This window comes from Arachis ipaensis, chromosome B5 (assembly GCF_059453495.1).
Source record: "Arachis ipaensis isolate K30076 ecotype BB chromosome B5, ASM5945349v1, whole genome shotgun sequence".
Taxonomy (NCBI): domain Eukaryota; kingdom Viridiplantae; phylum Streptophyta; class Magnoliopsida; order Fabales; family Fabaceae; genus Arachis; species Arachis ipaensis.
Genome location: NC_142440.1, coordinates 124991675 through 125135853, shown reverse-complemented (window position 1 = coordinate 125135853; position 144179 = coordinate 124991675). Strand labels below are relative to the sequence as shown.

General features: G+C 35.9%; 6 protein-coding genes and 2 long non-coding RNA genes across 8 annotated transcripts; 4 read left to right on the top strand and 4 right to left on the bottom strand.

Annotated features, from left to right (window-relative positions):
- Nucleotides 1-2471: 2471 nt before the first annotated feature.
- LOC107643866 (uncharacterized) lies at nt 2472-2969 on the bottom strand. Its single transcript, XR_015883307.1, has 3 exons — nt 2845-2969; nt 2655-2758; nt 2472-2536 (listed from the first exon to the last, which is right to left on the bottom strand). It is a non-coding gene; the product is annotated as an uncharacterized LOC107643866 (long non-coding RNA).
- A 5117-nt stretch (nt 2970-8086) lies between these two features.
- On the bottom strand, nt 8087-20446 carry LOC107643865 (E3 ubiquitin protein ligase RIE1). The gene is made up of 5 exons (XM_016347613.2): nt 19545-20446; nt 14486-14605; nt 13675-13807; nt 13424-13582; nt 8087-8678 (listed from the first exon to the last, which is right to left on the bottom strand). The coding sequence occupies exons 1-5, from the start codon at nt 20057-20059 to the stop codon at nt 8517-8519; spliced, it is 1089 nt and encodes a 362-aa protein (XP_016203099.1). The 5' UTR covers nt 20060-20446; the 3' UTR covers nt 8087-8516.
- Nucleotides 20447-33761: 13315 nt separating this feature from the next.
- Nucleotides 33762-35246, top strand: LOC107642002 (uncharacterized). The gene is made up of 3 exons (XR_001620572.3): nt 33762-34375; nt 34510-34730; nt 34811-35246. It is a non-coding gene; the product is annotated as an uncharacterized LOC107642002 (long non-coding RNA).
- A 25532-nt stretch (nt 35247-60778) lies between these two features.
- Nucleotides 60779-68528, top strand: LOC107643864 (Sec14p-like phosphatidylinositol transfer family protein). The gene is made up of 6 exons (XM_016347611.3): nt 60779-61265; nt 61477-61732; nt 62951-62987; nt 64296-64413; nt 65226-65336; nt 67871-68528. The coding sequence occupies exons 1-6, from the start codon at nt 61182-61184 to the stop codon at nt 68027-68029; spliced, it is 765 nt and encodes a 254-aa protein (XP_016203097.1). The 5' UTR covers nt 60779-61181; the 3' UTR covers nt 68030-68528.
- Nucleotides 68529-83242: 14714 nt separating this feature from the next.
- On the bottom strand, nt 83243-85713 carry LOC107642001 (heavy metal-associated isoprenylated plant protein 22). The gene is made up of 3 exons (XM_016345341.3): nt 85527-85713; nt 85156-85231; nt 83243-83723 (listed from the first exon to the last, which is right to left on the bottom strand). Exons 1-3 carry the CDS (start codon nt 85602-85604, stop codon nt 83431-83433), a joined length of 447 nt encoding a protein of 148 aa, XP_016200827.1. The 5' UTR covers nt 85605-85713; the 3' UTR covers nt 83243-83430.
- An 8035-nt stretch (nt 85714-93748) lies between these two features.
- LOC148565681 (uncharacterized) lies at nt 93749-94240 on the top strand. The gene has a single exon (XM_088487212.1). It carries the CDS (start codon nt 93749-93751, stop codon nt 94238-94240), a length of 492 nt encoding a protein of 163 aa, XP_088343338.1.
- A 3265-nt stretch (nt 94241-97505) lies between these two features.
- LOC148565680 (uncharacterized) lies at nt 97506-98526 on the top strand. Its single transcript, XM_088487211.1, has 2 exons — nt 97506-97572; nt 98147-98526. Exons 1-2 carry the CDS (start codon nt 97506-97508, stop codon nt 98524-98526), a joined length of 447 nt encoding a protein of 148 aa, XP_088343337.1.
- Nucleotides 98527-137610: 39084 nt separating this feature from the next.
- On the bottom strand, nt 137611-140528 carry LOC107643862 (uncharacterized). The gene is made up of 3 exons (XM_088487669.1): nt 140418-140528; nt 139379-139491; nt 137611-137791 (listed from the first exon to the last, which is right to left on the bottom strand). The coding sequence occupies exons 1-3, from the start codon at nt 140526-140528 to the stop codon at nt 137611-137613; spliced, it is 405 nt and encodes a 134-aa protein (XP_088343795.1).
- Nucleotides 140529-144179: the final 3651 nt, after the last annotated feature.

Sequence of the window (144179 nt, the reverse complement as noted above, 5' to 3'; positions counted from 1 at the left end):
ATGAAATCATGATCGAAGCATGGATTTTGAGTTCATGAGAAATTCAAAAAAAATTTTCACAAAAACATGGTCACAGGAATCATGTCGAAGGTATGATATTTTCATCCCCTGGTTATGTGAATTGTGCTAGTATTACAAGATACGCTTCAGGCTCTTGAATTTCACAATTTCAAATAATCTAACCACACTAGATACCTTGTGAGATGTCATGGATGACACTAATTAAGTAGCTACAAAATTTATCACCATCCGATAATGAATTTTGAGTTTATGAGAAGATGGAGAAACTTCCTTACAAGAATTCATTATAAATCAAGGAAGTTCCTAACAAGCAAATTCAGGCGAATCTGGTAACAAAAATTATGTTAAAGTTACGGAATCCTGACTAAAAGGATACAAAAATTATGCTAATGTTACAAGACATTTCCCAGAATCTTCAATCTTGCAATTTCCAATCATACAACCAGAATAAATTACTTATGGCTCATCATAGATGACACCAAATAGTCACAATACTCCATGAAATCAATATCCTAGCTCGAACTTTCAATTTAACGAAAAATTTAAGGAATTCTCACAACGAAATCTGGTTACATGAATTATACCAGTGTTACAGGAGCTTGGTCAGAGGGTAACAAGAACTATGCCAATGTTACATTACATTCTCAAAATTCTTCAATCTCACAATTTCCAACAACTCAATCACACTAGATCATTTGTGGCTCACCATAAATGACACCAAATAGTTAGAAAACTCTACAGTTGGTTCCTCGTAACCCGAGTGCATTTTGTATAACCGAGTTATCTTTTGACTTTTAAGTTTGAATTCCTAACGAACCAAGAATCCACACATGGATGATACTACTACAGGATTTTTAGCACCGACAATCATCCACGAGGGACCCCGGGTGGTCTAGTGTAACTTTAATTGTTGGAGATGATGAGTTGGAGAAGGTTGCAGAATGTACTGTAATAGTAATCCAATTCGTGCAACTTTTTGTTCACGATCTTATAACTGACCCACCATTCTTATAACCCAGCTTCCTTGCGCTGGAATCCCTTGAATCTCTCAAGACTCCAAACTTCGCCGCTGGGTGCATGATCGTGAAGTAGTCTTATCTTCTGACATCGTAGATGAAATTCTCTAACCAAATACTGAATTTTATTTCATGAATAATTCTAGTCCAATTTCCTTGAGAAACTATTTTGTTATAGTAATTCTGCATTTGTTATGTAATTATGGTGCACATATTACATAAATTGTTAATTATGCTAGACATTCTCGGGCGTCTTCAATATCTCAATTCTCAACAATTCACCCACGCATGGTCATTGTGAGTTAGGACACATGACACCAAATGGTCACAAAATTCTATCAAATCATAGTCGAGGCATAAATATTTATTATTTGAATTGTTCAAGGAAGTTCTTCGAAGAAGACATAAGTTATGTTAATTATGCTTGGAGTACAAAACTTTAATCATCATGAATCAGTAATTTGTCCAGTATTAAAAGGATAAACCAGGGTTACAGATCCTTGTCCATCATGTTACAAGAATTGAGCTAGGATTACACAACTATCTCCAACCTTGTAATTATCGAAACTATCAACCACAGTAGATACCGTGTGACTCATTCTGGATGAGATGATGACAAGTGGTCACAACACAAGCTTTCAACATCCACCCCATGAATTTCGACTTCATGAAAAATTCAACAAATTTTCACATAAGGAAACATTCCTCAAGAGTGAAGTCAAACTAGCGGTATATTTATCAAAATGTTAAATGAATTGTTCCAGTTTACAGGATATTTTCCAACCTGTTCGATTTCAATCTAAAACAATTCAAACAGACTAGATCTCTTATGCCTCGTCATGGATGACACTGATCAGAGAAAAAGGGTTCGTGATATATACATTGACTAAATACCTTGTAACTTACATCGAAGTTCATGAAATATTCAAAAGACAATGTTACTATACATGGTGACTCTATCATCATAACACTGTGAGTGTAGCAGAGAGCACAAGATAAAACAACTTTACTTATACCTCCTGGGAGGGGGTTTTTCCTTCGTCGAAGACACCAAACCCAGCGAGTTGGGATCTAACTTCCGTCTGATGTTACTTTGTCTCGCCCTATTCTTTATGCGAGCGGCTATCCCCGACTGGTTGACATGCACTTTAAGGGGGACTTAAATGAATATTCCTTTTGAACAGGCCACATGAAAGTACTCCTCCACATGCCCAAGGAGTACATCCTGGTTAGTGTTTAACCCACTCAGACTGTAGGATAGGAGGAGATCTTTTTGGAAAGTCAGAACTTGCTCCTGGAAAAATGGGAGATGAAAAATTAAAAAAGCACAATGTTGTAGTTGAGTTCGAGGTTTGTCACCAAAATTCGACATCAACAACAGTTCTAATCATAATGAAGCTCAACAAAATGACGGTGTCCTAACCTAGTTGTAACCCGGCAATAAGGTTTCAGGTGGGCAGTGTTGAAGGTACTTGTACACAAAAGCTCCACAGTCATCACTGAATAATGAGTACACAGGGGTAAGCATCATCTAGGCCTCCTCTTTGTACCACCAAAAATGGTCAGATTATACAAACTACCTACAAAAAACATGTTTGACAAAATGTATTGGATCACCTGTTGTGTTGCCTTGGTACAAGGGTATAAATGCAATGAAGTCCATAATCAGTAGGAACGTGGCCAGAGTCTACCAAAGAGATGATCTGTTCCTGCCTTCTCAACTGCATGTAGTCAAGCACAATCGTAACACAAATAGAGATTAACCTAACAAGTGTTGTAGTTGACAAAGTTCAAATATCGTACTCACCACCAGGGAGTCTAGTTACTTCCTTTAAAAAGTCAGGCACCTTCGGCGTATGGAGTTAATCACGTAGACTATTTTATTCTTACGATCAAGTGCATAAGCCCACCAATGCTCGTTCCTCAAGAAGGGTCCCATAATCTACCAACAAATACTCATTACACGATCCATACAGAAGTAGTGTAACAATGCATAAAACAACGAAAATTTTGGTGCTTTTACCAGATTTTTGTTCGCTATCCGAATGTGCCTAAAGTAAGAATGGTCTTTCAGTCCCTGAAGCGGTCAGTACTTCCCTGACTAATAGTGTCTAAGATCAGATGCAACTAAACACCCAAATTTTTTAAGTCAAACATCGAAATTAATGATACGAATAAATAATTGGAACAATGTAGTTTCGGGCAACGATTACCATCATGTACGGGCTGAGGCAAACACATTCTTCCAATTGATCGTCCGCACCTTCAGCATTAGGAACCTCAATGACAAAATGCATAAGCTGACAATGCAGAAGACACTATTACAGTGGGATGGCATGCAATAACGAGACAAAACAAATTATTTAAACAATACATACATGGTTGCTTATCCAAAGTCCAAGTTTTGCACTTGTGGTATCTGTCCGAGGCAAGTGGTGGTCAAACCCAATCGCAATCACCCTAACAAAAGCAAGCAAAGACTCTTTAACTAATTGGATCTCATCTGAATTAAGTTTTCCAACATGTCTCCTATAGGTTTAATCATGATTAACGAAAATGCAAGAAATATAAACATACTTAGAATGTTCAAGCATCATGACTGACGAACCATCATTTATGGTAACACATTATAGATAAACCTTCTCTCTCAACTCATCTAGAAAACGATTTGGGGCCTCGTAGACAACCAACTCCTATGACACAGGGGCGGCTCCCATTGCAATGGGCGACAATCCTTGATCATCACCTGAGTCACCTACTTTTTTATTAGCCATAGAAACGTCTGGTAGATCATCACCTTCTAAGCTAGATACAGAGCTTCTATCATCGTCAGATGCAACATTCTTTCCACTGTCCTGAGCAGCCATTTTACCCTCCCTAGGACCATTATCACTGTCCTCAGAATGATTGTTACTGTCATCATCTTCAGTCTCCTTATCACTCTTTTTGGGGTCCACGTCGATTTTCTTCTGACCCTTACCCCTCATAACCTCAACATCCTTCACATGTACATCATCCTCCTTACCATCTTCGCTCACCTTGTTCTGGACAACAGACCTCCTTGGCCAATTGAATCCCCTACTAACAACAGGGCCTCCAAACTTAGCATCCTCCTGCATCAGCCTGCTTATCTTCTCCTTAAAGATGCAATACTCATCTTCGGCAAAACGACCGATCAGCTAAAACAAAAATAACTGCACACTTTAATACATACTTCATTCACCATAAATATGTATGGCAGAAGTAGTTTTTATCCTACCGGATTCTTTCACTTCGAGGGGACGAAGAAGACAGACTCAGCATCCTCACCAATCGGAAACAAGAATCCCTACAATCAACATACAACTGCCATTTATTGACACTTTGTTTTATCCGGCCAACTTATTGGTAAAGGCAATTATGGACTTTAATGGAGTGAAAGGAACTCAAGAATGCTCACCGTAAGAGCAACTTATCAGCATGTATCTGTTCTCTCATCAGCTTGTTCCAAAAAGATAGAAGTGGGAACTCAACTCCACTATTTGTTGCCCCGAAACTTTGCCCCTGCAATCATAGAATCTTTTGCAAAAATTTGCAACGAAAAAACACTTTTCAAAAACACGGTTAACTGTTACATCTATATGAAGCGCCCAACAAAGAACTAACAATGTCTTCGATAGACAAAAATCTGCTTACCAACAACAGGTACAAGCATCCTCCTTTGGAGCTGGGCTTTAGAGACCTCCTCCGATAACTACACATGGCTTCCATCAACTAGCCGTGAATTAAGAAGCTCCAGTTATAACTTCTACACCTCCTAACGTGCAGCAAAGCTCCCAAAAATTCGGTGCTTGGCTTGTTCCTGTTTGTCGGGCACAGAAAGGCTCCAAGTGTATACAACAAATAAGCACGGCTCCACCGATCATCCACCCCTGCTTCCTGTATGATCTGGCCTAGAATAGGAATATCAAGATGCTTAAACTCTTGCAACTCAGCCTTCTCTGTCGGGTTCAAGTGTTTGAATTTTGGAACAACAGGACATGTCGATCCACAACAAAGATGTCATGCTCTTAAACGCCAAAAGAACATTTCACAGCTATCCTATTATATGACTCCAAATAACAAAATTCATATAGCAAAAAGAAATTCTTACCCTCACGTGAAAAGCCAAAAACTTGATAAACATCACCAACTCTGACCGGGATTGTGAATGACTTGGTTTCGATGCACATTTTTCGGCAGATAAAAGACTCCACAATGTGGAGTAATAACTACAGATCCATTCTTTTGACATCTAGAGAAAGCATGGCATCAAATCCCATTTCTTTCACAACATCCCTCTGCTTGGTGCTCAGATTATTGTTCACCAGTATCATCCGAAGTGGGAAGCACCTAGTCATCAACGTGTACTAATAACTAAAGAAATTTATCAACACCACATCATGCAAAAAATGCAAATACAGTGTTATGTAATTGAGACTTTTACTCACCTCTGCATGCTTACTTCCTGCAGCTTCCTCTAAATGCCCTGAATCATGAGATGAAACAAAACTACTTTACCCATCTGCATTCCACATAATGAAAAATGAATTGCTTTAAAAATTTTTCTAGTAAAATCAATCCAAAAGTTGAAGCAATAATCCAGCCTGTTGGGAAAAAAATACATTTACCTCTTCCGTCATCATTCCTCTGAATATGTTTTTTTGGTGCCATGTGTAAACAACAATCCACCAAAACTTGAAACTTCTACAAAAAAAAACATACCATTAACCACCAACAATCTTCTAGTCGCAGAAGCTCTTGCACGGCCAATGTTGATGCTTGACCCCTTATTCACGGCCCGTGTATTCCCTCAACAAAGTTTTCTCGCAGGCTGTGGACACTCACACAGCAAATCCCGTGGACACTTCACCGACCAGTTGGCAACAGCAACAAAGATACTTTCACAACCCCGTGGAATCCTTCAACAAACTCTCTTACGGCCCGTGGACAGTATCACAGACAACCTGACAGCAATGCAAAAACAGGAAAGTCAAACCAAACTCCGATCACTGTCTACACGACCCGGAGGAAGCAAAGGTGATTAGTTGTGATTTGAGACGGTTTAGGGTCGGCAATTAACATTAAAAGCTTTTGAATTCTTTTTTGAACAATGACGCAAGTCGCAACATTGAGAGAGAGAGAGAGAGAGAGAGAGAGAGAGAGGGAGTTTCAATCCAACGGGATAGGCACGGGTTACTTGAGTTAAATCCCAAAATGGTCCCTAAGATTGGCGTCATGCACTAAAATCGTCCTTGAGATTCCAATTGCACTAATTACATTCCTTAGATTGAAAAAAGTGCACCATATTAGTCCCTGACTCATATTCCATTAACGACATGATGACATGGCATGATGACGTGGATTGTAAGTGGCACGTGCCGCTTCATGATTTGGCCACGTGTAATGGTATGATGATGTGGTTACTAGTGACACGCGGCATGCTGACGTGGATGGTTGTGCCACTTGTCCGTTTGTGCCACGTGTCGCAACAGTATTCGTCCATGTGTCATCCATTATGTCATCGTTGTAGATGCACCAAATTAGTCCCTCACTTTGCATTAAGTGACTCATTTTAGTCCCTGAAATTGAATGTCGTGCACCAAACTAGTCCTTTCACCAGTTTTTTCTCATTTTTTTTCTATAAATTCAAAATTCTCAATATTTTTGAATGCATTAATTTTAATTCTATTTTTTCACATGTTCTTCAAATAAAAGTGTTTTTATAAAATATTTTTTCTCTTGCAATACCCTAACCGCCGACTTGGAGTTGACGTGAAGGCTTTTCAAGCACCTTCACTACCATCTCCGACCTCTTTCAGTACTTTTATAAAATATTTTTTTCTTGCGAATACCCCTAATAACCGCCGTCTTGGAGTTGACGTGAAGACATTTCAACCTTCCCTCATTACCATCTCCGACCTCTTTCGTCTAGACTGCAGAGATCAAAGATGGTAGTGAGGGTGCTTGAAGTGCCTTCGATCTAGCTCATTTGCACATAACGAAAACGTGTATTTCATAAGAAAAAAAATGTTTATTTTAATTATTAATTTCTTGTTAAAAACACATTTTTTATGAAAAAAAAATGTGTCTAATCAATCATATAATTATTTTTTTTATAATAACATACTTATATATTACAAAATTTACCAATGTTAAATTATTAAAAAATTATATAATTAAAACTACAATCTTAAAAATTTTTATGAAAGCACTTGTATTTAAACGATATATGAAAAAATAGAATTGAAATTAGTGTATCCAAGATATTAAAATTTTAAATTTTAAAAAAATGAGAAAAAATTGGTTAAGGGACTAGTTTGGTGCACACATTCAATTTCAAGGACTAAAATGAGTCACTTAATGCAAAATGAGGGACTAATTTGGTGTATATACAACGATGACATAATAGATGACACGTGGATGAATACTATTGCGACATGTGGCACAAACAGGCATGTGGCCAAATAACATTGTGACACGTGGCACAACCATCCACGTCAGCATGCCACATGTCACTAGTCACCACATCATCACATCATTACACGTGGCCAAATCATGAAGTGACACGTGTCACTTACAGTCCACATCATCATGCCATGTCATCACGTCGTTAATAGAAAATGGGTCAGGGACTAATATGGTGCAATTTTTTTTCAATCGCAAGGATGTAATTGGTGCAATTAGAATCTCAAAGACAATTTTAGTACATGACACCAATCTCAGAGACCATTTTGGGATTTAACTCCGGGTTACTTCGCTCTCCACCACAAAGGGCAAATCAGACATTGTATGTTAGCGTATGTATGCGTATCTTGGTTGGCAGTTGGCAAAAACAATATTTTGTTGGTGAAATAACATTTCATTTAAATTTTTGCCTACTTAAGAAAGTGATAAACCACTCTTATTTGAATAGTGTCACTTTCATATACGTTGTCTTTCCCTTGCATTTCTATATGAATATGTTAAAGTAAACCTTCATGTACTCTTCTTGTAATTAAAAAAAAAAAAAAAATAGACCATCCCATGCATTGATGATAAAAACTTCAATAAGATAAAATAACTTAATTTCTTAATGCAGTGAAGACGTTATTCACAACCTGTAGCAAATGAAGGATTTCTTAATGAAGGATTCTTTTGCCAGAAAACTAACCAACGTTCCACAAGATACACTAAGGATAACTTCAAACTACCGCCTCATTTCCATTGCTCCCATACGAACAAATTAGACAGAGGACAACTTTCAAATGACCTAACAGATGACACTAGATTCACCAAATTTGCTAGCTTATACATATATAAATGCCCTACATTGCTGTGCTTTCATAAACCTTTACAGAACCATTACACCAGAACAATGATCACAGCCGCGCAACGGGGGAGGTCAACGATTTCGTCTCCGGCAATTATGTATACATATAGACAACAGCCGTGGAAACAGAGTAGGGCTTTTACTTTTCATCACACTTGTTCATTTCCTTTGAGAATATTGTACTTGCAAAGAGGACAAGTTGCATTCATCTTTAGCCATTTCACTATGCATAAAGAATGAAAATGATGATTGCACGGAAGAGCATGGAGCTCTGTTCCATCCTCGTAAGGACAAAGGCATATGCAACATTCCTGGAAAACAAAACAAGCATAAATAAACTCAACTGAAAATAGTGTTAAACCTTAGCAGACTATGTTTCTTTATATTGATGAATGAAATGCTCAATTCTATGTTAAGCGATTTTTCTTTTTTTCCAGAGAGACAATTTATGGTATGGTAAACGTAAAAACCGAAGAGTTCAGGGCAACATCTTCAACAAAGTTCCTCTTAGCACCATGTTCATCAGGGCTCAGAATTAATACTGCCCCTCATGAGTCCGAAATTTCGTCTTGGGAGTGTGTTCTTCGTTCATTCAAATATGATGATATCCAGATTTTAAATCTAGGTTGGAGAAAATTTGAGCCCCACCAATCTAATCCAACAATTCACAAATAACCAGAATTAGAAACTCCAATATTGTGATTTTGTTCAAAGCCCTATCATCAACTGAACCTCCATCTATAATCATTTTTCTTTAACTAAAATAACAGGTCTAAAAAGGACTTGTACTAGCCCTTGTAACACAGATTTTAGCATCCATCAACTATCTTTTCTATATCATTTTTTCGGATGGCAGGGGTTACCTATATGGGCAAATTCGAGGAATATTGACACCCTCTTCAAGAACAATAGCATGGCCATGCTCATGAGTTGGAAGGAGTCCTTCTGGGACTTGGAATAAGTCATCCAATAGCTGCAGTAGCTGCTGCACTTAATGCGACAGAATCAGGGCCTCATCATTGGGAACTTAAGTCTGAAATGATGTTATAAGATAGCTCTCTTGGATTTTAAGGGCACTCAGAGCTGCTTTCCACATAGCCTTACTCCTACTCTAGGTGGGATCTCCGTTCCAATGAAAACTCCTTCCCTCCATGACTTAAGAGCCATCCATGTATGTTTCCCTTCATATTTCCCCAAACTTGCCACCCAACCAGCATGTTGAAATAGTTCCAACCTCCACTAACTCGACAAAAAAAATTGTTGGGTTGGGATTCCCTGCACCATCACCACCACATCTTCACATCTGCCTACCCCCTTTCTCTATGGAACCATGCCCTAATTCCACTCTAAAAAGTCTTAACCTTCTCATGGTAAGATAAAACTTCTTTGCTACCTTGTGGGAATGAAGTTAGCTTCATCCCCTGAATCTACTAGAACTAGTACCTCCTGCCCCAAATTGTGGTTAATCGTCAATACTATAAGAGGAAAAGTGAAGCATCATTTCTTTAACATCCACCTCCTCTAACACAGGTCCCAAGTCTTCCTCTTCCTCCTCCAATTGCCTCTCCTCTCCTTCTACCAACAACAAACACCTGATGGTGTCTTGAGTTGGCAAGTGCATTATGGGCCCAATTTGTCACTGCAGCTAAAGCACAACCTTTTCTTCTGCATCTCAACCCATTCCTCATTAGACAATTTCCATACCCCATGAGCTTTATGGCCCACCGTCACACTAGTTTTAGCCACAGCAGCTTCAGCTCAGTTACCCCCACTCCCAGTTTTAGCCCCTCCTTCATCCACACTAAAATCCTTAGGTAGTGTTCGATAGTATCCATGTTTGGCAGAGTCATGGACACTGTGGCACATGTCCACTGTTTGTTTGCTGAGACAAAACTTTTATAGACATGCTAACACACAATGCATACAAAATACATGTTTCAGTGTCCTTCCACATTTGTCCCTATATTTCCAGTTTGTTCTTCTCCCCTCTCCCTCACTCCCACCTCCTCCCTCTCTCCCTTATGCCTATACTGTCACCGCTCCTCTTCGCCTTCGTCGTTGCTGCCTTTACTCCATCTTCACCTCCTCTCTTCTTTTCACCTTAGTCTGCCTTTGCCTTCCAGATCTGTTGCCTTCCCCTTTCTTGATCTGCCTTCACTCCAACCTTCCAGATGTGTCGTGCCTCCCTCTCCCTCTCTCGATCTGGCTGAGCCTCCGCAACTGCCTCCTGATGTCATCTTCCTCTAGCTTAGCTACTCTTCATGATGTCATCTTCCTCCACCTCTTCCTCTCTTCCTGATGTTGTCTTCCTCCACCTCCTCCTTTCTTCCCTGTCGCTGCTCCCTCTAGTTCTGGTTTTCTTTTTCTTTAAAAATAATAAAAATATATTTATATATTTTTTATTAATTTATTGATTAATGTTTTTTAGAATGATTTGTGTTGTTTTAATTTGTTTGATTGAATTTGAGATTAGGCTAAGAGTTTTTAAGGTGGTGATTTGGGTTGAGATGGTGGTGATGAAGTGGTGGTGGTGGTTTGCATAAGGGTAATATTGTCACATTGATATGACATATTTGTATGTTCTTTTATGTACTTACTTACCAAACAAGTAAAAAATATTGTCTTTTATGTATTTACTAACCAATCGGGGTTTTATATCCCCCTCTTTCATATCTCATCACTATCAGAATGATTGGATCTTACACGTTTCCCACTATCCTCGCCATGTGGTAATTCTGTTACGTCAATAGGCTCCTCCTTAGTCTCTTTCACTCTCTTTTCCCTTCTGCTCTAGCTATATGTCATAGGTATATTTCCCTCTCTTAGTAATGGAACCCTAAGAAGGTTCTCCTTCCTCTGTTACAACTCCAAGGTATGTAACAAACTACCTTCACTTAGCTAGCACATGCCCTAAAGCCTCTACCATTTTACGATGAGCCTGTGGCCATTACTAGCACACACAATAAATAGACTGCCACCCTGCACACGACAATGCCCCTCTCCTGAGTGATTGTTTAACAAGAAGCTGGATTACTCACAGTTTAAGGTCTTCGGTTGTGTTTGCTTCGCTTTTCTAAAACATAAAAAGTAAAAAAATAAAAAATAAATGAATTTGCTTTACACTTTTCTAAATGAACTTTTCTGGGTTAAAATAGGCTCCTTAGGCATAGTTTGAGACACTCAAAGCTTCTCGAAGGAATTTGGGGTTCAATAGTGCTACATGTGACCTCTCCCTCTCTTGTCACTTGCATCCTAGTGTACATGGATGATATAATCATCAATGGCTCCTCTCTCTCTGACAATCAAAGGCTCATTGCTACTTTGTACAACAATTTTTGTACTCAATGATTTAGATGCCCTACACTACTTTTGGGGAATTGAAGTTTAAAGACTCCAAGATGGCTGACTATTTCTGTCTCGGCAGAAGTACATTTTGGCTACCTATCCAAAGGAGCAATACGGAAAAGGCAAAGGATATTTCCACACTAATGGCTTCAAGCCTCAAATTGTCTCATAATGGCAGTGATCCCACCTTATATGGGTCTATTGTGGGTCCCTTATAATACGAGACAGTCACTAGGTCTCAGATATCTTTTTAGTGTGAACAAAGCTTGTCACAGGAAAACCATTGGAAGTGAATAGGATTTTGAGATACCTAGTTGGCACTTGAGGTCCAGGCATTACACTTAGATCAGGGATAGATCTCAAACATCTGAATTTAAGAAGGTATTGCGATGCAGATTAGGCAACAATGTGATTGGTAGGAGGTCAGCATCTGGTGCATGAGTATACTGAGGACCAAACATTATTTTGTGGTGATCCTGGAAGCAAACGACAGTGGCAGGATTGAGTACCTAGGCAAAATACAGGAGTATGGTTGATCTCACCACAGAATTGATACGGATTCCGTCTTTAGTGTTCCTGCTACAAGGCTGGTGGTGTATTGTGATAATCTCAGTGCTATTATGTTAGCACACATTCCGTTTTTGCACAATAGGACAAAACACATGAAATTTAATCTTCTTTGTGAGAGAGAGAGTAATGGAAGGCAGTGTCTTAAACAAAGTTTTTGAGCTTAAGTAATAAACTACTTGTAACAGATTTTTGGAGATGTAGAGAGCCCAATTTCAGGGGGCATAAGAGTGACTTATATAAGTGATAGTAAAGCCTAAAGAGAAGATATTAGATGCTGTTAGTTATTACCGCTGAGCCAGCTAGAATAGGACAGACTAACTACCTAACAGCTGTCATAACTAACTATAGATAGAAAGGATTATTTACATCCTTGTATTTAAGCATAGCTCAGTGCTAAACTGTGACAAACTCCGACAGCCAAGAAGTTCAGCGGCAACATAGAGAAATTACTCCTTTTAAATATACATATAGGAGGAGAGAGATATAAATAGGAAGTGAGGAGCATTGGTTTTAGGTAGGAAAAGACTAAAGTGAGAATTGTGGAGAGAATTGGCCTCTCAAATGCCAAACATCATTTCTGTTACAGTCATACACCCTTACTCAATATACTTATTCACTGGTTTGGGACTATCACATTGATACTTCCTCTCCAGTGATTCCTCACACTACTTCTATTCTTGTTATTCGTGACTATTCATACTACTGCTTTTCTACACTCTCTCTATCCTTCGGTGATACCAGAGAACCTTACATAAACTCAGTCATAATACACATTACACATTTCTTAAACTTCTCTGTCTATCTGAATTCTCTCCTCTCAAAACTCTTAATAAATTCATTTTGGAAGGGGAATACACAACTACATATTCCCCTCAAAAAAATCAAAATGAAATAAGATTTCAAACCTACTATATGATGTTGGCAATTCCAAAGTCAGCATTCAAATGAGGACATATAATTTATTGATTTTCTCCTTTTCAGGTAACCAAACTGACATAAAAACATAGCACTTATGCAAAGATCTTTATGCATATTCATAAACATAAAAAAACTTATAGAACCTTCCATTTCTTTTTCACAAGTCATAATCTGAACTACACAAGACAAATATGAATTAATAATAGTGTTTCAGTAAACATACCGCATCCTCAGGCAAAAGTGTCCGTTCGTTTGCAACATATCCACTACTGGTTTCAATGGGAACCATTCTTCCAGCTCCCCCAGTAGGCTTTTCCTCATTGCTTAAAATTTCAAATCTGTATTTTGGAATTATACTGAGATCTGCTTCTGACGCACCTTCCTATGTATCCCAAAATAAGACCATTAGAAAAATTAGAACACACACAAATTTAAAATTTTCTGCCAGTCAGTGTCAAAGAATTTTGTTCATACCTGTCCTGCAACAGCATAGAGAATAGCAATGATGCAAGGCAAACAACAACAGAGGGCAATGCCAATTAAGCATGCCAAAACAACACAAAAGATAGCAAAGAAGACGTCAAATGCCAAAAACACAACAGCCAACCTGTAAAATTCAAAAACAAATATATCCTTACATCATTATGAACAACCTACACAGAATTCATCACGCAGTCTATGAAATAGAAAGAAATAACGGAGAAGTTCCTTTCGGTCCTCCAAAGGAACAGAAATTGATTAACTTCCCTGTATTAGCAGCATCAAATTGGTAGGTAAACGGTAGTTAATGCCATGTCATTAGTTTCATCCTTTTAAGCCCCACATCAGACCATAATTGATAGTTTAATAAATGGAGGACCAAATTGAAGATATGCACAGCAGAAAATAGAAATCCCTCCAGAGAAGTGAACAATATCCATTTGACCTTGTTTAACTTGTCAAGGTTTAATGACTATATTAAAAATCACAAATCAATATCAAAAGGAATGACTGATTCCTAATATACCACAAAGGATTTTTCCCACAAATCTTTAATAAAAACCAGGTTCTTCTATCTGCATTTCAGATTAAAATATATCTCTTGGCACATAGAAGTAATGTGTTAAGCATAAAATAAAAACAAAAAAATCTTATTTATCACTTGTATGTCTGTGAATCCACATGTTAATCATATGAGAATATCAAACCATTGAATTTTTAGTAGATAGAAATTATAGAATATCAAGACATTAGAACGATCATAAAAATATTATTCTTACTCAAAAAGTTACCAAACAAGACTCACCAGTATAAGCGTGGGGCATCTTGCAGAAGTATATCACCACCAGAGACAACCCAGTAAAAGCCCACTATCCACCAAAGGAATGAAATCCCCGTATTAAACGACTCACATCGTTTTGTGAATCTGCTTTGAAGATAAACAAAATATCTGAAAATCTTAATTACCTAATGCAATCCAAACAAGTAAATGATAATATCAATAAGACAGATTCTTATTCAACCACCAATACTACAGTAATACAATCAATGTCATGTCTACACAATGCCAAGAAACCTTTGAGGTTTACTCTAGCATGTTAAATCCTTCAGCAGCATAGTTAGTAGTTTTACCATCACATGTTAATTAATTAATGCTGGTACAACATAAACCTGAAATCTATGCAAATACTAATTAACCTAATATAAGAGGGAAAATGTTAGGATTCAACTGCAAGGTATGGGACTTGAGTCAAGTATGGGATTCCGATGGGAGGTTTATAAGGTCTTGGACACTCCAATCACAATAGCTAGCTTTTCTGATGTCGTGCTCCAATGGTTTGCATAAGAAACTACTGAAAATGTATTGCACTCCTATATTTAAAATTGAAGAAATTTATCTTTGATCAACCAGACAATAATTACACTCATCCTATCATATATCATATGTAAGTAATAATAAACAAACCAAAAGTCATTGTAAAATCCAAATATATTAATAACATTGCACATGATCAAAAACAGTGAAAATCCATTAACATATGGATCCCCTCTCAATCAATCATATGCTGCAATTAATTCAAACACACAAGGATGACACTTCATTTCACACTTCAGTTACTCTACAAAATAAAACAACTGGCAAGGACTCCTATATCAGCTCCAGCTTCAACAGTTACGTCACAGCATAAATGTACTTAGCAAACCCCAAATCCTATAAACCATGCAGATTATGAATAAGTGTATATTAGTACACCCTCATCAGGAGGTTGTCAAATGTCTATTGCGAATATGCAATCAGGCTGCAATCTTGTAATAAAACAACTATGGATCTGTTTGGTTTGTCGTCTAGGCAAGACCAGCGATTACTTTCTAGTTTTACAAACATAGTTTTGCCATGAAGAAAAATGGGGAAGACATCACGTGTGCTTTAGATTGTTTTTCTCAAGGGGAAATTTTACATTTTCAAGTGGTCATGTGAAACACAATAGTGGATTTTTATGGGAGAGGATTGAATTACAGATGTTGGATGTTTGGGGTATAAACTGTATACATAGGATAAATCCAAGGGGATTAATTGCATGCTCCTTTTTATCAATACTATACATGCTTCTTGACACTGAAGAGATATACCTACTAAGAAGGATGATAGAGAGGTATCGTAGTAATAAAAAAGATCTACATATAGTGTTTATTGACTTGGAAAAAGCGTACGATAGGGTGCCAAGGGAGATCTTATGGAAAGTTTTAGAAAAGAGAGTAAGGATCGCATATATTTGTGCATTTAAAAACATGTATGATGGGGGTACAACTAGTGTGAAGACTCAAGATGCTGTGACAGAGGAATTTCCTATTAGTATAGGATTACACTAGGGATCATCCTTAAGTCCATACATTTTCACATTAATCTTGGAAATACTCACAGAGCATATTCAAGAGCCTGTACCATGGTGCATGCTTTTTGCCGATGATATCGTCCTTATGGGAGAGTCAACGGAAGACCTAAATAAGAAGTTGGAGTTATGGAGAGAAGCTCTCGAAGTGTTTGGGCTACGCATAAGCCGGAGCAAGACGGAATATATGGAATGTAAGTTCAGCCTGCGAAGGAAAAACCCTAATATAGAGGTGAAGATTGGAGATAACATCCTACGGAAAGTTAAGAATTTTAAGTATCTTGAGTGCATCATATAGGATAATAGATAGATTGAACAGGATGTAAATCATAGGATCCAAGCAGGTTGGTCAAAATGGCGGAATGCGTCTGGTTTTTATGTGACAAAAAAGTGCCTTTAAAACTTACAAGGTAAATTCTATCGCACTGCTATCAGACCGGCTATACTTTATGGTACAGAGTGTTGGGTGGCCAAAGGGAAGTACGAACATAAACTAAGTGTTGCAGAGATAAAGATGTTGAGATTGATAAGTGGTCATACCCAATTGGATAGAATAAAGAATGAAGATATAAGAGATAAAGAGTTGGAGTAGCATCTATTGTGGAAAAGATGGTAGAATTGCGTCTCAGATGGTTCGAACATGTGAGAAGAAGACCGACAGAACACCCAATCAGGAGGGTGGATGAGATGGAAGGTGGATAAAGGGTGAAAGGCAGAGGAAGACCTAAGAGCATGAGGTGGTCAAACGAGATCTACATGTAAACGGTCTTTCTATTGACATGATACATGATAGAGCTCAATGGCGTCGTTTGATTCATGTAGTCGACCCCACCTAGTGGGACAAGACTAATGTTATTGTTTTTGTTGTTGTATACATGCTTCTTTACTAAAACTTTATCCTTATTTATTGAACCAAAAAATATTAACAAAACAGTTGGCATTTTCAAATGCATTTTAGGCCATGGTTGCTTTGCACTCCATCAAACAAATTACATTTATTCAAAACTTCATACAGATTTCTTTTCTGTTCATCTTTTCTATTCTATTCCCTCTCATTCTTTGCAGGGGTGGGTGTGTTTGCCCACTTACCTACCGTAAGATTTAGGCATTATTCATAGATTTATTTGCTCATGTACTCATCATCAAAAAGGCATTGTTGAACAACAACATACACAAGCTAATGAAATGGGGCTCTACATAAAGTATGTATATAATGGCATCAGCTGCATACCCTGCCTGAATTGGTGTAGGTGGCTAGTGGCTAGTGTTGACATGTATCTTCTCACGCCAAACCATATAGAACAAAAACAAGATGTGCTGACATATCACATGCATATGTTATGGTAGATCACAAGTATGGTGAATTTTTGCCAACTTCACTTTCATCAAATGCAACTAGGTGTAGGCTTAAAAAAACACACACGTAACAAATAGTCAAATATTCATAGAAACTATGAAGCCATGAATAATAAAGGATAAATTTGACAAAAATAGATGCCGTTCATAGGTTAAAATACCAAGATATTAAATAAATTTTTCATAAATGACTCTAACCAATGAAAGGTTGCTATGCACCACTTTTTTCTCCACATTATCATGATAGAAAATTACTTACTCTGCCCACCTCCATTGAAACCCGTTCAATTCACTATTCATGGCCCCCTAACTCATCTTGATCAACCAAACTAATCACGTCACACTATCTCCAGCAGCAAATCCATTTGTCTCTATCCAGTCACTTGATCACACTAATGTGTCTGTACTCTGTATTGCTAAGAGTGTGTTTGGTTTGGTGTTTAAAACATAGAAAAGCAAGTCCAAGTTTCTCGAACGCTTCATTTTTTTGTTTGACTACTTTTTTTCCTCTGAACACAGATGTGATTTTGTACGTTCACGTCAAACAAAAAGTTTTAGCTTTTGCTTACTTGTTACCTTTGAACTATTAATTGAGAAAATTTATTTCCTTTCTACCAATCTTGCCTTTCATTCCCTTCTTTAAAAAGAGGCATAAAGAACAATCTTACTTCACATCTGGTTTTTGCGTGGTCTCTGTGGTTCCAATATTTTTTTCCATCAAGAACTCTCAGATTTGTTTCAGTTACTAAGGTAAATATTTCAAATTTTTTTATCATGCTTTCTTTCATGTTTTGATTTTTACTTATTTTTTATTGTATTTCTTTTGTTTATATGATGAATGCTGTTGCTTTTTTCTTTTTTTTTGTTGTTTTTTTAGTGCTCTGATGTCCCATGCATGTTATTGTCTTTTTTTGTGGAGTTCTTATGGTTTCTTGTATATGAGTCCTCTTCTTCTATCAATTTACAGTTCTTTGTTTCTTTTTTGTATGGAACATTTTATTTTAGCTTTGTACAATTTTATAGATGTGGTTCTTGTATACTATGTTTATTATTATTTTCTTTTATAATATGAATTATTGATCCATTAGAAAGAGCAAATTAAATAAAAAAAACTAACCATAAATAATAATAGAATCATAAGTAGTGAAAATTTATAACCCAAACGAGTACTAAAAAGAGTATTCAGAGTAATACATAAAAAAGTACTATGTAAAAAAGTACTAGAATAGAGTACTGAAAAATTACAAAACTAACATTCTCATGTATATATATAAAATTTAAGACAAAGATAATATAATATTGTTTGATGAGACATCTTTATGCATATATATCTAAAATTTATATTTTTTTCCCTAATAGAATAATGAATAACAATGAATCTCAAGAGAAAAAAACAAATAGGACATATAAATTGATTAACAAGATTTATTTAAATATCTAAAATAAAATGTTAACATAATATAAAAAAGTTATTTAAATTTATGTCATTTTCAGTAATTTTTCATCTAAAAATAATTTTGAGTAATGTAATCCAAATATTTATTTTTCATCTAAAATAAAATGTTAACACTTATTTTTCATCAAAATCAAAATTGAAAAATCAATTTGATTCAAACTCCCATGTGTAAACTTCAATCAAATACACACTAAGTCATTCCCGTGAACTACATATCTGGCTATCTTAATTCCAAAGCATAACATACTTAATGAGCTTGATCGTAACCCCAAAATTTAACTAGGTTGACCAGTAGAAAAGCTTGGCAAGTGAACAAAGCAACTAAAGTACTATACCAACATGTGCATTCCCTGTTCTCTCTCATTTGTCATTTCCATGTCGAATTAGAATACCATCAAAATAAACTAAATTCTCAAAAACGTGATTCCACTAGCTCATTCCCGAACCATCATACCCAACACAAATTCTCATTTCTCCAAAGCTTATGTCTTTTTCATGTTCCCCCAAAAGGTCCTTGCATCTCAATTTACGGAATCAAAACTAGCACACAAACATCTTAATAAAAGAAAATTCCAATCTATAAAATAATCAGTTTAATATTGCTACTAAAAGTCAAAATCAAACCTCAACGGTGAAATAAAATTCAAACGAATTAAACATACCCGGAGTGAGAAGAGTTTCCATCACCAACATCATCATCGTCACTATCGTTGGCATCCTCAAAGCTATCAGCATCCTCGCTTTCTATGCCACTCGTCCTTCGCTGACGCCGCGAATTCCTTTGGTTCCGGCGCCGGTACTCGAGCCACACCAGCACCACGTGCAGCAGGCACTGCAGCCCATACCCGAAGATCCACAGGCGGATCGGCGTGTTCGGCCGCTCATCCAAGGTGCACGCAAGCATCACCGCTGAGACCACTACGAAGGCCATGTTCCACGACATGTCGAGCGCCACGACCGGCTTCGAGTATCCCCAGTCGGCCCGCCGCTCCTCCAGCTCCCGCGCTGCAGTCTCGCGGACCAGCATGGACGGGCCACGGCGGCCCGTGGCTCGGCCCAGCAGAAGCGCGAGGGTTGGAGCCCGAGACGCGGCGGAGGCATCAGAGTTCCCGTGGCGGGAGCGGAGGAGTGGCGCCTGGGGCTCCGCTGCCTCCCTGGCGGTTGTCTGTGATGACATGGCTAGAGAGAGAAAACGGATAGCATAATTCAAATTGAAAGGGAGAGATGGGAGTGAAATTGTTATATATTTAGGCGAAGCGGAAGTAGCGTATATTGGAACTGTGGGGGAAATCACTTTCCAGGCGGAATTGAAGATACAGTAATTTGTAGTGTGCGCGTCTAGGTCACTGAATTATAATTCCAGAGAGGAGAAGTGCCGAAAGAGGGGGAAAGGAACAAAGGAGATTAGGGGAGAAAGGATTTGTAAGTGAGGCGTTGAATGGTTGGTAAGTGTCGAAACGGTTGTTGAAAGCGCTGGGCTTTTGGGAATGCTTAGAAGTTAGATCTTGAACTTCAGCTCACTCGGTGAGTCAAAGGAAACCGGAAGAAACGGTGGTGGATTATTATCAGTATATAACTATATATGGACATTGGACAGATAATCACCCTTTTAGAGTTTTACTTATTTTATTTATATATTTATGTTAAAATAATAAATATATTAATTAAAATAGTAAATACAGTATATTACATTCCCATATACTAGTATAACTAATCACCCAAAAAACATATACTTATATATCAATATTTAATACTCTCTGATCTGCGTATTGATTTTTTTTATTATTAAATGTGTAAAAAATAATTGAAGTGGAATTAATTAAAATATTAAATAATTTATAATTTAAATAAGAGATCTTAAATTCAAGTTTTATAAATAATATATAATGAATAATATTTAAAATAATTTTATACCAACCAACTTGAGTTGGTTGAGTGGTCAGCTCACTTGTTCGCTAAAGCAAGTGGTTGGGGGTTTGAATCCACCTTGTGCATACAGTAATCTATTGACCAGCTCATATAACCATTAAAATAAGTGGTTAGAATTAGACTATAAAAATAAAAAAAAATATGCAATTAATGTGTTAGAAATTAAAAAGATAGAATAATTAATATCCTTAAATTTAAAAAAAATAATTAATTTTAATGTATATTTATAATTTTAAATATTTTTAATTATATTATTTAAAATATAATGCAATATATAAAATAAGTAATGTAAATCAGTAAAATAAGTTGATTGGTCCATAAATAAATAATATACAAATAAACGAAATAAATATGTATATTTTATTTATATTGTAAATAAGTTATACATATTCGTTTACACTGTAAACAAGATAAATAATGTAATGTAAATCAGTAAAAACATTTTAAATTATCTATATATGTAAATAGAACATTTATTCTATTTTTATTTTAAAAAAATCCCATCGATACCACCTCTCTCTCTTATATATAATACACTAACATGTTTATTAATGTATTAAATGTGTATATTATTAACACGTATTTTAACATTTTTTTAGGAAATGTAAATTCTAATTTAATTTAAAATTCACTTTTATTAATTAGGTATAATTGTATTCTACTATAATATTCCGACTGTGAAGTTCGATTTTTTTATAAGTTGAAACTAATTATCTATATTTATTTTTATAGTTAATTGTGAATTTTTTTTCCCTGCAAATACATAATTTTAGTTAATAGAAATTACGCATTTTATGTGTTTAATTTTAATTATAAATATTTGCTCTGTGTTGATTGTTAAAATAAGGATAAATATTAGAAAAAACAAATTCGTTTATCGGATTTTATTTAAAAATTTTGAAGACGAACTCATGAACCTAAAAAATTATGATGCACTACAGAATACACCACGTCGTGTAAATAAATGAGGTTTTTTTTTTTTTTTGTGTCTAATAAATAAATTAGAACACAAGTACACAACACAACGCTCAGAAAAATAAAAGAAAAATCAAAGAAGCACTACATGGTCTCGTTGAAGCCTTGAAGGATATCACGTAACTCCTGCCAAGGATTCAACCATTCTACAAATTCAGCACTATTTATAGTTTCTTTTTTGCAAGTAGGTCAGTTGCGTCATTAGCCTTTCTCTCTCTTAATAAGATTAAAATGAACCTCTCATTAAAATCTAAGTAGCTCTTGAATCTTAAGAATTAAATCCTCATTATTATGAATAGTCCGATGAAAATCAAATTGAAGTAGTAAAAAAACATCTAAAAAATCGGTTTCCACAATAACCACCTTAGAGCCACATTTCCAAGTAAGGACCAAATCTCTCCACGTTACAAAATGTTCGTAGCGGAAAATGCCCTAATTAGGAAGAGACCCAGAGCAACCTTTCATTCAAGAGCCTTCCTTGTTCTGAAGCACACATTCGAATCTGTCGAGATTCCGAGCATGATAGACACTTCCATCACAGTTAAATTTAACCATTCCTTTTGGTGGAGGAGTCTAGACCACATCGATGCATTGAACTTGAAGATGGTAAGTTGATTTGTTGAAGCTATGAAGATCTTGTGCAAGCCTTCACGCTAAAAAAAGTAACCCTCTCATGAGACCAATCATCATGGGAGTTGAAGATATGCTGGTTACGATGACGCCAACTCCACCATAAACCAGCAAAAATGATGAAATCAACCTTCATCACTTTCTGGCAGAAACAGGTAAAGCTGTTGGCCGAATTTATAACATGATTATCACTTCTCAAAGGTAAAACCCTAAAAGAGAGCACACATTGCGAGCTCTGGCACAATCAAATAGACAGTAAAATACTGTCTCTCGCCGAGAACGGCAACACGGACATAACTCCAAATCCATCAAACCGCGGCAAAATCGAAAGAAGGCAATCGGAAGAGCATCATGAAGGCAAAGCCACACAAAGAACCTTAATCTTCTCAGGGAGGTTGGAGAGCCACAACTAATTCTAATTAGCATTAGCATCCAAATGAATTTCGCCCTTTAAAATTCAATTATAGACATCCTTGGTGGAGTAGATTTTTTAAGATGATGACACCACTATCCACATTCCACCCGAGAATGGATCTTCTCAATTTTTTTTAACAATTGAGGGAGTAAAGTGTGATTTCACATCATTAATTTTATAATATAAGTGGGACCAAAAATAAATGAGAGAAAAAACAATTAAGGATTAAAGATCACACTTTACACTCTCAATTTTTTTTAACAATTGAGAGGATCCATTTCCATTCCACACTAAAAAAAAGGCTTAATATTGGCGAAAACAAAATAATCTAATGGTAACTTTGGCGCCAAACTATTTTATTTCCGCATTTTTACCATTAGATTTTTTACTGGTAAATCCGATAATAAGTTCAATTTTTTTGTTAAATTTTTTTTGATACAATTAGTAGTCAAATTCTAAATTTTTTATTCAAATTTATTTTTTGCACAATTAGTATTCAAATTCTAAATAATAGAAACTAAATATGTTAAATTAAATATCAAGCGTACAAATGAAATGAAAAGTTAAATAACAGAGGTTATAATACAATCAAATAGTCTAAAACAAAACTCTAATCACTAAAGATCCTAATAGACGTCGTCATCATTGTCCCACTAGTCTTGCTGAGGTGGCGGCCTAGGCAGTGATGTTTGTGCCCCTCTAGCAGCGCTGTTGATAAACCCATATTTTATGATATATATTGTGCTCAATTCAAGAGATTTATTCAATCCTTCACCCACTTATTCATGTAAATTGCATGGTTTTACTTTTCCTTCCTTATTATGTGATATATGTGAATTACATGTTTCCTATTCTTTAAAAATAATTATTTTAATTACCCTTTATTACCATTCGATGCTGTGATTTGTGTGTTAAGTAGTTTCAGATCTTTTAAGGCAAGAATAACTTAAAGGATGGAAAGGAAACATACAAAAATGGAAGGAAAGCACAAAATGGAGTTTTTGTAGAAACTGGCATCGACGCGAACACATGGACGACGCGGCCGCATGCCCAGCGCGAAAAGGCAGCGACGCGGACGCGTGACTGACGCGACCGTGCGCCTCAAGCAGAATAGAGGTGACGCGGACGCATGACCGAAGCGAACGCGTGACAAGAAAAACTCCAGATGACGCGACCGCGTGACCCACGTGGCCGCGTGACAGACGCCACGCACCAGAAATTACAGAAAACGCTCCCAGCGATTTCTGAAGCCCTTTTTGGCCCAGATCCAAGTTCAGAGAGCACAGATTAGATGATATAAAGTGGGAGAATGCATCCATTCAGGGGGAAACTATGGGAACATTGGTTAATAAGGGAATGTGTTATGTTTTTCTACTTTGATAAAATATTAGGAATTTGGGTACCTACTCATGTGAGACTAGAAAAATTAAAATTCCATGTGCATTGATAAGTTATGTTTATTTTTCTATAAAAAAAAGAGAAAAAAGAGAAAAAAAAAAGAGATGGAAGCGTGTGACGCGATCGCATCGCTAAAGCGTTCACGTCATTTGCGAAAAACACCCCCCCACGCGTCCGCGTCATTCACGCGGCCGCGTGATCTGGAAATCGGCGTAAAGATCCAACGCCCAGAAAGTTGGGCTGGAATTGTGCAGCTGTTGTGCGTTTAGCACAAAATGACCCACGCGGTCACGTCCCTGACGCGAACGTGTCACTTGCACAACACCCATCCCACGCGAAAGCGTGAGCGATGCGTTCGCGTCGCGCGGATATCATGGCACCCCAGTGGAGACAGAGAGTTGCGCTGAAACGACGCTGGAATTGTGCGTTTAGCACAATTTCCAGCGACGCGGTCGCATGCATCACGCGACCGCGTCATTCATCCCTTTACCCATTCCATGCGATCGCATCACTCACGCGATCGTGTCAACCCCATTCCGCCCCAGCCACGTGACCGCGTGCCCCACGCCTCCGCATGGATTCAAATTCATTAACCTCCGCGACTATTTTTCAATTTATGTTTCAATTTAGGATAGTTAGAGATGTATGTCATAGTGGATTCTAGGTGGTTATGTAGACTAGGATGTGGTTAGTGGATTTAGGCCTGCTAATTGCGCTGTTCGTGCTTCTTGTTTTATCCATTTCGCAATTCTGATGTTGTTGCTATTCATATGTTGTTCTTCCTGTTTCATGCTACTTTTTACACTGCTTTTTCATGTTCATATTCCGTATATATAATTGCAGCTGTATTTTAATTCATATGAACTGTTCTGCTTGCTCTTTATTACCCCGGAACATCCAATTTTAGCCGGAATGTTGCCCAAATTTCTGTAAACTATTTTGATTTTCATTCATGTTTTGGTTTTGGCAATTTGAATTCTGCTTTACTCAGCTTTTACCGAACCAATTCATGAATGCACGGGCAAGCTCTCTTATTCTTTTCGATTTCCTGGTTAATAAATTGCATTTTTGATGATTCGCTTCCAATTTTTGCTATTTCCATTTCTCTATGAATCATCATCAACCTGATTTCCTTGTTTGAATATGAGTTGACTGTAGCTTATAATTGTGAATTCTTGTTACTTAGAAACCTATCATCATGCCACTTACTCTGACTTTCTTTTTACAAACTCACTGCTTTCAACTCTCTCACCTCTTTTTCAATCCTAACCAACCTAACTTTCAAACCATCTCTTCTTGGTTTTTCACTATTTTCTTTAACCTTTCTAATTCAAGGCATGATTATTTTTCCTAATCAACATGAATTCTACTTATATTACATTTTGGATTGAAATTTCTCATCTCAGCTTTTTAACTCCGAAACAATCCAAAATGCATAATGATTCAACTCATTTCATTATTTTACTGCTCCTTTGCCACTATGTGCTTATCTTGTAAATTGCCTACTTGTTTTCCCGCTTGTATTATATCCTAGATTTCTGTTTTTCAGGATGTCTGACACTCAAAGAAAAGGAAAAGAAAAGGCAACAACTGGCAAACAGAAAAGAGGTGAATCCTCTATGTCTCTCCTGGAGCTTATGCATGATGACTCCTAGCGGGAGAAACACTTTACCCCGCAGGAGAAGGCTGACCAGTTCATCCCTGCCACTGATCCAATTAAGTTTGCAAACTGATACTGTGAGCTGAAGTATCCGGTGTTTGCCACCTCTAGAAATCTGTACCTGGAGAGGACTTTGAAAATTCCAGAAGAACTACAGCAGTACACCTCCGATCAGATCAAACAAAGAGGCTGGTTCTTCTTGGAGAGAAATTTGACTGAGGTCAATGCTTCCTGGGTAAGAGAGTTTTACTGTAATTATTTCAAGACTTTCCTAGATGCAGTGCACCTCACAGGGAAGCAGATACTGGTCACTGAAGAGGCCATTGAGGATATTCTGCGCCTTCAGCCTAAGTCAGATCAGCCTGATGGTTACCAAAAGGCTGAAGAGGATATGAGGTTTCTAAGATTTGACTGGGACGCTGTCAAGGAGAGGATAGCCCTTGACCCTACTGTCCCCTGGGTCATGGTAAGAACACCACCACGCCTAAAGGAATCAAGCGGATATACTTGAATGATGAGGCTCGGCTCTGGCACCAGATCCTGAGTAACTTTATTATGCCAAGCACTCATGAGACGCAGCTGCCTGCTGCTATGATTACCCTCCTCTGGTGTGTGATGGAGGGTAAGGACTTGTACCTGCCACGATTCATCCGGCACTATATGGCCAGGGTCCATGTCAGAGGCACCCTCCCTTTCCCTTACCTGGTTACACAACTAGGCCGTCGAGCTGACGTGCCATGGGAGGATGCTGATGAGAAGCCACCTGTTGCGGACTACAAGAAGCTCATTTCTCACAGCAGGAACTTTCTAGCTTTAGGCTACAGACCTCCATTCCTTCCTGCTTCTGATGAGACTGCCACACCTTCAGCTGCCCCCTCTTCTTCCACTGCTGCCCCACCCACTGCACCTCCAGCTGCTCCTGAGCCTATTTACCATTTGGTGCATCGACTCTTAGCCCGCTTGGATCGTATGGAGCGTCGCTATGAGCACGTCAAGTTGATGATCCGTTCCGGCGGCGACATCCCCTCCGAGCCTGACACCCCTTCTAATACATCTGAGGTGGAGGAGGATGCTCATGAGGAGGAGACCCCCACCCAGGCTGCACAGGCAGGACCGGAGCAGGCTGCACCACAGCAGGAGTAGCCACAGCAGATTCAGGCCGCCGATACAGAGATTCCTATCCAGTCAGAGCCTCCTCTCCAACAGACAGATCCTCCTACGCTCATCCAGTCTGCAGACCCTCAGGCCTCCACAGAGACTCTAGCAGCCCATCCTTCTAGTGATGACACTCCTTCACACCCAGCTTGAGTGAGCATCGGGGACGATGCTTTATTTTAAGTGTGGGGAGATTGCCATCTCTGGCGTATTTTTTGGTGAACCACTACAGACTCTTTTATCTTATTTTGGTTATTTTTCTGTATTTTTATCCTTATTTTTATTTTTCAGTACTTATACATTGTCCTTTTTACGTATTTTTATGTTATTTCTGCATTTTGCACCTTAGTTCATATTTTAGCCATTTAGTTTAGTTGCAATTCTAACTTATTAGTTATAAAATATGTGGATTAATTAGTATAGTTTACCCTTTTAGCATATGATAGTTTGGTTTAAATTAAAAATAAAAAGGAAGTAAACTAGAAACTTTAACAGAATAAAAACAATCCACACCTTGTATATAGAACATAACATGTTAGCTAGTTAACCACATTTCATCAAGGAGGAACACTAAAACTTTAAAGCCACCCAAAATAAATTTTACATTGAGAATAATGGGAACCCTTAATTTCTACTTGCATGACATGTATAATTGATATATGATTTTTGAGCTAGAGAATACACAGCCTGTGAGTTTTGAGCTTAATTGTATGGTTACATTCAAACCATAAATTTTATTCCTATGTGTTTTGCCCTTCTTTTTATTCTGATGTTCTTTGCTTTGTTTTAATCTATATGTCCGATTATAGAATATAGATACATACCAAGAAAGTGATTGAGGCCATTACTTGAATTATTTACTCACATATCCCAAAGTAGCCTACCTTTTACATCACCCTTGTTAGCCCCCTTGAGCTTCTTAATCCCCCCTTTTTTTCCGTAAACCACATTATTAGCCTTAAGCAGAAAAATAAAAAAAAAATCCCAAGTTAAATCCTTGATTAGCTTAAGATAAGGTATTGTGTATAATCTAAGTATGGGAAACTTTATGGGAACATGGATGATAAGAACAAAGGTAAAAAGCTAAAAAGAATAAAAATGTTCAAAATAAAAATTTTGGGAAGCATGCTCATGTGAAATCAAAACAATTGAATTACCATGTGTATTAAAAAAAAATGTGTATCATTTATTTATTTGAATAAAGGGGATACAAAAAAAATTCCCCAATTGCAAAATAAAAAGAATCAATGCACATGGGATAAAATTAAAGTTAATGCATGAGCTTGCAATACAAAGTGAGAAAAGTGTGGGCAAATAGGTTGAGAAGCTTTAAATTACAAAATATGTGTGTTAATGAGATCTTAGACTAGTCAAGGATTCACTTATTTAGCTCACTTAACCTTATACATATACCCTTACCCTTACCTTGACTCCATTACAATCTTGGAAAAGACCTCATGATTTTTGTATGTCTGTATTCTATAATTGTTGATTGGTTAGATGAAGAACAAAGTTATAGAAAGTAAGAATAAAAAGAAGAATAGAGTGATTAACCCAATAAACACTGAGTGACTAGAGAGTAAACACGAAATTCAGTGAGGGTTCAATAGCTCATCACCATATATCTCTGCTTAAATTGTTAATTGTCTTGCAAGTTTGAAAAATATTTTTCTTACCCATCTCAATTGTAAAAGTGCTCTTACATTATCTAAGGTTGGCTATGCATATATGATTCCTTGACATAGTTATCAGAACCGAACCGGTAATTGACCCGGTCATATGACTGGGTCACTGGGTCACTGGTTCAACCGGTGGGTCACTGATTTACCCGGTTGACTCGGTCATAATTAAATAAAAATATAAAATTATAAAAATAAAAATAAAACTAAAAAATTAAATGCATGTTTTCAAAAAATATATTTATCATTAATCAAATATCAATTCTTAGATAATATTTATGGTGCAAAAATAGATAATAAATTAGTCACTAGTATAAAATATTTTCTCAATTTAAATGAACGAGAGAAAATAAAAGATAACAAAATCAATATTAATATATCAATATGTTTGTATATTAGGTATTGTTATTTGTTTGGTATCCATGTAAATTCATATTTAAAAGAATAAAAAAAATAAAAATTCATTTATGATTATTATATATTTAATTTTTGTCATAAGAATTATAAAGATGCTTGATGGCGTAGCGGCAGGAGCGAGGGTTTGCATACTCATCACTCTAAGTTCGAATCTTCCATATTGCGTTTTTTGGAAATTGATGTGGACGGGAGCTCCTATTGTGGTTCAACGGCGCGCATGTGTACCGTGGACCCGCACGGGTTTGATGCGGTCTGGAGCTCGAACCAGCCGATTTTCAACGGGTTTGACCACCGTTGACCGGTTCAATTACATATTCGGTTTAACTCACTAACCGAACTGGCCAGACCACCGGTTTACCGATTTTCCGGTCGAACCGGCCAGTCCGGTCCGGTTCTGATAACTATGTTCCTTGAGAATGTGAATTAATTTAGCTACATGTAAGTTTTATATACAAGTTAATAAAAATCAGAATTGCATGATTCATTTAGGTAGTTGCATTTAGGATAGGTTGCATTGCATGAGATTCCACCACTTTACCTTACTCTTTATCTTGGATTTAGCATGAGGACATGCTATTGTTTAAGTGTGGGGAGGTTGATAAACCCATATTTTATGATATATATTGTGCTCAATTTAAGAGATTTATTCAATCCTTCACCCACTTATTCATGTAAATTGCATGATTTTACTTTCCCTTCCTTATTATGTGATATATGTGAATTACATATTTCCTATGCTTTAAAAATAATTATTTTAATTACCTTTTATTACCATTCGATGCTGTGATTTGTGTGTTAAGTAGTTTCAGATCTTTTAAGGCAAGAATAACTTAAAGGATGGAAAGGAAACATACAAAAATGGAAGGAAAGCACAAAATGGAGTTTTTGTAGAAACTGGAATCGACGCGAACGCATGGACGACACGGCCGCATGCCCAGCGCGAAAAGGCAGCGACGCGGACGCGTGACTAACGCGGCCGCGCGCCTCAAGCAAAACAGAGGTGATGCGGACGCATGACCGAAGCGAACGCGTGACAAGGAAAACTCCAGATGACGCGACCGCGTGACCCACGCGGCCGCGTGACAGACGCCACACACCAGAAATTACAGAAAATGCTCCCAGCGATTTTTGAAGCCCTTTTTGGCCCAGATCCAAGTTCAGAGAGCACAGATTAGATGATATAAAGTGGGAGAATGCATCCATTCAGGGGGAGATCTCTAATTAGTTACTTTTGATGATTTAGATGTAGTTTTTAGAGAGAGGTTCTCTCCTCTCTCTTTTAGGATTAGGATTTAGGATTTTTCTCGCTTTCATGATTATCCCTTTTTATCAGGTTCAATATCCCTTTTTATTATTTTCTCAATTTAATTCATGAACTTTTCCATGTTACAATTGATTTTCTATTTAATATATCTTGAGGTATTTCAGACTTATGATTGCTTTCTTTAATTTATTAATGTTCTCAATTTATCCAAATTATTTTCATTCAAGTAGAATTTCTTCCCTTTTGGCTTTGGTTAAGTAATTGGTGACTCTTGAGTTATCAAACTCATCGTGATTGATAATTGTTATCTTTGCTGATTGATTTAAATTCCTATAACTCTAGTCTCTCCTTAGGAGTTGACTAGGACTTTAGGTGTTAAATTGATTTATCCACTTGACTTACCTTCATAGTTAGAGGTTGACTTAGTGGGAGCAAAAATATAATTCTCATCACCATTGATAAGGATAACTAGGATAGGACTTACAGTTCTAATACCTTGCCAAGAGATTTTATTAATTATTAATTTATTTTTCTCTTCATTTAAATTCCTTATTCCTTATTTTAAAAACCCAAAATTCTACCTTTTCCATAGCTAATAATAAGTCATACTTCCCTGCAATTCCTTGAGAAGACGACCCGAGGTTTAAATACTCGGTTATCAATTTTATTGGGTTTGCTTAAGTGACAACCAAAACTTTTGTAAGAAAGGTTGATTGCTTGGTTTAGAAACTATACTTGCAACGAGAATTTATTCTGAATTCTAAACCGTCAATCTTCCTCTCGTCGCCACTACCAATAGTGCCGCTGCTACTAGCGCACATCTGATTTTAGTACACCACCATCTGTCGCTCCGTTCGCTGAAGCCACCCTAGCTCCCGCCTCCACTCTAACATGAAGTCATCTGTGTCTATCATGCATGAGAGGATTGCCTGATACCTCTCCTCAGACTCCTGCAGTTGTTGAGCCTGTTGGTGAAGGCTCCAAGTGAGGAGCAGCACCTGCTCCCTAAAATCAACGCCGTCCTCAAGATCGACAGGATGACTGGTGGCAGAGACGGATGATTGTCTCAATGTGGATGTGTGGAGGTTATTGGCGAAGAACGACCCCAGCCCAAAGACACAATTTTTGTACGGCTCAGAAGCGGCCTCGCCCCAATCCATCTGAAGATCGACGGCTGATGCAGCGAATTTTTTGCCGTCGTCTCTAGTACACTGAGATTGTTGGGTTGAGGCCTCCAATCTCTGTGTAGAACTCCTATATAACACATTTTAAGATTAGGGTTGCAGTTAATTTAAAAATGGTATGTCACATGATGTTTACTCACATAATGATCTGCGGCCGCTGATCAGCAAATTTCCCCTTGTTCTACTTCAATGTGTGAGTATACTTGAAGGTTTCCACCATCGTCGCATCACGATCCAACAAATTACACTACATATATTGAAACTACATGTTAAGTCAAGTAATAATGACATTATATTGATACTAAACGAAATTAATAACTAAATGAAACAAGTTACTTACTAGCCTGGCCTTTGTCTTTATGAAAGTCGCTGACCCACCGGTATACTTTGATGACCTTGCCGATACCTTGTTAGCCCTGTTCATAAGACCATGACGCTTGAACCCCTCATCAGTCTCCCAATAGACGTACAGTGCCTTCTTAATGTCCGGGCGGAACCAAATGGTGAAGTGGTCGCGGTGCTCACATACATCCTCCAACATACCATCCGATGGTCGAAGATCTTTCTAATCATGAGATCGTGAGTCTTGTCCCATATAAATTTTTCCTGCAGAAAGAACATTTAGCACGAGTTAATTGAAATTAAACATAATTAAATAAAATAGAATATATAAACTAACTAAGGTTTGAATATGTTGAGTTTTTACCGCCCACTTCTGAAACCATCGCTCTCTAGTCTCATCTGGGATCTTCTTGTAACTTGGCCATGGATGGTCGTACATCAGCTTGATGACATTAGTACACTCTTGTGTACATGCATTGTTGTTTGGCGCAAACCTATTAATGAAAAACTTAAGAATAGTAGTTTACTAAAAAGTTATTTGAAGTAATCTATAAACTTCAATTATATTTAGATTTTTTTTAATTTTGGCAGAGTTTCATCTATAATTAGATTGCGCAAAAAACTCTATCCAATGAACAATTCACTTAAATATTAATGATGTTCTCTTTCAAACTCGACTCTTAAATTGATGAGATTAAATATTATCTATAACCTATTACTTTACATACTTTTATAAATTCAAATCAAACCTTTAAATTCTAGTTTGCGTAAATTACTTGACCTTTTTCAAGCTAATATTGTAAATATGTATTTGTCTCTAAATTTAAGTTATATTAGGCATTATATGATTTACATTGTTAACTAATTAGTTGTGTACCTAATTAGTTCAAATTTAGAACAACACAACAAACAACACAACAAATAACACAATTTCAAATCTATTTTCAACTTTCAATTTAGAATCAATTTAGAATATATTCTCATCAATGATCACCCAATACCAAGCTAGAACCAAATTTAAGAAGTGGGAGAAGGGGGTGCTACCTGGAGGGAACAGCAGCGAGTAACGACGACAAAGGCGGCGGCAATAGTAGTGGCGAGCATCGATGGCAGAAGCAGCGGCAACAGCAGCAGCAACAGCAGAAGTGACAAGCAACAGCAAGCAACGACAGTAGAGACAGAGGTAATAGCACCTGCAGAAACAACACCAGCACCAGCGATTCGGTTTGAATGATGAGAGAGGGCCATCGGAGGAGGCTGCCAGAGGAAACGTTGAGGGAAAGGGGAGAGGGTTAGAGAGAGTAATTTGAAATGAGGGAAAAAAAGGTTCGCGGTTTGAATTTAGGACTGTAAGACCCAGAACTTTTGAAAAAGGACTATCATAAGCTAATTTCAAATTCAGTATTTTTGTAGCTTTAATTTCAGAAATTTCTTTATTAAAGGAAAATTAAAGCTAGTTTCGATTAATTGAATTTGAAATAAATTAAGATTTATTATCCAATTTTATAATTATTGAGTTATTTTCTATATTCAAATTATAAAGTTGGTAGTTGTGAAATAACAATGATTTTATATGTTTTGGACTAAATAATTAATATTTTAAATATTAATACTGCTATTTTGAAAAATAAAGAAGTTAAGTATATTATTTCTAATTTTTGGATTTGAATATTTTATTAGAAATAATTTGTGAAATTGATGAACAAATAATATTTTTAGACATTACCATTGTTGGATTAAAATTTATCTCTAATTATCATATTAGCCCTACTTTTGTTTGAAATTACTAAAATGCCCCTAATGCTAATTTTGTTAAACTCATTCCCTTCCCTATCCCCTTCACGCTACGCAGCCCAACCCTTTCCTCAGCCTTCCCTGCGCAGCACACACACACCCAGTTCTCTGAGGAAGAAAGGAAGAAAACGAAAAGGGGGAAAGGGAGAAGGGGATCTGGAGGGAGGAAGGGCACCGGGCAGGGAGCAGCTCGCCGGTCCTCACCCCGCCGCCGTCATCCTTGCGATCGCGAAGAGAGAGACTAACGGGAGGAACTGGCACACATGGGAGAGGAAGAAACCGCCTCTGCGCCGCCATCGTTCACAAGCTCAGCCACCTCGCCATTGTCGCCGCCGAGGGTTTGCTGCTGGTGAGGAGAAGATGCCGTCACGTCTTCCGGCCGTCCATGCCGCCGCCTTTGTTGCCGAGCTCCTATGGCCACCGCCGGTAAGATCTGAACGGAAGGAAGCTTGAGGAGAGAGAGAGGGATCGACGGGAGGGGTTCCTGCCCGTGCGGCCGTGCCTCCACCGCCGCAGATCCTCCACTGCCTCTCACTGCTGATGTCCTCCGCCGCCGTGCTTGTCATTCAAAGCTGCTGCATCTCCACTACTGGAGTTGCTGTTGCTGTTGCTCGGGCTCCGTTTTGAACCATTAGAACCGCTACTATTTTGGTAAGCTTGACCCTGTTTCCGATTCTCCCTTGTTCCACCAATTCGTTTCTATCTAGAAGCGTGTTGCTGAAACTATTTGTATTGAATAAAATGGTTATAGTAAGTTACTTTGCCGCTGCTATTATTGGAGGTAGTTGCTGGCCCTGTTTGGAGATTTCTACTGCTACTGGAATCCCAAATTAGAGAGGAGAGGAGGCGTTTAACCTTGTCACGGTTGCTGCCATGGGAACAGGTCCCGGAAACTACTAACAGAGCAGGCTGAGTCATAGTGATTCTGGCTGCCGAGGGCAGTTCTGTGGCTATCGGGACCACTGTTGAAGCTTCTGTCCTTTGGTTCAGTCAGTATCCCAGTACAGTAAGTATCTCTGTCTTGAGACCTTCCGCGTTCATATCCCGTTATGTGTTTTAAGGTTTCGCAATATTAATGTTTTCTAGGATTAAGTTATCGGAGCCACATGTTACGCGTAAGGGTTGTTTCTGCTGCTGCGAAAGTGAACAAAGCTGTGATGCAAGCGGCCGGTAATTTCGGGTTGAGAGAGGGTTTCTGTGACGCGTTTGGTTTATGTGTTCGACGAATCGAGCTAGGGGCTATTTTCTGAAAACTATGTTTTATATATTGGAATTATTACATATAGATACTGATGTGAGACAATGTATATTTGGTGATTGTATCGGTCTTATGTATTGTTTGGTTGTCTTAAATGATTATGAACATTTGTTTGACTGGATTGTTGTGCGGCTTTGTGAAACGGAATGCTTTTGGAAGTTGATTCTTTTAAAGATTTGAGATCGAGTTTAATCCGTTGGGAATTGATTTGAGTTGAGTTGATTTTCTTGATAATGTGAAAAATAGAATACACTTTTGGATTCAGCCTGGTTTGCTATTTGGTTTTGATAAATGAATTGTTGCTGAACTGTTCCTTTAAGATTTTGGAAATGAGTTTAATTAGTTGATAATGATTTGATTTTGAAACGGTTTCTTTGAGATATGAAAATGAGATGACTGTTGGATTTAGCTTGCTTTTGAACTGATTTTGGATTTTGCACTGTTGAAAAGGATTGTGGAACGGTTTCGTTGAGATCCGAACCGGGTGGCAAAGTCCAAGTTTTAGGGGAGGTGCTGCCAAAATTTCTATAAACTCCTAGACTTTGTTTGAAAAGTTATTTAGAAAGGTTTGGATTTGGAAAATCGTATTATTTGATTTATTAAGAAAATATTTATGTTTGGAGCTTAATTTATTTAAGTAAACCATATGTCTCGAGTTTGATTTATTTGGAAATGAACTATTTTACCATTTGAATCACCGAAGGAAAGTATTATGTTCTAATATTGGTTTTAATATAAAAAGGGCTTTTGCCTTTGGTTAGACTTAAAGGTTTCGTTCAAAGGAGCTTTTAGTGATTTTAAAGGAAATTGGACTTTGACTGAATAATTGCGTTTGCGACATTTTGGAAGAAGTCAGAGGATTGGTTTAAGGAGGAACCTGAAAGTGGTTTTGATTTAAATGAATCGGTTCCGTTTCAAATGAATTGACTTTGGATTGGGCTGGGACTTGTGACCTTATATGATCCGGTTTTATAATAAACTCTGTCTTTATTTGCTTAAACAAGGATCTATGATTTTAAGAATTCCAATGAATTTTAAGAACTTGAGATAGGTTGCCCTTCCCTAAAGTCTTGAGATTCAGCTGAGAAATTTTATTATCGAATCCTATATTAGGATAAATGATTTTGAATCCTTTAAGGGAGATCTTTAATTTGGCCTGGTTTTTGGAATTTTGGAAATATGATGCCGAGAATGACTTTGTTTTTAAAAGGGGAACTTACTTTAAGTAAAAGGGGCTTATGAGCTTGAGATGATTTGAGAAATGAAAACTTTAAAGCCAAGGCTGAAAAGACCTAAAATTTGATTTTAAAGTGAAGTGAATTCAGAAAAAGTGATTTATGGCTTGAATGTTGATTTTATGAATTTGATGATGTTGGATGGTGGAAGTGTTATTTTGTTATGAGCATGAATGGCTGTGTATGATAATGAATTTTGGCTGATTGCGGAATATGTTATGAGCCGGATGGCTGGCTATGAGCCATGAATTTAAGTCGGATGGCTGAAATGAATGTTGAATTATGGCTGAGAATAAATGCATATATGCTGAGTTATTGATATTGTGATTTTGCACTTCCAACTATCTGAGATACAATTTTCCCTGGGTAGTAGCAATAGCTAGCCACCATGTGCTCCAAGTTGAGACTTGATACTCTACTGACCCTATGTCGTAAGTGAGGCTGGGCACTGTAAAAGTCTCGGATGAGCTCGCCCCCGTAAATATACACCAGTAAGGGTGTTGGATATATATGAGATTATGATTTATGTTGAGTATAACTCGAGTTGGGGATGCACGACAGAGGGATAGTCCAATGGTTAGCTACCAGGACTTGTCGGGTTGGCTCTATAACCGACATATGATATCATCAGCCACTAGGACAGGCATGCATCATATGCATCTATGTGACATTGTTTGGATGTGCATATTGTACTTGGTTTGCCTTTGTGATTACTTGTGATTAACTGCTAATTGTTTTACTTGCTGTAACTGTTTGCTTGTGCTTGAACTTTCCTAATTGTGTTTGCGACTGAGACTCTGTTGGACCGTGGTGATTGGTTGTTGTTTGGGTTATTTGGGCCTAGAGCCGTGGTTGATCATGAGGTGGGCTGGAGGCCATGTCTGGTCGATATTTCTGGTTTGGAAAAGTATGAGAGGCAAATTTGGTTCAGCATAGATAAACCTTTTGAAAGGCTTTTGAATTTTATTTTTAGTGAACAGTTTTCTCTTTCAGAAAAAGTTTCAGATTTTCTTGGTGGTAAACCTTTGCTTTTGAAAAGATGCATAAGGCAGTTATTGATCACTGAAATAATTTTATCTCGCGTATCCTATTACAGTAATTCCCAAAAATCCTCTACTGAGAACCCTTTCGAGGATGATGTTCTCACCCCCCTACAAATTTCCCTTTTCAGGAAGAGTTCTCTTAGTTGTTGTTGAGATGCTCTGTATTGCCTTATGGTGCGGTAATTTATAACTACAAACTAACCGGCAAGTGCACTGGGTCGTACCAAGTAATACCTCAGGTGAGTGAGGGTCGATCCCACGAGGATTGAGGGACTAAGCAACAATGGTTGATTAATTTACTTAGACAAGTAGAAAATAGTGTTTGAGATTTCGAAAGTATTAAACAGAAAACTCAGAATATCTGAAGACAGGCAAGTAAATAAGTTGGGAATAAGGTATGGAGAAACAGTTAAGGTTTCAGAGTTATCTATTTTCTGGATTGACTTTTCTTATTAATTTATTTTAATCATGCAAGATTTAATTCATGGAAAACTATATATGACTAGATCCTAATTCCTTAGACCTTTCTAGTCTCCTCTAAAATTCATCAACCGCCAATTCCTTGGTCACTTAATTCCAATTAGAGGGTAAAGTTCCATTCTAGTTATATGCCACAAAAATTCTAATTACTCAAATATAAGAGGATTATATGTCACGTATCCCGTTAAGTCCAGATAATTAGAAATTTAGGAGAATATGTTTTCAAGCTGTTGTTCAAGTAAAGAGCTTTTCCAAGTTATACAAGAACTCAATTAGAAAGAGGGTCATACTTCTGTTCCACCCAAATTCATAAGATAAAGAACGAAAACAATTCTTAAATTATAAATCAGTACATGAATTAAAATAGAAAAATAATAGTATGAATCCATACAATAGACAGAGCTCCTAACCTTAACAGTGGAGGTTTAGTTGCTCATGGTTCAGAGAGAAAATAAGGATTGTAAATTTGGGCTGAGGTGGAATGAAAAGTTAACTAATTGGAATTCTGTTGGGATCCCCCCAGAAGAGAAGTTTCTTTTTTTCTTTTATATCTAATCCTAATTAATTTAAAATCTATTTTCTAAAACTAAATAATATCTTTTCCTATTTTAAAATAAAAAATAATGTTTAAATCAGAATTAATAGGAATCAGCGTTTTCTGCACTTCGCGCTTGTCACGCGTACGCGTCAGTCACGCGTACGCGTCGATGGTCTTCTTCGCGTGTCACGCGTACGCGTCAGGTACGCGCGCGCGTTGCTTCTCGCTGTCATCTCCTTTAACTCTTGTGCTGATTTCAATTGTGCAAGCTTCCTCTCCATTCTCTAAGCCATTCCTGACTTATATAGCCTTCTTCTCTTTTTCTGCGGAAGCTCCATCAAATCCAACCAAATGCTACCTAAAATAAATAGAATTGTACAAGACTCAAAGTAGCATCCATAGTAGCTAAAAGATAATTAATTCTTGATTAAACTCAACAATTTAAATGCAAATTCACTAGGAAAAGATAGGAAAGATGCTCACGCATCACAACATCAAACTTGAATTGTTGCTTGTCCTCAAGCAACCAAATTGATATAGGCTTAGGATGTGAATTTGCATGAGAGTGTGAGTTCGATTAAGCTCATGTCTCTTCTTATAGTAGGGTTTACAACTGCAAGCCTGAATAGTTTTGGCATCTCACTCTCATTTGAATAAGAGGAATGTCAGTGTCATTCGGAATTAGAATTCGAATAATATTATGAATTCTCTGATCTTTTATAACTCAATTTAACCCTTGAACACAACAATTTTTCTTTGATTCTCTTTTCTTTGGTGCTTTGCACCTTGAGCCTAGCCGTGACTTTAAATGTTTTATCTCAAGCTTTACTTGACACAGAAACACCACAAGCACTTAACTGGGGAACTCTCTTTAAGTTCTGATTTTTCTTTCAGTTACTCCCAGACAGTAGTGCTCAAAGCCTTTGGCATACTCTGCTAATTGCAATTGATCTTGACTCTAAATTTTTTGTCTCAAGGATTATTTGACACAAGAACACCACAAGCATGTGACTAGGGAAACAACTCTTTCAGCTTTTAATCATGTCTGACCTCCCTAGTCATTGATGCTCAGAGCCTTGGACCTTGCTTTTTTTTGCTGTTTCTTTTGCTTCAAGGATTAAACTTTACTTATTGCAGAGACTTCATAATAGTTCTCTAAATTCCTGTTCCTTGTACATCAACATTCTTTGATTCAAATTCAAAAATCCACTGTTCATGTCATGCATTCAGAGTCACAAAAAATACCACCACATTTGAATAAATGAGATTATTCTAAAAATTAAACTCAATTTCTCATGCACTACATCTTTTCTTCTTTCTTTTTGATTTCAAGCTCAGTGAGCAATACGTGAGACACCTTTCAGAATTAAAGCAACTAACAGAAATTTTTGAAAATAACAGAACTAAACTAAAACCTAGAAATTTATCTAATAAAGGATCATACAATAAATAAGACAAAATAGCAGAAAAACCGGAACATAACACAGTAAGAGCGGGAAGGAATATAAAATGAAAGGAATTCAACCACCTCAGTTATGCTGGTGGCCATCTCATTCCTCCATGAAGAACATTCATCTCCCTTTGGTGCTATTAAAATAAATAAAAAAGCCTTAAGTGAAGCGACAACGCCAAACTTAAAAGTTTGCTTGTCCTCAAGCAAAGAAAACTGAAAACAAAAAAAAAAAACAAATATTATGATGAAAGAAGAATAAAAGGATAAAAGAACAAGAGAGAATTAGGATTTGGGAGGGGGAGAGAATGAAAAATAAATATGGACGGTGCACTAGTGGAGGTGTGCGGCGCAGGCGACGCGTACGCGTGGGTCGCCCGATTTTGATAGTGATGCGTAAGCGTCTGGCACGTGTACGTGTGCCCTGGATTTGTGCGAATTGCGCGAAGGCGGCCGCGCACACGCACAACTCTCTGTTCGCGTGGCCTGGGAACCAAAATTTTCATATTACGCGTGCGCGTCATGCACGCGTACGCGTGGATGTCCATTTGTGGAAAGGACGCGCACGCGTCAGGGACGCGTACGCGTGATCAAGTTTGTGCCTCTAGCACACTTCCAGCCCCAAGCCATCAGAACTCTCTGCCCAAACACTCATTGACGCCAATTTTCAGGGACACGCGTACGCGTCAGGGATGCGCACATGTGGGTGGCTAAAAGCGCAAATGACGTGCACACGTGAGGTACGCGTACACGTGGGTTGTTTGTTCGGAAAGCATAGTTCCAGTGCCACTCCTGCTCAACTCTCTGTTCACTTTTATTTTTCACGCACACACATATGACGCGTACGCGTCAGCGACGCTTGCACGTCATGTGCTCATTTTTTTTGAATTATGTCGCCTGAAGTGTTCGGTTCCTGTTATAAAATAGCTGCATGATCAGAAAAACAGTAAAAACTCAATAAAAATCAAATAAGTAAGAAAACTACTACTACAAAAAATAGCTAAGGATACGAAATTATTGAGTTGCCTCCCGACAAGCGCTTCTTTAACGTCACTAGCTTGACGGTCAGTTCTGCTAATTCAGCAGATGAGCGGACCTCTGGCGATCAATCTCGCCTCCCAGATAGTGCTTCAACCTCTGGCAATTCACTGTAAATTTTCTGTCAGAATTCTCTTCCTGTATTTTCATATGACCATATGGTGAAGCTCTGGTGACCACAAATGGTCCTAACCACCGGGATTTCAGCTTCTCGGGAAAGAGTTTGAGCCTTGAATTATACAGAAACACTATCTGTCCTGGCTCAAAGACTCTGATGGCAATCTTCTTGTCATGCAATAACTTGGTTCTCTCCTTATAGAGCTTGGCATTCTCATAGGCTGAATATCTGAATTCATCAAGCTCATTTAACTGAAGCATTCGCTTAATTCCTGCAGCTTCTGAATCAAGATTCAGATACCTGATTGCCCAGTAAGCTTTATGCTCCAGCTCAACTGGCAAGTGACAGGCTTTGCCATAGACCAGCTGATAAGGGGACATGCCAATAGGAGTCTTGTACGCTGTTCGGTATGCCCAGAGAGTATCATCAAATTTCCTAGACCAGTCCTTTCTTGAAACACTGACGGTCTTCTCTAGAATCCTCTTAAGTTCCCTGTTGGAAACTTCAACCTGTCCACTTGTCTGAGGGTGATAGAGGGTTGCCACTTTATGACGGACTCCATATCTCTACAGCAGAGAGTCCAGCTGTCTGTTACAGAAGTGACTTCCTCCATCACTAATGAGTGTCCTTGGGACATGATGAGCGGATAATTTATATGCTTTTTGGCATTGTTTTTAGGTAGTTTTAATATGTTTTAGTCACTTTTTATTATATTTTTATTAGTTTTTAAATAAAAATCACATTTCTAGACTTTACTATCAGTTTGTGTATTTTTCTGTAATTTCAAGTATTTTCTGGCTGAAATTGAGGGAGCTGAGCAAAAATCTGATTCAGGCTGAAAAAGGATTGCTGATGCCATCGGATTCTGACCTCCCTGCACTCGGAATGGATTTTTTGGAGATACAAGATTCCAATTGGCGCGCTCTCAATTGCGTTGAAAAGTAGACATCCAGGGCTTTCCAGCAATATATAATAGTCCATACTTTGCTCAAGGATAGACGACGTAAACTGGCGTTCAACGCCAGTTCCATGTTGCATTCTGGCGTTAAACGCCAGAAACAGGTTACAAGTTGGAGTTAAACGCCAGAAACAGGTAACAACCTGGTGTTTAACTCTAGAAACAGCCTAGGCATGTGTAAAGCTCAAGTCTCAGTCCCAGCACCCACCAAGTGGGCCCCAGAAGTAGATTTTTGCACTATCTATCTTAGTTTACTCATTTTCTGTAAACCTAGGTCACTAGTTTAGTATCTAAACAACTTTTAGAGATTTATTTTGCACCTCATGACATTTTTAGATCTGAACTTGGTACTCCTTGACGGCATGAGTCTCTAAACTCCATTGTTGGGGGTGAGGAGTTCTGCTGTGTCTCGATGAATTAATGCAATTATTTATGTTTTCTATTCAAACACGCTTGTTTCTATCTAAGATGTTCTTTGCACTTCAATATGATGGATGTGATGATCCGTGACATTCATCACCATTCTCAACCTATGAACGCGTGACTGACAACCACCTCCGTTCTACCTTCGATTGAATGAATATCTCTTGGATTCCTTAATCAGAATCTTCGTGGTATAAGCTAGAATCCATTGGCAGCATTCTTGAGAATCCGGAAAGTCTAAACCTTGTCTGTGGTATTCCGAGTAGGATTCAGGGATTGAATGACTGTGACGAGCTTCAAACTCACAAGGGTTGGGCGTAGTGACAGACGCAAAAGGATCAATGGATCCTATTCCAGCATGAGTGAGAACCGACAGATGATTAGCCGTGCGGTGACAGCGCACCTGGACCATTTTTACTGAGAGGACGGATGGTAGCCATTGACAACGGTGATCCACCAACACACAGCTTGCCATAGGGGGAACCTTGCGTGCGTGAAGAAGAAGACAGGGGAAAAGCAGAGATTCAGAAGACAAAGCATCTCCAAAACTCCAACATATTCTCCATTATTGCATAACAAGTATTTAATTCATGCTCTTTTATTTTTCGCAATCCAAACTGATAATTGTAATTGATATCCTGACTAAGAATTACAAGATAGCCATAGATTGCTTCAAGCCAACAATCTTCGTGGGATTCGACCCTTACTCACGTAAGGTATTACTTGGACGACCTAGTGCACTTGCTGGTTAGTGGTACGAGTTGTGGAAAGTGTGATTTACAATTCGTGCACCAAGTTTTTGGCGCTGTTGCCGGGGATTGTTCGAGTTTGGACAACTGACTGTTCATCTTGTTGCTTAGATTAGGAAAATTTTGTCTTTTGGGTCTGAGTCTTTTATTTTCTTTTCAAAAAATTTTTCAAAAAAATTATTTTTCTTTATCAATTTTTAGTTTTTCTGTGAGTTTAGTGTCATGTTTTAAGTTTGGTGTCAATTGCATGCTTTTCTTTGTCTTTCAATTTTTGAATTGCATATTCTTTGTTCTTCCTTGATCTTCAAGTTGTTCTTGTCAATTTTTCTTGTTTGATCTTTAGTTTTCTTGTTCTGTGTCTTTTCTTGTTTTTCTTGTGCTTTTTCAAAATATCAGTTTTCAAAAAAAAAATTATTTATTAAATACCTTATTAAAACACGTTAAATTTATAGCTCAATTGGCTAGAGCGTTGTGCTTATGTTCTCGGTAATTTGCTATCTTCTTTTTAAAACTTTTTCAAAAATAATTTTTCTTTGAATAAATCTTGTGCCAAACTTTAAGTTTGGTGTTCTCCTGTTAACTTTTCTTTAGTTTTCAAAAATTTTATTTTGGTTTTCTAAAAATTTTAAGTTTGGTGTTCTTTCTTTATGTTCTTGTTGTTCTTATGGGTCTTCAAAGTGTTCTTGAGTCTTCCTTGTGTTTTGATCTTAAAATTTTTAAGTTTGGCGTTCCTTGGTGTTTTTCCTCCAAAATTTTCGAAAACAAGGAGTATTAGATCTAAAAATTTTAAGTTGTTTGTCTTTTGTATGTTTTTCTTTTTCATCATAAAATTCAAAAATCAAAAAAATATCTTCTCTAACTATTTTTGAGCAAATATTTCGAAATTTTTTCAAAAAAAATTCAGATTTTTATTTTTAAATTTCTATTTTATCTTATCTTAGTTTTAAAAATTTCAAAATTCAAATTTAAAAAAAAAAAAATCATATCTTTTTCAAAATTTTATCTTATCTTATTTCAAATTTCAAATTTCAACTTCCAAAATTTCAAAATTCAAATTTCAAAATTTAAAATTCAAAATCTAATTTTCAAATTTAAAAATCAAATCTTTTCAAAATTTAAATCTTTTTCAAATCCTTATCTTATATTGTTGACTTTTTCGAAAATTCAAAATTCAATTTTCAAATTTCAAATTTCAAAACTTTTTAATTTAAATTCCTTATCTTCTCTTACCCAGCTTATCTTATCTTTTCTAATCTCAAATCTTAAAATCAAATCTTTTTATTTTATTTTATTTTATTTTCTTACAAGTATCTTTAATTTTAAGACATATCTTTTTCAAAACTTCCTAACAAATTTCTCCCACTTCATTTTTTTTTGAAAATCCTCACCCACATATTTTTCAAATCTTTTTAATTAATTAATTTAGTTTTCAATTTTTTTTATTTCTTTTTCTTCTAATTTTTGAAATTATAGTCAATTTTTCATTTATTTTATTTTATTTTAATTTCGGTTTTCAAAAAAAATATTTTATTTGCAATCTGCATCATCTCCCTTTCTCCATCATGGACCTAAGTGGAAATGAACAGTCCAGAAGGACTCTGGGGTCATATACAAACCCCATTACTGCTGCATATGGGAGTAACATCTGTATACCTCCCATCAAAGCAAGCAATTTAGAGCTAAATCCTCAGCTCATTGTCATGGTGCAGCAAAATTGCCAGTATTCCGGTCTTCCACAGGAAGAACCTACTGAGTTTCTGGCGCAGTTCTTGTAAATTGCTGACACAGTGCGTGACAAGGAGGTAGATCAGGATGTATACAGACTGTTGCTGTTTTTATTTGCTGTAAAAGATCAAGCTAATAGGTGGTTAAATAACCAACCCACAGCAAGCATAAGAACATGGAAACAGTTATCAGACAAATTCCTGAATCAATATTTCCCTCCAAAAAAGATGACACAGCTAAGGCTGGACATCCAAGGCTTTAAACAAGAGGATGATGAATCCCTTTATAACGCCTGGGAGAGGTACAGAGAGATGCTAAGGAAATGCCCCTCTGAAATGTTTTCAGAGTGGGTACAATTAGACATCTTCTACTATGGGCTTACAGAAAGAGCTCAGATATCTCTAGACTACTCAGCTGGTAGATCTATACACATGAGAAAAACTATTGAAGAGGCTCAAGAGCTTATTGATATAGTTGCTAGAAATCAGCATTTGTACATAAGTAGTGGGTCCTCCATAAAAGAAGAAGCCAAAGCAGTGTCTACTGAACTTGGTCCTCCAGAACAAGTTGCTGAACTCAATCAACAATTGTGTTTTCTAACAAAATAGCTAGCAGAATTCAAGGAGATGCTAAAAGACAATAAAAATGCTAATAAAAATATGGAAGCACAATTGAATCAGACAAAATAGCAGTTATCAAAGCAGATAACAGAAGAGTGCCAGACAGTTCAATTAAGAAGTGGGAAAACATTAAATACCTCACTTCAGAGCAGCAGAAAGCCAAGAAAAGAACAACCGACAGAGGATGAGCAAAATATTATCCAAAATCCCTATGAGGACAGTAAGAGCCCAGAGAGGAATAACTCTGGCGTTCAAACGCCAGAAAAGGATGCAAAGTTGGCATTAAACGCCCAACCTACACGCAGTTCTAGCGTTTAAACGCCAGAAACAGGTAAGGAGCTGGCGTCAAACGCCCAATGGAAGCTCAGTTCTGGCGTTCAAACGCCAGTGAGGGATCAGACACACACAAGTGCTGATAGCAACCCCTCTAAGAAGGTTTTTCCAACCACCTCTGTAGAAAATAAACCTGCAGCAACCAAGGTTGAGGAATACAAAGCCAAGATGCCTTATCCTCAAAAACTCCGCCAAGAGGAGCAGGATAAGCAATTTGCTCGCTTTGCAGACTATCTCAGGACTCTTGAAATAAAGATTCTGTTTGCAGAGGCACTTGAGCAAATACCCTCTTATGCCAAGTTCATGAAAGAGATCTTGAGTCATAAAAAGGATTGGAGAGAAACTGAAAGAGTTCTCCTCACTGAGGAATGCAGTGCAGTCATTCTGAAAAGCTTCCCAGAAAAGCTTAAGGATCCCGGGAGCTTTATGATACCATGCATATTAGAGGGTGATTGCACCAAGACAGCTTTATGTGATCTTGGGGCAAGCATCAACCTAATACCTGCATCCACTATCAGAAAGCTTGGTTTAACTGAAGAAGTCAAACCAACCAGGATATGTCTCCAACTTGCTGATGGCTCCATTAAATACCCATTAGGCGTGATTGAAGACATGATTGTCAAGGTTGGGCCATTCGCCTTTCCCACTGACTTTGTAGTGCTGGAAATGGAGGAGCACAAGAGTGCTACTCTCAATGAGGATGAGTTTAAATTGAATGCTGTCAAAGCCATGCAGCATCCAGACACACCAAAAGACTGCATGAAAGTTGATCTTGTTGACTCTTTGGTAGAGGAGATCAACATGGCTGAGAGTCTCGAATCAGAGCTAGAAGACATCTTTAAAGATGTTCAGCCTGATCTGGAGGATTCAGAGGAATTGAAAGAGCCTCTGAAACTTCCTTAGGAAGAGGAACAACCTCCTAAACCCGAGCTCAAACCATTACCACCATCCCTGAAATATGCATTTCTGGGAGAAGGTGACACTTTTCCGGTGATCATAAGCTCTGTTTTAAATCCCCTAGAAGAGGAAGCGCTACTTCAAGTGCTAAGGACACACAAGACAGCTCTTGGGTGGTCCATAAGTGACCTTAAGGGCATCAGCCCAGCAAGATGCATGCACAAGATCCTAAGAGTAATAAAAAATAAGAGATCATAATTAATATCATTTAGTTTTTTTTTTATTAAAAAAGATCTACTCCCAAATTTATCCACTATATAAAACTATTTATAATTTCCACATTTATTTTTCTCTTTCAATTTTTTTTCTAAAATTAGGAGTGAAATTCGAACTCGAAACATTGGAGGACGATGCTAAGCCAGTGGTTCAACCACAGAGGCAGCTAAAGCCAGCCATGAAGGAAGTGGTGCAGAAAGAGGTCACCAAGTTACTGGAGGCTGGGATTATTTATCCTATTTCTGATAGCCCCTAGGTGAGCCCTGTCCAAGTTGTCCCCATAAAGGGAGGCATGACAGTGGTTCATAATAAAAAAAAATGAACTGGTTCCTACACGAACAGTTACAGGGTGCTGCATGTGTATTGACTATAGAAGGCTCAATACAGCCACCAGAAAGGATCATTTTCCTTTACCATTCATAGACCAGATGCTAGAAAGACTAGCAGGTCATGATTATTACTACTTTTTGGATGGCTATTCAGGCTACAACCAAATTGCAGTAGATCCCCAGGATCAAGAGAAAACAGCATTCACATGTCCATCTGGAGTATTTGCTTACAGAAGGATGCCATTTGGGCTGTGTAATGCACCTGCAACCTTTCAGAGATGCATGCTCTCTATTTTCTCTGATATGGTGGAAAAATTTCTGGAAGTCTTCATGGATGACTTCTCAGTATATGGAGACTCATTCAGCTCCTGTCTTGATCACCTGACGCTGGTTCTGAAAAGATACCAAGAGACTAACCTGGTTTTAAACTGGGAAAATGTCACTTTATGGTGACTGAAGGGATTATCCTTGGGCACAAGATTTCGAACAAGGGAATAGAGGAGGATCAAGCTAAGGTAGAGGTAATTGAAAAATTACCACCACCTGCCAATGTTAAGGCAATCAGAAGCTTTCTGGGGCATGCAGGATTTTATAGGAGGTTTATGACGGATTTTTTAAAAATTGCAAAACCTCTGAGCAATCTGCTAGCTGCTGACACGCCATTTGTGTTTGACACAGAGTGTCTGCAGGCGTTTGAAACTCTGAAAGCTAAGCTGGTCACAGCACCAGTTATTTCTGCACCAGACTGGACATTACCATTTGAACTAATGTGTGATGCCAGTGACCATGTCATTTATTATGCTAGCCGCGTTTTAAATGATGCCCAGAAAAATTACACAACCACAGAAAAAGAATTACTTGCAGTGGTTTATGCCATTGACAAGTTTAGATCATACTTAGTAGGATCAAAAGAGATTGTGTATACTGACCATGCTGCTCTTAAATATCTACTCACAAAGCAGGATTCAAAACCTAGGCTCATAAGATGGGTGTTGCTTCTGCAAGAGTTTGTTATAGAAATAAGAGACAGAAAAGGGACAGAGAACCAAGTGGCTGATCATCTGTCCCAGATAGAGCTAGTAGAAGGAACGTCCTTCCCCTCTATTGAGATCTCTGAAACCTTTCTGGATGAGCAACTGTTTGCCATCCAGGAAACACCATGGTTTGCAGACATTGCAAACTATAAAGCTGCAAGATTCATACCCAAGGAGTACAGCAAGCAACAAAAGAAAAAATTAATTACTGATGCAAAGTACTACCTGTGGGATGAACCATATCTCTTTAAGAGATGTGCAGACGGAATAATCCATAGGTGTGTGCCTAGAGAAGAAGCACAGAAGATCCTATGGCATTGTCATGGATCACAATATGGAGGACATTTCGGAGGTGAGCGAACAGCCACAAAAGTCATCCAATGTGGCTTCTACTGGCCCACTCTCTATAAAGACTCGCGAGAGTTTGTGCGTAACTGTGACAAGTGCCAGAGAGCTGGTAATCTGCCTCACAATTACGCCATGCCTAAGCAAGGAATCTTAGAGATTGAGTTGTTTGACGTATGGGGTATTGACTTTATGGGGCCTTTCCCACCATCATACTCAAACACTTATATTCTGGTGGCAGTCGACTATGTATCCAAATGGGTAGAGGCCATTGCCACACCCACTAATGATACTAAGACAGTGCTGAAGTTCCTCCAGAAACATATCTTCAGCAGGTTTGGTGTCCCTAGAGCACTAATTAGTGATGGGGGTACTCACTTCTGCAACAAACAGCTTTACTCTGCTATGGTCCGGTATGGAATTAGTCACAAGGTGGCAACTCCGTATCATCCACAGACAAATGGGCAAGCTGAAGTCTCTAATAGAGAAATAAAAAGAATCCTGGAACGGACTGTAAGTACCCATAGAAAGGATTGGGCGAGAAGCTTGGATGATGCTCTGTGGGCTTACAGAACAGCATTCAAGACTCCTATAGGGACCTCTCCATACCACCTTGTGTATGGTAAGGCCTGTCATCTACCCATGGAACTGGAGCATAAGGCATACTGGGCAACCAGATTCCTAAACTTTGATGCCAAATTAGCTGGAGAAAAAAGATTGCTCCAGCTGAATGAGCTAGAGGAATTCAGACTCACTGCTTTCGAAAATGCCAAGCTTTACAAAGAGAAAGCAAAAAGGTGGCATGACAGAAAGCTGTCATCTAGAGTCTTTGAACCAAGACAGAAAGTTCTGTTGTTTAACTCTAGGTTCAGGCTATTCCCTGGGAAACTGAAATCCCGGTGGAGGGGACCATATGTGATTACAAGTGTGTCACCATATGGCTATGTGGAGCTTCAAGACATTGATTCTGATAAGAAGTTCATTGTTAATGGACAGAGAATCAAGCATTATCTTGAAGGCAATATTGAGCAAGAATGCTCAAGGCTGAGGCTAGATTAAAAGCTCAGCAAGGTCCAGCTAAAGACAATAAAGAAGCGCTTATTGGGAGGTAACTCAATTTTTCCTTATCTATCTTAATTTTCACTGGATAGGAATCATTTTCACCCAAGAACACATATTTCAGAGAAGGAGGTAAATCTTTGAGCTCAAGCTGGGGGCTTCCTCCTCTGCTTTAGGCGTGTGAACCGTAGCCTTCTGGGGTGGTGAATCATCAACTTCAACTAATTCATACTCAGAAATAGGATCCAGAATGTCATCAAGTACCTCAGCTTCTAGTACTTCTTGAACAAGTGGTTCAACAACATCAATTCTCATACACCCTTCAGAATCATAAGGTGCTTGGGAGCTTCAAAAACATTAAGGACCACCTATTCTTCATTTACCCTCAAGGTTAATTCACCCTTTTGCACATCAATAAGAGCTCTTCCTGTAGCTAAAAAAGGTCTACCAAGAATAATAGAGGATTTTACATCCTCTTCCATGTCTAATATAACAAAATCAGCAGGAAAAATAAATGGTCCTACTTTCACAAGTAAATCCTCAACAACATCCACATGTAATTTAATAGAAAGATCAGCAAGCTGAAGAGAAATACGAGTGGGTTTTACCTCCTCAATTTGAAGCTTTTTCATCATTGAAAGTGGCATGAGATTGATGCTAGCTCCAAGATCACATAAAGCTCTCTGAATAGTGACATCTCCAATGGTGCAAGGAATCACAAAGCTCCCTGGATCCTGCATTTTCTTAGGAAGTTTATGTTGAATAATAGCACTGCATTCCTTAGTTAACAGCACGATTTCTTGCTCCTTCTAATTCCTCTTGTTAGTCAACAATTCTTTCATAAATTTAGCATAAAGAGGCATTTGCTCCAGAGCCTCTGCAAAAAGAATGTTGATCTGTAGCTTCTTGAAGACATCTAAAAATTTAGAGAACTGCTTTTCTTTGGAAGTCTTCTGAAGCCTCTGAGGATATGGCATTTTTGGCTTGTATTCAGGAGCCTTTGGCAATGTAGGATAAGTGTCAAGAGAGTCAGGGAACGGGTTGTCTGCACGCTTTGGAGGGGCGCGCTCCACTTCTTCCTTCTTCTCCTCTAGAGCTTCCTTTTCAACTAGCTCTTCATTGGCCTTTGTCTTAGAGCCAGCTGTTTTACCGCTTCTCAATTGAATAACCTTGCAATCTTCTCTTGGGTTCACCACTGTATCACCTGGAAATGTACTTGCAGACCTCTCAGGTATTTGCTTGCTTAATTGGCCCATTTGCACCTCTAAGTTTCTAATGGAGGCTCTGGTTTCCTGCATAAAACTCCTCATCATCTCCCAATTAGAATCTTCTTGGGATTTAAAATTTTCCTGCTGAGGTGGTTGTTGTTGGTGCGACTGAAATTGGCGGTTATTGTGATTGTTCTGTTGGAAGCCACCCTGAGAATTATTGCTGAAATTCTAAGGTCTCTGAGGTTGGTCCCTCCATCCAAAATTTGGGTGATTTTTCTACCCCTGATTGTATGTCTTAGAATATGGATCATTGTTGGGATTTCTAGGACCACTCCCCATGTAATTGACCTGTTCAGAAGAGAATTGAGCATAATCATAATTATCATTTTGCACACAATTACCTGTCATGTCATAAGAGATCTCTTGAGGTGGATTTTGGGTGTTGATAGCTGAGACTTGCATTCCACCCATCTGTTGAGTAAGTAGATTTATTTGCTGAGACATAAGCTTGTTCTGAGCATGAATAGCATTAAGAGCTTCTACTTCCATAACACCCTTCTTCTGAGGAGCCTCAAAGTTCACAGGATTCCTGTTAGATGAGTATAAATATTGGTTGCTAGCAACCAATTCAATCAACTCAATAGTCTCCTCTGGTGTCTTCTTCTTGTGCAATGAACCACCTACAGAATTATCTAAGCACATCTTGGACATTTCACCCAAGCCTTCATAAAAGATATCTAGTTGGGTCCATTTGGAGAACATGTCCGGCGGGCATTGCCTAGTCAGTAGCTTGTACCTCTCCCAAGCTTCATAAAGAGTTTCAACATCCTTTTGCCTGAAGGTCTGAACCTCCACCCTAAGCTTAGTCAGCTTCTTTGGTGGAAAAAACTTAGTAAAAAACTCAGTAACAACCTTGTCCCAAGTATCCAAACTCTCCTTGGGTTGAGAATCTAGCCATAGCTTTGCTCCATCCCTCAGAGCAAACGGGAAGAGCATGAGTTTGTACACCTCTGGGTTCACTCCATTTGTCTTCACATTATCACAAATCTGCAGAAAATTAGAAATAAATTGATTTGGGTCTTCATGGAGAAGACCATGATACTGGCAGTTTTGTTTCACCAGGGTGACCAATTGTGGCTTCAACTCAAAGTTGTTCGCAACTATAGGAGGCACCACAATGCTTTTTCCATAAAGATCTACAGTAGGAGCAGAGTAAGAGCCAAGCACTCTCCTTTGTTCCTCATTCCCATTCGGATTGGCTACATTGGCATTAACAGCATTGTTAGGATCCATAGTGGATTCTGCAGCATTGTAAAGTCTTGCTTCTTGCAAACGTCGCCTGAGAGTCCTTTCAGGTTCAGGATCAAAGTCTAAGAGATGTTCTTTGTCTCTGTTCCTGTGCATAAACAAACAGAAGACAAGAAAAGATGGGATTCTCTACGTCAGAGTGAAGAGAAGTCCCTATGAGGTAACCTGTGTAAAATAATAAAATAAAAATACTAAATAAAATAAATAAATAAATTTCGAAAATTATAGGTAGAATTAGACAAAAAAATTTTGAAAATTAACAGCGAAAATAAACAAGAAAATTAAAATGAAATTAACTAGGTGACACCAAACTTAATTTCAGAAATTAAGGAAAAATATTAGTGCTATTTATTTATTTAAATTTTTTTTCGAAAATACTAAGCAAAATTTAAATAAAATTAAAACTAAAACGCCTAATCTAAGCAATCAAACAACGAATAGTTGTTAATCACTATCAATCTCTGGCAACGGCGCCAAAAACTTGGTGCGGTAATTTATAACCACAAACTAACCGGCAAGTGCACCGAGTCGTACCAAGTAATACCTCAGGTGAGTGAGGGTCGATCCCACGAGGATTGAGGAACTAAGTAACAATGGTTGATTAATTTACTTAGTTAGACAAGCAGAAAATAGTGTTTGAGATTTCGAAAGCATTAAACAGTAAACTCAGAATATCTGAAGACAGGCAAGTAAATAAGTTGGGAATAAAGTATGGAGAAACAGTTAAGGTTTCAGAGTTATCTATTTTCCGGATTGACTTTTCTTATTAATTTATTTTAATCAAGCAAGATTTAATTCATGGCAAACTATATATGACTAGACCCTAATTCCTTAGACCTTTCTAGTCTCCTCTAAAATTCATCAACTGCCAATTTCTTGGCCACTTAATTCCAATTAGAGGGTAAAGTTCCATTCTAGTTATATGCCACAAAAATCCTAATTACCCAAATATAAGAAGATTATATGTCACGTATCCCGTTAAGTCCAGATAATTAGAAATTTAGGAGAATATGTTTTCAAGCTGTTGTTCAAGTAAAGAGCTTTTCTAAGTTATACAAGAACTCAATTAGAAAGAGGGTCATACTTCCGTTCCACCCAAATTCATAAGATAAAGAACGAAAACAATTCTTAAATTATAAATCAGTACATGAATTAAAATAGAAAAATAATAGTATCAATCCATACAATAGACAGAGCTCCTAACCTTAACAGTGGAGGTTTAGTTGCTCATGGTTCAGAGAGAAAATAAGAATTGTAAATTTGGGTTGAGGTGGAATGAAAAGTTAACTAATTGGAATTTTGTTGGGATCCCCCCAGAAGAGAAGTTTCTTTTTTTCTTTTATATCTAATCCTAATTAATTTAAAATCTATTTTCTAAAACCAAATAATATATGTTCCTATTTTAAAATAAAAAATAAAGTTTAAATCAGAATTAATAGGAATCAGCGTTTTCTGCACTTCGCGCTTGTCACGCGTACGCGTCGATGGTCTTCTTCGCGTGTCATGCGTACGCGTCATGTACGCGCACGCGTCACTGTGCAACTTTGCTTTTCACGCGTACGCGTCAGGTACGTGCGCGCGTCGCTCCTCACTGTCATCTCCTTTAATTCTTGTGCTAATTTCAATTGTGCAAGCTTCCTCTCCATTTTCTAAGCCATTCCTGACTTATATGGCCTTCTTCTCTTTTTCTGCGGAAGCTCCATCAAATCTAACCAAATGCTACCTAAAATAAATAGAATTGTACAAGACTCAAAGTAGCAGCCATAGTGGCTAAAAGATAATTAATTCTTATTTAAACTCAACAATTTAAATGCAAATTCACTAGGAAAAGATAGAAAAGATGCTCACGCATCACCTTAGTTATTATTTATTGTTCCCTCACCTTTATCTTTATACATTCTGTAAGAGGGATAGGAATTGTATTGGTTAAAGCTTGTAAAGTTATTTAATATATATATATGTACTTTTTGTGAGTTTTTTTGTAAGTTGTATTATATGCATGGATGTACGTTACATAACAAAAGTATTTTGGAGCGGTATTGCGATTTAAAGTTTAAACATGCTCATATTTTAGTATTAAATAGTATGAGAGTCGTCATAATATCCGAGCTATCAGAGTGGCGCAGCCGGAAGCGTTACTTTTGATAGTTAGGTTACAACGACACACTTACCGTCAGATTTAACGGCGGATAAATCCGCCGATAAAGTTTTGCGGTTGGCCAAAATGCAACGTTTCACTAATCAAGGTTACCATTGGATTTATTCCCTTGTAAAGCTGATGGTAATCATGGCACCAATTATTTTGCTTTTCCCTCCAACTATTACCGTCGGAAACCAGAATCCGACGGTAAATCTTTTGCTTGATGAATTCATTACAAAATCTGCTGGTAAAGTGGTGTGCGAAATTAGAACTTGCACAACTTCACCGGAAGTGCACCGGGTCGTCCAAGTAATACCTCAGGTGAGTGAGGGTCGATCCCACGAGGATTGTTCGATTTAGCAAGCAATGGTTATCTTGCTGGACTTAGTCAGGCGAAAAGAGAGTTGTTGTTGTTGTTGTTGTAGGCGCATAAAACAATATAATAAAGAAAAACAATTAAATGTTGGTGTAAAATCAATATAAGAAAACAATTAAGGTCTCAGAGATGTTTATCTTTCTGGATTAATACTTCTTGCTAACTATTTTAACAATGAATGATTCATTTAATGGAAAACTATAAGTGATTAAACCTTAATTCCTTAGCAATTTAATCTCCTCTGATCCTTATCAAATGCCAGGGTCAGTGGTCATTCAATTCGGACGAGGGTGAGTACACTTCAGCGGTTATGAAGCTCGGCTTGGCACTTGTTGCGTCAACAAATTTCAATGCCGTCGCTACCCCAGCATCTACCACCTCCTCTGCCAGGATTTCAAGCTGTGTCACTGTCGGCTGAGAGGTCGGGAGAGTTGGTTGAGATGTAAGGGGACTTATGCCAAGGTCGAATGAAGGTGCATCATGTTCTCACAAAGAAGGACGAGCAACACTGCAAGATGACATAGTAAAGTTTTAGGCAATAATGAAAAAGCAATATCATATAACACGAAAGCTAATAAAAAATGATATTAATTAAAACTTACATATTCAACGGAGGTTCTGGCTCCATCTTCGTTAGGAAAGATCCCTCGTGCGGCCTGCTTTTCGGGTTCCGGAGTGCAGCTGTAACAAACAGAAGAGAATAATTGATTTTTGGATTCAACTGAACCACAATTAAACCATGTAATGAATCAAAATTATCCAAATTTGAACAAGTAGAAAACTTACAAATCAGGATGTGCTTCTTCTTCCAATTGCCGTGCCACTGGAGCTTCTTGGCACGGTTGCTATTGTTCCTCGGGAGGGCTATTGCATCAAACAGAAAAGAGTTCAATAACGACCCAGAATTATTATCATGTACCATTAAAACTAAGAAAAAGAACTCTAATTACAACTTAAAGGAACAATGAAAAAGCAATATCATATAAAAAGAAAGATTATAAAAATAATATTAATTAAAACTTACACATTCAACGGTGGTTCTAGCTCTGTCTCTGTCGGGAAAGATTCTTCACTGGCCTGATTTTTGGGTTCCTGAGGGCAGCTATAACAAACAGAAGAGAGTCCAATATAAGAACACATGGAATTGATTTCTAGATTCAAATGATCCACAAGTAAAGCATATAATGAACCAAAATTATCCAGTTTTGAACATGCAATAGAACTTACACATCGACAGGTGCTTCTTGTTCTGATTGTCGTGCCGGTGCTTCTTCACATGGCTGCTGTTGCGATTCTGGAGGGCTGCTGCATTAAACGGAAAATAGTTTAATAATGACCCCAAATTATTATTCTATACCATAAAAACTAATAAAAATAATTTTATATGCAACTTACTCATTAACAGAAGTTTCTTGTGTTTGAATTTCGAAAGGGACATATGTAAAGTGATCTTTTATTAGCTCTTCCTTAAGAGAATTCGGAAGAGACACACAATAGGAAATCTAAGGAATGTAAACAAGGAAGAAGTAAATGGTGAATGATTAGAATAGGTACCGAGAAACCGAAATATGCACATTGAAAAACTAACATATCCAGAGGTTGAGAACGAGTTTCTTCTCGAACCTCAATGATTTGTAGGTCAGGATCAGGTCTAGTGCTACTGACATTTAAACACCACTTCCGTGTGATTAATTAAACAAAAATTATTACCTAAATCTGAAAGACCAACATAAATATTTTTAACTTACACAGATGGAGTTTGTAAACTCTATTTTTGATAGATTTTCTTTCTTCTAAAAACTTTTGCCGGGGTTTCTGGGATATTTTTCCTAATAAAAGGGATACCAAATTAAAGTCAGCAACCAATATTAAAAGTAGAGGTGTAGAAACACCTGAAATTCATTTTAGTAATCTGATGAACTGAATTTAAAGCCTGGAATAGACGAATTTACCTGGTATTGATCGGGAAATTTACAGATGGTGTGGAGCTCGTCTGAGTCTGTAAGAGAGGTTTGCTGCCCAGCTTTACAGTCGGCAATCTAAGCAAAATAAGTAAATATTACTCAGTTAATCCAGAGAAATTAGAAGAGGTTTTAGGAAAAGTTAGCAAACAAAGAAAAAGAACTTGATATAAGAAACCAAATCTTACATCTCGGATAAATCATTTTGCGCCTCTGTCGAGTCAAAGCGATCTGGAGCAACGTTTGTTGTCTGAGCTCCATCATTTCTTCTCTTTGCTCTCTTTTCTTTTAACAGCTGCAACGCCTCTCTTCTTCTTTTGGCAATGCTGACCCTTACCCGTTCACTTATGAAAATTCATCAAATAAGTATCAATGAAGCTAAAATAAAAGTATCAATTAACCTAAGATATGATTTTAGAAACTTACTCCCTTTTAGATTCAGTTTTGCTTTCTGAATCTGTCAGAACAAGCTTGCTTGATTTGCTTTGTTTTTTTGCACCCTTCTTCAGTTGTTTTCTTTTCACTGTTGGAGTTTTTTTCATTTCTTTTTCTCTGCAACACATGCAAACACATCGAATTTATACCGGAGAATAATATCACAACTGTAATTTACTTAACAAGCACACACAAACAATTTTCAGCAAAGAAAAGACAAACTAAACCAGATGAACATTATACAATCACAGAAATGAACCGAAAATTATCAATTCCCAAACTTGCTATTTTTTAGATTCGCTTGTGCTCTCTGAATCCGTCGGCACAGGCTTCCGTTTTTTGCTTTCTTTTTTAACCACCTTCTGTGGTTATTTTCTTTTCTTTGTCCTTGTTTCATCAAGTTCTTCTTCTTCTCTGCAATACATAAGAACAAGCGTATAAGAACAATTTTAACCAAATACAAGCGAAACGAAACCAAATGAATATCAAACTTACTAGCTTTCCGATTCACTTGTTCCTTCTGAATCCGTGGGACTGCTTTCAAATTCACTTGTTGTTTTCAAATCCGCAGAACAATCTTTTATTTTTTCACCAGCCTCTGTTGTCTTGTTCTTTTGGCTGGTGGTGTTTTCACGGATTCAGATTCGGATTCGGATTAAGAAAAACGGTCTTCTTCTGAAGATGAATCCATAACAACAATCTTCTTTTTTTTCTTTCTTCCGCTTTCCCTTCTCATCCCCCTTCAGAAAAAAATGTTTTCTTTTGTCTTTTCCTCCCTTAATTGTGCTCTGTACAGAAGTCCCTAAAACACAAGCTTATTTAGTTAGCAGAGTATTTTAGAAGCATCTGAACCAAAATTTCAAGGGAAATTTTTGTTTAATTTACCATTATATCAGTTGCTTCCTGAGAAATCCAGTTGAGCATCATCTTCCGTGTCTAGCGGGCCACCCACGGTGGCCCGAGAGCATCAGCTGCATCCAAGCGAGGGAAGTTGGATTCATGGAAATAAATCAGCATCGAAATAAACACACAGCCGTCAACGGACTGTTTCTTTCCCTTTCTCTTGTTTTCAATCCTCTTCCTCAAGAAGCTCAGGACATGAATTGCCGAATCCCACTGTCAGATGTTGTCCACACGAAGGGCAGCGGTTTATGGATTGGGGAGGCTGTGCTTATCGTCGTTGGCAGCAAGAAGCATTTCTGACGAAAACGATAAAAGCCCTCCGGAATTTCTACCGGTTCTCCTCCCTTTCAACACTCGTATCGAGGACAAATTTTGTCAAAAATGCCAACGTAACACATTTGAAGCAGTCAATTATCTGCTTGTCTGCCTCATTCAGACTACCGTACTCAACTTTTTCAGGAAAACGATCCCCTACAATATTTTAACCAGTCATAGGCTTAGTTTTATTTTTGTACACAAATGAAGCGAAAATAAAGCAAGCAATGAATCAAAATAAGCGCAAGGTGGAAAGTATATTACTGTCGTGATTTATGTCCAGCGCAAGTGCTACCTTGTCAGGTGTTATATATATTTTCCTATGGAGAGTGTTCAGGCATCTGTTATAGTCATCGTAGCAATCAATCAACTCTCTCAAGAGGCTGTGGGAGACGTTCATTTCTGGGACATGTGCCAATGCACCGAATCCCATTTCTTCAATAATATTTTTCTTTTCCTGACTCATTGCCTTGAACACGGTTGCTATTGCCTTTGTCTAGCATCTGCAATCGTGAGTTTTCTGCAAGGTTTCGAAACAGGTCATGATATATTTATAATACAAAATAGAGTTTATTCGAATGAAAGCGATAAATATATTTAATGTGTACATATGCTTACGTTATAGCGTGGTTCTCCTTCTTTCTTACCATTGTCTTCTTCATTTTTGCTGTAAGGACAAAAAAATTTGGTCAATACTTCACTCAATATACCGACAAGCACAAGCATGCATATTTTAATCAAGTGAATGAAAATGTCCAAGCCCACTGAACCGAACTCCCTTGATGTACTGAATAAAATTTGATAAACATTGAAACAGCTAGAAAAGCATTTCTGCATGCAAAAGAACCTAACTGAACACACTAACAATCAAGTGAATCAAAATTAGCAACTCCATTAAACTGAACACCATTCATGTTTTGAATAAAATGTGATAAAAATTCAATCATCAAGAAAATCATTTTTGCATGCAAAAAGAGCCAACTGAAGACATTAATAATCAAGTGAATGAAAATGATCAATTCCGCTGAACCGAACACCATTCATATTTTGAATAAAAGGTGATAAACATTCACTGGATTGAACACCATTCATGTTTTGAATAAAATGTGATAAACATTCAATCATCAAGAAAATCATTTCTGCATGCAAAAGGACCCAACTGAAGACACTGACAATCAAGTGAATGAAAATGATCAACTCCACTGAACCAAACACCATTCATATTTTGAATAAAAGGTGATAAACATTCAATTATCAAGAAAAATATTTCTGCATGCAAAATAACCCAACTGAACACACTAACAATCAAGTGAATAAAAATTACCAACTCCACTGAACTAAAATTCATTCATGTTCTGAATAAAACTCGATAAACATTCAATCATCAAGAAAAATATTTCTGCATGCAAAAGGACCCTACTTAACACACTAACAATCAAGTGAATGAAAATGGCCAATTCTACTGAACTAAACACCATTCATGTTTTGAATAAAATATGATAAACATTCAATCAACAAGAAAAATATTTCTGCATACCAAAGGACCCAACTGAAGACACTAACAATCAAGTGAATGAAAATGATCAGCTCCACTGAACCGAACACCATTCATGTTCTGAATAAAACTCGATAAATATTCAATCATCAAGAAAAATATTTCTGCATGCAAAAGGACACAACTGAACACTTAACAATCAAATGAATGAAAATGACCAACTCAACTGAACCGAACACCATTCATGTTCTTAATAAAATATGATAAACATTCAATCAGCAAGAAAAGTATTTTTCTGCATACAAAAGAACTCAAGTAAATACGCTAACAATCAAGTGAATCAAAATGACCAACTTCACTGAACTGAATGTAAATAATAACACATTTCCATTCCTATGTCCTAGTTATGCAAAAAAAAAAAAAAATCAGAATAAGTTGATCTACTAAACGAAGCAACTCAATCCAGTAAACTTAAAATGCAACTAGGAGAAACGCGAGATTGCAAGATTTTAAATGAACAGTAGTTTTTGTCATACCTTTCGTAGTATCTGTTCTTGTTTTCGTTTGTTTTTTCTTATTTCTTTCGAAATCTTCTCGCGATTCCTGAGTAGAACCAGTTTCGACAGAGAAAACAATCGAGCTTTGAGTGATTTTGAGAGAGATTCGAAGTTCTCCAGTAATGATTTCAAGGTTAAAGAAAGAACGTTGTTTCATATTCAAGGCGCGAATGAATGTTAACGTTTCGGAAGTTTGGGGCGCGTGGAATTCACGTTTTATTTAATTAGATTGGACTTTTTTAGTATTGGATCAACTTGAATGGACTTGGATGAAAAATTACATGAATGTATAGCCTAACAGTTAAAAAATTTATTAATTTTATTGTATCTTAACAAAATATTATCATCAAGTCTATAATAACTAGATGTAAAAATAAATATTTTTTTAAAAAAAATAATCGTGCTTTCAAAACCATGTTCATCTACCCAAGATCCCTTTCTAACGTGAGAAGCCACCATCTGATAATTCCCCGCAAGAGTAAGAGTTGCTCTTATATCTCCACGGCGCCTTTTACCTTTTTGCCAAACCGAAAATTCAAAAAGTTTGACGTCAACCCCCATGTGTACACTCTTCAACTTCACATGTTTCGTTTCAAGTAGGCAACTCCATTCTGCCACTTCATAGCAGTATGGAGCTTCTATTGTTCAACTTTCCCGTATCAGCCCCTTTCCACATTTGGCAGTAGTCACTTTCATATGCCAATTCCACATACTCCCCTTTTCTCTCTTGCCTGATTTCTCTGCCGTTTTGTCAACGCATCTTCGTTTCTTTCTTTCTTTCTCCTCCCCTTCTTTTCATCATCATCTTCCTCCGAAAACTGGTTCTGGTGTCAGTTTTGGGTCATTTGATGGAGCCCCAAATGGATGAGAAAATAGATATTGAACTGACCGAGATGAGGAAATCTGTTGAGAAGCATGGCTCTACTGCAGAGGTAGTTCTTCCGGTCCTGCTCGAAGTAAACTAGTAGTCAGGACCGCTTAGACCAGTCACTTGAATGTTTGAGACTCATTAGGAATTTTTGAACTGTCCAGGGCGTTTTGTTTTATCTTTACTCTTCTTGAATGCACTTGCTATGTGTTCCAAATTCCACTATATCTACTCTATGATTATGATTATTATTGTGATCTGTTTCTTTCTTTCAGGGGTATAGTGACACCACGCTGATGAGGTTCTTGATTGCTCGCTCAATGGATGAGGATAAAGCTGCAAAGATGTTTGTGCAATGGCGGAAATGGAGGACAGCCATGGTTCCTAATGGATCCATTCCAGAATCCGAAGTTCCAGATGAGTTGGAAGCTAGAAAGATCTATTTGCAGGGCTTGTCTCATGGTAAATACCCTGTCATGATTGTCCTCACAAGAAACCATTTCCCTGCCAAGGATCAGATCCAGTTCAAAAGTAATAATTCACTACCTCACTTATTCAAATTGCAGTACTTGTTCATCATGGTTGTTACTTATTTATTTTTTTTAATGTCTTGATTTTTTTCCTCTCTCTTAAAGTTATTATCACTTAGTTATTGTGTGGTCCTCGAACTTTTGATTCTTTAATTGTTAGTTCCATGGTTCACTTTCATGGGGGAATATTCGCCAAGAAAGAGTTTCCAAGTTATTTGGGTTCACTTTCTTTGACTTTTTCTTTTGATATATGTGGATCAAACTTCATTATTCTGTTAGCTTAAAGCCAAATTCGGTTAAGGTCAATTGCGTTCACAAATTACATTATCTTAATGGTTTCCTTAGTGTTTTCTTTATTTCTTTTTCTTCATCTTATTTGTGTTCTTTTCATTTTATAAAATCATTATTAAAATTGAAAATTAGATGCTTTTACTTGGCATATTATGAATTCAAAGAACAAGAAAAAGATAGCTATACCCAGAAGTTAAAAAGAGCCATGCTTTTTTGGGATTAAGCTATTCTAAAGTGAGAAAGTTGATAAACTGAGAAAGTAAGAACCTAATCACCCTTAAATTAATAAAATAGTGGAACTTAGACGTAATATAAATTATAAATTTAATGGTAATTAATTCCTTACTTTATCACTTTACTAATTTCCTCACTTTAAAATATTTTTTTTCGTAAGTTTGTAATTATTACCATCTGATGAGAGTTACTGAAATTGACTTTGCTAATGTAGAACGTGATCCAGGAACATGTAGTTAGCTACTTTAATCAATGGCTCAAACTTTTGTTCTTGAAGGTAGGTAATAATAAATTAATCATTTATATATGTGGGGGCCCTGAAGGTTGGTTAGGAAGATATCTTTTCCATCTACCGTTTGATCTTTCTCTCGTCTCAATTAAATTCTCATCTCCTAAACCAGCTCCCAAATAATGAAGCCACAAAAAGAAAAAGAAGAAAAGTAAACGTTTAAACTTGAATGATTTGGAGCCACTGCCAAGGTAAAATTTTATAGGACATATTTTTGGGAAGGAGAGTTTTTGAGAGAAAGGAAAAGGAAAGTAAAATTTTCATTTAAAATAAACATATCCTCTAATTTAGGAAATTTTTAACTTGAAAGGAATAAGATAATAAATTATCTTGAAACCCCCTTTCTTAAACAATTACTTGATATTGACATTAGCAAACTGATTACTGTTCTGTTTACTGTTTCAGAATTTGTTGTATATCTTCTGGACAAGACAATTGCAAGGTACACTCTAATTTTACTACTGCCATGATGCTTTTACCTATGGTAAAGCAACTAGTTTTCCATTGATACAAAACATGGTATGGTACAGGTTTTCTAACTCATAATTCATGCAATGGATACTTTGTCGCCATTGTAAGTAGGCTAATGCTAATTTATGTTCCCAAACTTATGGTCTTGCAACAACTTACATCCTACTTTTCGATTTTTATTTTATTTTATTTTATGTTCCTCAAAACAACTCTCAGAAATTCCACATTTCTCAGAAACTTTGCATGATCAACAAGTAACTAAGTTAGTCTCTTCTGCATTTTCTTGATTCTATTTAACTCATCTCACTGATATCCTACATTCAAGGACTTCGACTATTGTTTTGTTTGGAGGTGTCATGTAAATCTTACTTTTTCTTCTTGATATCCTCTCCTAACAGAGAGTGGTTTAACTGTGGGAAAATATATTTGGATATCTAGGTTTTAGGTGATTTCTTTTTTACCACACATAGGATTACACTTTCGTCACCTGGTTACCCCCTAGTTTCTTTAAGTATTTTTAACATCCTTTATCTGATATAATATACAAATGCAAGAACATGATATTTTTTCTGTTTGGAGGATTCCTTTACCTCTTTTGTGCTTTCTCACTCCCTTCTAATGATTCTTTTTAATCAATGGAACAAATAATAATCCATCTGCAGGAACTTTCTCTTGTTTTAGGATTACCCTCAATAGTTTCTCTTGTTTTATATAAACTGATGATTGTTACTCTGTTCCGTTTGGTTTAAACATGATAAATGACTATTCAGAGGCATAAACATAGAAAATGAAGAATTTTTACATTGCTTATGCTTGTTGCATGTTATATACCAATAAAAATGGATGTCGAAAATATCGTGTAATTATTTGGCTTTACAACAGGCCATAAAGGTTTATGTTATGTAACCTCAGTCCCTCATATATGTAGGGGAGAAAAATAGAAGTAAGGGTATTTTGGTGAAAAGATTTGTAACGAAATCTGCAAAACTGGTAGAATAGTGATGTGTGGCCATTTGGTTAGAGGAGAGAGGAGAGAGAATTAGATTTTACATAAGAGGAGAATTAGAGGTGTTTATCTCGAAAATTAAACTGGACATAACTGAAAGGAGAGTAGTAGCCTCTGAATAGTACTTATATATATCCTCCTTTTCTTCATATTCCTTACACTTTCTAATACATCTTTTATTCTATCTTTTTCTATTCTCTACTATATTCTTCTGCTCCATTCTCTCTTTCATGTAAAACTGAGAAATTAATAGTTATTTCTTTTTGTCTTCAGTGGTTTCAAAGGAAGGGAGATAGGTAACGAAAAGTTGATTGGGATTCTTGATCTGCAGAATATTTCATATAAAAACGTAGATGCACGTGCATTAATCACTGGATTTCAGTTTTTACAGGTAAGCTTTATCTTTTTCTGTGAAACTTTCATGCATGTAAATATTTGCCAACCCCTCAAGAAAAAAAAAAAAAAAAAGCCAACCTATGACATCATTTTCTTGATTATGAATTTTTTTTTGGGTAAAGTAAAAAAAATGTTACTTAAAATTTCATATTGCTAATAAAAATAACATCGAAGGATACAAATGAGAAACAAATTCTCGAAAGATTTAAAATTGTGACAAGATGTCTAGTGATCAAATTTTACTCCAAGTCTTTGTATGCACCTTAAAATACTTATTCAAATGTTCTCACAAAAATTCAGATAAAACGCGCAAGTCATTTGCCAAATATAAAATTCAGTCTACCACTTATAAAAGGAAAAAGATATTTTTTCGTTATTTTTGTCACGTTTTTTAAATTTTCAGGAACTTATTTGTCGTTTGTATCTTTTAGAATTATTTTGAACTTTCAACTATTTTAGTAATTTATCCTTTTCTTTAAGAAAATTTTTGCTTGTGGGGTTACCATTCAGCTCATGTCATGCCTGAATCTATATCAACATTTCTTTGGATTAGTAAAGACATGGATTGATAGGTTTAAGAAAATGTTTTTTCTTTTTATTTTTAATATTTTTTTATTTTATTTTTGTGGAGAAAAGAAACAAAAATAATGAAAAACAATGAAATTCTATTTTCTTTCTTATTTTCTATTTCCAACTTTTTATTTTTTTTTTCACAAAAAATAACAAAAATAAATTAAATAAAAATACAATCAAACGACAGACCCTTATATTCTCATTTCATTTTAACGGTTTTTGGTTAAATTTCAGGCTTATTACCCTGAACGATTGTACAAGTGCTACCTCTTACATATGCCGTGGTTTTTTGTTAGCGTTTGGAGACTAGTTTCTCGCTTTCTCGAGAAGGCAACACTAGAAAAGGTACATATTTAATTATATGTGTGTTGGGTTTAAAATTAATACGACTGAACAGTAGCAATTCATTTGCTTCATGCCACTTAGATTCAGAACCCATCAATATGGATTTTATTTTCACTGATAAATTAGGAATTACGGGCTTATCATGAATTTGATATGTAAAATATTAACTTAGACAATCATGTATTATATCTGGAGTGAGTTGTACTGGAAAACCAAGAAAAAATCTTTAACTATAAAATGTTAAATAAAAATTTGAAAGTTATCTAACGATTGAAATGTTAGGTTTTAAGGAAGTTCTTTTTTATATACTTTAAAGATGTGTCACAGAAGTTAGAAAGTCATAATCAAATAAACCTATTACCTATGTCAAAGAAGAAAAGTTATTCTTTATTTAATTTCAAAATAGAATATTCTTTAGTATTATGATTATTGCACAGAAATTGATCATGAAGTAATTAAATGCAGATAGCCCTAGCTATTTATGCAACTAGTTCATCTATGAAATGAATTACCCTTTTATTTTATTTCCCTTTATAACAACCCCCTTGTTGTGTGTTCGTATGTTGAGAGAAAGAGGGAGGGGGGGGATGTGTGTTTGTTTTTGAGGTAACGAGAGAATGGAATTGAAAAGAGTGAGAGACTGAGTGTTAGAGATATAAATATTCATGTGCCTTTTTTTATCGGCTTAAGCTTTTGGTAAAAGTAGTTTCATGGCATAGTATTAGAGCATTATTACCTAAGTCTAAAGTTCGATCCTTGTTGAACCCAAAAGAAAGAATTTAGCACAAGACCAATAACAAAAAAGAAAGCCTATGCAAAAATTTACGCAAACTCCAAAGAGGCTCTTGTGTGAGGAGACGTGTTAGAGATATAACCATTCAGGTGTCTTTTCTTATAAGTTTAAGTTTTTGAGAGAAATTGTTTCATAACAGAAAGAACGAGGGGATGATAGAATATGAGAGGGAGGAAACGTGAGAAATAGTGAGAGAAGAAAGGTAGAGGTAGAGGTTTAGGAGAGTAAGATGGAAATGGTTTCTTGGTGGTGATAGCTGTGTCATGTTTGTGTGGAAAATATTTCACAATTTGCGAAACTTGTGGCTGACGTAAAATTTCCTTCTAGTCATTATTTCGTATTTGTTGGCGTGCTTAAATTTTAGTTTTATCTCCAACTATTTTTTTTCTTTGGTCAAGTTACATTAGGGGAGACTCGAATCTGAGACCTCCTATTTGAGAAGGGAGACATATGCCGTTTGAGTTATAGCTCATTGGCTAAAAATACCAGTGTCTAAGCTTCTCTAGCTTATGATTTTTTTTTGGGTATCTACAACAACAACAACATGTCATGGGGATTCAACTATATTTTTATGTTGGTTGTCGAAGACCTAATACAACCCTCCTCCTTTATCCGGGCTTGAGACCGTTTATGTACCGCAAGTGTAACATAGGCGGAGTTTTTTGGGTATCTACAAATGAAAGAAAAAAGGGAAAAAAAAAAGTCAAGTTAATTGGCCGGATTCCTATCAAAGCATATGAAATGATAAAGCTCATTCCAAAGTTGGAGCCATTCCACATACTCCTTCGCAATTGAAACCGCATGTTTAGCCATAAGATCAGCTGCATGATTGGCTAATCTTTGAATTAAGGTGATATTAGTCTTCCAATTCCAAACAATCTGTCTCAAAAAGAACATCGTGAAAGCCACATTCCCAAGCAAGGATTAAACCTCTCCAAATAGCATGAAGCTCAGCCTGGAGAACACTAGCGTTTTCTAGTTTCCCAGAGCAATCTTTCACCTAACACCCATCAGAGTTGCGTATAAGGCAACCGAAACTAGCTGTTCCACTAAGAGGATTTTGACTAGCATCACAATTCACTTTCACCGAGTTTATAGAAGGGGGGACCTAGGAAAACAAAGCTGAAGGAGGAAATAAAGAAATGTGCATATTAAAAATAGTATGCATCTCCTTAGCTGAGCTCCGAATCATACTAACCACTATTATCACACCAGCCATCATTAGGGTTGAAGAGATCATTGTTTCTATCCCTCTAAATCCACCAAAGAGTTGAATAGAACAAAAAAGTATTTCTCTGATTTGAATCCCGCATCAGTCAGGTCTTCAAACTAGGACAAGCAGTATATATTTCCAAAAAATTAAATTATAAATTGCAAGAATTTTTACCTCGCGCTGGTTACATCCTTGAGTATATATTCCAAAGTTTGATGATGAATCTGATAAAAAATAGGCTTCATTGATAAATAAACTGAACCATTTTAAACTTAGTGTTGCATAAGGAAAGAATATTTATTATTGGTTTGTATATATTAGTTTGTTTTGGAGTAATTAATTGCTAATAATATATATGATATGATAATGATACATTTGTTTACAAGCTTCCACAGTAAGCTTTTTACTCATATGAAGAGCAAGGCTTTCTAGCTGCTAACCAATTTTGTTGGACTACTTATCTATGAATCTAACATAAATTTTGTTATTATTAGCTTCACGTTCATGGGCTTTGCATGTTTAATGCAGATTGTAATCGTTAGCAATGATAATGAGGAAAGGGCATTTATAAGAGAGGTCGGTGAAGACGTTCTTCCTGAAGAATATGGTGGGAAAGCAAAACTTGTAGCTATCCAAGATTTTCAATTGACGCCGCCATCGGAAGATGGACCAGCAAGTTCATTATAAGAGATTCTATGTATCATATTCATAATCATATCTCATAAGAGAATTGTAGGTTTATGGAGAATGTACTTTTAACCATTGGATTGAATTGGATGGTTTAGGGTGTGGTTGATTTGCGTTTTCATTTTCTAGTTTCATTTTCAGTGTTTTCTGTTTTCTGAATTTTGAAAAAGAAAAAGTAAAAACAATGAAAACAATAAAATTCTGTTTTCACATCCTGTTTTCACTTTTTCTTTAACATAATCTAAAAAATAGAAAATACTGAAAATAAAACAGAAAATAAAAATGCATACTAAATACACCCTTAAATTCCCAAAAGTATCTCCATGGAATAATTGCAACTTAGCATAAGATCTGTCCACTCAATTGCACAATTCAAAAGAAGGTAGTAATTCCTAATGACAAGGAAAAATGCATGTAACAAGCATGCCCTGTATTTTGTGTTTTGAACACTAAAAGGGGATGTTTCTGGAAATGACAGAAAACTTGCCTTGCTTAAAAATTCATAAATTGCTTGTCTAACCACATCTCACCGGTTAGATTGAGACTCTCAAGATATTACATCCAATTAAGAAATTTTTCTTGCATTTAGTGCGACGATAAATGGATCATATCTATCATAGCATTCACAATAGGATAAGACAATATTGTGATAGGTTTTTACTAAAAAAGCAATTCATGCAACTGGGGAGTGGTTGCCTAAAAAAATTAGTGGTTAGTATCCTTAGTTTTTGTAAATATATTAACATATATAGCAGATAAATATTGGCTAAAAAGTTTATGTCTAAATTTTGAGACTATATTAGACAGGATTTTCATAAATCGGATACAATGAGAAAAGATTTTTGGACTTTCTCGTTAGAGTGATTCCTTCTCAAATTAAGAAAAACAAACAATTCAAAAATAGTGAAGATTCTGATAAAGAGCCTAAATCTAGAATCACAAGCATTACAATATATATATATATATAAATGCTAATGCTAACAAAAAAGTGAAGAAAGTTGGTAGTGTTCATTATCTACACCTTTGCAAATTACATCGGATATTGGATATATCTGTTTTAAAAAAAAATTATTCCAAAGATCTGAAAATAATGAAAAATTCAAAAAGATTTTGAAAATTTAAAATTTCAAAAAAAAAAAAAAACAACAAAAGGAGCCATAATCAGATTTGCCTTAAAAAAATCAATAAAATTAAAAAAAATAAAATTAGAACCGTAAATTAAAACTAAGCATCAGTTTTTACTCTAAAATAATTCAATTATAGCCACTGATAAGAGGGAAAAAAGAGAGAAATAAAAGATACAGTGAAAATAATAAGAAAGATAAGAGTTTTCTATTAGACATCTAAAAAACATGTTCTTAGCAACTTAGGTTATCGGAAGAGTTTTTTCTACTAGATATTCAAAGAATTTATCAATGACAACCTAGATCAAATGAATGAAACTAGAGGAACTAACGCTAAAAGTTACCTTAAGCTGGATCTTTCAATTTTTTCATGCAACAAGTAAAGCAAATCATTCACTTCACTTGAATATACACATAAAAATATGCACAAAAGCATTCACAAAATTTATTCATAAAAAATTGTATAAAATATTCACAAACTTGCTTAAATAAACTTCTTAATTGATCAATCTAAACGTGGGTCAGATCTTTCTAGAATAAAGCATAAAATCTGAAATTAAACTAAAAATGACTCCAGAATTAATCCTAACTAATTTAAATCAGATTTAATCTTTTTAGATTAGATAGAATTTGATTTAAATATTGAACTCCTATAATTTGATAATTAATTTAAATCAGATTGATCTTCATAGATTCAATCAAGTTTGATTTAAATTTTAAACACCTAAAGATAGTCTAAACAAATCAAAACCAAATCAAATCTTTTAACAAATCCTAACAACAAATCAAATTTAAATCTAACTAAATAATTTCAAATTTAATAATAAGCTTGTGCCTCCCAATAAACTTGAAAAGAACTATTGGGCTTCTTGATATTCTCATTTAGTCCAATGGACATTGTCTTTTCTTCCTTGACTAAAAATTGATGTATTTCTTCATATATGAGTTTCGCCAAGTCAAGACCATTGCTTTTGAGATGAACTCTTACTCTCTTTAATCTCCTTGATCTCTATGGTTGGTGGTGCATGATAAGCGGATAATTTATACCCTTTTTGGCATTATTTTTACATAATTTTTAGTATGTTTTAGCTATTTTTTATTATATTTTTATTAGTTTTTATGCAAAAATTATATTTCTGGACTTTACCATGAGTTTGTGTATTTTTCTGTGATTTTAGGTATTTTCTGACTGAAATTGAGGGACCTGAGCAAAAATCTGATTCAGAGGCTGAAAAAGGACTGCAGATGCTGTTGAATTCTGACCCTGCTGCACTCGAAGTGGATTTTATGGAGCCATAGAATCCCAATTGGCGTGCTCTCAATTGCGTTCGAAAGTAGACATTCTGGGCTTTCCATCAATATATAATAGTGCATACTTTTCCCGAGATTTGATGGCCCAAATTAGCGTTCAAAGTCAGCCTAAAACATCTTGGCGTAAAACGCCCAAACTGGCACCAAAGTTTGTGTTTAACTCCAGGAATAGCCTATGCACGTGTAAAGCTCAAGGCTCAGCCCAAGCACACACCAAGTGGGCCCCAGAAGTGGATTTCTGCACTATCTACACTTAGTTACTCATTTTCTATAAACCTAAGTTACTAGTTTAGTATAAATAGCACTTTTTACTATTGTATTGATATCTCTGGACGTTTAGTCCTTAGACCATTGTTCACGTTTGGAGGCTGACCTCACGACCATGTCTAAACCTTTTTCACTTATGTATTTTCTACGGTGGAGTTTCTACACCCCATAGATTAAGGTGTGGAGCTCTGCTGTTCTTCATGAATCAATGCAATTACTACTGTTTTCCTATTCAATTCACGCCTACTTCTTCTCCAAGATATACTCTCGTACTTAATTTAGTTAAGTCAGAATGAAGGAGTGACCCGTAACAATCATCCAATCTTCGTTACTCGCTTAGCCAAGATCCGCGTGCCTGACAACCACAAGCGGTCTACATGATGTTCAACGTAGTCATTGGACGACAGTCGGAGTATATTCTCTTGGGTTTCTAATCAACGATTCACATCGTCTCTCCTGACAACAGAGCCTCTGGATCTGAGATTAGAACCTTCGTGGTATAGGCTAGAACCATTAGCAGCATTCCTGAGATCCGAAAAGTCTAAACCTTGTCTATGGTATTCCGAGTAGGATCTGGGAAGGGATGACTGTGACGAGTTTCAAACTTGCGAATGTTGGGCGCAGTGACAGTGTGCAAAAGGACAATGGTCCTATTCCGACGCTAACGGGAACCGACAGATGATTAGACGTGCGGTAGCTGTACATTGTATTTTTTCATCCGAGACGAGAAATCCGACAGTTGATTAGCCGTACAGAGATCGTACATGGATTTGTTTTCATCCGAGAGAATCATACAGCTTGCCATGGAAGGAGGTAACGCATGGTTGGATGAAGGCAATAGGAAAGAAGAGGTTCAGAAGCAACAAAGCATCTCCATACGCTTATCTGAAATTTCCACCAGTAAATTACATAAGTAACTTTATTTTATTTTATGTTTTATTTCTATTTTAATTATCAAAACCTCATAACCATTTGAATCCGCCTGACTGAGATTTACAAGATGACCATAGCTTGCTTCAAGCCGACAATCTCCATGGGATCGACCCTTACTCACGTAAGGTTTATTACTTGGACGACCCATTGCACTTGCTGGTCAGCTGCACGGAGTTGTGAAGAAGTGTTGAGATCACGATTCCGTGTACTAGTGCACGAAATTGACTCCGCAATATTTGCATAGATAGACCGGCAAGTGCACCGGGTTGTCCAAGTAATACCTCATGTGAGTGAGGGTCGATCCCACAGAGATTGTTGGTTTGAACAAGCAATGACTATCTTGTAGATCTTAGTTAAGAGGATAAAAAATATAGTTGTTGTGGAAAAACGCATAAAGACAGAATAAAGATAGAATTACATTTGAATCTTCAACTTCTGATGATTCATTCCATGGCAGGCTGTAAGTGACTAACGCCGGGTTAGTGGTCATTAATCTCCTCTGGTTCAAATTAAACACCAGGTCAGTGGTCATCCAATCTGAACGGGGGTAAAGCTCCAACAGTCCATTCCCTTGATGATCCTACTCAAAGCGCCACAGACTAGGTCGAATCTTCCGGATCAGAGAATGCTGCTCCATTGATTCTAGCCTATACCACAAAGGCCCTAATCGCCCCGCACCTCGGCTGAACTGATGTCTCCAAGTCCCCAACGAAGTCATGGATTAGCCATCTAAGAGATGTATAATAAAGCTTGTGGCTCAGTACTATCCCGTCAAGGACTCGTAGGAATTCATGTAGAATATGGATGACGGTCAAGTTACACTCCCAATTCATTAGGATGAAGAATGAAGATACATCTTAGAATGGAATCAAGCATAGATTGAAATAGAATAGTGATATTATTAATCCATAAGAATCAGCAGAGCTCCTAACCTTAACCTAGGAGGTTAGTGACTCATAGCTTACAGAAAAGTAATGAAAGGTTTGAATGGGCAAAGATGAGGTAGAAGATCATAAACATGGGTGATCTTCTCCTATATATACTAATCTAGTAACTAAGGATTACAGAAATAGGATAAATTAGGTTGATAGTGCGAAAATCCACTTCTGGAGCCCACTTAGAGAGTGTTTGGGCTGATCTAAGAGTGACTCCACGAGCTAGTATCCTTCTTGGGTGTTGAACGCTAGCTTTGGACTCCTTTTTGGGCGTCTAACGCCAGGAAGAGGGTAAAGTGCCGATGTTGAACGCCAATTTTGGAACTTCATTTCCAGAGCAAAGTATGGACTATTATATATTGCTGGAAAGTCCTGGATGTTAGCTTTTCAATGCCATTAAGAGCACACCATTTGGACTTCTGTAGCTCCAAAAAGGCACCTTCGAGTGCACGGAAGTCAGAATTCGACAGCATCTGCAGTCCTTTCTCTGTCTCTGACTCAGACTTTTCCAAAGCTCCTCAATTTTAGCCAGAAATTATCTGAAATCATCATAAAATGCAACAACTCAAAGTAGAATCCAAAAATGTGAATTTTGCACTAAAACCTATGAAAATATAATAAAACTTAAACAAAACATAATAAAAACTATATGAAAATGATGGCAAAAAGCGTATAAAATATTCGCTCATTAGTTGGCATAGTATAATTCTTTTAGTTATCAAATCCTTGAGCATGACAAGATTACCATTTGATCCTTGCTCCTAGAATGGCGAAAATGTCCTTTGAAGTATGTAAAAACTCCGCAAAATACTAAGTAATTAATTGATAACTAATAAATAAATTAAATGAGAGCGAAAAAAGAATTAAAGATTTAATATTTATAATTTGAAAAAATAAAAATATTTAGAGTACTAATTAAAATGCTTATCTTAAAGGTTTTGGTCCAAAATTGGACTAATGGACTAAAGAAATGAAATTGGGCCATACCGGGCCCAAGCCTACACATATATGTACCCACACTTAATGAAAGTTCAGCATCATTCTCTCCATTTGGTGTTACACACGAAAATGAGATATGAGAGAAAAAGAGGGATGAAACCCTAACTTCCTCCTCTTCAATTCTATCTAAATAACTTGGCAAGTAACTTGAAATTCTAGCCCCAGTTTCTCATTCAATGATGAAATTGTATTTTTGGTTTGGATATTGAGGATTTTTTGTGATTTTAATGTTATAGGGGTCACCTAGCTTATGTTCTTGGTGGTATACATCACTAGTTTTAGTGAGTAAAGATAAGGAACCCTTGTCCCCTCTTAGTTTATTAATTTATGAAAATCTTAATTTTTAATATTGTGCCAAATTATATAATATGGTGTTAAATTGAGTAATTAGAAGCTTAGTTTGGTGAAATTTTGAAAAGGAGAGTTTGGAAGCTTGAATTTGCAACATTAAGGTATGGGTGGTAGGTTTGAGTAGGCATTATGTAAGGTTATGTGAAAACCTTGGTTACTTGTCCTAGGATAAGTTGAATGAAATTGATTGTTGGTATGCTTGAATAATGGTTAGTATGAGTGTTGAGTTAGTTGATGTGTTTTGGCATGAAATTGAGAGTGAAAATAATGAATTTTTCATGAAATTGAGAAGCGCTATGTGATATTGTTGCAATTGGATAATTGTGATATATGTTGGTGTTATGTTGCATGAAAATGAGTATGTATGTTGAAGTTTTAATCGAGAGCCGAGGGTGTATGAATATCATAAATTATGTAAATTGGGCCGGAGGCCGTGATAGGATGAGGGATTTCATATGTGGTAAGTTGAGGTAAGTAGTGTGAATTATTGTATGAAAATGAGATGATTAGATTATTGAATGATAGATAGTTTGGATATATATGTGTGTGTGTGTGTGTGTGTGTGTGTGTGTGTGTGTGTGTGTGTGTGTGTGTGTGTGTGTGTGTGTGTGTGTGTGTGTGTGTGTGTGTGTGTGTGTGTGTGTGTGTTATTAATGGATATGAATATGTTGATGGAATGGGTAAATTTACGTTTGAAATGGTTGAGAATTTATGAATGAGAATTTGGGATGTGTATAACTGGTTTTGGAATGGTTTATGATTGAATTGAATTGAGATTTTATGAAATTGACGGATTATGAGAATTTGGTAAAAACAAATTTTTAACCAACTTCGATAGGCCGTAACTTGGCGCTTGGGATTTGAAATTGAGTGAAAATTTTCTTAAATTAAAGCTTGTTAAAAGACCTTTAAAACCATATAAAGATGAGGAAAAAACAAAATTTTGTAGAGGAAGTTATGAAAGTTTAAAAATGGATATGAAAAATTAAGTTTTTTGCAACATATCAGCTTTTCTGAAAAGCTATATTCATGCATACGCAGAGATGGCTCGCATACACAGCACCATCAAGTCTTGACGCATGCGTATGCAGAAGTTGCTTGCGTACGCGAGGAAAGATTTCTGTTCAGCAATCTCGCGTACGCGAAGGTAGTCTGCATACGCGAAGGTGGTCCGCGTATGTGACTTTTCCAAATTTTCAACTTATGTGTACGCGGAAGGCATGCGTACGCATGACTATCCTGTTTTGCTGAAAATATTTATTTTAACTGTTTTGCCCATTTCACTCGGCTGTTTCACTTCTGTAACCCCTATTTGAGATTCGATAACTATTTTCTATGATTTGAAATGAATTTTATTCCTCTAAGATGTTTTCTTAACGTTTCAAACTTCTATAAATTCTATAATGAGTATAGAGGATAATGAGAATGAGATAATATGATTGAATGATGAGATTGAGTTGATTCAAGAGGATAACGAGGGTGAGACGATATGATTGAATGATGAGATTGAGTTGAATCGAGAGAATAATGAGAATGAGACTATATGATTGAATGATGAGATTGAATTGATTTGAGAGGATAATGAGAATATAATGATTTTAGTTGATAATTGAGCTTCTGGGATAGATGCAAGGATTGTGGTTTTGTTTCGCTTGCTCTTAGTCATTAGTTGAGCTTTTGGGATAGAAGCAAGGATTGTGGTTTTGTCCTGCTTGCTTCCAGTTTGTACTTGAGCTTCTGGGGTAGATGCAAGGATTGTGGTTTTGTCCTACTTGCTTCCAGTCGGTATTTGAGCTTCCGAAATAATATGCAAGGATGGTGGTTTTGTCCTGCTTGCTCCTAGTCGAAATTGAGACTTTTTTGATCCTCCATCACAAGATGTGGTCGGACACTGATACCTTCTAGGATGTTTTCCTCATGGATATTGATCAATGAATATGAATTTGAGCTTGGGGATGTGCGCACCAAGGGACTGTCTAGGGTTAGCTACCGGACATGTGGGGTTTGGCTATATAACCGGCAGATGAGCTCATTGGCCATAGGCAGGCATACATCATTTGTATTTGTGTGTATTGTTTGGGTGTGCATCTTGTATCTGGCTTGTCTCTTTGAATAATTGTATCTATATACTAATTGAACTAGTTACTTTACTTGTTCTCTCTATTTGTGTATTCTTTGTATTGTCTTGTATGTATCTGCACAATTGAGAAATCTCTTATGCTGACGGTGGTGACGCTGAGGGTTGTTCTTGATGAGAGGTGGTAATTGAGGCTTGTGAAAAAATTGAGAATGAATTGATAATATTGAAACTAAATTTTAATGAATTATTAAATGAGTTGAGAATCTATGATATTGAGAGAGATGATGATTTGTATAAGGGAAAATTGAGATTTAAAAATCACTAATATAGTTGAGATTTTGTTTATCTACCTTAACTGGATTAGTAAGAACCCTAGGCTTGAATTTTGTGTGATTGGAGATTAGGATTGCCTAGCGGGTTCATGTGATTTTACATAGTCTCTATTTGGAATTATTGCCATGCTGCGAACCCCGTAAAGGATGATGTTCTCACCCGTTTTGGAAATTATTACTTTTCAGATGCAGGTCCCGGTGCTTCTCAGTGAGCAGGATGTTTATCTTGAAGGATAGCAAAGAAGACCTTTTATTCTGCTTTAACTTTAAATTATCTCCTTCTTTTGGAAACACTTATATTATGCACTTGTTTTGAAGACTTGATTATAGAGGCTTATAATATACTTTAGAGAGATAGGGTATGTCTATCCAACTGTTTTAATGTTGTAACTCTAGCTGGCCTAATCTTCGTGAGCTGAGACTAGTAGATACATACATACATACATACATACATACATACATACATACATACATATAGATGTCTTTTTACTCTTACTCTTCCTTCGAGCTTTTGATTATCTATATTTTCCGACGCGCTTATGTTTACTATTGAGTGTGAACGATTAACGAATTGTCATTTATTCCAGTTTTAAATCTTTTCACAGGCTTTTAGTATAATATTCCTTTCTATACATAAGTATTTTATATCACAGCTTGAGTCGTAGCACCAAACCATAATTGAACTATAACTTAAGCATAAGGCCATGAATGGTAGGGTATTACAGAGTACGTATCAGCTATTAGGGATGACAAAGCAGATAATCTACCCCGCCAGGGCCGATACCAAAAAGGGGTGGGTCAGCCCATCCTGCCAAGTAAAGTGGGTTCAAAATGCTAGCATGCTTAACTATTTTTTTAAATTAATAAAAATTAATAATTTAAAAACCAAATTAAAAATAGTCAAATTAAATACAATTTTTTACTATTTTTTAATTTTTAATTTCAATAGATGTTCAAAATAATATCTGTCAATAAAATCATCTTTATTTTAAGAAATAAGTCACATAATTTGAGCATATATATCAAAGTGTAAAATAAAATAAATAAAATTAATATCTAAAAGAACAATAAAAAGAAAAAATGATAAAAATGTGTTTAAAAGTTATATAATTGTTAATTTTTGTAGCACTGATCATAATTTTATTTAATAAAAAAATAAAAGAAAATGACCTTTGACCTGAGCATTAATTGTGTGAAAATTAAATTTAAATAAAAAAATTAAAATTGACCATTTATTTCAAATTATTTTTTAAAAAAATTGACATTACCATCGGATTTATCAACGGAATAATCCGACGGTAATAGTGTATAGGAAACAACATATCTTTGCGCCAACATTTTCATCGAAAAAATCCACCAGTAACAAAATGGTTTTTCGAACAGGTAATCTGTCGTAGATTCTTACGGTAATTACCGTTGGACGAAAAAATTCTGACAGTAAATATTTATACTGTCTGATTCCTTTCAACAGTAAATTCGAGTTTTTTTCTTTTTTTCGATGGTACTCAACGTTTTTCTTGTAGTGTAAAGATGAAGATTACAATGAAGATGAAGAATACGATGGGATAAGTTTTTTTAAAACCGTGAAAATGGATGGAAATAATATAGTAACAAGTTTGATTTGTGGGAAAAAATTAGGCTTTGATGATTATTTAGGTGGTTTGGTATTTATCTCAAGTTTAATAAAAAAAATTGTAAAGAGAATAGGTTATAGCAAAGAAAAATGGCCTAAACTATTGTAATTATTCAGTTTTTTTATAAGTCCATGTATGAAATTGCGGCGGTTCAAAACCGTCGCATTTTTTTTAAAAACTCTACATAGATTTGCGGTCGCTTTAAAATCGCCGCAAATTTTTTTAAAATCCACTGACTAAATAGCGGCGGTTTTGCAACCGCAGCAAGATCAGTTATTTTAATTTGCTGCGGTTGTGCCAGCGGTTCATTAAAACCGTCGCAAAATCAAATCTCCATCTCCTAAACTGCAATGTTTGTGAAACCGCTGGTAAATTTTTTTGCGGCGCTTAAAAAACGCTGCAAATCGCTATAAAAACCGCCGCTATTCAGTGTGTCTCTTGTAATATGATATTTATAATAAAATAAATATTAATATTTATATTATATAAAATTTTAAATTTTAAAAATACAAAATGTTATTATTTATTATATATATTTTTAAAATTTTTAAAAGTATGTTATCAAATACAATAATATTTATTAAAAGTATTTTTTGTTTGATTTTATTAAATATAAGTGCTACAATCTGTCAAAAAAATATTTTTTAAAAGTCAATTTTAATAAGATACTTCTAAAAAATAAAACTTTTATCAAACTGACCTTAATTTAACTTATTTGTAGGACAATAATTAGTATTTGCTAATTCTTGGACAAAACTGGTTGGTTATTTAGTAATACTCTATTCATACACTAAGTATTTCTCACACCCGTATAAACAAATAGTTGTGATTCATTAATGATGTATTTTGATTTTTTTAAATTTACAAAACAAAAATTATGTGTGTTGTTAAAAAAATATCAATGTCAAAATGATATCTACTAGATATTGACATGATCTCTTAGGTAGCGTTTGGTGGAGAGATACAGATGGAAAGACTGAGACTGAGAGACAGAGACTAAGAGACATGGATTAAAATAAATCTCAATATTCTGTTTGGTGCAAAATGGGAGACAGGAATTAAAACAAGAATGAAACTCTAATTTAATTTGCACAAAGGGTAAAATTGGAATTAATTAATTGAAATGAAAGTATTTTAGGTATAAAATGTTATTAAAGTTTCAGTCTCCATCTCTAAAAATTTCAGTCCCCTGTGTGCCTACTTTTTGGAGGTACTGAAATACTGAAATTTTAGAGACTGAGACAGAAATTTTAGTACCAGTCTCTGAACTAACAAACAAGATACTGAGTCTCAGTCTCTCATTCTCTGTCTCAGTACCTCAAAACAAACGCTACCTTAAGGTGTGAATATAAAAGTTTATACAAAAGGGTGTTAAAAGAAACAAAAATTAGCCTAAAAATAATGGTGAATAATTTGCGAGTTAATTTTGTGACAGAGACTGAGTAACGAAAACAATATAAATATTCAATATAATATAGCAACTATTAACAAATAAATATATTAAATAAAATAACAACAAATATATACTTAAATTTTAGTGTAAAAAATGTTTTAATATGAGAGATAAAAATCACAAATTATTTGTACCAAAAAAATAAATTTACTATAATCAAATTGGAAGTACAACAGAATTTCAAACAAAACATAAATTATACTATAACTATGCAAAACACCAAATTACTAAAACTTACAAATAAAAACTAAGAAGATAAAAAAATTTCAAAAATAGAACGGTTATGCGATAATAAGTTTTTCCACTACAAACTTTAAATTAACATCTCAACCATACAAAATGGAAAAAAAAATCTACAGTCCAAATTCAGGTTGATTCAACAATAAACAAATGAAATTTTTTTCTCTTTTCTTTTCATTTTATGGCTGCTCTCACATTCTTCCAATAACATTCAAAAATATAATCTAATCAGGTTATTAACAAATAGATACAAGAAGATACCCTCAAAAATCAAACTTAAACCTCGTCAAAGAGAAAAATCAAGCCCCAACAAATTTTGTGTTCATAAAACATGTTTGTTATTAGAAACATTCATAACTAAATTATAGTTAAAGTTCGTAAGGTTTGGAATGTTACACTATCACCAATGTAACACCTTCCCTTCCCCCTCTTTTTTCTTTTAATTTTTTTTTTCAATTCTCCAGATAGAGCTATTTGGGATGCATTGAACCTAGGGATGGCAACAGGTCCCCATGGAGGCGGAGACATGCCCCCCGCCCCCGTCTCCCGTCTCCAAAATCTGTCCCCGTCCCCGTCCCGTTCCCGTAGTGAGTAACGGGTAACGAGACTCCGTATCCGTCGGGGACTGGAGTTTCTGCGGATATCCACAAATTTTTGTAAAAAACAATAAAAATCAAGAAAAATAAAAAAAATAGAAAAAATTTTAAAAAACAAAGATAATTCCAAATTACATTAAAAAACAACTAAACATAATATCATATCCATAATTCATAAACAATCAAACATAATTCATCACATCATAGAAATATAATTCTCAATCATTCTCTAGCCTTCTTCATCTTGTAATAGTTGTAATAGTTGTAATAGTAATGATGGTAGATTCCGATTTACTTGAATCCTACAAATATAAATTACAGAAATCACAAACATAAGTCATGCAAATCAGGATCGGAATAAAAAACATAAATCATAATTAACCTAACTCAAAAAAATTATAACACAATCACATAAATTATATAAATCAGAATCAAAACAAGAAATTATAACATAAACAAATAAAATTACATAAATAACAGAATTAACAAAGCATCACATAAATCATAAAAATCAGAATCAGAATAAAAAACATAAATTATAGTTAACCTAACTCAAATCAAAGTAAAAAAAAAAAGTAAAATTTCTGATGCTTCAAACCATAAACCAAAAATCAATATCAGAATCACAAACTGAAAATTTCTGATGCTTCAAATCAAAATCAAAATCACAAATGGTTCAAATCAAAGTAAAAAAAATTCAGAGTTCACAGAAGCTACTTACCGGAAGAAAGAGCAGAGGCTCAGAGATCGGTGAAGATGAGAGGCGGCGCAGAGGCTCGGACGCTCCTGCAGCGAGGACGGCGAAGATTGAGAAGCGGCACAGAGGCTCAGACGCTCCGACGGCGACGACTCACTGCAGCTGTGACGTCGAGACTGAGAGGAGAGGATCTTAACGTTGTCAGTGAGGGACTGAGGGGTAGGAGGTGGCGGTCGGCGATTGGCGTTCGGCGGTCGACAGTAATAAATCCGTGAGAGGAAATGGTTTGAGAGTGATAGAGTTGAAGAGAGGAGAAGAGAGGACAGAAGAGAGGAGCGTAACATGAGTGACGGCTAGACTTTGCTCCAACTCTTGTATCTTTTATATATATAACAGGGGCATTTTAATATTTTCATAAATGGGGATTAAACGGATTCTCACGGGGCGGGTACCACTATCCCCGCCCTCGCCCTCACCCCATATAATAAACGGGTTCCCACCCCATCTCCGTGAGTTCAGAAATCCCCTATATCTGCTCCTAACAGGTAAATCCCTGTGTATACCCGTCTCACAGGGATTTTTGCCATCCAACCACATAGCACGGTTTTATACAAGCCAAAATGTAGTCATGGATGGATGAATCCAATGCACAGACTCAGTAGCCAGTAGGCGGTGAGAGGCCGAACGATATTGGTGGACCCCAAGGTTACAATTACAAAATATACGAGGGAAAAAAGAATAAAAAATAATATTTATACAACAAAATTAATTATAAAAATTAATCATTATATATTTATATATAGTATGTTTTAATATGTATTATACTAATAACTAATTTTAATAGTTGATTTTAGAATATGGGTGTGTTTGGCAAACACGTTGGGGAGGAGAGAAGTACGTTTGAGCTTCTTGAAAGCTTCACTTTTATGTTTGGCCATTTTTATTTTACTGAACGCAGAATTGATTCTGCTTCTATACGCATGTTCAGGAGAAGCTAAGATTTGTAACTTCTTCGTTTCACGTTCGTGGTTGCTTATGGTCTTTGGAAAATTAGGTGAAAAATTTATTTCTTTTTTACCAACCCTACCCTTCATTTTCTTCTATAAAAAGGATATCACTAACTATTACTTTCACAATAATTCTTTGTAGTTTTTCCTACTTCTTCATAGTTTTTAGTTACAATTTTTTTTTTCATTAAAATAGTTCAAATTTGTTTTAATCACTAGCAAATTGAATATTTTAATTTTTTTATTATTTTTAATACTCATTTTCACATTTAAATTTTTATGTTTTTATTATATTTTTTAGTTATATTTTTTTATTTATATGATAAATATTTTTATATTATTTGTGTAGTGTTCTGATTTTTCATGTTATGTTTTTATAATTTTTTTTATTATTTACTATACTATTTTTTATAGGTATATTTTTTATAAAATCTTTTTTTTTATTTTTGTTTGGCTTTGTTCATATAATTATTTATTGTATTTCTTTTATTCATATGACAAATGTTGTTGACCTTTTTTTTAGGATATTTTTATTATTTTTTTCATATGAATTCTTTTTTTTTTATCCTTTCTTGCATTATATTTATGTTGTGTATGGAATTTTTTTATTTTTTATTTGATTTTATTCATACAAATTTTATTTACTTTTTATTGTATTTTTTTGTTCATATGATATATGTTGTTGATTTTATGAAATTTTTATTATTTCTTATCTGTATGATTTTTTTTTTATTTTTTGATGTACTCTATTTTTGTTTTGTATTAAATTTTTTTATTTTTTATTATGACTTTATAAAATTTGTAATTGTAATTATTATATACTACGTTTATTATCAAAATTTTGTATAATATAAATTATGATCATGTAAAAAAGGACAAAATAAATAAAAAATTAATTATAAATAACAATAAAGCCATAAATAATAAAAATTTATAGTCCAAAATAATACTAAATTAAAGAGTACTAATAGTACTAGAAAAATTATAGAATATTTTCTTTTTGTTTGATATTATAAAATTTATAGTACTCTCTTTCATATTTTTTTATTGTATTTATTTTATTTATATGATAAATATTTTTTATATTATTTTTGTTAGTGTTCTGATTTTGCATACATATAAAAAAAATTATTTAAATTGATGTCTCTTTTAGTAATTTTTCATCTAAAAGTGATTTTGAGTAGTATAATCCAAACAACATTTGTTTTACTATAATCAATTTTGATATAAAAATTGCCAAACATAAATCACCTTAACCCAAACTTACTTTTCATCAAAATCAAGTTTACAAAATCAATTTTATGCCATCCAAACACACACTATATCTAGCAGAATTGAAAAAGAATATATAAATGTTATGCTTCCATGATTTAGCGAATAAAGAAGTTACAAACATGAAAACATAGTATTCACAGACGTCATTGCCACTGAAAAATTTTGATTTACATGATTGAACATGCATTTGGGTTATCATCATTGAAGAAGGTCATAAGCTTCATTTCAGGAGACTTGGGATCACCGAGTGCCTGAGGCACGTTCCTGACGAAACCAGTAGGAGCTTTGATGTCATAAGCCTCACGAACATATGGAAAAGTTACCAAGTTGTACTGAACAAATGGCCAAACATCAGCTTTCTTTCCTGTGTTGTTCACTTCTTTCAACACCTCTTCTGGATCAACGTATCCACTCACCGTTACCCTTTGCTGCTTTTTGTTTACATCCACGGATTCCACCCCTGATATACATGCATCAAATCATTCTTTTTTATTTTATTTTTTCATAGCTTAGATTTTTATTTTTATCTTTTGGTTTATATTGTTTTAACTTTTAATATGCTATTTTATATTTTGTATCTTAAAAATATAGTAAATAGGTATTTTAATTTTTTAAAAATCAAATTCAAATTTATAATTTATGATACAAATTATAGTCTTTTTTTAAAAAATATATAGTAGAAAGAGTGAAATAGTCTTTTTTTTTTTTTAAATATAGTAGAAAGAGTGAAATTTTAAGATGTGTTTGGTTTGGATTTTTTATTTTATTTTTATTTTAATATTTTTTGTTTTTAAAATTTTGTGAAAAAATAAATAAAAATTGAAAATAAGAAAATAAAATTTTGTTCTTTTATTATTTTTTTAATTCACAAAATTCTAAAATTAAAATACATTAAAAATAAATATAAAAAATAAAAATTCAAACCCAGTAGACCAATTTTTCTACTAGGTCTTCTTTTCGAGCCTTACTAGGGAGTCCGAGAAAAGCTCTATTGAAACTTGTTTCAAAAAGGAAAGTGTAAGATTGAATTTTCTCCCAGCTTAAGATACAGGCCTTATTCTAGTGCAAAAAAGAACTTAGCAAAAAAAAAACTATTAAAATAATAACCAAATATATATATATATATATATATATATATATATATATATATATATATATATTATAAAATTACTTAAAAATACAAATAATAAATAAAATTTTAAAATGTTTAATATAAAAAATATGACAAAATAAAATAATTAAATATTAAATATATTCTCAGAATAAATTAAAAAAATCAAATTTTAATCTTATTTATTTTTTACCAATTTGTCTAGAAAAATAAGTTTTTAAGCTAATTTTGTGTGATTTGTTTTTTGAAAAGGAAAAAGGAAGGAGGAGAGGGGTAATGGTGGGAATGGCATTAATGGTTTAAGGGTGATATATGAAATAGAGCAGTATTTAAAAAATAATAATTTAAAATGATTTTATTTAATTTAATATTTATAATTTTATGTATATAATATTTATTTTAAAAGTAATTAATAAATATAAAATAATATAATTTTAAAGTCTAGGGGCAGCAACTTTATCAAATTTTGGCCAGCATATAACCAACAAAGAAAATTGAGTCATTAGATAAAATCTCACACCAATCTCACACCATTAAAAACCTCATTGATGACTATAAATTCCAAAAATTGCTGACCCCTAGCATTTCTCTCGTTTTAAACTGATTTTTATTGTCTTCTAAATATTTTTGTATGAAAAAATAGTACGACAAAATTAAACACTAAATATACCTTTTATACTCGTCACAAATATTAAGGAAAAAATTATATTTTATCCCATTCCTAACACTTCTTCACTTGTATTTTTCAAATCAATCTGCTCGGGAATTCATATGCGCTCACCTTCCAAGTCCTCCAACGCATCTGAAACTTTTCTGACACAGCCTTCACAGTCCATTTTCACCCTGATATTAACTGTCTGTTTGATTATGTTTTTTAAAAACAGTAAAAAGAAAACGAAGGAGGGTTGAAATTAGATTTGACATGGATGATATGATGTATATGTAACAAGCGGTATACATATATATACTAACGGAAGCATTTCAAGTACACCGGAAGTACCGGTACTCCAGTTGTTTTAACCGTTGATCTAAATTATAAAAAATATATATAATATATATTAATTAAAATTAACTGTTAAAACAATTGGTGCACCGGTACTCCCCGGTGTACTTGAAATGTTTCCATTGGTGGATTGGTGGATATATAATAACCTGCTTGGGCATGCGTTTCTTCTTAATCTTAGTTGAGTAAGCACCGAAACATTCTGGAATATTATCAAGAAACCCCATATATATTGTATGTAGTAGTCCCTTCAACGGAACGGGACAAGTAGAATGTTCCCCCAAAAGAGAGAGAACTTGGTGGGTCTCAGACGATGATCAATATCTCTAAGTATATGTTTTGGTCTAACATAGTGCGGGTATATATATATAGGGAAAACTATTAGTGTCTTAAGATCGACTAAGTAATCATTTTGTTTTAAATAAGGTTATGAAAATCTGGTAATTAACTCGGTAAAAATTAGAAATCCCAGTTTACAATCAATTTAATTTAAATTAATCTGATATAATATAATAATAAACTTTTATGTAAAATATATATTTTTTTAAATGTTTTTTTTTATTTCTAGAAAATGATTCATTAGTTTATTTGTCTTTTATTAGTTCACTGACAACAAAATTTTAGGGCTGTCAAACGGACTAATCTGGTCCATTTAGGCCTGACCCATTAAACTTGTGGGTTAAATGGGCTGAATCGTTTAAGTCCGCTTTATTCGCGGGCTATAATTTTTGGTCCGGACCGTTTATGGTCAGCCCGTGGGTTAAACGGGCCAGCCCGTTTATCCTTTTATTTTATTTTTTAAAAAATTTTTTGACAAAAAATATTACTTTTAGGTCAAAAACCTTTAAAAAATAATATTTTTTTAGTTGATGAATCGGATTTTCGGGTCGAATCGAAAAAAATATTGACTAAAAATACTATTTTAAAAAAATATATAAAAAAAATTAAACGGGCCACTCGTTTAGCCCGCGGGCTAGCCCGTTTACACCAAAATATAAATGGACTTAATTTTGGAGACAAAACCCGCCCATTTAAATGGGTAAACGGGCTAGTTCGATGGGTTTAACCCATTTTAACGACCCTACAAAATTTTTAGCACAAACTAAATTGGTCAGGCAATTGATTCTGATTAATTATATTTGGTTAAATCTGATCTGTTGGTCCAATTTTGTTCTTACTGATTTTAATTTGTTATATATATATATATATATATTAATTTTGCAAATATTATAAAAAGATAAGTAAAATATATTTAAAATTATATTTTAATAAATCAAAATAGATACTGTTTAATGATTTATGAATCCATTACTAAAATTAAATATATGGGTTCAATAATGTAATGTATTATGCCAGAAATATTCAATTCGTTTTGTTTTTGGAGCACCAAATAAATAATCATTCTTCTGCATCTATAATGGATACCGATTAAATAATTTCTTTTTAAAAGATAATACTTGTATATGTCTCATTTTAACATAACATAAAATGCATACTTTTAATTATTTTTAACATATTCACTTTGATAGTAAAGGAAAAAAATGCATATAAACTAATAAAAGTATAGAAAAAGAGTATTAATAATGTACATATAACATATACAACTGGTATCTTCTTTTTTATTGAGGAGAAAAATATTAATCTCTTCTCCAACATAGTGATGATAATTGCTTCTTAAATGGTGTTCCGTCTAATGAGTGTAACTCGAATTGTTCCTCGGATCACAGTATGGTTTTGACTTGATAGAAATTTCAGACTTGAGGCAAAATTTAAAACTAAAATTAATGTATTTTATGCGCTGTCATGAAAATGGGGGAGAATAGGATAACCTAGCTTTGATAAAATCAATCATCATCTCTAACTACCAAAACTACTAAAAGTCAAGTCAATTGTAGTAAAATAATAAATGATAAATGATATGATGCTTCCGGCTAAGTTCCTCTACTTAATTTGATGACGAGTTCACTAAATTAAACGAGCAACTAACAATAAATAAGGATTAATATCCCCAACCATTCACAAATATAACAATACTTTTATTAATTAATTACTACCTAACATTTTCTTAGATGTATAAAGTACTACAAAATTTTTCCTTAAGCACTACAAATATAAAACACTTGTCATTTATACTCATTTTAATTAACAAAGTGATAATAAAAGAAGAAGAATTTTTAAAATATCTTTAAATACTTAGTTGCTATATATATAAAATTTTAAACCCTAAAAGAAAAAGAAGAATTCGTGTAAGAAAAGGAAGTACTAAAAAATTTTATCTAGCTTTCTTCAAGTTCTTTTGTTTCTTCTGTAACTTTTTATTTCATCTTAATTAAAATCGATTTTAACATTTGTAATAGAAGCAGATTCATGTAACATCTTAGTCCATATTACATTTGTATAACTCCGAATATATTTCACCTTTATTAGAATATATGTTTGGATTAGATCTTAATTTTTTTTTTTATAAATTACCATGTAGACTGACACAGTAGTAATTTCTATTTTTTGAAAAAAAGAGAAAAGGATAAATCAATCTCTGACTTTTTGGTCTACAGATATTTAAGTCAGAAAAGTCTCTGAGAATTTAAAAATATATTTAAGTCTCCGACCTCTTCAAAATCTGGACACATCGATTCTTGGGTCTAATTTGTTCCATTTTAAAAACTCTCTTACGTGTGCATCCGTATCAACCAAGTCAGTACAACGGAAGTCACATTTGATTTTTCCGTTGGGTCTGACAAACCCAATTAAATATGAGAGATCGATATGTCTAAATTTTAAAAAGGTCAGACATTTAAATGTATTTTTAAATCCTTGAAGGACTAAAATGTTCGCAAATTAAAATACCAAGGACCTATTTGTTCTTTTTTTCTTAAAAAAATTAAAAAACGTTCTTTGGTTGGTGGTTAATAATATAAGTCTTGTCTTAGAAGATTAATTTAATATCTAAAGTTATATTAGGTTAGTGAGAAATCAATTTGAGTAACCACTTAATCTTGAGAATGGTTTGAGAAAAAGATATCTAAAATTCTTAAATTGGTGATGAGTCAATCTGAACTACTACTTAAATTTAAAAAGATATCAAAAAATAATTCTAAAATTTTTAAATTAGATTACAATCCAATATGAATTAAGATTTAAGCTGATAAAAAAGTTTGAAAAGAAATTATTTATTGTACACTTATTCTATTAGTGAAATTTTAAAATTCTTTTGATGATAGATGTAGATATTTGAGGTTGAACTAATATATATTGCTTGTGACATCTTCTAAAACTTTATTGGACATAGGCATTTGAGCTCAAACTAATATATATTGTTTATATACATCTTTTGAATCGTTATTTTTTTCCGAAGTTTTTTGTGTACACTTTGTTTGGAAGTTTTCTTTCATACTTGTCTTTAATTTCTACATAGATGCATTAGAAACTGTTTTCAATGCACAACTTGAAGTGTGTCAAGATCTCAAAACTGTTTTAGCAAAGAATGGTATCACAAAATCTATTTAAAGATCTTCAAACAAAGACCTATAAATGTAAATGTTAATATGTCCTACTGTATACATGTCCAAAAACTTAAAATGCTTTTTAAGTTATGTGTTTAAATTTTGGAAAAAGAAACACGGTTTGACTTCCCTTATGCACATTTAGCAATTTCAAGAAACTCTTCTAGTACTATCAAAATCTGATCTCCCTTTGATGGCAACCGATGACGGCAGTAAATGTAAGTCTCAAGATGGTGATCCACTACTACCTATAGACGACCCTCATCCCATGCGGATGAAGACAAATGTTTTGATGAGCACTAGTATTAGTACAAAATAAAATTTGACTAGAGGTATCACTACAAGAATAAGATCGATTAGCTATTATAAAAATAGTTGTAAAATTATCACTAATTTGACGAAAAATATAATTTGTGACGGATTAGCTACTGTCTAATAACTAATACTTTTCTCGTCAATTACAAGTTGTAGATCAGTGAGACAAACACAATAATAACTAATTTATCGGAAAATTTTTTAACGACCGAATAGATAGTCGCAAATTCATTATTAAAGTAAAAGCTAATTCCATATAGAAGAAATAGACTAAACGGTAATCGCTAACTAGAAACAAACTCTACTGTAGCAGACTCATCGCTAAATCTAAACTAACTTCGTAAACAAAATAGAATTTTTAGTTGATGCTAATTAGCGAGGAATTTTTTCGAACCTAACTCGTCACAAATTGTCCACTAATATGATCACAAATCTATCACATTTTATAAAGGTAAAACTTTAGAATATATTTAATTATTTGAGTAGTTACAGCTATTTGATCAACAAGTGATTTGAGAGAATAGATTTGAATGAATGTGAGTATCTAACTTTAAGTATTAGGTACGTCATTTATTGAATTTTTTTCTTTTAAAAAATATGTGTATTTATGTGTTACGTTTTAGTTTTGTGGTAGACACAATAGCAATCTCACACCAAAATATCATAGTTCATTTTGCATCTAAATTTATTTATCTAAGTTTATTCGTGGATTACCTTACAAAAATTATATTTAAGTAATTTTTTTTATCTTATAACCATTTTATGTCTTGGGATCTAAATTTTGTATTTTTATATCATATTTTTTTTTGTATTTTACTTTAGTTTTGTTAATGAAAAATTATTAATATTAATTTCAATTTTTAAATTTTAGAATAAATAAAAAGATGTGACCTTTTTATAAATTAGATGATTGAAAAATTACTTATTATAGAAAAATTAAGTTTATTTTTTGACTATAAAAATATATATGATTAATTTTGAATATAAACAAAATAAATATAAATTTATTTAATTTTTTGAAATTTATATTAATTATTAAAATTATAATGTAATAGATATATTTCTATAAAAAATGAAAATGACTCGATAGCTATTTTTTTGTGTCTGAACAAAATATGACTCAATAATTATAAAGTCTAATTTAAAATACCATAAATAAGTAAAATAAGTAATGAAAATCAAATATAAAATTTAACTATTTTGTTATGTGGTATAAAAAAGACATATATAATAGATCATATTGTTTTTATACATGATGACATAAAATTTAATATTATCCTTCTCTAGGGCCTTTTACTTTTGTTGGCTTTTATGCTTATCTTTGTGTTTTATTTTAATTTTATTAAAGTAAAAAGTATTAATATCATTTAACTTTTGATCCGCCACCTTATAGTTCAGTCTCTATTGTGAATTATGAGATAATTATTATTCTGACTGAATGACAAATGGTCATAACATCAACTCTATTCATCAACTCTATGTCTATAAAGGCACCAATTTTTATATTTCAAAGGAGATCACATGATAAGTTCTATTTCATGTCTAACATTCTATATTCAAAGAATTATTATATACATCTTAAATATTTACTGACTTGAACGTCGAAGTGCCTTTTGCAGGAACCCACCCTTTGTGGTCTTCTTGATGAAGTATACATTATTTGGAGAAGAAGAGACAAGTTTGATTTTCTCTAAGGCGAGATATATATTTCGGAAGTTCATCCACACAAGAGCAACTTTAATTTTTAACTTTTATCACAAATGAAAAGACGTAACTGGATAATAAAAAAATACTCATAATAGAAGAAGTTAAATTTATTCATTTATTACATTTATAGGAGTGTAGATGATTAACATAAAGGTTATGAAACCTTTTTAATTTATTTTTAAAGTAGTGCTCACTTTTGGGTGTAATAATTATGAACTAATACATAATGGTAGTTAATTGCTATTGAAGAAGACAAGGTGGAAGAAGAATAAGAAAATGAGGAAGGAAAAGAGAATAATTCAATATAATAGCGGTAGTAGACAATGATATATATGTATATAGGGAAAAGAATAATAAAAATAAAAAAATTTAAAAAAAAAAATAAAACTAAAGATAATTTAAGATATTAAATATAAAACTAAAAGAAATAAAAAAATTTTAATCATTAAAATTATATGAAAAAAAGAGTGCCTTAAATATAAATTTTATATTTGCTTCAAATTAAATAACATTGAGAAAATAAAAAAATTACAAATATTTATAAATTTTTATCTTGATTGTTACACATAATAACAATGTAATGATTTTAGTATTAAACTTAAATTAATTCAAATTTTATTATTCTATACATTAAAAAATTATATAACTTATAAAATATTTATTTATATCTTTTATTTATCAATAATTTATTATTTTATTATTTTTTATTTTTTTATCTCAAATTAATAATTTAAAAATATAAAAATTAATTTTCTAAAAATATTAGAATAAAAACTAACAATATAGCAGTTGCTATTCTATTTTAAATTCAAACAAAACTTTAAAAAAAATCTTTTCCTTTTCATTTTTCTTCTATTTCTCCGTTTTCAGCTATTTAAGAAAACTGATTTTGACGTTCTCTTAATTAATTCATTTTACAACTTAGTTAGATTTTAATTTTTAGTTAGTAAATTATTTTGTTATTCTCTGATTTGTTATTCTGTGATTTGCTGTTCTTTGAAAAAACTTGATTATACATTATGCATTTTGTATTCTGTATTTTTACTGTTAATAAGTACAAGTTCTAAGACATGAACTAGAGATGGCCTTTCATCATTAATATGGTAAGTTTATAATTGTTTATTGATATCCAGTTTTATTAGACCTCTTAAAGCATAAAAAAAATGTCATTTTCTCGGTCCCAATTGTTTTTGTACTTAGAAGTTAGAATAAGCATAATTTAAATATTTTATCATCATATTATTGAACCTTGTTTGTCCCAAACCCGTATAATAAATTTGTACATATTCAAGTGTGTCTCAAAGTTCATATTAATAATAATTTTAGATATCACTTATAATTCTTGTAAAAAAAAAATTAAATTTTCCTTTATAGTTCTCATTTATAATTCTTGAAAATTCTTTTAAGGCTTTAAGTTTATCTAAAACAGAGTAAGGCCCCCTTTTTTTTGGAGTTAACATGAGCATCCGAAAAACGTGGGAGTATGACTTTAAAAATATTTATAAAAAAATGAGACATGAAGCCCCTGAAAAAAATTGTATGATGGACATTGTGGATGAATTAGAAAAAAACTTCCTTAAAAAATTCACTTGTTACATAATGATCCTAGAAAGGTTTTACAATGGAAAAACTCAACATTAGTCTAGAGGCAGATATAATTCTAAAATAGTTGAAGAATTTGTTGTCTATGTTTCTTATTTTTACTTTTTCTCTTCCCTTCTTTAAATATTTAACAGAGCATGTATGATTCAATTCTAATATTTCGGCTCATGATTTGTGTTACGGACTCACATGGTCCAATCCAGTTATCCGACGGGTTGGAAGCCCCGCCTCCAACCCAAGAGCCGAGCCACCATGATAAGATAGCCCGACGGGTCGGCCTCCCGCGCCCGACCTAAGGACCGCGCGACTTGCCATTACGTGGCCTAAGTCACCGACCAGCAAAGCCGGTCGGGTCGATATCCTCGGGGCAACACCCAAAGTCCCGATCCGGAAACCGAAACGACCAACTCCTCCCACGTGGATTAGGACAGCTCATCGAAGCTTCTTGGCCAATGGGTTAGGTCATTTATGGGCCGTCCAGCATAGTATATAAGGGGGAGAGGTCAGGGAGAGGTGACCTCTCCCCCCAAGGTACGTCGCATTCTACTTAATTTGGCTATCACCTCATACGGACACTGACTTGATCGTCGGAGTGTCCTTGCAGGTGGCCACCCCCCTCGTCCTCTTCCCCTCCGGCATCATCAACTCTTAGTTCGCATCTCCACGCCCGGTCCAGGTCTACCCGGGGTCTCGCCCACTCACCCTTCCATCACCACCCGACCCTACGAGCACCTGAGGTCTCAAGGTAACAAACATTGGCGCTGTCTGTGGGGACCCTGGAGCAGACATGGAGCGACTCCCCACGTCGGAGGAGCTTCACGAAGGAGGAGGGGCCCGCCTAAGTAGGGTAAGTTTGATGGCTCGTGCCGTCGAACACCCGCGGTCTTCTGTTCAGCCAAACCAACCAATCTACACCAAGACGCCCGAAAGATGTCCCTTCGGAGGGATGGGAGCCGATAGCCCCAAGATCATGCAGGAACTCAGGCACAGAGTGCAAAACCTTGAAAGGGAGCTGGCAACGAGGAGCCGATCCCACGGAGACGTCAGCCAATCCTGAGGTGACGCTAGCCGATCCCGCACCCCACTCGCTCCCCCTCCCGAAGACATGAGAGCCGAGAAAGGAGCCCAACAAGACGCAAAGATGGAGCGCACACACAAGCGACCTCTCGACCTACCCAAGGCGGGTCCGAGAGCCACGGGAGTCTCGAAAAGGGAAAGCCAAGAAACGACTGGAACTCGTCATCATGTGGGCAACCCCTTTCCACCCCTCGATCTTCAAGGTCCGGCTTCCGAGGAATTTTGACAAGCCAACGAACATGAGGTACGATGGGACTAAGGACCCCCAAGAGCACCTCACAGCCTTTGAGGCACGAATAAATTTGGAAGGGGTAGGTGACGCGGTTAGGTGCCGAGCATTTCCCGTAACGCTGGCCGGTCCAGCAATCCGATGGTTTAACGCACTCCCACAAGGGTCCATCACGACCTTCACAGACATTTCCCAAAGCTTCCTAGCTCGGTTCACAACACGCATAGACAAGGCCAAACACCCGATTAACTTGCTAGGGGTCACCCAAAAGCCCAGGGAACCAACCAGAAAGTTTCTGGACAGGTTCAACGATGAATGCTTGGAAATCGACGGCCTCACGGACTCGGTTGCTAGTGTTTGCCTAACAAACGGCCTGCTAAACGAGGACTTTAGAAAGCACCTCACAACTAAGCCTGTATGGACCATGTAGGAAATCCAAAGCGTGGCCAAGGAATACATCAATGATGACGAAGTAAGTCAGGTTGTAGCAGCCAATAAACGGCAGCTCTCAAACCCACCAGCTCGGCAGACCCCCCTAGGTCGACAGATATAAAGAAGCTCCCAGGGACGGAACCCCAGCCAAGCAACACAAACAACCCCCATGGGTGGGGAGGTTCACAAACTACACGCCACTCATGGAGCCTATAGTGGAAGTCTATCAGCAAATTACGGACAAGGGAATCCTATCCAGACCCAGACCATTAAAAGAGAGAACGGGAGGCAACAAAAGCCTCTACTGTGATTATCACAAGAGTTTCGGCCTCAAAGATGCTTTAGAACAGGCCATCCAGGAAGGAAAGTTGAGTGAGTTCTCCCGACTTATCCGAGAACCAAGGAGACGGGAACGGGAGTGCTCAGAAGAAGATCGTAGCCGGGCTGTCAAGGCAAGACAAGAGCGCATAGGGAACACCAACAACCCCCCAACTTTTGTGGTTAAGTTGTGGTTAGGCGCGATACCCCCCCTCCCCCAAAAAAAATCCAAGTCAGCAGCAAAGAAGGATACCCGGATCCTCTCTATCTCGACAAGAGGTCCCACCACCTCGAGCGAAAGACCCCCCATGATATCCTTCGGTCCAGAAGATCAGTGATTTCATGACCTCCCTGAAAACCCCCATGGTAATCACGGCAATGGTTGGGACCGGGTTGGTCCGGCGAATCCTCGTCGATACTGGGGTCGACTCCAACATCCTATTCAGGAACGTGTTTGACGCCATGGGACTCAGGGAGTCTGACCTCAAGAGTCACCAGCACGGAGTCATGGGGCTAGGCGGTAACTATATAAAGCCCGACGGAACGATTTTTCTCCGAATCTGCCTTGGAGCCGGTGACGCTAGGAGGTCGGTTATGGCGGACTTCGTAGTCCTTAGAGACTCCACAGCCTACAACATCATTCTAGGAAGAAAAACCATCAACGAATTTTCAGCCGTGATATGTACCAAATTCCTAACAATGAGATTCGTGACGGACAGAGGAACTGTTGGCTCCATTAGGGGAGACTTAGAAGCGGCGGTCGCCTGTGACAACGCCAGTCTCTCCCTAAGGAAAGAGTCTAGGAAGGCAGCCGGCATGTTCTTGGCAGACCTGGATATAAGGATGGAAGACAAGCCGAGACCAGAACCAGAAGGGGACATGGAGAAGTTCCAGATAGGGAAGTCGGTAGAGTAGTTTACCTTCATAAACAAAAATCTGCCCCATGAACTCAAGAGCCCCCTCATGGAGGTCGTAAGGGCAAACGGCGACCTCTCACATGGACGCCATTAGACATGCCAGGATTGGATCCCGAAGTCATGTCTCACCGACTAGCCGTCAAAACAGACACAAAGCCAGTAGCACAACGGCGAAGAAAGATGTCCCAAGAAAGGGCCAATGAGGCCGCCAAACAAATAGCCGGACTACTGGAAGCCGGGTTCATCAAAGAGCTCGAGTACTCGATGTGGCTATCCAACGTCGTCCTGGTCAAAAAAGCCAGCGGAAGATAGAGGATGTGTGTCGACTATTCTGACCTGAACAAAGCATGTCCTAAAGACTCTTTCCCCCTCCCCAACATCGACACCTTGGTAGACTCGGCGGCAGGATATCGTTTCCTCAGCTTTATGGATGCGTACTCCGATTATAAGCAGATCCCGATGCACTAACCCGATGAGGACATAACGATGTTCATAATGCCAGGAGGCACTTATTGCTACAAGGTAATGCCGTTCAGATTGAAGAACGCAGGGGCCACCTACCAAAGACTAATTAGCAAAGTCTTCCATGACCTCATCGGCAAGACAGTAGAGGTTTACGTCGATGACATTTTGGTAAAAATAGCAAAACCAAGCAGCCTCATAGGCGACCTCCAAGCTGTCTTCAAAGCACTAAGAAAATTCAAGATGAGGCTCAATCCACTCAAATGTGCGTTTGCCATGGAGGCCGGGAAGTTCCTAGGCTTCATGATAACGCAACGGGGGGTAGAGGCTAACCCAGACAAGTGCGAAGCCGTCCTCAAGATGACAAGCCCAGGGTGCGTTAAAGATGTGCAGCGACTCACCGGGAAGCTCAGACTCTATCCCAGTTTCTCGGAGCCTCAGCAGAAAAGGCCCTCCCATTCTTCAACCTAATGAAGAAAGGAATCGCCTTCGAGTGGACCCCGGCATGCGAAGAAGCGTTCAATCATTTCAAAAAGATACTCTTAGAACCACCTGTGCTCAGCAAACCCAGAGAAGGAGAACCTCTGTACCTATACTTGGCGGTGACCACACAGGCCATGGCGGCAGTTCTTGTCTGAGAAGAAGATAAGACTCAACGCCCAATATACTTCATCAGCAAGGTACTCCAAGGGGCGGAGTTGAAATACACCAAGCTGGAAAAATTGGCTTATGCCCTACTAACCTCGTCGAGAAGACTCAAACAATACTTCCAAGGGCATGTGATCATCCTAAGAACCGACCAGGCCATTCGGCAAGTCCTCCAGACCCCGACTTCGCGGGGAGAATGATGGCATGGGCAGTAGAACTGTCCCAATATGACTTGCAATATGAGCCCAGGTAGGCAATCAAAGCCCAGGCAATGGCGGACTTCCTAGTAGAAGTCACAGGAGAAACACCCGACATACCGAACACACGGTGGAAACTCCACGTCGACGGAGATTCCAACCAAGTGTTCGGAGGGGCTGGGATCATTCTCGAGAACTCGGCAGGGGTAGCTTACGAGCAGTCGATCATGTTCGATTTTCTAGTCTCCAACAACCAAGCGGAGTACGAATCATTGATAGGAGGGCTAATCCTATCTAAAGAGGTCGGGGCGTCAAGGATTGAAGTCAGTAGTGACTCTCAGATTGTCACGTCCCAGATAAACAGCAGCTACCAGGCCAGGGACACACTACTACAAAAATACCTGGAGAAGGTAAGAGAGCTATGCAAAAGCTTCGAAGAAGTCGTAATCCAGCATGTCCCTTGGGAAAGGAATTCCCGATCAGACTTCCTCTCCAAGCTAGCGAGCACCAAGCCTGGGACGGGGAACAAGTCTCTAATCCAAGGGCTGGCAACTGAACCAGCAATCATCTATGCGAAACCCAAACTCCAAGCCCCCTCATGGATAGACCCTATCTTCCGATACCTGGAGCATGGCGAAACACCCCAAGACGAGAAGGAAGCATAAGCCACCAGGAGGGAAGCCCCCAAATATGTGATCATACCGGGGCAGTTATACAAACGATGGCTCTACCAACCCCTGCTCAAATTTTGCCTACGCCCCGACCAGACGGACTATGTCCTAAGCAAAGTCCATGAGGGGTGTTGTGGTCACCATATTGGAGGAAGGTCGTTGGCAAGGAAGATCATCCGAATAGGATATTACTGGCCCACAATGATGTCAGACGCTCAGGAGTTCGTCAAAAAATGCAAAAAATGTCAAGAAAATGCCAACTTCCATAAAGCCCCACCTGAAGAACTTAGCTTGATAATGGCACCCCGACCCTTCGCCCAGTGGGGAGTCGACCTCTTAGGGCCATTCTCACCCGGGCCGGGACAAGTAAAATACTTGATAGTAGCCATAGACTACTGGCCAGCATATCTTCAGCAAACTGCCAAAAATTCATGTGGAGGCAAGTAGTCACCAGATTTGGAATCCCGGAATCCGTCATATCAGATAATGGGACATAATTCACTGACAAGAAGTTCAAAGAATTCCTCTCAGGACTAGGAATTAAGCAAAAGTTCTCGTCATTCGAGCACTCCCAAAGCAACGGATAGGTAGAAGCAGCCAACAAAGTCATCTTAAAAGGGCTAAAGAAATGACTTGAAGGGAAGAAGGGTTCATGGGCAGACGAGCTAGCCTCAGTCTTATGGTCTTACAGAACCTCTCCCCAATCATCTACCGGCAAAACCCCCCTTCCGACTCACATACGGGGTCGATGCAGTCATCCCAGTCGAGATAGGGGAGCCGAGTCCAATATTACTTCTTGGAGGAGGAAACGAGGCAATCGAGAAAGACCTAGTTGACGAAACAAAACAGATGGCACACTTGACAGAGACAACAATCAAACAAAGGATAGCCCTAAGATACAACGGTAAAGTTCTAAAAAGAAGCCTCGGGGAAGGCGACCTGGTCTTACGACGCAACGACATAGGACCACCAACTCCGGGAGAAGGCAAGTTGGCCACAAACTGGGAAGGACCTTACAGGGTAAGAGAAGTCCTCGGCAAGGGTGCGTACAAGCTGGAAAAGTTGGATTGAAACGAGGTGCTGAGGACATGGAATATGACAAATCTGAAAAGATTTTACTCATAAGAGAAAACGACCTGATGGCCTGACGACCCCGCCACCTCCGCCTTAATTTTCTTTTTATTTCCCCTCATTTCTATTTCCTTTAATTATGTATTACATCACTCATTTGTCTTAAGTTCTACATATACACGCAAAATAATTTTGTCTTTTGCAAGATATACGTCAAATACGACAAAGCGACCAAAATGACAAGCAGTCGACCTAACGGAGACCCGGGACTGATCACCCCGGGAACCAAAGGGACCCAAAGTAAAACGCACAACTCAGCAACAAGCGACAAAATAGTAGATACCATAAAAACAGTAAAGCAAACGTAAAAATAAAGGCCGCGACGGCCCAGATAAGGGAAACGATAAAGTAAACAAAAGCCATGATGGCCCGAGGAAGTAAACAATGACAACCATAAAAAGCTTAATCAAAATAAAGTACCAAGAGTATTCATTACAATCAAAAGGCGCCTTAAACAGGCCCAAAAGTAAAAACAAAAAATTACAGAAGGCAAGGCAAGGAATACAAAAAGCTGAAGAAGAGGTGTCCATCTTAAGACTTTAGGATATCAACAATCTTCCCATTCTCGACCGTCTTGAGAGCACCAACCTGGGAAAGATCGAGGTCGGGAGCCAGCACAGCCACCTGGAGCTTTATCCCATCCTCGGTTAGCTTCACGGCCTCCCGGGCCCCCTTTGCAATTTCCTTATTCCTCTTCTTCAAGGAGGCCACCTCTTGACGAACAGTTGCAGCCGAGCTCTCAGCCAACTTCAGCTTTTCCTCCAATTCCTTGACCTTCTTCTCGGCAGCAGCGGTTTCAGCACGGGAAGCATTTAATCCTTCATCAGGGAGAGGTCCCGCTCCAGCAGCCTGTTGATCTCTTTGGCATCCCCCTTAGCCTTCTCTTCCTGCTCAGCCAACTTTGTCTTCAGAGACTCCTCCCGAGATCTTGAACCCGTCAAATCTTTTTGGGAGTTTCGAAGCTTCCCTTCCATGACATGGATGTTTTGCAAGACAGGTTCCACTTTCTTGGCGATAACGGCAGCTCGGAGGAGACTGCAATAGATCCACCTTGCCTGACCTGCAAGATCGGCATCCCGGAAGAACTCTTCAATACCAGGAAGCAATTGAGACTCGATGAAACCTCCAGTATTAAAGTTCTTTTCCATAACGAAAAGGGCCTTTCCCGAGTCCCGCTTCCTCTTCTTCGGGTTGCCAACGACCTGGAGGTCGTTACCCCCAGGCCCCAAATCCTCTTCCCCAAAAGGAACCTCCTCCTCCATACTTGGGTTCCCCTGGGCATTCTCAATGGGGACCTCAACTATCTCCGCCTGCCCTTGGTCAACCCATTCGACCCGACCACTACTTTCCCCGACTTTCCCTTGGCCATGACTAGCCGAAGGAGTTATCGAGGAGTCCTCATCACCCTCATCACCCTCATCACCATCATGAATAAGGTTCATCAACTCAGCCAGGGTAGTCTTTCCGCCAGCCATGGAAACTGCAAGCAAAAGCAAAGGTGTGAGCAATAGAAAAGTGAAATACTAAACAAAAAATGCAAGTAAAATGAAGAACTCACCAACATACGACCGACCGGTCTCCTGATCCCCCATAACCATGTGGGGATTAAGATTTTTCTCACCAAAAATGGCCAACAAGATGTCAGCGATCTTATGCTCTTCCAAGCTCAACCAATCGTAGGATATTTTTATTAAGTAATCAGATCCCGCCCCAAAGCTCCAATAAGTCGGGATCCACCTTTCTCCCTCGGCAGTAAGCCAGAAGGGTTGATAACCCTCAATCGGCCTAACCTTGAAAAAAGTATACTTAAAGCCATGAAAGGAGTCCTAAAAACGGCCGAAGATCCTGCGACCTTGTTGAGCCCAGAAGGACATATACCCCTTTTTCGTCTTCCCCTCCCGAGAAGGGTTCGTAAGAAGAAAAAGGTAAAGGAAAACATTCACGCAGATCGGGAGCTCCAGATACTCACACACCATCTCGAAGCATCGAATGGCAGCCAAACTGTTCGGGTGCAGTTGCGATGGAGCAACATCACACCGGTTTAGCAAACCCATGACAAAGGGAGAAAAGGGTAAACAAACTCCCAAGGTCGTGAACATGGGTTTATAAACCCACAACCAATCAACAACTCGCGGACCTACCAAGTTCTTTTGACGGACACGTTCCCGATCAGCAGGAACATAAACTTGGTACAATGCTTCCTCGGAGCCTCCTCCACACAAGATCCTGGACGCTCTCCTGGGTGACCTTGGATGGGGTGTCCTTCACATCGGAAGTAACCCAGGCATAATGGTCAACGAAATCGGCTAGCGGCCGCTAAGCCAGGTTCAGAAGTACGGGGCGATCAGCCATACCTACAGCGGGGGCACCACTTAGTTAGAACGGGAGGTCGGGAACCCTAAAAGCAGTAAAAATAAGCTACAACTCCCTAAAACCACCTCCTAGACACCCCTATGCTAACCCAGAATCTAAGCTAAACCCAGGAAAAATCCAGTGGCTCCCTCTCTAGAAAAAGAAGCAAGAAAGACAAGCAAAAACCCAGGTGTGCATAGGGAGACACACAAGAAAATACCAAAAGGGAAAAAGCAAGCCAGAAAAACTGTAAAATCAACGCACTTGGAAAAGGTGAAGAAATAAGCCGTAGGATGAAGCAGCAGCAAAAGCAAGACGAACAACGAACAAGCAGCGAAAGCAGATAAGAAAATGGAGGTGGCAGCTGTTTGAGAGAAAAGAAGAAAAGGAAATAGAAGAATGGAGTAATGAGGGGATTGTGAAAGTAAAAAGAAGGCAAAGAGCGTAACCGTCGAGGAGGAGCGCTAAAAGGTAGGGGCATATTTGTCATTTTACGCAAATTTCAAATCATGAAATGATGGACATTTAATGCCCAGCATAGAAGCCAAGGAGACAGCATAAAGAGAGAGACGAGGTAACCACGCGTGGGGAACACGGATGATATCAGCGAGCTCCCGAGAAGAGGAATACATCCCAACTCGGCGAGTAAGTCAAACGCGCCCAGCCACGAGCTTCAAACCTCAAGACTGGCGCATTGGGGGCACTGTTACGAACTCACATGGTCCAACCCGGTTACCCGACGGGTCGGAAGCCCCGCCTCTGACCCAAGACCCGAGCCACCATGATAAGAAAGTCCGATGGGTCGGCCCCCCGTGCCCGACCCAAGGACCGCGCGACTTGCCATTACGCGGCTTAAGTCACTGACTAGCAAAGCCGGTCGGGTTGATATCCTCGGGGCAACACCCGAAGCCCCGACCCGAAAACCGGAACGACCAACTCCTCCCACGTGGATTAGGATAGCTCATACAAGCTTCTTAGCCAATGCGCTAGGTCATTTATGGGCCCACCCAGCACAGTATATAAGGGGAAAGGTCAACTCTCCCCCCAAGGTACGTCGCATTTTACCTAATTTGGCTATCACCTCGTACGGACACTGACTTGATCGTCGGAGTGTCCTTGCAGGTAGCCACCCCCTCGTCCTCTTCCCCTTCGGCATCATCAACTCTCAGTTCCCATCTCCACGCTCGGTCCAGGTCTACCCGGGGTCTCACTCACTCACCCTTCCATCACCACCCGACCCTACGAGAACCCGAGGTCTCAAGGTAACGAACAATTTGATTAATACACTCGAGTCTATATTCGTGGTTAAGATATAAGGAATAAACAAAAAACATAACAAACTAAGTTCAACAAACATGAGACATGAAGCCGCTGAAAAAAATTGTATGATGGACATTGTGGATGAATTAGAGAAGAACTTCCTTGAAAAATTCACTTATTACATAATGATCCTAGAAAGGTTTTACAATGGAAAAGCTCAACATTGGACTATTATTGTCTACGAGGCAGATATAATTCTAAAATAGTTGAAGAATCTGTTGTCTATGTTTCTTATTTTTACTTTCTCTCTTCCCTTCTTTAATTATTTAACAGAGCATGTATGATTCAATTCTAATATTTCGGCTCATGATTTGATTAATACACTCGAGTCTATATTCATGGTTAAGATATAAGAACTAAACAAAAACATAACACACTAAGTTCAACAAACATGAGACATGAAGCCCCTGAAAAAAATTTTATGATGGACATTGTGGATGAATTAGAGAAGAAATTCCTTGAAAAATTCACTTATTACATAATGATCCTAGAAAGGTTTTACAATGGAAAAACTCAACATTGGACTATTATTGTCTATGAGGCAGATATAATTCTAAAATAGTTGAAGAATCTGTTGTCTATGTTTCTTATTTTTACTTTCTCTCTTCCCTTCTTTAATTATTTAACAGAGCATGTATGATTCAATTCTAATATTTTGGCTCATGATTTGATTAATACACTCGAGTCTATATTCATGGTTAAGATATAAGAACTAAACAAAAAATATAACACACTAAGTTCAACAAACTTGAGACATGAAGCCCCTGAAAAAAATTGTATGATGGACATTGTGGATGAATTAGAGAAGAACTTCCTTGAAAAATTCACTTATTACATAATGATCCTAGAAAGGTTTTACAATAGAAAAACTCAACATTGGACTATTATTGTCTACGAGGCAGATATAATTCTAAAATAGTTGAAGAATCTGTTGTCTATATTTCTTATTTTTAATTATAATATTTCGGCTCATGATTTGATTAATACACTCGAGTCTTGATGAAGCAAATTATGCTTTTCTTTTCTCTCACTCATTCCATTACACAAATTCTGCTGCATCATATACATGTCTCAATGGGACTAAAATCTCTCATCTTAGTCCTTCCTTCATTACCATCACGTGTTTAACCGATTCATTTATGTTGATTTTTCTGTTTCTTTGGTTTTGTTACTCTGTATATAATATGATGATGATTGATGAGAGTGCTCCTGTTGTATTAATTAAATTCAGTATTTTAGTATATGGCTCTATGCAAATATTAAATATTTGTATATTTAGTTTATTCACAAGAGAGTAATGGTATTTTAGGCTTATTCCATAGTCGGAGGCTTAAATTTCTTGGTTATCATATCCATAGAGATATTGAATATAATTGGTAACTTGAATGTCAACTTTACCTTTCCATTCTTTTTGTAAAACATTATGAAATTTCTAACTTTTCCTTTGGTTTTTCACACTGATTCTAGTATTTTTTTTCTTTGATTTCTTCATTTTTAATGTAAATTACAGAATGTTTAATTTTCATAATTCACTGAGTTAACTAGTTCATATAGAATCGATTATAATGTTTTGTTTGTTTATTTTGTTGGCCACTTTGATTGAGTTAAATAGTTCATAGAGAATAATGTAATTCTTTACTCTTTTATAGAGAAAGATTGCTTCGAAGGAGTTTGCGAAATATTGATGGACATTCTAGGACTTGAAGATTGCAATTTGTTGAGCAATGACTTGGTAAATTTTCTATCTCGCTTATACTTGTATGCTTTGATACGTATATTTTGTACCTTTGTGTAGTTTTGTTTTTCATATTGAATGTCTTTTGATATTTAGTCTACTTTTGGATAAGTAATATAATTCTTTCTTAATTTTAATAATAGTATTGTAGTGTGCCATTTGATGAATTTATATACTTATTATGCATGAACATTATTATTTACATGCTTGGTTAAGTAGTAGTAACAATATATGAATAATTTGATTTTTTCAAGACTTAGAAAAAGATTGGATGAGTTTACCGAGAGATAAAGCTAAGTTTAGTAATAGTGTCAATGACTTCTTAGACTTTTCTTACGCTATCGAAAACCCGCAAGGAGAGAAAATCTTATGCCCTTGTGCAAAGTATTGTAATTTCTTGTGGCACCAAAGGCAAACAATTTATATCCATTTGATTGCCTTTGGATTTGTTAATGGCTATACGAGATGGATTTATCATGGAAAAAGTGTAGTTGGCATGGATGTTGATGGCGATAGTGATAATGATAGTGATAGTGAGAGTGAGATTAACTCGTATGAGGACATGGATGCCTTGTTGAACGATAGATTTAGGGATGTGGCACAAGAGAAATGAATAAAAGAAGGTATAAATGAAGATGCAAAGAAATTCTATAATTTGGTTGAAGAGGCTAACAAAGAACTATATCTCGGTTGCAAGGGATTTTATACATTGTCTTTTACCATCCGAATATACTTGTTAAAGTGTCAACATAGGTGGGGTAATGCCTTTTTTACTTCTCTCTTGGAGTTGCTAAAAGAGGCTATTCCTAACTTGAATATTCCTACTTCTTTCAATAAAGCCAAGACTATGGTGAGAGACTAAGGTCTTAACTATAAGAAGATTGACGCATGTCTGAACGATTGCATGCTATATTGGAAAGAGCATGAGAAGGACACATCTTGTCATGAATGAGGTGCTTCGCATTGGGTTGTGCATCCTGTAGTTGAAGCTGATGTTTTGCCTTCAAAAATATCTCACAGTGTTTCTGTGAAGACGTTGCGACACTTTTCCCTAATTCTCAGGCTTCAAAGACTATTCATGTGCTCAGCAATAGCTAAAAGCATGAGGTGGTATGACGAGAAACGCAAAAAGAATGAAAAGTTAAGGCATCCTGCAGACGGTCAGTCATGGAAGGACTTTGACAATCATTATACAAATTTTGCTCTTGAACCTTGTAATATGAGATTTGGGTTGTCACACGACGGATTCAATCCATATCGAACAATGAGCATATCTCATAGAACGTGGCTTGTTGTTTTAATGGCTTATAATTTGCCACCATGCATGTCTATGAAACAGGAGTACTTTATGCTTTCATTGCTAATCCCTGGACCAAAGTCACCAAGAAATGATAGAGACATTTACTTGCAACCTTTGATTGAGGAGTTGAAGGAGTTGTGGGAGGTCGGGTGGAAACATACAATGCATCAAAAAATGAAACCTTCCAAATGTATGCAACTCTCATGTGGACAATAAGTGATTTTTGGCTTACGCAATGTTATCTGGTTGGAGTATAATAGGGAAGCTAGCTTGCTCTTGTTGTAACCATGGGACTTGTTCTAATTATCTTATGCATATAGTCGCAAGACATGCTACATGGTTTATCGTGTCCTTTTGCCTGAGGATTATTCATGGAAAGCTAACAAGAGATCTTTCAATGGAATAGTAGAACACAGGCAAGCTCCACCATTTTTGACGGTTACTAAAGCTTTAAACCAGTTGGAGTCTATGGAGAATTCATTTGGGAAACTAAAACCAAAGAAAGATGGTCTATGGAAGAAGAGGTCAATATTCTTTGATTTACCTTATTGGCAGTATAACACATCACAACACAACTTAAATGTGATGCACATAGAAAAAAAACATAGTGGGCAGTATTCTTAGAATTCTCTTGGATATTTCTAGAAAGACAAAAGATCACACAAATGCTCGATATGACTTGCAAGAAATGGGCATTCGAAAGAACCTTCCCCTAAGAAAACAAATGGTAGAAAAAAGGTGACGCTGGCAAAGGCATGCTACTCAATGACTAATGCTGAAAAGTCAATTTTTTGCGACGTCTTGAAGACAGCAAAGTTGCTAGATGGCTCAGCTTCAAATATTTTTTAGTGTGTGAACCTTTTGGAGAGAAGAATATCTGATTATAAGACTCATGATGCTCATTTCATGCTTCACTATTTCTTACAAATTCCTATCAACAGAATACTTCCAGACCAAGTTGTAGTTCCTTTGATTCGACTTGACTCATTTTTTCATCAAAAGTGTTTGGTAAAGAGAATCCAGGAAGAGTTTGATGTTTTGGAAGAACTATTACAAAAACTTCTCTTAAAAAATATAAAGAAATAGATGAAATCAAGAAACAAAGTGAAGAGCAGGTAACAGCCTTAAAACCTGAACTAGACGACCATAAGCAAAGATTGCAAGGATTGAAAGATATTATGAAACTTATGTTGTAACAAACTTCTCCTGGCATGAATGTTGATGAGACAATTTCTCTCTTGCGATATAAGCAATCGTCTACAAATAGTGCAGAAGATCCAAATTTGATTCCTCGACATTCTCCTCCATCGACTCATATACCAAATTATGATTAGGTATATGTGTGCTAAATTGTTGTAACACTTGAGTATACATGTTATTATTAAGATGATATTTTGACTATATTTTTTTGTCTATTTAGATTTGTCTACAGATTGCTTACGGTTGGATGAAGTTTTCTGAAGAGATAAAGGCGATTCTTAGCACAATGGTAAAGCACAAACTCTTTTTATTTCAAATGAAAAAACTAATTTCTTTTTTGTTCAAGTTCATAATGAGAAAAACATGTATTTTGTTTACTTGTATTTATTATTTATTTGACTTGGTAACTTAGCAAGTATGTTAATTGACACTTGGAACATCTTTTTATATACATGTGCAATATATATTATTAGCTTATTCTTCCTATATTGGTTAAATTAAATTTAAATATTTAAATATTGTTAGTGTGTGCTATATATCCTTCAAATATCATATAAATATAACAAAGGTAAAATAGATATTGCTTTAGATATAAAAAAGACAACCTAAGAAAAACTCAATAATAAGGTGTTGCTTTAGATATTAGAAAAAGACAATTGCAAATAAACTTAGATAAGTGTTACTTTAGGTCTATGAAAAGGAAATTTTAAAAAATCTGGACAAGTGTTGCTTTAGGTATATAAAAAACAACCAGAAAAAAACTTATACAAGTGTTGTTTTAGGTATATAAAAAGGCAACTTAAAAAAATTTGGACAAGTGTTGCTTTATATATTAGAAAATACAACTCGTAAAAAGTGTTGCCATAAAGTCTTATATAAAGCGTTGTGTTTGGGTCTTCTAAAGTAACCCTTAGGTGGAGTTGCTTTTTTTTTTTTTTTTTTTTTTTTTTTTTTTTAATAGAAAAGACAACGTTTTCTGAAGGTTACTATAAAAAGGGATTCTCTTTAATACACAAAAGCGTTGCCTTAGACTAAAGATAATGGCCGTATAGCCAACCCCTAAAAAGTATTAGATTTTATCGGAAAGTATTGTCTTTAATCAAAGGAACACTTTTCTTTATTATAGGCAACGTTCTTAAAGGGTTGCCTCAATCCGAATTTGTGGTAGTGATAAGAGAAAAGGATAGCGTATGATATGGTGAGATGATATTATCAAAATAAAAATTAATAATTTTGAAAGAATAATAAAATTAAGATAATTAAAGATGTTCAATATAAAATTAAAAAAATAATTTTTTTATCTATTAAAATTATACATAAAGATAAAGAATATTTTGAATATAAATTTTTAAATTTTTTTAAATTAAATAGAATTTAAAAAATAAATAAATTTAATAATATTTATAAATAACTAATCTATAAATAATGTTAGTAAATTTTTATTTTGATTTTATTATACATACATAATAATAACATAATTTTTTTAATTTTATTTTTTTAATTTAGATTGAATTATTTTATATATTTTACCTATTAAATAACTTAAAATATTTTATTTTTTTATAATTTATTTTTAATTATTAATATTAAATTTATAATTTTAAAAATAAAAATATAAAAATAATTTTTTAATTTCAATATAAAAGCAACTGAAGCATGTGTTGAGCAATTAGTTTCAACAATTATTATATCAATTAAGACATCCGGATATCAATTATTCAATTACATCATGCTTAATTAGGATATGATTAAAATCGTCAAAACTAATTAAAGATAGTGAGAAGTCTATTCTTGCCACTTCACCTCGGTCCCATGGAGGTTAATATAATAATGTAAGTTCTGTTGTAAAATAAATAAAGATATATAAAATAAAGATGTGTAAATAGAAAACTCTAGTATTAATATAATTAGTTCAATAAAATTATTTATATATTTATATGCAATAACGAAAAAAAAGAGAGAAAAATTATTAGTAATATAGAGAAAAAAGGGTGTTTTATTGCTTCTATCTCATGCCTCGTATATAAACCCGTATTTATACATGTATGAGATTCTTATTTTCAACTTTCATTTATTTGATTCTATCTTGAAAACTGATTCTTTCAATCTTAAGAAAGTTGGCCGCCCAAGTCATGGTCATCCACATTGTTATCACAACACTCCTCTTGGATGACCATTTAGGATTATTGCCTCGTTAAAACCTTACTAAAGAAAAACTCAGTGGGAAAAAACCTTAGTGAAGGAAAAAGAGTACAATATCCTTTAGTGATGAGGACTACCTCATTAAAAACCTTGTCAAGAAATACCAATGGAAAAAAACCTGACCAAGGAAAAAAGAGTACAGTCTCCCTCTCTTGTCGACATCAGTTGATGTCTCGAAATCGGTGCATCCCAATCTCATGTACCAATCTTTCAAAGGAGGATTTTGGAAGTGACTTTGTGAATAAATCTGCCAGATTGTCACTTGAGCGGATCTGTTGGACGTTAATTGTCACTTGATTTTGAAGATCATGAGTGAAGAAGAATTTGGGAGAAATATGCTTTGTTCTATCACCTTTGATGTATCCACCTTTAAGTTGAGCAATGTATGTTGTATTATCTTTAAACAGAACGGTTGGAGCTATCTTATGATCAATCAGCCCACATGATGACAAAATATATTGGATCAAACTCCTGAGCTAAAAATACTCGCGATGATTAGAGGATGTTGCAGCAATCGTCTGTTTCGTGGAACTCCATGATATAGCTGTTCCACCATATGTGAACATGTATCCTATTTGAGATCTCCCTTTGTGTGGATCAGACAAATATTCAGCATCTGCATAGCCAACTAATTGTGACTTGGATCCATAGGAATAAAACAATCCCATATCACCCATTCCATGAAGATATCGAAAGATTTGTTTGATTCCACTCCAATGTCTTCTGGTTGGAGAGGAACTATATCTTGCTAGTAAATTCACAGCAAATGATATATCAGGTCGTGTATTATTAGCAAGATACATTAGTGCTCCAATGGCACTAAGAAATGGTACTTCAGGACCAAAGATATCTTTATTTTCTTCTTTAGGACAGAATTGATCATTTTCCACATCCAAAGATCTTACGATCATTGGGGTACTTAATGGATGTGACTTATCCATATAAAATCTTTTCAAGATCTTTTCTGTGTATGTTGTTTGATGAACAAAGATCCCATTTTTTGTATGCTCGATCTGTAGACCGAGACAAAATTTAGTCTTTCCAAGATCTTTCATCTCAAACTCTTCTTTTAGAGTTTTTATAATTGTTAGAATCTCTTCAAGAGTTCTAATGATCATCAATGTACACAGCAATTATAATGAATCCAAATGCAGTTTTCTTTATGAAAACACATGGACAGATATCATCATTCTTGAATCTATTTTTGGCCAGATACTCAGTAAGACGATTATACCACATTCGTCCAGATTGATTTAGACCGTATAAAGATCTTTGCAATTTGACTGAGTATAATCCTTGTGAATATTCATTGGATGGTTTATGTATCTTTAGTCCTTCAGGGACTTTCATATAGATATCCCGATCTAATGAGCCGTATAAATAGGCTGTTACCACATCCATTAAATGCATATGCAGTTTATAATATGCAGATAAACTGACCAAATAACGCAATGTTATCGCATCCACTACAGGGGAATACGTTTCTTCATAATCTATACCGGGCCTTTGTGAAAAACCTTGTGCCACAAGTCGGGTTTTATAGCGCACAATTTCATTTTTCTCATTTCGTTTTCTCACAAATTCCCATCAGTATCCAACAGGTTTTACATCTTCTGGTGTACGGACTACAGGTCCAAAGACTTCACGTTTTGCAAGTGAGTCTAATTCAGCCTTCATGGCTTCTTTCTATTTTGGCCAATCATTCCTTTGTCGACATTCTTCGACTGATCTTAGCTTAAGATCCTTACTTTCATGCATGATATTTAATGCCACATTATATGCAAATATTTCATTGATAATTGTCTTATTTCGGTCCCATTTCTCTCCTGTAAAGATATAATTTATCGAGATATCATCCTTTTCGCAATTTTTAGGTACCTGAACGTCTTCTGGCGTTAAAACTATATCAGAATTTTGGACAACTATAGGTGTCTTTACTATGTCTTTATCAATAGGAATAGTATTTACCTATTTTCGCTTTCGAGGATTTTTTGTCTTTGGAATCGACAGACCTGCCACGCTTCTGACGTGTATTTACTTCGGTGGCAATTTGTCCAACTGGGACATCAATTCAAATTAGGGCATTTTCCGCTGGTATATAAGACTTGGTTATCCTCTTTGTATCGAAAAATGCATCAGGTAATTTATTTGCTATTCTTTGCAAATGTATAATCTTTTGAACTTCTAATTCACATTGCCCTGATCGAGGATCTAAATGCATCAAAGATGATGAATTCCAATTAAGTTCCTTTTCAGGAAGCTTATTCTCTCCCCCTAATGTTGGAAATTTTGATTCATCAAAATGACAATCTGCAAATCGGGATTTAAATACATCTCCAGTTTGTATCTCAAGATACCTCACTATAGAGGGAGAATCATATCCAACATATATCCCTAATTTTCTTTGGGGTCCCATTTTAGTGCGATTAGTTGGTGCAATGGGAACATATATCGCACACCCAAATATTCTTAAATGGGAAATATTTAGCTGCTGGACAAAAGCTAATTGCATAAGAGAGAATTGATGGTAACTCGTTAGCCTCAAACGAATAAGTGCTGCGGCATGTAAAATAGCATGCTCCCAAATCGAGGTTGGGAGATTTGTTCTCATAAGCAAGGGTCTAGCAATCAATTGGAGGCGTTTAATAAGTGATTCTGCTAACCTATTTTGTGTGTGAACATAAGCTACTGGATGTTCAACACTTATTCCATTAGCCATACAATAAGCATCAAAAGCTTAGGAAGTAAATTCAGCAGCATTTTCAAGACGAATTATTTTGATTGGATTTTCTGGAAATTGTGTTTTTAATTGAATAATTTGAGTCAGTAATCTCGCAAACGCCAGGTTGCGAGAAGACAATAAGCACACATGTGACCATCTCGAAGATGCGTCTATCAGGACCATAAAATATCTAAGAGATCCACATGATGGATGAATAGGTCCACATATATCACTTTGAATTATTTCTAGGAATTCAGGGGACTCAAATCCAATCTTTACTGGTGATGGCCTTAAAATTAACTTTCCCTGAGAACATGCAGCACAACAAAATTCACTAGTTTTAAGAATCTTCTGGTTCTTTAGTGAATGTCCATGGGATTTTTCAATAATTCTCCGCATCATGGTTGTTCCCGGATGACCCAATCTATCATGCCAAGTTATGAACTCATTTGGGCTAGTAAACTTCTGGCTTACAATGGCATGTGATTCAATTGCACTAATCTTGGTATAATACAACCCAGATGAAAGTGTGGGTAAATTTTCTAATATGACCTTTTTATTTAAATCATGAGTTGTGATACATAAATACTCATGATTTCCCTCATTCATTGTTTCAATATGATATATATTTCGGCGAATATTTTTGAAACTCAACAAGTTCCTCAGAGACTTGGTAGATAATAGTGCATTATTTATTACAAATTTTGTTCCTCCAGGAAACAAAATTATAACTCTTCCGGAGCCTTCTATCACATTGTCCGAGCCAATAATAGTATTAACATACTCTTGTTTTGGCACAAGATGGGTAAAATATATATATCACTTTTAAGAATAGTGTGCGAACTTGCACTATCCGCAAGGAAAATATCTTCAGAATATGTCCTTGCCATTTTTCTTCAAAGACAAATAATAATAATAATAATAATAATAATAATAATAATAATAATAATAATAATAATAATAATAATAATAATAATAAAATGAGTAGAAGTACATACACAGTAAAATTATTCACATGAATACTTAATAAACACACATATTAAACTATTCCATCATTGATCAAATAGCCAATATTTCCTTCAGGATCCTCAAAGAAATTAGATACATCATAATGAGTGGTGAAATTTTCATAATTTAAAACAAAATTTGTTTCCTTTCCTTTGTCATCCTTTTTCAAGGATGCCTGGTAAAGATCGACTAGGTGCCTTGGGGTACGATAGGTACGTGACCAATGGCCCTTTCCACCACAACGGAAACTCTTATCCTCTGTTGATTTATTTTGCCCAATATTTCTTTCTTTATCCCAATTCTGGTGAGATCCTCTCTTTTGAACATAATTCCTTTTCCTTCCATAATTTTTCTTCTTATTAAAACCTTGCCATTTACCTCTTCTGGGGTAATTAGCCGCATTTACTTCAGGAAATGGGGCAGCGCCAGCTGGGCGCGCTTCATGATATTTTAAGAGCAACTCATTGTTGCGTTCAGCAACAAGAAGGCAAGAAATTAACTCAGAATATTTTTTAAATCCGTTTTCTCGATATTGCTGTTGCAGGAGCACATTCGAGGCATGGAAGGTTAAGAAAATTTTCTCTAACATATCGGGCTTGAGGAAGTATCACCGTCTTTTGATGATTGTACCTTTCTTCAAGGTCTTTTCATAGATCTACAGGATCTTTTAATGTGAGATATTCATTTTTCAATTATACGTCAAGATGACGACGAAGGAAAATCATTGCTTTGGCTTTATCCTTCTGGGATACATTATTTTCAGCGTTAATGGTATCTCCAAGATCCATTGAATCAAGATAAATTTCAGCATCTAATATTCATGATAAATAATTGTTTCCAGATATATCAAGAGCATTGAATTCAAGATGAGATAGTTTCGACATAATGAAAATTTGTTACCTAAGTCTTCCTAAAAAATTGATCAGAGTCTCGTGCTGATAACGTGTTGTAAAATAAATAAAGATATATAAAATAAAGATGTGTAAATAGAACACTCTAGTATTAATATAATTAGCTCAATAAAATTATTCATATATTTATATGCAATAACGAAAAGCAAGAGAGAAAAATTATTAGTAATATAGAGAGAGAAGGGTGTTTTATTGCTTTTATCTCATGCCTCGTATATGAACCCCTATTTATACATGTATGAGATTCTTATTTTCAACTTTCATTTATTTGATTCTATCTTGAAAACTGATTCTTTCAATCTTAAAAAAATTGACCGCCTAAGTCATGGTCATTCACATTGTTATCACAATAAATTTATATAATTATATATTGTTTGTGGAATTGTTTCAAGGAACACTTTGATATGCGTTTTTTTTAAATATTATGTATACACACAAAATCAGTTACTAAACTATATATATATATATAATTTAATAATTAATTTTTAATGTACATATAGTATTTAGAGTGAATTTGCTGAGTTATAAATTCTGACTTTGAGCAATGACATTAAAAAAAAAAGGTGAAATTGTAGCTGGAAAATATAACAGCAACTTGGAAATACAAATAAGTGAGTGAGTGGAGAAAAAAAAATGCTTAAAACGCACTCGGATAAACTTATCTTATTACAATAATTAGTTTAAAAGAATTTTATTGTTATACTTATGTGAGCTGATGTAGCCAATGAGTTATACCTCAAATGACATAGTCTTTCCATACTCAATTAAGAGGTTGTGAGTTCGAATCTCCTATCTTTGGTAGAAAAAAATGTGAGCTGATGTAAGAACGGCAGACGAAGAAAACGATTGACTAATTTAGGGTTGATTTCTTTGCGCTTCTACGACGATAAATTAAAAGATCTGAATAATTTTTTGTTTCAAAAAAGAAAAGTATTTATTTCATGTTTTGAGTTATTTGTCTGGGTTCTTAAAAGCAAGGACACAAATCGAAAATTAGCCGTTTCTATCTACTTCTAAAAAGAGATATAAACAAAACAGTAATTTTTAAATTTAAAAAATAATATATTATATTTATTTTTTGTTTTCAATATAATAATCTACCTCTACAAGAATAAGATCGATTAGCTATCACAAAAATAGTCAAAAAATTATTGCTAATCTAACTCAAAATATAGTTTTTGAGACGGATTAGTTATCGCCTAGCAACTAATGTTTTTTGTAACAACATGAGTTTTTAAAAATTAAATAATGAGTTATTTATGATTTATTATATTTATTAAGAATTTTACTTTAAGAAAATTATTTTATTAGAAGTAATTAAATAAAAATTTTGTGATACTTTGAGTTTAAAAAGAATTAGGATTTATATGTAATTTTTATAATAATTGGTCGCTAATCTAACGCAAAATATAATTTATGACAGATTAGCTACCGCCTAGCGACTAATACTTTTTGTAACAACCTGAATTTTTAAAAATTAAATAATGAGTTATTTATGATTTATTATATTTATTGAGAAATTTATTTTAAGAAAATTATTTTACTAAAAGTAATTAAATAAAATTTTATGATACGTTGTGTTTAAAAATAATTAGGATTCATATGTAATTTTTATAATAATTGGGTATTTTTTTAAATTTAAAGTTTTAGTAATCAAGATATAATGAGGATTTAATAATTTAATTTGAATAATTAAAATTTTTAGTATAATTTTATGAACTAAAAAAATTAATTAGATTATTTCTAATTCTAAAATTAGAGTGCTTATTTTAAACTAATTAGTAAGCTGATAAATAGTGTCCTTAAAAATATTTTTAATGGATTATATTTAGTTTTAAATTACTATTCTACCCTCCAATTTTATCAAATTACCTATTCTACCCTTATCCATTTATAAAATTCCTAACTCTAACCCTAACTTTTACGACACTCTCATCCTAACCCTAACTTTCACTCTCAGCCGCCACTCACCCTTCACACCCCGCACTCACAATACACACACATGCAGAACGGGAAGAAGAGAGAATGAGAGACCAAAGAAGAAGAAAAAGAGAAAGACGACGTCGGTGGGTGTCATTACCACCGTCAACATTATCGCAAGAAAGAGAGGGAGAGACCGATTAGAAGAGAGAAGGATGCGAGAGAGAAGGGGAGATGTTGTCCCGCGCCATCGTGTCTCTGTCGATGCCACTGCTAGGGCTCATCACCGGTAGCATCGCCTCGTTGTCGATTGCAGTCGCCGCCGTCACATTAGAGCAAACCCGAAGAGAGAGAAACAAACGAGGAGTCCGAAGTGAGAGAGAATCGTTTCTCTGTCGCTTCTACCCAAAGTCGTTGCCGTTGGAGTTCGCCTACCACGGTTGTCGCCGTCGCCGAGTTGCTGTGTCGCAATCGAAGGAGGAGAACTTGCTACAAGAGGTTGCTGGAGCTGCTGGTCCATACTACCTGGTCTCCTCTCTATGATTAACCACAATTTTATGGTTTATCTTGTATTGAATTTGGTGGGTTTTATCAAATTTTCCTACATTTATTCCATAAAATAGCATAATTTTGTAAATTCTCCCTAATTTGTGCTTAAGAGTGAAAACAGACTTTTTAGGCTCTTAATTTACTAAAATTGATTTACTTTAATTCCATTCGATGCGTTGATGTGTTTGTTAGTGATTTCAGGCTTAGAAGGCAAGGATTAGATTGAAGAAATGAAGAAAAAGTATGCAAAATGGAGAATTCATGAAGAAATAAGGATTGAAGTAACTCATGGCCATGCATATGCATGCCTTGCGCATACGCGTGACCCTGCTCTGGCATCGTTGCTGTTGACAGAATCACCATCTCTGGTCAAAGGTTGTCCTTATCACAAAGGTCTCGTTACGGGTTAGAAGTGGTTGGGACACCGCCGAGGGATTTCTAGCTACTGCGACAACGTTGAGGTAGGGAATATTTTTAGAAATTAAAGACTTTAAATTATGAATGCCTGAAAAGTTTCGTAGATACTTGCAAATAGTTGATGGTTGTTGTGTGATTGATTAATATCCATGACTTTGAATTGTGATCTGGTTTGTTTTAATCGAATGTTTGAAAAGAACTAAAATGCAAAGATCTCTTTCACAGAGAACAGAGAACTGAAGATTGAGAAAGGATAACTGAGTAATGGAAGTCAGACTGAATGGCTATGCCATAAGACTTTGCAATCAAAAATTGAAAAGGATAAAGGGAATGGTAAATGAAAATTGAATGTTTGACCGAGCTTTGCCAAATGTATAGTGAGAACGCCTACAGATTGAGAACTGCTTACCAAAAGTATGCACATCTATAAAAAAGAGTTAAAAGTCAACTAATATGGTTTCGGCTTACTCTAATACCCGGTCTAACCGAAATTAATTAAATAATAAGTTAAATAGGAGCGAATATGGTTGAAAGATTTGGCAATTGGAATTTGATAATTTAAATATGATATTTGGATTCAGTAAATTTTTCCGAGTTGGAAAACATAGTTTTCTGCGTAAAAGCGCGCAGTGGAATTTTGACCGACAGTACCGGCTGAGATCTGTCTGGTACTACAGCTGAGGAAATTAATTATGAGTAAATGAGATTAAGAAATGAGGAATTATAATTAGGGAAGGTAGAAATATTTAAAGTGTGATTTAGAGCGCTAATCTTAAAGGTTTTGACCCAAAATTAGGCCAATGGGCAAAAATAAGTGAACCGGGCCTTAAGTGGGCCCAAGACCCAACATATATAAACATTAGTTGTGAGCATTTCAGCTCATTTTACCCTAAAAAGAAGGGTTGGGGTGCTGATTTGAGAAGAGAGAAGAGAAGAGAGAAAACCTAACTCTCTTTGATCTTCAAACCACCATAACTTGAGCTACGGAGCTCCGATTGACGAGCCATTTACGGCCACGCGTCGCTCTTCTCATCCTCTACAATTCTATCTAAGTTTGATGGTGAGTATTCCATTCATCTCTGCCCAATTTTCGAAATTCTCTATTGTTACACGTTTTTGGGTAGTTAGTGTTGAAATCTTGTGATTTTGGGTGTTTAGGGATACTCCAACATGGATTCTAAGTGGGTTCTATCCCTACTTCATATGGGCTGAGGTAAGAAGTGCTCAAACCCTTGTGATTTGTCATTTTTATGAGCCCTAGGTTGATGTATGTATGTGATATTGGTTATGTTAGTGTATTTGGTGATGTTGGTGCACAATTGGGAGATTGGTATTGCTTGAGGAGCTTTGGTGAGGCTTGGAGCTAAGGTTGGTGAAGACTTCCAAAGAAGAGGCTCAATTAGTTTGGCTACAAGAGGTACGGTTTAAGTTTCATTTAAGTACCGTGTGTTGTGATGAGAATTCCTAGGCTAGATGCCCCTAGGATTAAGTTTGGATTGTGTAAATGGTTGGTGCTAATATGCATAGTTGATATGTAATGTGAATTAATGATTGGGTTGAGAATTGTGTGACCTTGTATGCTTGGTGTATTGAGAATTTGATGTACTGGGTAATGAGTATTGATTTGTGGTTTATGCATTTAAATTGTGAAAATTGGGCCGGAGGCCGTGAATTTTGGGCCGAAGGCCGGAAGAAGGTAAGAAAGGTAAGTGATGTGTGCATTGTATGATGACACAAGTGATTGGATGAATTTCCGATAATGAATATATGAATGATTGGGTTGGTTATTGAATAATAAGGTTTGAGGAGTTGAAGTGTGGAATTTGGTAAATTTGGGTGAAATTATATAGATGAGGTATGTTTGGTTTTGGTTGAGACATATTATATGGTCTTATATGTGATTATGACTATTGATGCCTTGATGGTATGATGATGCATTAGAGATATGTATATCGTGATATATGCTTGAGGAATGATTAAGGTTGATTTGTGGGTGAAACCACGTGATAGTGAGTATGATATTGATTATGTATAATGATGGTTGATGGGAAATAGTGTTGTTGAAATTTGGCATGAGGAAGAGTATATTATATGTAAATGTGTTTGAGTTTGAGAAAGTGTCAATGTGTGAGTTGAGGATGGCTTGATGTGGATTTTGGTACATTTTGATTGATTTCAAAAAGGGCTGAAGTTGGCATGTTTTGGTTGATTTTGAAAAGAGTAGAAAATGGCTTGTTTTGAAAATGGCACCTTGTTATTTTGTATGAAAATATAGTTTTTGGGCATACTTTGACGGGACATAACTTGGACTACGGATCTCTGTTTTGTGCCAAATTTGTTTAGAAATGAAATTGGATCCGGGATATCCATGCCGTTCGAAGAACGGGTGAAAAATGATTTAAAATGAGAAAGTTATGTCCGTCGGAAGATTGGGGGTTGAATCTGTAAATTCTGCAGCTTTTAACTTAGAAAATTTTTAGCAGAACGACCCTCCGCGCGTAGGCGCACTTGGCGCGTACGCGCCGTTCTTCAAGAAAGCACCATCCACGTGTGTGCGTAGTGTACGCGGATGCGTCGATGCGCTGCACCAAATGCCCAGCCATTTTCCCGAGAGTTGTGCCAGTTTTGTGCCTGGGGCACAAATGTATCCGCGCGTACGCGTGGCTGACGCGTACGCGTCGTTTGGCAAATTTTCAATCCACGCATCCGCGTGCATGACGCATATGTGTCGATGATTTTTGTGGCCATCCACGCGTGCGCGTGGAGTACGCGTACGCGTGGCCCTGTTTTCATGCCAAAGTTGATTTTTGAGTTTTAAAAGCCAAATCTCATACTTCTAAGCCTCCGATCTCACCTCTTATGTATTAAATCATTATGATATGCCTAGCAATGATAAATGAGCTAGGGGATGTGGTAACTTGCGAGTGAATCAAGGGGAAAAGTTATGATCAATGATGATCAAAGATGATTATATGAGATATGGAGGATGACGGTGGAAGTACCGTGTATGCCATGAGCGGAGGGATATATTTATTGATAAATGGCCGGTTCTTGATTGAACCATGGGCCGGATGGCTGAGTTATTGCCGGGTTACGGCAAAGCTATTATTGTTTATGGCTGAGTATAAATGCATATATGATTAATGAATGTGTAACATGGATAACAATGAAAAAGGTTGAAATGTGATGTGTGACCCCGGGTAGAAGGCAGTGGCGTTGTTCACTTGCTCCGGGTATGAGACGGGAAATGATGTTTATGATAAATGAGTTTAATTATGGAGTTTTGAATAAATGTGTATTTGTGATACCTGGGTAGTAGTAAGGGTGGTGGTTCATCCCGCTTGCTCCAGGTTAATGTTTGAGATTTGATAATAGTGATGACTGTTTCTAAACTGAATGAATGTATGTTTTGAGATCCTGGGTAGTAGTAAGGGTTGTGGTTCGTCCCACTTGCTCCAGGTCAGAGATTGTGACGCCTGGGTAGTAGCGGCAGTAGTGGTGAATCCACTCGCTCCAGGTTGAGCTTGTAAACACCCGCCTGGGTAGTAGCCGCAGTAGTGGTTATTCCACTGGCTCTGGGTTGAGCGGGTAGTAGCAAGGGGGTTGTAGCTTAAACCTACTTGCTCCGCAATGGGTGTTTCTGTCCAATGGTTAGCTACCAGGACATATCGGATTGGCTATATAACCGACAGATGATATCATTAGCTATAGGGCAAGCATTCATCATTTGCATATGTTTGAATTGTTTGGGTTTGCCATTTGTTTTGGACTTCTACATCATATATTCCATGTTACCTGACTATATGCTACTTGCTCTACTTGTTTTATACTATATGCTACTTGTACCATATTTGTGTATTACTTGCCTGTATTGCTTGTGTTTGTACAACTGAGAGGCCCCTCATGCTGGTGTCGATGGGTGTTGAGGGTTGTTCTTGATGGGAAGAATTGATGATGCGATTGCATGATGATGATGATTATTGAATGAGATAATTTGAACTCCTTGGGTAGACGCAGTGATGTTGTTTCACTAGCTCCAGGTGAAAGTATGATGTATTGATATAGAATTGTTGAGATAGAACAACTGGTGATGGTTTTGCTTATGATTCTGAGTCTGATTCGTGGAAGAGTCAGCGAGTTGGGAAACATGTGAAACATGAATTAGATTTAGCATTCCCTTCTGACAGTTGCCTATTCATGGATTAGCGAGAACCTAAGATGAATAATTGGTGAAGAAGCTTAGGATGCTTAGTGAGTTTTATTGCAGTGCATTGTATTTATTTGGCACTTTTACCGTACTGGGAACCCATGGGCCCGGGGTTCTCACTCCGTATATATCTCTTGTTTTTCAGATACAGGTCCAGGTGCTCAGAAGTGAGTTGTGGGTCGTCTGAGAGACGGCGAAGATCTTTATTTCCTCTACTTTGTGTTTTGATTAGAATCTCTCCACCTTTGTTTTGGAAAGTTTATATTATGTATTGAACTCTTTGAATTTGTCTATAGAGGCTCTCATGTTTCCTTCGGGAGAGATTAGGATATACTGTTGTCAACTACTTTCATACTGTACCCTAGCCGGCCTAAACTTCGCGGGTCGCGACTAGTGGCTATTTACTTATGTTATATATATCTACCTGTTATCTACCTCTTAATCTCCTCTACGCCTTGTCCGTATATCGCTTTTGGCTTCACGGTTTATCTTTTGTTGTCGAAACGTGAGTGACACGTCTTCGCGATTTTATTTCTACTCTTTTCAGGCTTCTCGATTAATACTCCTTTCGAAATTACCTACTTTTATATATATTAAAAATCCACCTGAGAGTCGTACCACCGTAATATCATTGACTTATGACTCGAGCATAAGGATTTGAATATTAGGGTGTTACATTATGGTATCAGAGCAGTTCGTCCTCGTGAGCCTGAGGGATGGAACTGCTTATGCTTCAATGCATACTCTGAGTCTGTGCCTGTGCTAGTTAGGATATCTAACCGATACATCTAGCATGAAGTCCATGAGTGTACCTTTGGTACTTTGAAGTACTATACTTCCGATATTGAGACTGATCAACTAGATATCGATTGTTTGGTGTGTATAGGAATCAGATGGCGCCTCGTGGACCCGGTCAGGGACGTGAAAGAGATTGTACTAATACGCAGAAATCGGAAATCAACCCGAATAACCCGGTAAACCTTATGGCGGCGTTGGAGAATATGGCTGCTGCTATGCAGGCCACTGCGGAGGCTCTTGGGCAACAGATAAACAATAATGACAATGGCGGAAGGGAAGCTCAGGGCTCGATGACACTGGCAACCTTCTTAAAGGTTAATCCACCTAAGTTCAAGGGAACCACCAATCCGACTGAAGCTGATACTTGGTTTCAGGCCATGGAGCGAGCACTGCAAGCGCAGTTGGTGCCTGAAGAGCAGTGTGTTGAATTTGCTACCTATCTACTCATGGGAGAAGCATCGCATTGGTGGCAAGGGGCTCGACGTCTCCTGCAACAGGGGAATGATCCTATCACTTGGGATGCCTTCCAGGTGGAATTCTATAAGAAGTACTTTCCGAATTTCGCCAGGACAGCCAAGGAATTGGAGTTACTACAGCTAAAGCAAGGTGTTATGTCCGTATCTGAGTATACAGACAAATTTGAGGAGCTATTCAGGTTTTCCCGCATGTGTCAAGGAGCTCCGGGAGACTTCGAGGAATGGAAATGCATTAAGTATGAAGGAGGGCTTCAGAGCGACATCTTAAGTTCAGTGGGACCAATGGAGATCCGAACTTTTTCAGAGTTGGTGAATAAGAGCAGAATTGCTGAAGAGTGTGTGAAAAGGAGGGTTGCAGAGAAAGAAAGTCATAGAGAGCACAACCAAGGATTCGCACCAAGGGGTCGAGAGTTTAAGGAGAGAGGATACGTACAACACTTTCTCCAAGGACAGAATAACTTTGCGACGAGTGAGGAGTCCCAAAGGAATGGTAAGGGAAAACGGGCAGCGGCTGCTTCTGATGTTTCGAGCTGTCAGAGATGTGGTAGTCATCACCCAAATAGGCCGTGCCGATTGGGGTTAGGTGTATGTTACAAGTGCGGGTTACCAGGGCATGTATCAAGAAATTGCCAACAAGGAGAGAGTCAGGATGCGGGCCGATTGCGACAGTAAGATTGAGGTAATTGCCTTAATACAAATGGATAAATGCCTGTGATGTAAATGACTTTCTGTTGAGAATGATGTGTTGTGTTTGTTATGTAGTTGGTTGATTTCTGGATTTTTGGTGAAACGAATTGAACCCGTGACTTTTAGTTCCTTTGATTTAAATAGATAAGGAATGGTCCTAAATGAGGGATTTGGAAACGTTGATTTGAAATGCTAGTCATGCTAAGTTGTGGTTGAGTACTTGAGGAAGTAAGTAATAGAGCTCGTACTAGACGAGAGATCAGAATAAAGCAGCAGAAACTTGCGGAAGCAGTAACACAGGATAGCTACAAATAGGAGCTGTAAAAGTTTACTATAATATCTTAAGTTTGAATACTAGAAGGGTTAAGTGGGTTACTGCAAGTAATGATCCCCAAATAGTTGGAATTGATTGCGGCTGCGAGCTTTGATGGTTCTAAAGCGGATGAGGAAATTATCATTGATGCATAATTTGATTTAGATGATGAGAGAGTGCAAGTTGTCGTGTTTGAGAGATGAGTACCATGATGTTTGGTCATAGTGACCTTGGAATTAGATTGAGATTTATAATGATTGGTTTTGAAAGACGAATGTGAAAGCCACTAAATTGAAATACAGATGCGGTACTGAAATTGGTTTGAGGGAGCCCGTGACAGGTGGTTAACTCCAATTTTTAGGGAGGTACTGTTGAAAATTTTTTTCCAAAAAAAAAAAATTGAAAGAGTGCTGGTTATGGTTTTGAGGATAATTTTTGATATGAGTAACTTTAATGAAAGAGATGTGTCTCGAATGTTTTTATAGATTATTAAAGGAAAGCGGATTCTCATGATTTTTGTTAAATTGTTATTTCAAACTCATTTGTTTTCTAGAAATGAAAGGGGTTTTTGATTGATGAGTCAGAGACTTTATAACAGCAAGTCATGTAGAAATTCGAGGGTTTGAGAATAAGAAAATAAGTTTGGAGGCTATGCTTGGAGTTGAGCTGTGATTAGTGGTAATTGGCTTGGCAGAGAGAGGGGATAGTGATGGAGTATCATTAAGGTGTGGTGATGATCTTTGATTGATTATAGTGATGTGGGACGATGGCTATGATTAACGATGATGGTAATACTATTGATGACATGATTTGAGATTTAATAGGGTGTGAGTTGATGAGACGATAAAAGTAAGGAACGAGGCTATTGGTCGGCGTTGGATGAATGACCAAGAACCTCGGATATAGAGAAATCAGAGCGCGGCAACAGAAGCACGCAGAGTAAAAGGACCTTGGAACTGTTATGCGTTGGATACAGAGGCAGACTACACTCGCGTACTCGCAGTAATGGATGGAATTTTCGAGGGCAAAAAATTTCTGTTAGGGGGGTAGAATCTAATATCCAGTCTAACCGAAATTAATTAAATAATAAGTTAAATAGGAGCGAATATGGTTGAAAGATTTGGCAATTAGAATTTGATAATTTAAATATGATATTTGGATTCAGTAAATTTTTCCGAGTCGGAAAACATAGTTTTCTGCGTAAAAGCGCGCAGTGGAATTTTGACCGACAGTACCGGCTGAGATCTGTCTGGTACTACAGCTGAGGAAATTGATTATGAGTAAATGAGATTAAGAAATGAGGAATTATAATTAGGGAAGGTAGAAATATTTAAAGTGCGATTTAGAGCGCTAATCTTAAAGGTTTTGGCCCAAAATTGGGCCAATGGGCAAAAATAAGTGAACCGGGCCTAAATGGGCCCAAGACCCAACATATATAAACATTAGTTGTGAGCATTTCAGCTCATTTTACCCTAAAAAGAAGGGTTGGGGCGCTGATTTGAGAAGAGAGAAGAGAAGAGAGAAAACCTAACTCTCTTTGATCTTCAAACCACCATAACATGAGCTACGGAGCTCCGATTGACGAGCCGTTTGCGACCACGCGTCGCTCTTCTTATCCTCTACAATTCTATCTAAGTTTGGTGGTGATTATTCCATTTATCTCTGCCCAGTTTTCGAAATTCTCTACTGTTACACGTTTTTGGGTAGTTAGTGTTGAAATCTTGTGATTTTGGGTGTTTAGGGATACTCCAACATGGATTCTAAGTGGGTTCTATCCCTACTTCATATGGACTGAGGTAAGAAGTGCTCAAACCCTTGTGATTTGTCATTTTTATGAGCCCTAGGTTGATGTATGTATGTGATATTGGTTATGTTAGTGTATTTGGTGATGTTGGTGCACAATTGGGAGATTGGTATTGCTTGAGGAGCTTTGGTGAGGCTTGGAGCTAAGGTTGGTGAAGACTTCCAAAGAAGAGGCTCAATTAGTTTGGCTACAAGAGGTACGGTTTAAGTTTCATTTAAGTACCGTGTGTTGTGATGAGAATTTCTAGGCTAGATGCCCCTAGGATTAAGTTTGGATTGTGTAAATGGTTGGTGCTAATATGCATAGTTGATATGTAATGTGAATTAATGATTGGGTTGAGAATTGTGTGACCTTGTATGCTTGGTGTATTGAGAATTTGATGTACTGGGTAATGAGTATTGATTTGTGGTTTATGCATTTAAATTGTGAAAATTGGGCCGGAGGCTGTGAATTTTGGGCCGGAGGCCGGAAGAAGGTAAGAAAGGTAAGTGATGTGTGCATTGTATGATGACACAAGTGATTGGATGAATTTCCGATAATGAATATATGAATGATTGGGTTGGTTATTGAATAATAAGGTTTGAGGAGTTGAAGTGTGGAATTTGGTAAATTTGGGTGAAATTATATAGATGAGGTATGTTTGGTTTTGGTTGAGACATATTATATGGTCATATATGTGATTACGACTATTGATGCCTTGATGTTATGATGATGCATTAGAGATATGTATGTCGTGATATATGCTTGAGGAATGATTAAGGTTGATTTGTGAGTGAAACCACGTGATAGTGAGTATGATATTGATTATGTATAATGATGGTTGATTGGAAATAGTGTTGTTGAAATTTGGCATGAGGAAGAGTATATGATATGTAAATGTGTTTGAGTTTGAGAAAGTGTCAATGTGTGAGTTGAGGATGGCTTGATGTGAATTTTGGTACATTTTGATTGATTTCAAAAAGGGTTGAAGTTGGCATATTTTGGTTGATTTTGAAAAGAGTTAAAAATGGCTTGTTTTGAAAATGGCACCTTGTGGTTTTGTATGAAAACATGGTTTTTGGGCATACTTTGACGGGACATAACTTGGACTACAGATCTCTGTTTTGTGCCAAATTTGTTTAGAAATGAAATTGGATCCGGGATGTCCATGCCGTTCGAAGAACGGGTGAAAAATGATTTAAAATGAGAAAGTTATGTCCGTCGGAAGATTGGGGGTTGAATCTGTAAATTCTGCAGCTTTTAACTTAGAAAATTTTTAGCAGAATGACCCTCCGCGCGTAGGCGCACTTGGCGCGTACGCGCCGTTCTTCAAGAAAGCACCATCCACGCGTGCGCGTGGTGTGCGCGGATGCGTTGATGCGCTGCACCAAATGCCCAGCCATTTTCCCGAGAGTTGTGCCAGTTTTGTGCCTGGGGCACAAATGTATCCACGCGTACGCGTGGCTGACGCGTACGTGTCGTTTGGCAAATTTTCAATCCACGCATCCGCGTGCATGACGCATATGTGTCGATGATTTTTGTGGCCATCCACGCGTGCGCGTGGAGTACGCGTACGCGTGGCCCTGTTTTCATGCCAAAGTTGATTTTTGAGTTTTAAAAGCCAAATCTCATACTTCTAAGCCTCCGATTTCACCTCTTATGTATTAAATCATTATGATATGCCTAGCAATGATAAAGGAGCTAGGGGATGTGGTAACTTGCGAGTGAAGCAAGGAGAAAAGTTATGATCAATGATGATCAAATATGATTATATGAGATATGGAGGATGACGGTGGAAGTACCGTGTATGCCATGAGCCGGAGGGATATATTTATTGATAAATAGCCGGTTCTTGATTGAACCATGGGCCGGATGGCTGAGTTATTGCCGGGTTACGGCAAAGCCATTATTGTTTATGGCTGAGTATAAATGCATATATGATTAATGAATGTGTTACATGGATAACAATGAAAAAGGTTGAAATGTGATGTGTGACCCCGGGTAGTAGGCAGTGGCGTTGTCCACTTGCTCCGGGTATGAGACGGAAAATGATGTTTATGATAAATGAGTTTAATTATGGAGTTTTGAATAAATGTGTATTTGTGATACCTGGGTAGTAGTAAGGGTGGTGGTTCATTCCGCTTGCTCCAGGTTAATGTTTGAGATTTGATAATAGTGATGACTGTTTCTAAACTGAATGAATGTATGTTTTGAGATCCTGGGTAGTAGTAAGGGTTGTGGTTCGTCCCACTTGCTCCAGGTCAGAGATTGTGACGCCTGGGTAGTAGCGGCAGTAGTGGTGAATCCACTCGCTCCAGGTTGAGCTTGTAAACACCCGCCTGGGTAGTAGCCGCAGTAGTGGTTATTCCACTGGCTCTGGGTTGAGCAGGTAGTAGCAAGGGGGTTGTAGCTTAAACCTACTTGCTCCGCAATGGGTGTTTCTGTCCAATGGTTAGCTACCAGGACATGTCGGATTGGCTATATAACCGACAGATGATATCATCAGCCAAAGGGCAGGCATTCATCATTTGCATATGTTTGAATTGTTTGGATTTGCCATTTGTTTTGGACTTCTACATCATATATGCCATGTTACCTGACTATATGCTACTTGCTCTACTTGTACCATATTTGTGTATTACTTGCCTGTATTGCTTGTGTTTGTACAACTGAGAGGCCCCTCATGCTGGTGTCGATGGGTGTTGAGGGTTGTTCTTGATGGAAGAATTGATGATGCGATTGCATGATGATGATGATTATTGAATGAGATAATTTGAACTTCCTGGGTAGACGCAGTGATGTGGTTTCACTAGCTCCAGGTGAAAGTATGATGTATTGATATAGAATTGTTGAGTTAGAACAACTGGTGATGGTTTTGCTTATGATTCTGAGTCTGATTCGTGGAAGAGTCAGCGAGTTGGGAAACATGTGAAACATGAATTAGATTTAGCATTCCCTTCTGACAGTTGCCTATTCATGGATTAGCGAGAACCTAAGATGAATAATTGGTGAAGAAGCTTAGGATGCTTAGTGAGTTTTATTGCAGTGCATTGTATTTATTTGGCACTTTTACCGTACTGGGAACCCATGGGCCCGGGGTTCTCACTCCGTATATATCTCTTGTTTTTCAGATACAGGTCCAAGTGCTCAGAAGTGAGTTGTGGGTCGTCTGAGAGACGGCGAAGATCTTTATTTCCTCTACTTTGTGTTTTGATTAGAATCTCTCCACCTTTGTTTTGAAAAGTTTATATTATGTATTGAACTCTTTGAATTTTCCTATAGAGGCTCTCATGTTTCCTTCGGGAGAGATTAGGATATACTGTTGTCAACTACTTTCATACTGTACCCTAGCCGGCCTAAACTTCGCAGGTCGCGACTAGTGGCTATTTACTTATGTTATATATATCTACCTGTTATCTACCTCTTAATCTCCTCTACGCCTTGTCCGTATATCGCTTTTGGCTTCACGATTTATCTTTTGTTGTCGAAACGTGAGTGACACGTCTTCGCGATTTTATTTCTACTCTTTTCAGGCTTCTCGATTAATACTCCTTTTGAAATTACCTACTTTTATATATATTAAAAATCCACCTGAGAGTCGTACCACCGTAATATCATTGACTTATGACTCGAGCATAAGGATTTGAATATTAGGGTGTTACACTTACGACTTAGGGTCAACTAATGTGGCTTTGGCTATACGACTTATATGCAACTTATGCAACTAGAAAGTCATATCTAGGACTTGTTCCTAGGTAATGTCGGGTTGCGGGTAGTCAACCGACACATGAGTTCATGGCCTGTTTAGGACACACATTCATCATATGCATTTATAGGAATTGGTTGAGTGTGCTTGTGTTGTTGTGTTGTGTTATTTGTGAATTTGTTGCTATTTGATTTATGTGTGAATTGTTTGCATGTTATTTTGTGTGCTTGTCTGTGTTTGTTGGTTCCTGAATATGTCAACGAATGAAGTAACTGAAAACTAATGTGTGTATCTAACCAATTTATCTAACTGAGGATTGATTAATATAACTAAAAATTAGTTTAAAGTAATGTAATTTGAAGGAAATTAACTAAATTGTTTTAAATAGGACTCGAGAAATTTTAAAGGTATCATTAAGATAATCATTCTTGAGTTATAAGTTAATTATTTGCATTTTATTTATTACTTTTACGACATTTGCATTTTTATTGAAAACTTGTGGTTTAGTTGTCACAAAAAAATTTTCATCTCTTTTAACTACAGACATGAAGACTTATTGAAAAACTGCAGATGCGTGGAAGAGTTTATTTACGAGTTGAGTTGTTATTAGAATTTATTTTTTTCTTGTCCATTTTTTTAAAGTTTATTCTCCTTCAGAGGGGGTAGGCTTGTATTTGTTATTCATTTGAATAACTATAATATATTACTAGTTATATGAATATGTTGTTGGTATATCTTTTTTTATATAAAATAAAAAGAGTAAAATATCTTTTTTATAATAGACAACTCGTTTAATATCGTAAAGGCTCAATATTAAATAAGTCATATTAATAAAGTTAAAGTTTAAAAAAATAATAGGTCAATAATACCATACTTTTAGTACGATCATGATGTGCTAGAAGTTGGGTTGTTACACTTTTCTCGCTAATACAAATTGCATATCAGTGAGGCAAACACAATAATTACTAATTCATCGGAAAGTTTTTTAGCGACCGAATAGATAGCCACAAATCTATCTCTAAATTAAAAACTAATTCCGTAGAAGAAATAGACTAAAAGATAGTTGCTAATTAATGACAAACTCTACTGCAGCAGACTCATCGCTAATCCAAGTTAATTTCGTAGACAAAATAGAATGCTCAGTTGACGCTAATTAGTAAGAAATTTTTTCGAACCTAATTCGTCGCAAATTATCCATTAATATGATCGCAAATCTATCAAATTTTGTTCTAGTTAATTTAGTTGAATTCAAATTAAATTATATTCATGTCATTTTTTCAACATTAAAAGCTAATTTCATTTAAAAATCCATATAAAAACAAAATTAAATACAATGTATTTATAACCATAATATATTTTTAATACTTTACGAATACAGTAAGGTTAAAATATATTTTTTATCTCTAAAATTTACTAAAAATTTAAAAAATACACATAAATTTTATCTTATTTTAATTTTGTCCTAAAAATTTTTAATTTGCATAAAATCTATCTCTATAGCTAAATTTTCTAGAGTCTTAAGACAAATCCAGTAATAATCTTGAGGAATAACAGCTAGTGATAGAACTTTGTATTAGCCTTGCTTGTGTTGAAGATTGTTCTTGTGGAGTTGTTTGCTGAATTGGTCCTAAACTTTTCTAAAAATTAGCTATTGGGGATATATTTGATATAAATAAAAAATTTTTGGAGTAACATTGAAATAAAATGAAATTTAAGAAAATTTTTAAAATTTTTAGTAAACTTTAAGGACAAAAAATATAATTTTTAATTATTTTGTGTGAAAATCATCAATTACTAAAAGAATCAAACATTTTAAAATATCATAATTAAATTTTTCAGGAGCACCAAAAATAGCCATCATAGCATTGTACATTTTTATGTGTTATGATTATAAATTTAAATATATATTAATTAGGTTATTTATGAAGTTTGATTATATGTGTAAATTAAGTTTGTTAGTATTGTTTATTAAATTTAATTATAAATATACATGTAGTCATTCTTGAATCTATTCCTACATATAGATATTGGTTACTTCTTATATCAATATAGTTTAGTTATTGAAAAATTTTTTATTTATAGACTTCAATTTTCTAGCTATCCCAAATCATTTATGGCTAGAGTATAGTCCATTTAATTATTTAGTATTTTTTTAAGTATTGAAAAAACTCCGATTTTAGGGATGAAAAATTTAGAAAAAAATATAATATTAGCCACAAAAAAAAACATGTTAAAGTTAACTAGGTTACGTTTTTTAGGGGATTCGTCGGATTTTGGGTTGGCCCACAAAAAAAGAAAAAAAATGTACTAGCTTATTTTAAAAGAAAAAACAGAGGCATCCGTTGGTCTGAGAGTCGGCCAGCTTAATTTGCTATTCTTTTCTGGTTAATTGAGCTAAACAAGTTAGTCTGACGGATTTCATCCATTTTGGCGATCCTAGTTAATTCAAGAGTTAGTTCAATTTAGTTTTTATTGAATGGATCCCTAAATGATTCTAATTAATAATAAAACTTGAATGATCATATGCAAATAAATCCTCATATATAACAATTTAATTATCTTATATAACTATTATATATTTTTCAAGTATATTTTGTGATTAAAAGTTATCAACATTATGTTCCTATTTTTTAAAAATATTAAATTTTTAAATTATATTAATTTTAAACTTCAATTCAAATTAACAGCAAACTTTCTATTAAAAATAACGACAAATTTATCGTCTAATTGCAACAAAAATATTTTTAAGAAAAAACTTTTGATTTGCATTGTTTGTGAAATTTTTTAGAATCGACATCTTACTAGAATATTGAAAGTTATTAGTTATTAAAAATCAGCTAGCTAATTAGTCATGACTTTAAATTTGGGACTTTAATTATTCTTTCGTTTAAAATAATTTTAGATTAGTGACAAAATTGTGACAAATTATGTTAATTTCATGAATTTTTATAGATTTATATAGATAGAGCTTAGCAATTAGTAGCAATATAAAATAAGGACTAACGTTTTCCCTCACAAATTAGTAAAAACATAAAATAAGAGAAAAAAGTCTATTAGTTGTTAAGCGGTCGCTAATTCCTCACTAAATAAGCTTTGATTACTGAGTCAATTGCGAATCGTTACTTCTAAAATTTTCTTGATTAGTTTTGGGTTTGTTATAACTCAGCAACAGATTTTCAATGAGATTAGTAAGTAATTTACTACAAATTAGGTAAGGTATAGTTTTTGTTTTGTGACAAGATTGCAGTTGCCATGTGTAACACCCTACCACACTTAATCTTATGCTTAAGTCATAAAACTGAGGTGGTGAGGTATTACGACCTCTAAAAGTAAAATTATATATAAAATATAGTTGAATAGAATGTTTATCTAGGAGCCTTGAAGAAAAGTTATTGAACGAAATACAAGCAGAACAACGCAACACTTACGATCGAATAGAATTAGAAAGGTGGATAAGATCGAACGAAAAAGATAATTTCCTCTGCTTCAGATCAAAGGCCGGGTCAGCGGTCGTCCAATCTGAATGAGGGTGAAGCTATAGCAGTCCATTCCCCTGGTGATCCTACTCAAAATGCCACAGACAAGGTCGGATCTTCCGGATCAGAGAACGCTGCTCCTCTGGTTCTAGCCTATACCACAAAGGCCCTAATCGCCTCGTACCTCGGTTGAACTGATGTCTCGAGAAGTCCCCAACGAAGTCGTGGATTAGCCGTCTAAGAGATGTATAATCAAGTTTGTGGTTCAGTACTATCCCGTCAAGGACTCGCAAGAACCCATCTGAATAGGGATGACGGTCAAGTTACACTCCTAATCCATTAGGATGAAGAACGAAGATACATCTTAGAATAGAATCAGGCATATATTGTAATAGAATAGTGATATTATTAATCCATAAGAATCAGCAGAGCTCCTAACCTTAACCTAGGAGGTTAGTAACTATACTATACAGAAAAGTAATGTATTCAAAAATATGGTATAAAGGTTCCGAATAAGGGTAATTTTTGTTCTATATATACTAATCTGATAACTAAGAATTACAGAAATAAGATAACTAGTCCTATAGTGCAAAAATCCACTTTCTGGGCCCACTTGGTGAGTGTTTGAGCTGAGCTTGAGTGAAGCCACAAGTTGGTACCGCCTCTAGGGCATTGAACACTAGCTTGGGACTCCTAAATGAGCATTGGATGCCAGCTGCCTCCTTCTGGGCATTGGACACTAGGAATGGGGTTGGTGGCTGGCGTTAAACGCTAGTTTTGGGCCTTCATTTCCAAAGCAAAGTATAGACTATTATATATTTCTGGAAAGACCTGGATGTTAGCTTTCTAGAGTCATTGAAAGCGCACCATTTAAACTTCTGTAGCTCCAGAAATGCTCCTTCAAGTGCGTGAAGGTCAGAATCTGACAGCATCTGTGTAACATTCTGAATTTTTAAAAATTATATAATGAGTTATTCATGATTTATTATTTTATTTAAAGAAAATTATTTCTCTTAAAAATAATTAAATTAAATTTTATGATATTTTGAGTTTAAAATCTATTAGAATTTTTAAACTATTTTTATTATAATGAGATATTTCAAAAAAAAAAAAAGAATTATTAGTAGTAGTAGTAGTAGTTACTTTCTTACTGATGGCCGAAGCCAATAAGGGGACAAGGAAAAGAAATGAAATGTGAATGCAATATATAATCATGACACTTCAGTTAAAATTAACCTATATCATCACCATCTAATATTATCATCATCATAATCTTTATTTCTCTTCTCAATAACCGAACCAAATGAAGAAAGAAAAAAAAGAAGCTTAACACCTAATTACTTATCATTGTAAGCATGACACCTAGCCACTTTATATCAATCATCATCAATTACTTTCATTGGGTTTTCATTTCATGCACCGTGAGGGCGACAGAGAGAACCGTAACTTCTACCGAACTTTTGGTTTCGATTTCTTGCGATCCGTAACCCCAAAAAAAATCTAATCTGATAAAAGTGTTCGTATCCTCCTCTTCTATGTATTGGCGTCATTTTTATCTGGCAGAAGTCGACAGTGATATAACTCTCTTAGCCCTTGAGTTCGGCCAACTAAAGTTCTAGGAGGCACAGACGATTCCTGACATTTTCTTCTTCGACAGCTCGGTCAGAAGGCTTCTCCAGAGCTTTCGTCGTTTTGATTTCGTACGGAGGTAAGGTTTGGTAACTTTATAATAATTAAATGTGAATTTGATAAGTGAATGTTGATTTGGTTGATTATTGTTTGAGTTTGAATGATTTAATTTGGTTGAGTTATTATTGTTGATTGTGATTTGTTGGTTCGGCAATATGTGAACGGCCACCTGGGGTGTTTTGATGAATTTTGGGCTGGAATATCGTTGAAAATAAAATATAAATTTGGTGAGATTTGATGGTCGAGTGATTAAATTAAAAGTTACGAAGAATCAGTAACCGAGAAACACGAGAACGGATTAAAATAAAAGTAATATTTTGAAAGGAAAGGGGCTAAGGGTTTCGGTTTTGATTTAAGAGAAAGATTAGTAATTAAATTGTATTTTTCAAAGGGTAAAATGGGTATTTTGTAAAAGACTAGGGTTGTTTTTATAAATATGAAAATAAGTGGGAGTTCAAATATAATTTTATAAAATATCAAAGTTAAAAATAGAATATTAAAAAGTTAATAAAGTTTAAAAATAAGATTTTATAAACTAAGTTTTAAAAGAAGATTATAAATATTATTTTATATACTTCTTTAAAATTATTTATTTATATTAAAATAAATTATTATTATAATTAGTATTTGTCAAAGATATTATTTTGTAAGAATATTATAATGTGTAATATTAATGAGTAAGCAAGCAAGCAAAGTAATCCTAAAAATTTTAGAGAACACAGACTTAATTAAAGAACTTTATAATTCTTTTCCATAAGACACTTAGGGAAAGGCGAAGGAACATTAATGAGAGGATGATTTATATTATGAACGATAAGAAAGAAAGAAGAAGAAAGAAAAAGAAAAAGAAAGAAAAAATATTAAAGAAACCTCTGCCACAGAAGAGCAGAGAGCAATGATTAAAGGAATCTAAAGAACCTCTACAACAGGAGAGCAGATAGTATGAATAAAAGAAATGAAAGAAAGAACGAGCTAAGATGATTATGTACCTGCTAAAGACGAGCAGAGATATGGTGGTGAGTCCACCGAGATTTGCTTCCAGAGATACATCGGCCAATCCAGGGGATGGTCGCACCTGTAAGACAGAAGTTGCTTGCAGAGGTTATCGCTACATACATTGGCTAGAGAGAGCCTCACCTGTAAGACAGAAGTTGCTTACAGAGGTTATGTTTGCATACATCGGCTCAAGAGAGTCGCACCTTTAAGATAGAGGTTGCTTACAAAGATTATGACGCTGGAAACCAAACTCAGACAAAGGTTGCTGAGTTGCATTGGGAGCGGGTCAAAACCGACAGATGAGCTCATTACCTGCACTAGGGATAGACATCCATCATACTTGTTTGTACATACTTGTTTGTGATTCTATTTTCTATGATTGTGTGTGCTTGTGATTGGTTTCTATGTTATATAATTGTTGAATTGGAATGTCCCTTGTTGACTGTTATTGCTGACCAAGTATATATAAAATGAACTAAACTTCTAATTCCGACCCTACTAAGAACTCCCCAGTTCTTACCCCCTATCTCCATCCCTTTCAGCTACAGGTGCGAAGGCTTATTGTGAAGCTGCGGGAGCATAGAGGAATATGTTTACGAGTTGAGTTGCTAGAATTTATTTTCTCCTTGCCTTGTTAGTTAGAGTTTTATTTAGAAGGTTAGGTTCTGTAATTGCTTTTGTATGTAATGCTACAACGTATTTATTAATATTAAGAATGTGAATATGTGTTGTTTGTACTTGTTGAAAAAGTTATGGTTTTAGTAAAACCATCGGTAAATTTACATGTAAAGGCTCAATATTAAATAGATAATAAAAGGAATTAGGTTAGTAACGCCTTACTTTTGGTATGATCATGAGGTGCTCGAATTAATCACACACACTTACTTTTGGTACGATCATGAGGTGCTCGAATTCATCACTCCCTAATCACCTCAACAACCAAACATTCAATCCAAACTTATCCTATGGTCATCTAGCCTAAGTTTTCACAACACATTACATATTATATACGAGAAACCAAAAACATACCTTGGCCAATTCTTCGTTAAACTCGGAACACCTCAAGTGTTCACGCGCCACAAACTCCACCACTCCAATCTCTAACCAACAAACCCAGCCTCCAAAGTTAACCTTATAGCTTCCAATTTCTCAAATTGACTCCATTCAACAACCAATTTCAACCTCTCATAATTGTCATTATAATCAACATAGAGTTCACTAATTCAACAGTACACAAGGGTTTTGAGGGTGCTTACCTCACCCACAGCTCAGACAAGCTAAATCCGACAATATTCGCAAGTTAATTCGAAGTTAAACACCAAAATTACACAAAATTCAACATACTTGTTCATTGAATTTCGAAATTAGGGAGAGCATGGCTGAGGGAGAAACCGAGATTTTCTTATGAAATTGTTGGATGGGTTTTGTAGAGAATTTTGTGATGAACACGTACCCGCTTACGGCTCGTCAATCGGAGCTCCGGATCAAAAGTTATGTGAGATTGAAATCTAGCCTTTTGTGATTTTCTTTGTTCCTCCCCCCTTTTTGAAATTTCCAGCGTGTTTCCCTCAAGATTCGAGGAAGGAAGAGCTAAGCTATTCATTAATATGAGGTTTGAGTTGGGCCTTGGCCCATTATGGGCTCGATTTGTTCGGTTCGGTCCATTTAGCCCAATCTTGGGCTAAATTCTTGAAAATTAGTGTCAAAATTCTTATTTTAATTAGTTCTATCTCATTAAACTATAAAATTCAATTTTCTAATTTCTTTTATTAATAATTAATTTATTAGCTAATTATCTACTGATTTTGTGGGTTTTACATCCTACCCCTTAACAGAAATTTTCGCCCTCAAAAATATCATCCGCCATGCGAGTTCATGAGCATAATCCTCCTTTTAACTCAATGTATAGTAGTCCTAAGGTCTTCCTAGTCTACGCACTTTCGTTGCTGCACTCTGATTCATTTATCTCTAAGAATTTGATCATTCATCCAATGCCAACCAAAACCCTCACTAAACTCAGCAAGCTCTAATGGCAATATCCTAGTCGGAGCGTTTCGGTTTGGTTCTAAGTTAAATACTAAGCTTGACATTTTTAGTTTTGGGTTTTTATCCCTATCTTAGACTATGGATGAATGTGGTATTTCCCAGTCACACACTGCTCTATAAATCTAGTTATTGCAATTACCTCAACATTCTACCGATCTTTGCAACGGTTTATCTCTTGCAACTTCTCCTTCTCAGTCTAACGGTCTCAATGTCCTCGCAATTTTCATACTCCATCCCTTAAGTAGTAGCTTCCACAGCAGCAACTGAGAAAATCAACCGTATCACCTCACTCACGTCCACGAGTCACCCTTTGGGTCCTATCCACACCGAACAATTGATATTAAGGTGATCAGTCTTAATATCTCAAGTCTAGTGTTTCGAATCTCCAAAGGTAATGCTCATGAATATTCATGCTATACATGTCAAGCAGACATCCTAAATAGCATATGCACATAGCCAGAGTATGCTCAGAAGCATAGTCAGTTAATTGCCCAGGCTCTACGGGAACGAACTGCTCTGATACCATAACGTAACATCCTACCACACTTAATCTTATGCTTAAGTCATAAAATTGAGGTGAGATATTACGACCTCTAAAAGTAAAATTATATATAAAATATAGTTGAAAAGGAGGTTTATCTAGGAGCCTTGAAGAAAAGTTATTGAATGAAATACAAGCAGAATAACGCAACAATCACGATCGAATAGAATTAGAAAGGTGGATAAGATCGAACGGAAAAGATAATATATATATAAGATCAGAGTTCCAAGTATGCAATTAACAAGCTCTAGGCTCGGCCTACGAAAGAGAGACCGACCAGAGTATACATATACATATATATACACCCCAAAATAACCCAAAATAGAAAATCGACAACCTGTTTCTCCGTGTCAACCTCTAAGAGGGACAAGCATAAAATACAAGGTGGAGAATCTATACATATATAAATATAAACAAAGAGGAAGTATAGGGAGCCAATGGAATATTTGTACAATATGTACAATGGAGGTTTAGATATGTCCGATTCAGTATTAGAGATATAACCATTAGTGTTATCTTTTCCCGTCAGCTGAAGCTTTTGGGATGAGTGGTATCATGACATGGTATCAGAGCTCTAGATCTGAAAGGTCAAGAGTTCGATCCTTGGTGAACCCCAAAATTAGCTTAAACTTTTGGGATGAGATGTTTATTATCCCTAGTACCCGGATGGTTATTCTAGATAGTATGGGTGATGTTCATTTTTTAACTCATATAGCCTATTGTACACATTGTACAAATATTCCATTGGCTCCCTAGCAGGACTCATAAACAAAATACAACCCAGTGTCCCAAGAGTTCTTCGCTTTCTCAGAGTCTCCAGAATACACAGTGTGGTACTTCTCAACCTGCATCTGAAAAATAACAACACGTATGAAATGAGAACTGGAGGTTCTCAGCATGGTAGTGGTGCCTACATACATAATATATAAGGTCCTTAAAAAGCCAGAGGCAATCCTAGAACTTCGACACTCAGTTTTTAAAACTTAAAGATTTAAAATAGTAGCCATAAGTGGGGTAGCTCTCTAATGTTCTTAATCCTAACTAAACTCTAAGTTGAACCTACAACTATTCACCTTCCTCCACTATCCTCCAAAACACCAGTAGAACCACACAGACAAACAAAATAGACAATGACAAACACAAATAGGATACAATTACAGCAGGTAGTGAATATAATAGGTAAGCATGATAATCACATAGGCAAGCCCAATTAAATGCACAATCAAACAAAATACGCATATACACATGATGTAAGCCTGCCCTATGGCTGATAATATCATCTGTCGGTTATATAGCCAACCTGACACGTCTTGGTAGTTAACCAAGGACAGAAACTCCCATCGCGTAGTAAGTGGGTTTGAGCTACAACCCCTTTGTTACTACCCGCTTAACCCAGAGCGAGTGGAAGAACCACTACAACCGCTACTACCTAGGCGGGTGTTTAAAAGCTCAACTTGGAGCAAGTGGAATAATCCACTACTGCCGCTACTACCCAGGCGTCACAATCACTGACCTGGAGCAAGCGGGACGAACCACAATCCTTGCTACTGCCTGGGTATCACAAAGATACATCCATTCATTCTTAATTAATTATCATCATTATCACATGTCAGACTTTGACCCAGAGCAAGTGGGACGAGCCACAATCCTTGCTACTGACCAGATATCACAAACATACATTCATTCAATCTCAATTCATATTATCAATTATAACTCATCAACATTTCGTCATTCTCATTCAGGTCATGTTCATTATTCACAACAATTCGTCGCAAGACTCTGCATTTCCCGCACTTCTCAAATTACATCACCCATTCACAATCTTTCTTCACTCGCAAGTTATTAGCCTCTCAAGGTTCAACTCCCTCACTGTAATTAAAACTAAGTTTTAGGGTCTTAGAGAGTAAAAATAGAGGCTTAAAATCTTGAAATCACGCTTAAATCACAAAAACTCACTGTTGCTAAAATAGGATTCTTATTGTATTTGCTGTCATTTTAATTAGTTCTGTTTTAGAATTAGGCATATACATTTTTTGTTTTAGAATAAATAAATCCTCTATAAGAATTCATTAGTTTTTCATCTAGTCATTCTCTTTGAAAAATGATATGTACCGTTTTGGACAGCATTTGAATAAGGGATATCATGCAATATTTGTTTGTGCAGTGTCATATGTATGGTCTCTGCATCTAATCTTTAACTATTATGGCTAATCTAAATTATTGATCAAATTCAACTGTCAAAATAGAACTCCATTGGGTGAAAATGCTAGGTCCATTCACTGCCACATGTTATAATAACACCGCGTCAAGTATAAGCGTAAGGTAATAATGCATAAATACTAAATGAAATTCCCACAACTACAACATGATCTACCTTTAGGATCCTATCTAGTTTCACCAGCATGACCTCAAGTATTTGTTTCTTTCCACCACTATACCTCAATGGGAATCTGTTGTAACATTTATCGTCGTCAAGCTTGCATTTAGTATCCCTTCGACCGTATGGCGTGACGAATTCATCATGGCCTACGGAATCTGTCGTGAGGTCCACCTGTAGAGTCATTAATGGGGAATAAGTCAACTGTAAGTACATTTAAATATTTTTTTCCATCATGCTTGTATATGTATATATCAATTCTTAAAAACAATACGACACTGTTAATCGAATCTAGGATTTGAAAGTTTCACATACATAATATAGAAGGGCCAATTACACGTAACCAAATGTCAACAGAGCACTTACTTCAGCTAAGAAAATAAATGTAGACAAAATATATACCATAACACTGATAATTTTATAATTTTCCTCCAACTAAAAGAAGGTCGTTCCCTTCGTTAGGCTTTATTTCAAGTACATTCAAATGCAGCACAACAACCATGCAATAATAATGAGGCAATAATGGTAATAACAACAGTAATAATAATAAATCAATACCATTCAGCAGCAGGCAACAACTACACATTGACCAGAAAGTCAAAGTAGCCCACATTGTGATGATGTTGTTGAGAGTCCTATAAGGTTACAAAGACTAGGCCAAACTAAACATGAAGCAACCGTGTAGTCAATTAAAGGACACATAGAGAAATTATTTTGCACACGATAAAAAATTTCAGCACATATTTCCTAATTCACTATCACAAACATTGATCCACGTCAAGCTTCGTCTCATAAGGTACTCACAGCTTGTAATAAATATTGTTGAATATCGTAACAAATTAAAACTTAGAGTCACCTTACCATAAAAGGAGAATTTGGCTGTTATTAGTGTTCAATAAGATTTTAATCATTTTCAAAGCAAGTAACACACAATTAGCAACACTAAACCAACATAACCTCTTAAATGGAAGATAGTAAAGTGATTAGTGATTGGCAGAAAAATATTTCCAACAAAAAAATCCCCAATAAAAGCTTTAAGGTATTCAACTTCAAATACGTTACCAATTCGGGATTTTTTGTTCTGACATCTTTCTTCATACCTTGTCTCGCTGATTGGATTTCTTCTTTGCCTTTGTGCTACCTAAATAGCATGTGATCCATGCTGATCTCTGTCTTCGGCGGTGGTATGTATGTAGGGTCATTTGCGCCATCCAAGCTACATGTGGGGGTCGCTGTGACTCGTTTTTTACCTTACCTTTGTCTGAATGATGCTCTTTGAGCCTTTTCTTTCCACCACATACATAGTCGGATGACACATTTGTGATACCCTCCGAAGTAAAACCCTGATTATTTTGTCAAATAAGGCTAACGATAGTATATCGTAGATCTACTAGCATCTCATTCTGTCGATCAAAAGTGTCAATCAGGTGTCTTACATCGGACTACAAACTCAAGACAGTTGTGACTACACTCCTGGTGATACGGCTACACTTCTGCAGCCACGAATCAAAATGCAGAAAAATTTGTAGATCTTGAAAAGTTGTATGAGTTTCACACATCATGTTGTGAAAGAACCAAACATTTATTATGTTAAAAGTTGGGTTACGTCTTACTTGGCTACAAGCTACAACGGAAGACCGGCTGCTGGCAACATACGTATCATCCTGCTCGATAGCAGTCGCTGATGACCTGAAATATACGATAGACTACTTAAGTAAAGCAAATAACCTCAGACTCACAGCAACAGATCTAGAAATCAAACAGTAGAAGGGCCGAAAATTAAAATTTTGTATCACTACAAGAAACGTCGTTAAAATCGACGGCCAAATCGACGGCTAAACTGTCGATAATATTGAAATTCGACGACAAAATAGACGGCGCAGTTGGTCGCTATAAAGCTTGTCGATTTTTCAAAATGCTAATAAAATCGACGACATTTTTTGCCGTTGATAATAATTTAATAAAATCGACATTTGTTCCGTCTGTAATATGGGTGTGAGAATTTTACATTCTTACTAAAATCGACAACATTGCCGTCGATATTATTATTTAAAATCGACGCTTTCTTTGTCTATAATTGATTCAATAAAATCGACGGCCTTTGTGTCGATATTTAACTCAAAAAAATCAACAACACTTTTGTCTATAATATGTTTAATAAAATCGACGACAACGCCGTCGATATAATTGAATAGAATTGACACAGCTGCCGTCGATTTAATTATTTAGATTTGTCTATTTTACTTTTAAAAGCGACAACTTTACCGTCAATTTTAATAGTTATATGTTTAAATTTTTTTCTATTTGAAAAATAGTAAACCATTAATACAAATAAACTTTTAAATATAAAAATAAAATTTATACAAAATATTAGATAACAAGACAAATAAATTTTTAAATATAAAAATAAAATTTATACTAAATATTAAAATTTATACTAAATGGAATATGTTGCTCAATCTCTTCTTCAACTCCTTTCTGTTATGAATTTTGTCAGTTTTGTAGAAGAAACCATTGGTGTTGGAACATGATTTTCCTGCAACATATTCATTTTAGTTAATAGGTATACAACATATTTTTCCTGTGTAAGTAAGTTCAGTCTACCTGTAATCAAAATGTAATCCACATAGGCTAATAGAAAAATGATCGAGTCAGTTGTTCTTCTTATGAATAGAAATGGATCTGATTTAGTATTCTTAAAACAAAAAATATGTAAAGTAGAAGAAAGAGTTAAGAACCAAGTCCTGGGAGCCTGTTTTAGGCCGTATATTGCCTTGTTAAGCTAATAAAGAAATGAAATGATTCTAAGTTCTAACTAACCCATCCATGACGCTATATATTTTCATAAGTAGTTCCCATTCATTCTAATTGTAGATTACGTTGGAGAGTGAACAATGAAACTCAATGTTTTGATACTACTATATATGCATGTGTTGCACATAGTACTATAGAATGCATGTGACATAAACTGCCACACTAAGATTCTTGCACAAGCCACAAATCTATAAGAGAATCTTGTATAGCCCCACATTTTGTTATCTTAATGCGTGTAATAGGGTCTTCTCATGTTCTCAAATTATTAGTTCTATCTCTTACTTCTTTTTGACATTATTTCAATAGAATTATTCAGGTCCTGTACAATTTACAAAGATGACCATAATATCAATTAAATTAAAATTTTAATTCTAATGTGAAAGATATTTTTAAAATAATGAAAATGCATGGTATTTAATTTTATTTGGAGAGTCAAATTAAGGTGGTAGAATACCTTCAACTCATCAATAATGTGGCCTAGCTTTTAATTTTCTTCTGTGAACTCATGAATAATAATCCAGCTTCTTGAAACAGGAGATGAAAACTAGTACTACTGAATCAACCATTTTATTTACAAATTAAAGATAACTATTAAATCAAGAAAACAGAATCATCCATGCATATTAAAGATATATAGAACATGATGAGAGAGGATGACATGCATGTATCATGAATCATGAATATGTACCTGTTGCCAAGCATTTCATGAAGCTTGATGATGGTTTCTTCTTCTTCAATGGTGAAATTCCCTCTCTTGATATCAGGCCTCAGATAATTTATCCACCTTAATCTGCAGCTCTTTCCACACCTTAACAGCCCTGACCAAATTGTCATTGTACTTAGAATTAATCATTCATAAAAATAATTAATCTGACATATAAAAAGAAGTACACGAATAATTATATTTCTAACCTACTTGTATTATATATAGACCTTGGTTTCAGCTTGTATATATTATAGAGAAAAGGACAAATAGGTCCCTAACATTTTGCTCCGCGGAAATTTTCATCCCTAATCATTGAAAAATACTTTTAAGTCCCTGACCTTCACAAAACTTGGACAGATCAGTCCCTGACGGAGGCATTTGGACGGAGGGACTGATCCGTCCAAGTTTTGTGAAGGTCAGGGACTTAAAATTATTTTTCAATGGTCAGGGACAAAAATGTCCGCAGAGCAAAAAGTCAGGGACCTATTTGTCCTTTTCTCTATATTATAATATCCCATGTTAATTTGTTCCTTAGACATTGGAAGAAACACAGCAAACAAACATATATCTTATTAACGTGAATTCATGGGCAAAACACTTGGTCAGTCAAGCTAAGGTTATCTTCTCATTTATTTTTATAATTTATTCTACTTTTTTTCCCATATATATCTAAATCTGACGTTAGAAGAAAACTACTTATTAGACCTTGATTTGGTCTTATTGGACATTGATAGATTGGGATAGGATACATGAAAAAATATGAATAATGGAAACTGGAAAGCATCTAGTCATTTAGTGATATTCGAAGAAAGTGAAGAATTTATATTACAAATATTAATATAAAGATTAATTATAATAAACTTATTATTACAAAGCCCTTGGAAAATTAATTATAATATAAAGATTAAATTAATAACAGTACTAATAAAGCATAAAGATAAAGATAAACTGTTGGTTACAAATTGCAAGTCAATGAAAGCTATGTTTGACCTCGCTTGGGAAAATAAGCCATCAGCTTCTAAGAAAAACCAAAATTAGAGCACATGTTCAACATGAAGAAAAACCAGCTTGAAGGGATTCTTAAGTAAAACAATTTGCATAAGATATGGGTTCAAGATTGTAAAAGGTTGGAAAACATATTTTCTGGTCCTGTCGCCAAAACACTTGAAAAAAATCTTGAAGAGCTTGTGGTCTTGGATTGCTCTCAATTGAGGGAAATTCTAGCCATCAAGGAAGAAAATGCCAACAACAGTGGTGAACAAATTTTTGACTTTTCAAAACTGGCAACCATCAAATTTTTGAGACTACCAAAAATTCAAGAGTTTCTATCCAGGAACTAAAG

Excerpts from the sequence above, each read along its gene's own strand:
- LOC107643865 (XM_016347613.2), bottom strand. The coding sequence starts at position 20,059 with ATGTCATCACAGACAACCGCCAGGGAGGCAGCGGAGCCCCAGGCGCCA. Across the intron at positions 14,606-19,544 it reads GGAAACTCTTCTCACTCCGG|ATTCACAAAACGATGTGAGT; the intron begins GTATGTTTAATT and ends TCTTCAAAGCAG. Across the intron at positions 13,583-13,674 it reads TCTATGCTGTTGCAGGACAG|GAAGGTGCGTCAGAAGCAGA; the intron begins GTATGAACAAAA and ends TGGGATACATAG.
- LOC107643864 (XM_016347611.3), top strand. The coding sequence starts at position 61,182 with ATGGAGCCCCAAATGGATGAGAAAATAGATATTGAACTGACCGAGATG. Across the intron at positions 61,266-61,476 it reads AGCATGGCTCTACTGCAGAG|GGGTATAGTGACACCACGCT; the intron begins GTAGTTCTTCCG and ends TCTTTCTTTCAG. Across the intron at positions 61,733-62,950 it reads GGATCAGATCCAGTTCAAAA|AATTTGTTGTATATCTTCTG; the intron begins GTAATAATTCAC and ends TTACTGTTTCAG.
- LOC107642001 (XM_016345341.3), bottom strand. The coding sequence starts at position 85,604 with ATGGGGTTTCTTGATAATATTCCAGAATGTTTCGGTGCTTACTCAACT. Across the intron at positions 85,232-85,526 it reads AGAAACGCATGCCCAAGCAG|ACAGTTAATATCAGGGTGAA; the intron begins GTTATTATATAT and ends ATAATCAAACAG. Across the intron at positions 83,724-85,155 it reads TGCGTTGGAGGACTTGGAAG|GGGTGGAATCCGTGGATGTA; the intron begins GTGAGCGCATAT and ends CATGTATATCAG.
- LOC148565681 (XM_088487212.1), top strand. The coding sequence starts at position 93,749 with ATGTGGGCAACCCCTTTCCACCCCTCGATCTTCAAGGTCCGGCTTCCG.
- LOC148565680 (XM_088487211.1), top strand. The coding sequence starts at position 97,506 with ATGGCTCTACCAACCCCTGCTCAAATTTTGCCTACGCCCCGACCAGAC. Across the intron at positions 97,573-98,146 it reads CGGACTATGTCCTAAGCAAA|AACCTCTCCCCAATCATCTA; the intron begins GTCCATGAGGGG and ends ATGGTCTTACAG.
- LOC107643862 (XM_088487669.1), bottom strand. The coding sequence starts at position 140,528 with ATGGCGCAAATGACCCTACATACATACCACCGCCGAAGACAGAGATCA. Across the intron at positions 139,492-140,417 it reads AATCCAATCAGCGAGACAAG|GTGGACCTCACGACAGATTC; the intron begins GTATGAAGAAAG and ends ATGACTCTACAG. Across the intron at positions 137,792-139,378 it reads TACAACAGATTCCCATTGAG|ATGCAGGTTGAGAAGTACCA; the intron begins GTATAGTGGTGG and ends GTTATTTTTCAG.